General features: G+C 39.2%; 5 protein-coding genes across 9 annotated transcripts; 2 read left to right on the plus strand and 3 right to left on the minus strand.

The window, feature by feature from the left end:
• Positions 1–11,482: 11,482 nt before the first annotated feature.
• gtf2e1 (general transcription factor IIE, polypeptide 1, alpha) lies at positions 11,483–19,867 on the minus strand. Of its 3 annotated transcripts, none has more exons than XM_034693595.1 (7): positions 19,741–19,867; positions 17,562–17,692; positions 16,523–16,818; positions 16,269–16,426; positions 14,643–14,838; positions 14,053–14,282; positions 11,483–12,261 (listed from the first exon to the last, which is right to left on the minus strand). In XM_034693595.1, exons 3-7 carry the CDS (start codon positions 16,810–16,812, stop codon positions 11,801–11,803), a joined length of 1,335 nt encoding a protein of 444 aa, XP_034549486.1. In that variant the 5' UTR covers positions 16,813–16,818; positions 17,562–17,692; positions 19,741–19,867; the 3' UTR covers positions 11,483–11,800. The 3 variants fall into 3 exon arrangements, with proteins under 3 accessions (XP_034549486.1, XP_034549487.1, XP_034549485.1); XM_034693596.1 differs by having other exon boundaries at positions 11,483–12,258; positions 19,493–19,818; XM_034693594.1 differs by having other exon boundaries at positions 19,493–19,817.
• A 102-nt stretch (positions 19,868–19,969) lies between these two features.
• rabl3 (RAB, member of RAS oncogene family-like 3) lies at positions 19,970–25,374 on the plus strand. Of its 2 annotated transcripts, none has more exons than XM_034693597.1 (8): positions 19,970–20,090; positions 20,404–20,495; positions 21,450–21,579; positions 21,670–21,784; positions 22,432–22,585; positions 24,321–24,392; positions 24,858–24,896; positions 24,993–25,374. In XM_034693597.1, exons 1-8 carry the CDS (start codon positions 20,045–20,047, stop codon positions 25,047–25,049), a joined length of 705 nt encoding a protein of 234 aa, XP_034549488.1. In that variant the 5' UTR covers positions 19,970–20,044; the 3' UTR covers positions 25,050–25,374. The 2 variants fall into 2 exon arrangements, with proteins under 2 accessions (XP_034549488.1, XP_034549489.1); XM_034693598.1 differs by having other exon boundaries at positions 22,435–22,585.
• Positions 25,375–26,855: 1,481 nt separating this feature from the next.
• LOC117819763 (UDP-glucuronosyltransferase-like) lies at positions 26,856–32,753 on the minus strand. Its single transcript, XM_034693217.1, has 5 exons — positions 31,814–32,753; positions 30,233–30,364; positions 29,102–29,189; positions 28,741–28,960; positions 26,856–27,387 (listed from the first exon to the last, which is right to left on the minus strand). Exons 1-5 carry the CDS (start codon positions 32,672–32,674, stop codon positions 27,099–27,101), a joined length of 1,590 nt encoding a protein of 529 aa, XP_034549108.1. The 5' UTR covers positions 32,675–32,753; the 3' UTR covers positions 26,856–27,098.
• Positions 32,754–42,895: 10,142 nt separating this feature from the next.
• Positions 42,896–62,363, plus strand: LOC117820428 (neurexophilin-2-like). Its single transcript, XM_034694187.1, has 3 exons — positions 42,896–43,310; positions 43,421–43,570; positions 61,025–62,363. The coding sequence occupies exons 2-3, from the start codon at positions 43,526–43,528 to the stop codon at positions 61,769–61,771; spliced, it is 792 nt and encodes a 263-aa protein (XP_034550078.1). The 5' UTR covers positions 42,896–43,310; positions 43,421–43,525; the 3' UTR covers positions 61,772–62,363.
• Positions 62,364–68,367: 6,004 nt separating this feature from the next.
• spopla (speckle type BTB/POZ protein like a) lies at positions 68,368–102,769 on the minus strand. Of its 2 annotated transcripts, XM_034693939.1 has the most exons (12): positions 102,588–102,769; positions 101,442–101,524; positions 82,091–82,208; positions 80,137–80,258; positions 79,079–79,230; positions 78,410–78,537; positions 75,663–75,840; positions 75,162–75,217; positions 74,901–75,023; positions 70,554–70,696; positions 70,398–70,451; positions 68,368–69,878 (listed from the first exon to the last, which is right to left on the minus strand). In XM_034693939.1, the coding sequence occupies exons 3-12, from the start codon at positions 82,166–82,168 to the stop codon at positions 69,734–69,736; spliced, it is 1,179 nt and encodes a 392-aa protein (XP_034549830.1). In that variant the 5' UTR covers positions 82,169–82,208; positions 101,442–101,524; positions 102,588–102,769; the 3' UTR covers positions 68,368–69,733. The 2 variants fall into 2 exon arrangements, with proteins under 2 accessions (XP_034549830.1, XP_034549829.1); XM_034693938.1 differs by lacking the exons at positions 101,442–101,524; positions 102,588–102,769 and adding an exon at positions 82,413–82,453.
• Between the last annotated feature and the right edge of the window lie 11,916 nt (positions 102,770–114,685).

A 114,685-nucleotide genomic window follows, 5' to 3' on the forward strand; every position in this document is an offset into this window, starting at 1 on the left:
TTAATACAGGGCTAATTCTATGGATTAGAGAATTTCTATCCTGCCGCCTACAGAGGGTCTGTGTCAGGGGGAGCGTGTCAGATGTGCTCACAGAGAGCACTGTTATTTCCTCAGTGTTATTCTTGCTTTTCCAAATTAATTTCAGATCAATGAAAAAAATTGTACACTTTTTCAATATGCAGACGATGTGGCCCTTGTTGGGCTGCTATAAACATGACTCCTTGTGTGAAGCTGTGGACTTATCACAAAGAGAGGCCCTGGAGACATGATGTTGCACTAGCTGGCTAGAAATTAATGTTGCCAAGACAAAATAATTTGTTGTCTGCACTTAACAAGATCTTAAAACACAGCCAGTTCCACTTGGTGGCCAACTTGTTGAAACTGTGGAAACTTTTTAATATCTTGGCAAAGTTCTAGACTGCAAGCTCAGCTTCTCTGAAAATACTGAGTATATTTTCAAGAAATGCTCCCAGTGACTTTATCTCCTTAGAAACCTCAGAACATTTTAGAATTAGTGTACAGATCCATCGTTGGGTATATCTTAACTTTCTACCTTCCTGCCTGGTACGGTCTCAACTATTTACGGACAGGACGAGGAAGAAAGCACAGAGCATCTCGACAGATAATTCACATCCTCTCTTCTGCCAGTTTGAGCCTCTGAGCTCAGGGAGGCGCTATAGAGTCCCTGTGGCAACTAAAAAATGTGTTCAAGAAGTCATTCATCCCAGGTTCAATAAACATTCTCAACTTCACAAAATGACTGATGAGATCGAAATGTACTCCTTGGTGGACAATACAGATTTATTTATTTATTTAATGTATTCATAAGCTTTCAATATATTTTGCCTAAGAGCTGCAGTAAACTCCACATATGTGTAACCCCTTTTCAGAGTTCTGACCTTAAAGTGCTTCCTAGATATCATCAGCATATCACAAATAACTCACTCACACACCAAAGGCTCTGGTCATCTAAATATGGGAACTAATATGTTAAAGTTTATAGTTAGAGCTGGCTCAGGCTTGGAACAGCTCTTAGTTATGCTGCTATAGGCTTAGACTGCCAGGGGAACTGGCACACTGACTAAATGGGATCTTATCTCAACCCTCCACCCCCTTGCTGCTGTAACTAACTAAATACTGCGAGGTGCAATTCTCGAGGTGGATTAAAATGAGATAAGATCAAGTCCGCTAAGTAAGAGGGGACTGGATCGTCTTGATGTTGGGTCTTTGTTAATAATTTAACATAGAGTGGTCTAGACCTGCTGTGTTTGTAAAACCTTCTTGAGATAACTTTTGTTTTGTTTTGTTTTGTTTAATTGATTGATTGATATGTAACCCTAACACATGCATACTGGTGAAGGCAGGGTCTGAACCCCTTACAACCAACATCTTACCCTCAGCTGCCCCATTTTAATGTTAATCTTCAACAATGTGTTCAACCATATTTAAAAGGGATTATTTTCTTCTGGGACACATAGAAGCAAACATATAGAGCATCAAAAGTAAATTTACATGTACGTCAGTGTTGCATTAACTTATATTGACTATCATGATTTGACACATCACATCAAATGTAACAACTCCCAATTCATAGGTAAACAGACACTCACAACAGATGACTTAAAGAAACAGCTTTTGATCTAAATCTTAAGCCCCCAAAAATACGCTAACTCAAGAGAGTGGAACTGACCACTGGAGATGGATAGAACTGCAAAGATTTAGCAAGACCACTTCAAAGGACGCCCTCCTCCAATAAGCTGTCAACTGAGCACTTTTTCAAAGACGTATGGGTCCTGCATCAGCAGTTTCACCTCCTATAGGTCCTCCTATACCTCCACATGTCCCCAAATCAGAAGCTGAGGTGGTTTTCCCAGAATAATATATTTGTATAGTATATTTAACGTAGAAGTCGTAACTGTTAAAAGTGATTAATTTGTGATGTAAACATGATTCATTTTACTGGGGAATGAGACCAGTTGACGCTGGTTCTTCTGTGTAATGCAATACATATTAAAGATTGTGAGAATATTAAGAAATAAATCGCATCCATTTTTTTGTTTACCACGTAATGCTTACAAAGTATTTTAAACAATTTGAAACCAGTTCAAAAAATATTTGTCAAGTACATATTTTGCTCTAACTAATCTAGCAATTTAAAGGTACAGTGCTCACAGTCCTACCCAAGCGGCAACCTCCGGCTGCAAGAATTGAAGCCAATGCAGATGTGTTAAAAACTGCAGTTTCTTGAGTGTCCACTTGACTTCGGAAGTACCGGAAACCACATACACACACATTTTAAAAAAGCCGATCTTTACAGCAGAAATAAACATGTTTGCAGCCTGATTCAAAACATGATTTTAGTCTGAATAGCGGATTTGTCGATCAGCACACACTGTACGGTATGTGAATTTTTTTTATAACGTGGCAGTTTAGAGATATTAAGAATACAAGTTTTCCATTATGAGAGGCACAGCTGACTTGATTGACAGGCGGGAACACTGTAGCTGTTAACTAAGAGGCTGAGCCTCTTTACCTCACACTAGCTCGACAGCAGTTAGGTTGTGTTCAGCATTTCCAATATGGCTCCCGCCAATGATTGTCTTCAAAACAGCGCTTCAGAAACAGATGTGTAAATCCATCGTTGAGTGTATCTCAGCATTTGGATTTAAGAGTGATTTTAACTTAACTATATTTTTCACAACAAAAGTTAATGTGGAAAGATCACAAATATTGCTCTAAATGTGATTTAATAACGTCAATTTTTATAATTCACTCTACATTTTTAAGACATTTAAGGGCTAAATGTGAAGAATTGTTGCTGTTATTTTCAGTGTGCACAACTTTACCAATGGGGTCCCATATTTTTTAATTCAAAGTATCAACTATATATCTAGAGCAAACTGTTTTAATAAAAAGGAGATCATTCTAATCAGATGCCTAATATGAACATAGAAAATATCTAAATTTAAAAAAGCATTTCAGATGTGGTTTCCCTGTACCAACATATGCAGGGGGCGTTGTGGCTCAGTGGGTAGAGTCGGTAAGACAATGAACCCCAATAGCACACACTATTGTTCAAAATGAGATTAGCTATTAGGCCTTGCTAATAGGCCATTAGTGGCGAATGTTGTGTTGAATGGGTGAATGCAATGAGTTGTGTAAAACACTATGAGTGGTCAGAAAGACTAGAAAATTGCTATATAAGTACAAGTCCATTTACCATATGTAACAGTATTGTCAGGATTTACCATCATGGTGCTTTTCACACTAAACATCCCATATAGTAGGTTAAAACATTGTGGTTTAAAACACTTTTTGTGGCACTGTGAGTGAGTGTGTGTTTTTTTTTCTTGTGGTGTCTTGATTGCTTTGCACTTATGCCATGTGCTTACAACCACCTCTTTTTCTAAAGTTGTTTTCATCACAACCAGATGGCTGGTTCTTTTCAGTGGAATATTTGAATTTGAAATACCGTAAAAATGTTTCTTGCTCGCATTACTTCAGTGAAAGTGTTTACACCCAGAAAAAGCACCTTACCTTCTTTGAGATGGCTGTTGAAGTCAACACAAGCATTTAGCAGCATGATAACTTAAGAACAAGGTATAAGTTTTATATATTTTTTCTACACCATATTTTTAAGTGAATATGTCTGGCCTGTGCTAATAACCAGCAAGCTAAAGTTAATTTATGCACTACAGTGTACTTGGAAAGCGGTGGAGGGCTCTTGTTTGAATTGCTGTCTTGTATGACCCTGTATTTGATATAATAAATATGAAATGCCCTCTAGGATGTCATTTCAATGGATAAAACATGATCAAATGTACTCTAAAATGCCTTTTCAGAAGATAAATATTAATAAAGTGCCCTCTTGGTAATTTAACCTCTTTATATATTTCTGGCTGTAATGTAAGGTCTGTGATGTAAACAGTAAACAGAATTCTATCATTTGACTATGTGAGTGATGAGTTACAGTGAGCCAGTCAGTTTTAAAATAACCATATGAAAAAAAATATATACATTTTGCTACAATGTTAGCTTTGTGTAGCCACCTTTTTTATAACTATTAATAATTCATAATGGTATTAATTTTACTAGGATTCATTTAATTATAACATTAAATGTTTGGGTTTTCCTTTTACCTACTTGAATTCAGACCTCCTTTAATTTCTCGTGCCCCAATTTGTTTGATTGAACTTTATACTGTCGGTGTCAGGATGCAGGGGAGTGGGACACAATTGCGGATTGTGAGAGGAGGGGTTTCTGAAAGCTATCCCAAAGGAATAACCATTATTATCACAAGAGATGAAAAGGGAAAGGGAGAAAAGACAATAATAATGAGCAAGAAACAACCAAAACAAAACTGGGGCAAGGCAAACCAAACCACCACTGCTGAACAGCTGACCAGAATGCAAACTCTCAGGGAGACCCTGGAAACACTCCTTTAGGAAACACAAAGACAGCCATAGGGTCTTTAAAGGGTGAAAAGAAAAATGCTTGGGTGAAAAGCTCAGCAAAAACCAATTACTGTTCTATAGACACACTTTGATTGTTCATACACACAAAGAGAACCTCTCACTATCTCTGAGGGTGAGACAATGAGTCAGCACAGAGCATTGACACTCACAGGTATATATGAGTTACTCACACCTGGTCTCAATCAAGACCAATCAGCCATACACACACCTGATTCCGTTTGCGGATGATTCCCCACGAAACTCAAAAAGTAACAAGAGTGAGTGCCCCTCTCAACAAACGTTATCTCAAGACACTTTTACAAACATAGCAGGTCTAGACCATACTCTATGTTAAATAATTCATAAAGACCCAACATCAAGACAGGATAAGATCCAGTCCCCTCTTACAGACAGGTCTCAGTCTGGTTTCATCTTAATCCACCATGAACATTGCATCTAGCAGTATTTAGCTAGTTACAGCGGCAAGGACTACTTCTTTTGACAGGCAATAACTTGAGCAGAACCAGACTCGTGTTAGACTTCCATCTGCCTTTGGTACATCCAAAATTTGAAACCCTTGTTCCATTCTGTGACCTCTGGGGTGCATATAGCCCACCCTTATTTGACAACTGGGCTTCTTGTGTAACTACCCTTCAGTTATAGAATGCAATCAAGAAAGAAAACTGAGGAGCTTCAAAAAGGGTCTTCAAAATGCTGCAGTTAGTTAATATAATGGTATACAGCTAGTGGCTTTTTATTTTGCCCCTGCCCCACAACCAGCCTGAGTACACAACTCTTTGGACTGAAAATGAGTGGTGGATCAGAGATGTACTGAAAGACTTTTTGGATCCTTGAACTCCCTGTTCTACTGCTATATGTGTGGATGCCTGTGTGAAAAGATTCAGGAATTTGCATCATCAGAAAATACAGCATGTAGAAAAGAAAAACCTAAAACCTGGTGTTCAGAGCAGCCTGCAGACTAAGCTATGAACACTGAGGATTACTCTAACATAATGTTTAACAAAGGATTAAAAGCCTATCCCATTTGAATGTGAACATTTTCACACAATGTGTATGTCTACAATATGGAACATTTGAATCTACTCTCTACCCTATGTCCATCACATTCTAAACTGGCCTGAGAATTACATTTGTTGATTGTATTGCTAATTTTCACTCAGCACAAATCAGACATTGTTAATCCACATTCAACAAAATAAATACAGAATGCTGTTGAAACTTTTTCAAGATCGGGGGCGGAGCTAGATTCTCTTATTTAATACATAGATTTTTTTGTCATGATACCCCTTAAGTTTTATTGTTTGACATGTGACATTCCTTGAAAAGCTCTACTTTCATACAAATTTTAAAGCTCTATGCAGCTTCTTAGCAGTAATAACAAAGATAATATTATCTTTGTTATTACTGCTAAGAAGCTGCAAGTTCAGCAACGTGGGATTCTGTTGTATTTTCAGTTTCAACTACAGTCTATTTAAAATATGGACGTAGCATCCGTGACGTCCCCCATCTGTTTCTGAATTGCTGTTTTGAGGCAAAGAGGCGGGCTTTGAGCCTCCTAGCCAACAGCTACAGTGTTCCCGCCTGTCAATCAAGTCAGCTGTGCCTCTCATTGGATGACTCGTAATCTCAATATCTTCTTAATTGCCGCGTTGGAAAAAAATTCACCCTTCGTACAGTGTGTACTGATCGAGATATTGGCTATCCAGACTACACTCGTCTTTTGTACCAGGCTGTAGACGTGTTTATTTCTGCTGTAAAGATCGTCTTCTTTGAATTGGTGTGTATGTGGTTTCTGGTACTTCCGGAGCCAGCCTCAAGCGGATCCTCGATGAACTGCAGTTTTTAGCACTTCAGCATTGGACTCATATTTTTAGAACAGAGGTTGCCGCTTGGTTTTCAACTCATAAGGTTATACTAAAGAGGTACCTATAAATCAGTCGGACTGAAGGGAAATTTGACCTTGCATGTTCAAGAAAGGTGACTGATTCAGGCAGATAGCTGTCTAACATGAGTCTGGTTCTGCTCGAGGTTTCTGCCTGTTAAAAGGATGTTTTTCCTTGCCGCTGTAACTGGCTTGATTAATTCTTCAAAACTCACAAAAATATATATGTATACAGTATATATGAAAAGATAAGTTTCTTAAGTGCAACAAAGAGTCAAAGTAAGTGATGAAAGAGAACTGAATGACAGATGGACATCAGGATCAACCATTAAGTTGTTTATCTTCAGGCTTTAATGGGTAGACACTGACAGAGCTACCTCCAAGTAAACAATCTATAATGTAATCACCCCTGCCAGGTCATCAGTCATTACAGCCGGCCCTTGAGAATCCACCTACACACACTCTCACACATAATACATAAAACATCTTTACTGAACCCATCCAAATCAAGTCCTTGAACAAGTCAAATCAATACACATTGATACAGCAAGACAAAACATTGTAATAAAGATATCAAAGATGTTCACAGACTCCATTCCTTCCAATGCCTAAACCACACTATGTTATACCTGTTTTGCAGGATCCCATGGTTTTTTGAAAGCTTTGTGGATTCCCTTCTGAGTTCTGTTCGCCCTCCCTGTAGCCCAACCTATCACCCAACACTCAGGCTTGCCTTGGCAGATCAATGGCACAGCGAGAGGTTAGGTTTTTAATTGAGCTGTCCTGAAGCGTGGGGGATGTTTTAATGAGGCAAGGTCCTGTTTTCATCCTGACCTTTGAGACTCTGCCCTACAGGTGTCCATCCTCTAACTTAAAAAGAACATAAAGCCTTACAGTATATGGCTACCCCTTAGCTGTCACTCACACCAAGCTCCACTGCAGAGTGTGACATTTTAACATTAATCTAACACAGCCAGTAGAAATTTTCCAGCAACAACAAAGGGAACTGTGTTTCATGCTTTCAATAGCGTTTTCAGTATTTTCATTCTCAAGCAATAAACCTAAGGGTAGTTTGCAAGCTGCTGCAGTGTGTGAAAAAATCATTGTTTTTGTCAGTTTTAATATCATTTCAGCTGGTACAGCCCATTTAGGTGAAAGGTAAGGCTTGGATGTGAGGAGTTTAACAGTCAATTCTATCCCCTCATCACTTACTTTAACTCTCTGTGTCCTATTAAAGTTTAAACCATAGACCTTTCTGGAGTCCCTGAGCTCCCTTGTCTCGTAGGTTCCTCTGAGTCTCTGCTGTAGGCAACCTGCTGCTCTGGACGTTCTAGACTCCAGCACCAACAGCTACTTCTACTACTACTATCCGCCTCATCACTATCATCATCTCTCTGTCTCTTATTCTCCTTTATCCCTCTTTCCAATCCCAACTCTGTCAAGGAAGGTGGCTGTCTAACATGAGTCTGGTTCTGCTCGAGGTTTCTGCCTGTTAAAAGGAAGTTTTTCGTTGCTGCTGTAACTAGCTAAATACTGTGAGGTGCAATGCTCATGGTGGATTAAGATGATATAAGACTGAGTCCTGTCTGTAAGAAGGGACTGGATCTTATCCTGTCTTGATGTTGGGTCTTTATTAATTATTTAACATATGGTTTAGACCTCCTATGTTTGTAAAAGTGTCTTGGGATAACGTTTGTTGTGATTTGGTGCTACACCAATAAAAATTGATTGATTGATTAGGTATGTGACTGCAGCAATCAGGATCGAACCACCAACCTTCTTGGGATGACTGACTACCACTGAGCCACAGCTGCCCACGCCACACATTAGGAAAGGGGTTGCCACTGGATAAACTGAGACTGCTGATCTTCCTTATGGCAGACTTATCGTCAGAAAGCAGGTAGATCTTTAAAAAAAGAATTATAGTTTAGTACATTTCAATAACATAGTGCCATATTCCTACCCTCCTGTTATTCAATTTAAAAGAGGCACGAAAGACACTTTTGCCTCCTTCTCAACTAGAAAAAAGTTACGGTATGATGTAATGTGGAAAATCGGAGGACAATTACAACAACTATAATCACAAACCTGAAACAACATCTGTTCATGTGGGTCACTGGCTGCTGAACCTACACCCGCTTGGATGGTGGTTCTGATTTAATCCACCTGAAAAGCTTTAATGCCAGTTTATAAGATAGAAAACTAGCTTACCTGTGAGAGGAATAGACTTCTCAAGTAGAGAAATGCTAGACAGATGAAAGGGAAGGTTGGAGCAGGGCGAGAGTTCACCCCCACTGGGTTAGATGTAGAGAGATACTAGAAAGAGGACAGGGAAATCAAAACCAGGGCAAGAAGCCTATACGGGCAAGAGCTCACCTCTGCCAGGTCAGACTGTGCACACAACACTAAGACAAGTATTGAAATATATCCACAATACAAACCCAGGTGTGGTTCTTTTCCTTTTCACGTAGGGGTGGTAAGAATTCCTTATCTGTCGCAGTTTAGGTTATGGTAATTATTTATAACCTTGTTTCTTAATTTTCATTTCAGCATCCATGTTAAAAAGCAAGAGCTTGTGTATTCTGCCAGCATGAACAACTTGTCTGATCATGCCCTCCAAATCTAAGAGGAGGTCTAATTTAACAATGCAGGATTCTCAGCAGATAAAAAACAATTTGTGACAATGATATGTGGAGAGTCACCCCAGCCTTATTAATGTCTGTCTGTGGGACATTTTACAGGAATGGAAAAAAACATTTGTTAGCATTACTGATGTGCATTTGTATTTTGTATCTTGTAGCTCTTGTGAGCATCAACCAGGGCCGACCCGTGGCATAGGCAGACTAGGCAAACGCTAGGGGCGCGGTCCTTTCAAAGGGGGCGCCACATGCACCCTTAATGAGTGAGGAAGAAAACCCGAAGCCAACAGGAAAAATAATATTGTTTTATCTAATATAATTTGGGGTTAAATTGCAGAGTGAGGCCAGTATACAATTAAAATCGTGTGATTCACCTTTGATTAAAAACAAATTGGTTTGCAGAGCGTTTTTTGAAGGTTTTAATTGTTCATGATTTTCTGTCTTTGTTTTGTTTATTTACACTTTGGTAGCTGTTAGTTTAATTAGATGGAAAATGTAGGCTAGGCTTAAATATAACATATATTTTATATAATTTTTTCCTGCTAAATATCAGCGTTATTACCATTTTATTAAGATTCTTTTGGAAGTAATTATTATTTTAAAATAAAGGAAATGTTTAAAACATAAAGCTGTATGTCAGTTTTCTTTAAGTGTATATGTGATGTGATTGTAGTTGGAGTTGGTTACAATCCAAGGGGCACTGTTCAAAATCTGCCTAGGGCACCAAGTTGGTTAGGGCTGGCTCTGGCAACACCCCTTGTTTTCGCAAAGGGCTTTCTTTCTTTATTTCCCAAGGCAGCTCTTTTGAAAATCAAGTCCCTTGTGAGGCTTCTAACAGGAGCTCCTGCAAAAAAAATCCAATCATAATTTTCACCTCATTTCCATGGAGATTGGACACTCCCTGTGGCCATGGGCATAACACTGAAATAATACAGCATATCTAGTTATTATTTTCAGGCTTACAATGATAATTGCTTGACTGTCCTGAGTGGATTTACTACTTAAGCCAAGAGTGAATGGTAGTGGATAAACCTGGCCCTTGGTGAGTTGTTTTGGCAAACTGTCATACATTTTTCTTCATCTTCCTTGCTAATACTGCCCCCTTGTGGCATTCAGTACAACCCTATTTAAAAAAGCTAATATAATAGTGGCTTAACATAAGTGGTACATATTTGTTAGAGGTAGAAGCACATCCTGGTATACTATGGACTGCTTTTAAAATAATCTTCAGTGATGAATATAATATCACTTTTCTCTCTAGGTGACGTACAGCCATCATTTAGGTGTCTTGTCCATTGTGTTGTACTATTTTTTTTAAAAAATCTTAATGCTGGATCTGTAACCAAATACATACGCATGTTTATGCACTATGATTTGTAGACAGAACTTGTGTTGACACTGGAGCAATGCTTCTGGATGATGCTAACAGAAGCAAAAGGCCTGACAAGTGTGACTGAAACAATATTTGGGGAGACACCATCAAAACTGCTTTTGTATCCCTCAGAGAAGTCAAAGTGGGGCCTGTTGTTTTTCTGTCGACAGAAGTGCGCAGGGTAAGGTTAGCTTTGGGACTAGATGGTGATGGAAATTATGGTTTACGTCTCTCATTTCCTTTTTTGGTGTGGTTTGGAGAGTCCTCGCAAAATCAACCAAATTGTAAAATCTTGCATAATAAATGTTTTGTTACTTTTCGCAGACGACTCCAAACTACCTTCTACATTAAATACCATCATTCCGCAGACTTTAGTCAACAAACTGCTGCTGCTGGGACTACAAACATCTCTCTGCAACTGGATCCTGGACTTTTTGTCAAACAGGCCACAGTCCATGAAGATCCATGGCGTTTCATCTTCGACCATCATACTCAACACGGGCTCCCCATAAGGATGTGTCCTGAGCCCTTCACATATGATTGCTCTGCAAGGTACCTGAACAATCACATAGTGAAGTTTGCAGATGACATGGCTGTGGTTGGACTGATCTCCAACGAGTCTTTGTACAGGCAGGAGGTGAAAGATCTTGAGGACTAGTGCAAATTTAACAATCTCTGCATCAATGTGGGGAAGACTAAGGAGATGGTGGTGGATTTTAGGAAGAGAGGCCGCACCCTTCATCACCCCCTTACATCGGAGGTGCAGCTGCAAGGAAAACTTCATTTTAACAGGCAGAAACCTCGGGCAGAACCAGATTCATGTTAGACAGCCATCTGCCTCCACCGAGTTGGGGTTGGAAAGAGAGACAGAGGAGAATAAGAGAGAGAGGATGGTAGTAGTAGCTGGGACGTCCACAGCAGCAGGTCACCTACAGCAGTAATGGAGCTCAGGGACTCCAGAAAGGTCTGTGGTTAGTAACTTTAATAGGACACAGAGAGTTAAAGTAAGTGATGGGGTGGATAATTAACTGTTAAACTCCTAACGTCCAGCCTTGCCTTTCACCTAAATGGGCTGTCCCAGCTGAAATAGTATTAAAACTGACAAAAACAAGCATTGTTTCACACACTGCAGCAGCTTGCAAACTGCACTCAGGTTTATTGCTTGAGAATAAAAATACTGACAGAACACTAAAAAGGAATGATCATTTATTTCACACGGTCAACGTACTTTCTTTGTGTAATGAAAGAGCACGATGTAGACTGCAGATCTTGAGCGCCAGGTTATGTTTTTGTACTGTCCACAGATCCTTCCTCAGTTATCCCCATCGGCAGCACGAGAGCGCAGTAGTATACTTTTTGAAAAAATCTAAGCGAACCATCAAATAACTCAGTGTGTGTGAGTGTGTGTGTACATATAAACGTGAGCATGTGTTCAGAAGTACATATCTTGAAAAAGGTTTCGTCCCATTTCAATGTAGGCCTCCTTCTCTTGTGTTGTCATCTGTTCCACCAGCTCTGGTCTCTGGCTGACCTCTCTGTACGAGAACGGTCGGCCTCCCACCGTCACCATGGGCTCATCTCCCACCTCCTCGAACTCATCATCATCGTCGTCCTCTTCGTCGGCTTGACGGTGAGCCGCTGCGGTAGTGGGAGGAACTGGGGGTGAGCCGTCGTCTGATTCGCTGGTATCACTGTCGGAGTCACTAGCGTTAGCAGTGGTAGAGGTGAGTCCCCTGGTGGCAGCACTCGCTCCACCTCCACCTCCACCTGCTGCCGCGGCACCCCTCTTCTCATGGATGAGCAGGGCACGCATCACTTCCTCGTTTTCATCTGCCTGACCAGCCCCATGGCCAGCCTCTCCATCCTGGGCTTTGGGTGCCATGTCTGCACCTGCTGGAAAAGTAATGAAATCTTGAAAATAACAGTTTTTCAATTCTAAACCAAGCGGCAACCTCCAGTCTCAAAATATGAACCCATGCGGAAGAGTTATAAACTGCAATTCATTGGGAATTCGCTTGAGGCTGGCTGCAGAAACACAGGAAACCACATACACACCAATTCAAAGAAGACGATCTTTACAGCAGAAACAAACATGTTCACAGCCTGGTTCAAAAAACGGTTTGAGGCTACGTAGCTTATTTCTCTATCGGCACACACTGTACGGGGGTGAATTTTTTTCAAACACAACGGTTCAGAAGATATTAAGATTACGAGTTTTTGCCCCAATAAGGACATGACTGACTTGACTACCGGTCGGGAACACATAGCTGTTGGCTAGGAGGCTCAAACTCCGCCTCTTTATTTCACATCATGTCTGGTTGAGTTCAGCATTACCAATATGGCTCCCGCTGTCGATATGCTTCAAAACAGCTATCAGGAACAGATGGGTGACGTCACGGACACTACGTCCATTATTTATACAGTCTATGTTCTAAACAAATTCCTTTGACTCCGTCTGAAGTTTAGGTTGCTTAAGAAGAGCGTTGAATCATCCACTTCCCCAACTTTTGTTGATGTTAAAAAAGAGTAAAGTTGAAAACCCTGAATAATCTTTAGGCGTTTCTCAAGACGACAGACGTGTGCTAACGAGTATCCAGTGAAACTTTTTATACCAGCGTGTTTTTTTCAGGAGCCTTCATAAAATGTGCAGCTGATAATATTTTCTTGAGGGAAAACACACAAAAACAAACAATATGAGAATTGATCAAGCGGCAACCTCCAGTCTAAAACTATGAGTCCAATGCGGAAGTGCTAAAAACTGCAGTTCATCGATGATCCACTTTAGGCTGGCTCCGGAAGTACCGGAAACCACATACACACCAATTCAAAGAAGACGATCTTTACAGCAGAAATAAACATGTCTACAGTCTGGTACAAAAGACGAGTGTAGTCTGGATAGCTAGCAATATGGCTGCCGCCCCCGATTGGCCTCAAAACAGCGCTTCAGAAACAGATAGGTGACGTCACGGATACTACGTCCATATTTTATACAGTCTTTGGAATTGAGGGATTGATGACACTGAACCAGGGCTGCGCGCTACGTTGATAACAATTATTATTGTGATATAATTTCTTAATATAAATCTAAGAAATGTTCGATAAAAAAGGACTCCACCAACAGCTGGAAAGGGAGGTGGCACTACTGAGCCTTAAACACTAGTTGCCACCCAACATTAGACAGAAGAAGAAGATGTTTGTCACATCTGTATGCTGTGGTGATATGTAGTTATTATTGCACTGTTTTGTGTCAAAGCCCTCTTTTTTCTGAAAAGTTTCTTCTTCGTTAGTTATTAGAGTTTAAAAAACAGGGTTTTACATCCAGGTCTACTTTGATTGATCGCTGCCTTAGAGAGAAACTCCACAGTACCTCGGGGTGGTACACAGTAGGGCGGAGCTTGTTACCGTGTGAATACACAAATTCACTACTGCGCAGACCCTGGCTGCAGAAAATTTACAAGATTGCAGCGTTCTGGAATGGGATATTTTGTCTTCAAAACCAAACAATGGGAAAAGGTGGAGCGACGCTGTCCATTATATACAGTCTATGATCAATCTTGATCGACTCTACCCGCTGAGCCACCACCGCCCTGTATTTATCATTTTAATTACTGAAATATATGACAAACTGTATTGTGATAACATGTTTTTTAATATCGCCCAGCTCTGCATTAAACCTCTACTCACTGTTCTTCAGGATGTCCGGCTCGCTGTAAGCACCTTGCACGGTACTTTCGGTCAACCAGACTGGCCTCTCCTTGGGTGCTTTGCCCTCACTAGCTTTGTTCTTTTGTTCCTCCTGCTCCTCCATGCTGATAACCACATTCTGGGTGTACAGGTCAGCGTAGGATGATTTGTTCGACCAGGCTTCCCGATGTGGCCCGCTTGGGTTGCCTAATGCGGCGGCACGTTCACGGCTGGTGGAAAGAAATTATAAACAAATAAATGACTAAAGTTAATAACCATAAAAAAAACAACTTAAACTATAGCTAACAGGAATCAAATGTACTCATGAAACTATTGAAGTATATTATCTAAACAACCCCTCCCCCCTCTCCTTCCTTCTGATCCTTTCTCGGTAAAGACTCGATGGCTTCAGAGCACAAGCCTCCACTTTGTCAATATTTGTATTGATTTTGAGTACCCAAAATCACAGAAGGCATTCCTTCTTACAAAGATAAACTCGTTTTTAATAAACACACTTAAGGATTTATGTGATGCAGACTGTGAAAGACAGGAAGAGTGGTGTATTTCTGTGAGGATTGTCAGAAGCTGACCTCTGTTTGAGGGCAGGGATCTCAGAAGGCTCAGGTTCCAGTAAGTCATGAGACAAGTTGACGTCTTCTGTCTCACGTAATAAAGCATAGATGGGTTCAATCTGTTCATTGAAGCGTGCCACAAGCGTCCTGGCATCCGGACAGACAGAATCGTCCTCTTCTACCTCCGTCTGGCAGAAAGTGCAACGAAACGTACCTGTGGGTTGTAAAGAGAGTTAAAAATATAAAGGGTGAAGTTCAGGTTCTATAACGTCAATTTCCAAAGCCTACTCCAATGTCTACTCGTGATTAGGGATGGGCAATGATTTTGAAATATTTGAATATTCATTCACTTTGAAAAAATCGAAGAGTTACATCGAACATTTTCTCATTCTAAAAGTAACATTTTTCATCGTTTTTACTGGTATCTGGTTGTAATACGGTATTCCTGCCAGACGGTGGCTATAGAGCGTCTTAAAGCTATTTGCAAACAGAAGAAGAAGAATGCAAACTGCATAAAACAGCAGAAGAAGAAGAAAACACTTCTGACAGTTGCAGCTATTTTCTCTGTTTCTGAATCCCACACTACTACCTACTACACACGTATTTCCAGAGACTGATCATGGCTGTAAAACGTAAACATACACACCACGCTGCCGCGTCCCAGAAACACTGATGTAAAGGTCGAGACAGACGCTGTCAGTGCCCGCTACTAGCAGCACCTTGTCCTGCTGCTGGTTAATGTGACTGACAACATGTCCAACATGAGTCTGGTTCTGCTCGAGGTTTCTGCCTGTTAAAGGAAGTTTTTCCTTGCCGCTGTAACTAGCTAAATACTGCGAGGTGCAACACTCATGGAGGATTAAGATGAGATCAGACTGATTCCTGTCTGTTAGAGGGGACTGGATATTATCCTGTCCTGATGTTGGGTCTTTGTTAATAATTGAACATAGAGTACGGTCTAGAACTGCAATGTTTTTGTAAAAGTGTCTTGAGATAACATTTGTTGGGATTTGGCGCTATACAAATAAAGATTGATTGACATGTTTAAGGGCCAAAGCATACATATATTAGAGACTTGCTTCATAACTGCAGTTTCATCATCATGTTTTAGTTGATGAATTACAGGATCAGCACCATTACAACTTAAGCATTGTCGTATTTGCATGAAGCCCTAAGTAGTTGGTGCTGAGCCCTGGTTGTTATGATGCTAGAGGAGGTGGGTAGACTATCAGTGGGAGGGATGGCCATGAGAAAGAGGCAATGATTCATCAACAGCCAGTTCACATTTCCCACAAATACTCCTCACGTAGAAACCAACACTTACCCTTGGCAGCTCTGTAGTGAGAAATGAAAAAGGAGTAGCATTAACAACCATGCCAAGGTAAATGTGGTAAAACACATTTTGCGCGCCAGAGGAAAGACACACGGATTCCTTAATTATTAAGAAGTTGATTCAGTGACATTTCCTCCTGGCCCCACAAATATGACTTTGTTGATCAGGCTTATATCATGACAACAGATGGTTGATATGCATATAGTAATCTGGGAAGTCCAGAATCCAGCCAAAATGCGTTAATACAATAGCATTCTGAATGTCTAGATAACCAATGTGCAACATTACTCTAGATATTTTTCAATATTTACCAGTCATAGGTTCAAACAGCTGATTCGCCTCGAGGTCGGTGAAGGTAGACATGCAGCATGGACACCGGAAGGAGGCACGATTAGTCGAGTCCCGCTCATCCGTCTCAATTCGCCGCCGCATGTGATCCAGCTTATATTTGACCACATTTACCAGCACCCTAAAGAAACCACATTGGTAAAGCTTAGTAATATGCAAACCATTGAAGAGGTTTATTACTGCCATCTAATGTATAAAAACAACAGGATATAATCACCTGTAGTTGATGAAGTAGTAGTTGTGCCTTGTCGTCTTTCCATCAGGAGCTGTTTCTACTCTCATTCGGCACTTGACGAATTTGTCTGACTTCAGTGTGTTGAGTACCGAGCGGAGTTGTTTCCGGTCAAACTTGAGCAGCTCCAGCATGTCCTCTTCTCGTACACATGGGTTGCGGATCAGCACATCGAGGGCCAATGCGTGATCAACTCCATAGAAGCCCCTCACTACCTGCTTGGCTAGCCGCTTGAGTGCTGCTGGGACCTCCGTCAACAGCTCTGGTTCTATCATGGTTTGCTGTAAACATGAGAGAATGAGAGATGACATCACGTGGGTGAAGATCTGAGACAGCAGGCATGGAAACTTGGGAGAGAAGGGCAGGGCAGGAGTACTAGACACAATAAGCATAAATAAGCATGTGGGAAACCTTATTACACAAAGTTAGTTACATTTTGGAGGAAGATTTCGGATACATTGGGCAGCATGAATACAAAGAGAAATCTGTACGGTATACAGCAGTGGCCAAAAATATTAGAACATAGGCATATATAAGAGGTTTCAGTTGTTTTGGTTGAATTGGCCTTTAAAATATCCATAAAATGAATGAAATATCCACAAAGTCGTAACTCTAACTATTGCCAGAGCTACGTGTGACAGAAGGTTCAAAGTGCGGAACCTCAACCCCATCGAGCACATTTGGGGCGAGTTGGAGAATAAACTGGATAAATCAATTGTACATTCAAAGGAAGGCCTTTGGGTTGAGTTGCAGAAGGCATGGGACAACATTAGTGTTGAAGTTCTAGGATGCCATAGAGATGTGCTGCTGTATTGCTGCAAACATTTATTAAAGTTCAAAGTGGATAGATCAGCAGGACTCACTTCATCTGACTTTTGTTGTGTTCAGAGCAGCCATCTGCATGTTTCATGAACATTATGAAATGAAATCATGTTTTGGAGGCAAAAAAAGGTCAATATATTCAGATCTGTCAAGTGTTCCAACAAGTTTGACCACCACTGTATATCATTTTAAATGAACCTACCTCTTAATTTGTTCCTTTCCAAAGATGGTTTAGTCAGGAGTACAACGCAGTACCTCAGTTTAAGTGGTGGGCAACTCCTTTATCATCCCAAATCCATATCGCAGGATCCGCAGCACCAAGTTTGAGGTGATCTAGAAATGATGAACACATAATAAGTTTTGACCCTTGAAGTATTGCAATATCTTAGCAGAGTTTAACCCTCCTGTTACCCTCAACATCCTTTATCCTTGGGGTCAATTTGACCCCGGCAATTAAACCTCCAGAAACTGATTGTTACCCAGGTTTATGTCTCAGGTACTTTGTTTCTTTTAGGTTACAAAAATGTATGTTATAGTGACCTCAATATCATCCAAAAGAACTAAAACAAATGTGTGTAAAATGTTGAAATTTCTTATGTCATATACAGCTAAAACAGCCTGGGGTCAAATGGACCCCAAGGAACACCGATGCGTATTTTTATTTTTATTTTTTTACAGGAAAATGGAACATAAACATTTTAATTTTATGTTTTCCCAGTTGTCCATGAGGAAAAGTCATGAAATATGAAGTCAAAGTGATTTTCATCATTAATTTAGAGACGTTAATTGGTCCAATTGACCCCAAGGACAATAGGAGGGTTAAAACAGGGGTTCTGCAACCCCCAAAATCTAGGTGACAAAGAGTCACGACCCCTACTGTCCCTCAAAGTGATTTAATATGGCTTCATGTCGCTGGTCTGCAGAAAATGACCCTACCTATATGAGCATGTGTTCCTGTGCTGTTATGAATTAACCTGCTGTTACTGATGCTTCTGATCATTAATGTTCACTAATCCTAAAGTTAGGAGTCACCTGACAAAAAGAAAGGCAGATAACTCATTACATTTTCTATTTTCAAGGTTTTATTTCAAGCTTATTACCCGGCTTTCTTACTGATCTTCCAGTTGTGTAAGAAGCTTGATTCTGATTGGTCAAAACTCCTTGACAGCGGTTATTAACATTCACTAACATGAGCAACACCAGAGTCAAACTGATCGCACGTCATGTCAAAACAATCCACTGAAAAGAGTTCAGACAAATTTATAAGGCAGATAAGAATCCATCACCATGGAACGCTAACTGACGTGGAATCACTGGGATTATTTGTATAATTTATTTCATTTTACATCAATAAAATACAATTTTAATCAATGTTTTAGACAATGTGTTTGTATTTTAAGTTAATGGCAGGGTAATAAGCAGGATAATGTATGGTTAGCAGGTTGATGGGAAAAAGAACCCAGACAGGGTGAGACAAGACACCAACGTGAAGCTCGTCCTACTTAGCTACTATTTTTGTCAATATTATTTACTGTAATGGGTAAAATGTACTAATTTTAGGTAACTTTAAAAAAAAAAACATTCTGGAAGACATCACACGACCCCCTATTTATGTCCTGCGACCCCCCCAGGGGTTCCAGACCCATATTTTGGGAACCTCTGCCTTAAAGTAATGCAATATCTTAGCAGAGTTTAAAGAAAAAGAGGCAAACCAGCAGTGAGCTGGACATTCACACACCACGAGGGTCTATATGTAGTCACATACAGTCATTGTAGAAATTGTTCTATAAGAGAACAAACACTGATTGCTATAAAATGACATTAAATACAATTAAACACCAAGAGCACAAAGTTAGCTGAGCTAAGAAAGCTATGTGAATAATGTTAGCATCCTTTACATGATGAAAACACAGCTAGCTACTTATCCTGATCCGGCGACACAAAGAGACAGTTCAACAATAAGATACTGACAAACACAAACCGAACAAGACACACGAGGCATACTACTGCAACAATATCTAAGACGTTTAGCTAGCTGCTGGTTAGCATAACGTTATATATAAATATCTTCCCTGTCTTCCTCTATCGTTACTCTCAGTTTACAAACAGTAACACGGTGTTAGTTGGACTTACCAAACAGACAATATGACGGAGGGGTTTTAGTTATATTTCAGTTAGTTATCCGGGCTCATGTCAATCTGATGCGACACTTTCAAACTTTAATGTTCCACCGACACAAAGGCTGCAGCGTTGACTTGTGAAATCACACTGTCTCTAACAAACACGACGTAAGGCTTTGATAATACTCATTCTTTAAACTGCTAAGTTATCGAGCACACTTCATATCGTTTGAGAAGAGAACACCAGATATAAATCAAAACCTTTTCTTTTCTCTCCAACTATTTCCTCCTCTTCTTCTTCTTTGGTAATGTCGTGCAGCTATCCGCGCAGTGCTGCCACCCTGTGGTGTTTATTAGTTAAACAGTAATCTCGCGAGAAGAGTTTTTGTAAACGAGAATAAGAAACAACCCAGCAGCCAGGAGGAGCAGTTATGTTGATTGGCAGACACTGTCCAATGGCACTGCTTCTTTGACGAACGCTTAATATTCAACCAATCGGATTTAAGTAACGGTATTTCAAGGCGGGGTTTCCTTTGCTTTCTTCCGGGACACTGCTGGCTCGAAAATGGCTTCTCTTGACAGGGTGAAAGTATTAGTTTTAGGAGATTCTGGTAAGCTCAGTGCATTTTTCCTTTCGTAGAACCTTATATGAATGTGTCTGCTCATTTGTAGAGCTCTTTGTGATTCGGAGAAAATATTACATGGCTTGCACACATTAAAGTTTAATAAACTCTTATGTCAAAGTCTGTGGCATTACTTCTGTATACCTGCGTAACGTCACCTGCGCAGAATAATAGCTTTCCCTAGAGCTGATTTATTTATCTATATATTAATAATTATACTCGATTAAACAGCATATCTGTGAAAGCATAAATATATTTCATAATAACTGTCAGTCATTTGCCCATATTCTTGCCTTTGTAGGGGGGGGCAAGTCTTCCTTGGTCCATCTGCTCTGTCAGAACCAGGTCTTGGGAAACCCATCATGGACTGTTGGTTGCTCAGTGGATGTGCGGGTAAGAAGATTGATCACATTTGATTCAGAAGAGGTTTAAAATGATGCTGAAGCTGAAATGCATGGACCACAAGTACCATTAAAATGTGCCAATCACTTGCTACAGTCACCTTTGTACAGTACATGTACGGTTGCCAACTTTCTCACTACTAAATAAGGGACAGGTGCACAGTGCCATGGTGGTGTGAGCATGATGTGAGAATTCAGCATATACTCGTATTCAACTGGAAATGCAGAAAGTGTGTATATTCCCTTTAATCCTTACTGTATCATGATGTAACCTCATATGAACAAACCTCAAAGAAAACACAATTTGTCTCTTTACATCAAAAAACAGGCAAAAGAAAAAATTAAATGTAAAAGAGGAGTATGACTCACCAAATGTAGTCTTCCCATGGATACTTTTTGCTGCTCTTGACTGACTCAAGCAGTCTTTTGTCCTTTAGCACAGAAAGAAGTCCTTACATGACAAGTCACAGTTTACAGATATTCAAAGTTCATGTTTGATCAGCTCTGTGCTGCATCTGTTTCTTGAGTCTGACCATTTAATGGTCATCAGAGAGAAAATCCTCTCCACACTTTTTTGCAGGACTTGGCACATTTGCGCTGTATACAACTGATGCGTGTGAGGGGGCCTGTGATTGGATAAAAGGCGGTGTGATTGGCACATGATCTGCCACTGCCGTTTTATCTGATCTAGGATCTGTAGAGTGCAGTCTGCTGTGTTTACAAGAGTTAATAGTCAATATACGGGAAAATTGAGGTCCCGTATGAAACAAACCAATTTAGCCCAATATACGGGATGTCCCAGCTAATACGGGACAGTTGGCAACCCTAATTACATGTGCACAACATTTGAGTAACCATACATGATATCAGAGCTAGTTTATAACTGGCATGTTATTGATGCTTGAATCACTAAAATTATGGAATCTCAATAACTTTTCACCCACAGGTCCAAGATTATAAAGAGGGAACCCCAGAGGAGAAAACCTACTACATTGAACTCTGGGATGTCGGAGGATCTGTTGGTAGTGCCAGCAGTATCAAGAGTACAAGAGCTGTCTTCTACAATTCAGTAAATGGTGAATATCATGTGATATGATTATCTTAAGAAGTCTGACAGCTTTATTGCTGCCATTGTTTGGTTGTAACAGATTGTATGTTTTTTCCAGGAATAATATTGGTGCACGATTTAACAAATAAGAAATCCTCTCAGAATCTCTACCGATGGTCGCTAGAGGCACTTAACAGAGATTCCTCTCCAACGGGAGTCATAGTTTCAAATGGGTAAGTTGATGTCTTAGAATTCCCAGTGAGCACTAACTTAAATTTTAACATTTAAATTTTGATCTGGATGCCAGAGACCTAATAGCCACCAGTTTTCTATCAGCTAAAATACAGTAACATCATCAACATAACCGAGAACACATTTTTGTGTTTTAATGAATTAATGTTGTAACTTTGCAAAGACATCAATCAATCGATCATTATTTGTATAGCGCCAAATCACAACAAACGTTATCTTAAGACGCTTATACAAACAGAGCAGGTCTAGATCATACTCTGTTAAATTATCAGCAAAGACTCAACATCAAGACAGGATACAATCCCTCTTACTAACAGGACTTGATCTTATTTCATCTTAATCCACCATGAGTATTGCACCTCGCAGTATTTAGCCAGTTACAGCGGCAAGGAAAAACTTCCTTTAACAGGCAGAAACCTCAGGCAGAACCAGACTCATGTTAGACACACATCTGTCTCGATCGAGTTGTGGTGTGTGAACATCTCTCCAATGGTGGCCTTTGTTGTTTTTCAAAGGATATTTCAAAGTTAAAATGCTCACTGGGTTGTTTTTCTTCTCAGCATGGAAGACATGACATTTAATCTGGAGTTTTACTCCTTAGCAATTAAGGTTCAATCTTTTCTCTCAGCAGTGACTATGATCGAGAGCAGTTTGCTGAGAATCCGGTGCCTTTGCTGCTGATTGGCACAAAGTTTGACCAGATCCCAGAGTCCAAACGCAATGAAGTTCTCACACGGACGGCCTTCTTGTCTGAAGACTTCAATGCAGAGGAGATTAACCTTGCAAGTTAAACTTTTCATTCCTCCAAAGCTTCAAACTTAATTTTGCTATAGAGTACCAAAATATCCCTGTTTGTAATCAGAGCCACTTGCAGAGGGCTGGACCCAGCAGAAATGGACTTCAGCCCGGTTTACGTGGAAATGTTTTCAATAGATAACGGCTAACTACTGTTGCAATTTGGTCGTTAATATACACAGAAATGTCACTTCAAAACGCAACATTTTGAAAACGGATTCTATAGTGGAATTCTTGAAAATGCTACCCCTTTCTATCGCCAAATGAACATTACATAGATCCTCTGAAAGATTGCAGCCCCCATTCGCACATGTGTATAGATTCCAAGTCAAATAGCTCTGCATAATTAAGAGAATAATAAGAACAATGGTGGACTACCAAGCTGTGTTTGTGCTGTTGACTACTGGGTTTCACTCAATGAATCTTTATTTGTATAGCTCCAAATTGCAACAAACGTTATCTCAAGACACCTTTACAGGTCTAGACCATACTCTATGTTAAATTATTAACCAGACATCAAGACAGGTTAAGACTCAGTCTTATCTCTTCCTAATCAATCATAAGCATAGAGCACTTTGCAGTATTTAACTAGTTACAGCGGTAAGGAAAAACTTCCTTTAACAGGCAGAAACCAGACTCATGTTAGACAGCCATCTGCCTCGACAGAGTTGGAGTTGGAAAGAGGGATAGAGGAGAATAAGAGGGATAGAGGAGAATAAGAGAGATAGAGGAGAATAAGAGAGATAGATAGATGATGGTGATGAGACGGCAAGGAAAAACTTCCTTTTAACAGGTAGAAACTTTGAGCAGAACCAGACTTGCGTCAAAACCAAATGCTTATGGCTACCTTGTGCTGGGCATACATAGTGCAAATTGTTGCTGGTTCTTGCCTGTTTTTGTGTAACACAACTTTTTTTAAAGATCTGGCCAAATTTCAGTTGGATCAAGCTTTATTTGCAGTGCAGTGTACAGGGGGGCACATGGGGCACAATCAACTGCTCCTGATTGGTCAGATGTGCAAGAGTAGACTGTGCCACCAGGATTTCTGACATGTAAGAGATTCTGGTTGGCAGGCAGCCTTCTCTCACATGGTGAAAACAAGACCACAATTTGGTATCCAATTTCAGGGCTTCTTTTCCTAATTGCCTCTGTGCAAATAAATGACATTGTCTGAAAGCACCATGGTAAGACAGGTCCTGATGAACACAACTGAAATACACATTAGTATACACCAATCAGCCATGACATCACATAGATCTGTGCAGTCTGCTGCAGTCTGGTACAACAACTCTAATTCTACTTTCACAAAGGGTCTACATTTTCAGTTTTTGTTGACACATCAGGTGATGATTGTATTTATTGATGAACTGATTCACTGATCAAATGATTGAAATTGCGGTTGTTTTACAAGTTCTAACTTGCTTGATTTGTGATGTGGCAACTTGCTCAAACAGTAGAAATATGAAAATAGTTCAAAATCAAACCCTAGTTTTGTAACCTGTTATTCTCATGCTCTAGCCCCTTTTTAAAAAATATGTCTTTGGTGACACCTTGTGGTAGTTTTTTTCAAGTAATACACAATGGCTGATCTCACCTTCAGAAGTATGAAAAAAAGAGTCTCATCACATATGCAATAAGCAGTTCAAGTTATTTGATTTCTCAAACGTGAAAAAGAGTGTCTTTCTCTAAAGTCTGTGGCAAAGTTATACTTTGTTTTTACAGGACTGCACAAACCCAAGATACCTAGCAGCAGGCACATCCAACGCTGTGAAGCTTAGCAGGTTCTTTGACAAGGTGAGGCACCTCTTGCTCTGTGTGATTGGAAGCTTTCAGATGTCAGCCATTCAGTGTTAAAGTCATTGTCAATTACCAATAATATGTTTTTGACTGTTACTGCCAGAAAATCTTAGCAAACTGTTTTGTTTGTAGTAGGAAACATAGTCAGACTAACATACCTAAAAACAGGGTGTATACATATATACAGAATATATATGTTTATATATATTCACACACATTCATATATATAAGGTGGACATTAACCCTCAAATGCCAACCAGATTAATGACATCAATGATCATTCCCTATAATTAAATGAATTGTTTATTCTAGTTCTTGGTGTTAACGCTGTGTTAACAGAGTTGTGACTACCTGACATTCCAAAATGATAATTGTGTTTTTTCGGGTTGACTACACAGCAAATTCATCTTCCTCTTTTTTTCTTCTTTATACTTAAAAACAATTCAACCTATCTCTCAACAGGTCATAGAAAAGAGGTATTTCACAAGAGATCCAAGTCAGGTGAGTTTCCATTTGTTAACTTTGTAAAACAAATAACAAGTCCAATTTCAAATTGATCTGTTTCCATTGAACACATTTCTGTCCCTTTCTCTACAGATGACAGGTTTCACAGATAGGAAACGGTTCAACTTCAAAAGTCTGCATTATGACTGACAGCAGAGCTCTGGTTTGATTGTACTGCCTGTGTGCTCTTATACCACGACTCAACTATCACACTTAAAGATATAATTGATGCCCAAATTTACTGCTCACTGAAATGTCTTCTGTATGTAAATAAAAAAGTAGTCTTTTACTTTTATGTTAAGAGTAAGATGTTATAGACAAAGTATATGATAATAAAGAATCTAGATTAGAATATTGCAAAGGTGATAAAGCAGAAATACGAAATGAAGAGATATGACTTTGTAAAAATGAACATATGCAATTGTTACAAATGAAGTGTAAAATTTTGTTATTAAAATAAAAATACCAAATATTATGTGATGAATGTCATTATTGGGATGGCTCCTGTGATGCTAATGCCAGCAACACTGCTATTTTTTTTATATGCAGATGACTTTTACCTACTTTTTCAGTGTGGCCTTGTTCGGGTTGGAAAGAGGGATGCAGGAGATTAAAAAAGAGAGAGAGAGTGAGTGGTGATAGGGATGAGATGGATAGTAGTAGAAGTAAAAGTAGTAGCTGTTGCAGCTTGGATTCCGTAATGGCCACAGCCGGAGGACGTCTAAGGCAGCGACTCAGATGAACCTATGAGACAATGGAGCTCAGGGACTCCAGAAAGGTCTATGGTTAGTAACTTTAATGGGACAGGGAGAGTTAAAGTAAGTGATGAGCCAGCTCTAACTATAAGCTTTATCAAAAAGGAAAGTTTTAGGCCTAATCTTAAAAGAAGAGAGGCTGTCTGCCTCCCGTATAGAAAACACACTTAAATCAGTGACCATTACTTGAAGAAGAAAAGGCCTTTGCTGTGCAATGTCTAATGAAAAAATAAAAATCTAGCAGTGCTATTTTTTTTATAAACTGCATTTATAAAGGGTTTTTCATATTTCAGTTATATATACTATTGCAGGTTTTAATTATTTTCTACTTTGCTCAATCCCACAGAGTATTTTAGTTATCAATATGCAATTCATGCTAGCTATGCATTTGTACAGTGCAGCCCAGTGACTACTGCAAAATGCACTGTTTGCTTTGGCTCTCCCACCTTTCACCCTGCACGTAAACATTATCCAACAACCATTGTTATGAGGCAGGTTGCGTGCAAAGCCAGACCTATGAAGAATACAACGCCCTAATCTTTAGAGGGGGTGATAACATCAAGCCAATGATGCGTAACGACTGGATTTTTACTCTCAGTTGCAACTTGCTCTGCCTTAGGAAGCCCATTATGTCATTAGCTGTTGAGCTAACTTGAGGATGTATTAAGCTTGTTCAAACAAACTAAGAACACAAACAGAAACGTCATGTGTCTGGTTTATTTCATTTATGAATGATAGGAAACATCCAAATGTGAGGGCGACATAGATTCATTTCTAGATTTAAGCTCCTGAAGAAGTTTTTTTGCAACCAATGAAACAGACTGAATTGAATAATGATGCCTTAATGTGAACTACATCGGTAAACAAGAACATCATGACAAAAGGAACTATTTCTGTTTTATTATCTTTAACATGTTTCCATGATAAAGTGAGGGATTCGGTTGACAGTTTGAATGATCCAGGATAAGGCACTATTTACTCATGTACAGAAAAAGATCAGCAAGAGGATAAGGTGTACTGCTTTGTCCTTTGGGGCTGCTAAAATGAGCACAAAGTAAAAGTTCCTCACAGTAGATTAGAAAAATGTAGGGGTAACTTTTGAAGTTATACTGTATGTGTAGCTTAAATAAATCTGACAAACAAACCAAAATAAAAAATAAATAAACTTGAATTCAAGCTACAAGAATACAATTCAAAAATCTTTGGTTTTGATAAAAACAACTTTTATTTGGTCAAAAGTTTGTTTTACAGTTGAAGACTCTGGCGTTAGGTGAAATTCTGATTCAGACAAAGTGGTTAATGTACATACAGACACATTTCAACCATTCTGTACATATAACTCTTCACATAGTACCCCATTTCAACAGTCACTGCAGACTTTCAGCTTATTTTATTAATTTAGAAACAGAAATATACAAATCTGATCAATGTGGAATCACAAACTCTATTCTTTCTTCCTCCTCACCTTTGCACTCTCCTTTCTGAAACACTTACGGAAACAGAACGAGCAGCATTTGAGGGTCACCCACACAACAGTTAAGATAATGATGATGAATAAGCCAATGACATCCAAACAATGGTACTGAATCCAGTTCAGGTCATGTGCTGAAACCTTTAGGTGTGAGGCACCTCCGTGTCTCATGACGAACTCAGTCCAGAAAACGGCCAGTTCAAGAGGCTGAACGGGGCGATCAAGGTGTACTTTAGACATCTCCATGGCCTTCTCTGTGTAACTGAAGAAATTAAAGATTCACCATTAAAAACTGTGGAACTATTTCTGCTAAAATACCAAAACACAAACATCAATTTAAAAGAATGACACACTCTAAAATTGGGAAGTTAGAACAAGGTAAAGCTTTTATTTCTATGGACTGGAACGCTAAGAAATTGGTGCCCTTTGATTACAGGTGATTGAGGATAATCTGTCTCAACCGAGTCAGCAAAACAAATGTATAGTCCTCAATTTAATCATTGTAAATATTATAACAGCTGATGCAAGTTTTGCAAATGTGATCATTCATTTTTCACTTTGATGGGATTTCATTATAGAAGGCATTCATCGTTATGACAGTACAAAAAATGCAATATTATATTGGGCAGCATTCATAAAGTTGCGCACATTGAAAATAGTAACAACATTTCTCCACATTTAGCTCAGAAACGTCATAAAAAAAGTATTCGGAATTTTTAAAAATCTGTTTTTATCAGACTTAGAGCAATATTCGTAATTTTTTTCACTTTATTTTTGTTGTGACGAATGTATTTAAGTTAAAAGTTACATGTTAAATCTAAAAGTTACATGTTAAATCTAAAAGTTGATTGTTAAATCTAAATGTTAAATCAAAATGTTAAATGTTGCTCTGTGATCCTTCATATTTAGCTAACATTTTGCAAATTCACACTGCCGCCAAGCAGAAGTACCAAAATAAGAGCTTCATACAGCGTGACAAATATCCCAACTTGCACAGTGTGAACTTGCATATAAGCTAAATACTTAGGATCACAAAGTAACATTTAAAATTCAGATTTAACATTTAAAAATTTAGATTTAACATTTAGATATATATTTAACATTTAGATTTAGATTTAGATTTAACATTTAGATTTAGCATTTGGATTGAACTGTGATTTTAACTTGAATATATATGTCACAACAATATTAAATGTGAAATACATCACAAATATTTCTCTATATGTGATAAAAAAAAGTGACTTTTAAAAATTCACACTACATTTTTATGACATTTAAGAGATGAATGTGGAGAATTGTTGCTGTTATTTTCAGTGCGCACAACTTTACAAACAGCGCCCCACAATGTTATTCGATTTTTCCTGACAATTTATTTTTCTAAAATTCTGAAAGATTAATATATCTTATTTAACCTATGCATTAATATTAGGCCCCTTCTCAGGTTAATATTGGGTAGATTTATGCAGTCATATGAGGTAACCAAACATTAAAGGGGTACTGATTACATTTGGTTCCTTTTTTTTTCAATATGTTGGGGATGAAATACCTCAATACATTTCTGAAAAGCTCAAGGCAACACAGTATGTTCTTTCAAATTAACATCCTATTGTCTTACCTCTTTTCATGGATGATTTTCTTTAGTGCAGCCACTAGGTTTTCGGTTGTCACATCAAAAATACTAAGTTTCTCTGCAACACCCCGAGTCACCATGTGATGCACATTGTCACTCTGATCTCCAAACAGTGGAAACATCAACATGGGTACACCATTACAGATGCTCTCATAGATACCATGAGTTCCTCCATGAGTGATGAAGACTTTGGCTTTGGGATGGGCTGAAAAGCACAAGAAGAAAACTACAATTAAACATCTGTCAAACCACAAGTCAACAACATGTACATTTGATAGAATATATTTTCATAAGTTTGACTGACATACAGGCCCCTTCACATCTGTCTGGATAAAATGGAACATACCTAGGAGGTCATTCTGAGGTAACCATTTCATAAGTTTGACATTCTTGGGTACATCCTTAGGCGGGACTCCAGTATATCTCCACACAACCTGAAACACAAATAATATTTTTTATTTCTTTTACATTTGATGTGTAAACTAAAAATGAGAGTTCATAACAATAATAATAATAATAATAAAATGATAATAATAATTAAAAAAAATTAATAATAATAATGAAGTGTATTTATATATTACTTATCAAAAGCAGACGTTAAAAGTGCTTTACATCGTAAAAAAACCCAACAAAAACAATGAACACGGATGAAAGGGAGACATTGAACTATCAAGACAATTAAAGAGGAACAACTTAAGAGTAAAAGAAAACCTACTAAACGCAATTAAACAAATAAAAATAGTAAAAAAAATAAAAACAAGGGAAATTAAAATGAAATATGGCATCATGGATAAAACATATTACAAAAAGGCCTTTTGGTAAAAATATGTTTTCAGACTAAGTGTAAAAGAAGATACTGATGTAGCTTGCCTGAGATCCTTAGGCAGGTTGTTCCACTGTTGTGAAGCCTGAACATAAAACTCTCTGTCCCCTTTAGCTATTAAGTTTGCGACGGGAACTTTAAAGAGATTCCTGCCTGAGGATGTAAGGCTGCGCCCGGACTAGTAGGGTGAGAGCAATTCACAAATACATACTGGGGCCAGGCAAGGAAGTGCTTTAAAGATGAAAACCTTAAAATGTATTCTAAAAGCAATGAGCAGCCAGTGTAAGGTCAAGGTTTGATTTATATCTGTTAAAAGACTGATACAGTAATCTAATCTAGAAGAAATAAAAGCATGGATGATATAATAGTAATAGTTTGTGTCTCATTAAAAGTCAGCATTGATCGTATCAGGTGAAACCTTTATTAATAACAAGGCAGAGCAGTGAACAAAGTCCTTTGTGGGGCTTTTGTTTATATACTAAGGGTGGATTAAAGTGCTGGTTAATGTGTACGTGTTTTTCTTGCTTGTGTTGGGTGTAACTTGTGTGTTTTACTCAAAGAGGGGAAATAGAATAAACTGTTTTTTTGCATTCATTAGAAAAGTGTTTGAGTGAGTCGAAGCACAGAAATGTAATATTTTAAGTTCATTGTTACCCTTTGTGGTAGTTGCCGAAAAGCCTCAAAGAACTGCTTGGCTGTCTCATCAGGCATGTTGGAAACCATTGAGCCCAGGGTAAAGACAATGAAGCCGTCATCTCCAGAGCCATCCACAAACTCCTTTAACTCCTGCAGAGGTTGGAAAACAGATACAATGACATAGAAAAAACATGAATTGCTTCTCTATTTTTCTTTTAGAATATTTACAGGTTAATCTAGGTCCCTGCACTACTTTCATGGTAAAGGAATTTCCGTTTTTCCTTTTAATTGAATCACTAAATAACTTAAAAATGTCGAGGCAGATTGCTGTCTAACATGAGTCTGGTTCTGTTGTTTTTCCAGATGAGAAGACATCTATCAAAATACTTGGGCAAGGCTGGATTCTTTCTTCAAATTAAATGTTCTTCAAATTAACTGTTCTTTAAATGCATCCCAGATGAAGAGCTATGAACACATTTTCATATTGCAAGTGCTTTGCAAATTGTGACTGTGCAAAATTACATTAAGACACAACATGCTGGTGCACTTTGCTGCCTCTAATACGTCTACTCTCTTCCATGTAGATAAGACAGGGACATTTTGTGCATAAATGTGTTGTCAATTATCATAATATATGCATAAATACCAAAGAGCATTATGACTGTAGCAGTTTGTCAAGCCCTTTCCAGCCATACAGGAATACATGGACCAATCAAAACCCAAAGGGCTCTTCAAAGTGAGTTTTCTTGTAATGCAGTGTAATGAAATCCCAAAACGTAAGGAGGCAGATGGTAATATTGGAATTTTCACAATAATTTATGTTATAGATGCAAAGATATGTTGACACTAGAGCAAGAAGAAACCATAAATGCATAGAAACATTTTTCAACCGGTCGAGGCAGATAGCTTTCTAAAATGAGACTGGTTCTGCTCAAGGTTTCTGCCTGTTAAAAGGATGTTTTTCCCTGCCTCCTTAAGGGTTCCTTAAATTTTCCCTTCCCGCTGCTTCTAGCTAAATACTGCAAGGTGTAATGCTCATGGTGGATTAAGATAAGATCGAGTCCTGTCTGTAAGATGGGGTTGGATCTTATCCTGTCTTGATGTTGGGTCTTTGTTAATAATCTAACATAGAGTATGGTCTAGACCTGCTCTGTTTGTAAAAGCGTCTTAAGATTGATTGATTTATACAAACCTATTCCAATTAGCTAAAGGTTACTTTAAACTCTTGTTTGATAACTCCAAAGATCAGTCACTGTGAGTACTACCCTTTTCATTGTCAGGTGACCATTGTTAAGTATAATCTAATCACTGTTGGAGCCTTTCTTGTCCTCACACCTCCAAACACACTTCCTTGGCTAGAGTCAAATGTAATTTAATTCCCTTGCAAAGTGATGATGTAGATTTACTTGAGCAGTAATTCAGTTATTTTATCTTCTCATTTGCTCATTTAGAATAGAGGTGAAAGGGAGGTGAATAATTGTTTACATTTTGCACATGCATGAGCATGCTCTAAGCCTGACTCAACACAAAGCAAGTATGTGTGACTTGCCTTAAATGATTACAGATGTTAACTGTGGCATACATTCTTAGAGTACTCACCGCTGGCAGAGGAGCCTTCTTTGCACAATTGATACCTCCAATAAAAACCATGTTTGGCATAATAGGTTTGGGCCATTCAAAGACGAAGTCATATCTGAGAAGCCATATAGCACCTTGACTAAGAAGTTCTTTATAAGTCATGCCTTCTTTTAAATGCTTGCTGACTAGATCGTCAAATCCGCTGTACATTAATTTGCACATGTAGGACTCCACAAAAGACATAGCCATGTTTTTGACTCTCTGTGGAAAGTTCATGTTGTTTGTATTGCCAGTGAAGGACACAGGAACGTACGAGGGGGGAGAAGGGCACTGGTTAGCCTTTGAATCCAGCTCGCATGGAAGTCCTCGTAGGAAATAAACAGCTGGAATGGAGAGGAGATGAGACAAGACTGAGCCGCAGGGAAGGAAAGGATCAGTTAGCACAAGATCAAAGCCTCCTCCTCTGAGCCGACTCATTAAAGGCTTGTTGTGCAGCAAACTCTCACAACCCTCGCACTGTAATGAAGTAAAGTTTATCAAACGCTGCACGTTGACGAACACGTCAGTGATCTGTGGTGCTTTGAGGAAAAGTCCATCCCTTAGCTGGTCGAATCGGTTATCCAGATCAGCTTTTGTAAAAGACACCGGGTAAACCTCAGTCTTGAAGCTCTCTGAGCTGTGGATCAACAGGCTGCTGTCAGGCACCAGCACCAAGACCTCATGTCCCCTCTGGTTGAGCTCTTTCACCAGGATCTTCATGCTTAGCCAGTGGCTTCCATCAACAGGAACAACTAGTACCTTCCCCCCTTGAACGGGCCCCAGACTGAGGCAACACAGCCAGGCCACCAGCCCCAAACTAGAAAACCACACCCCACTACTCATTTCTGTCTTTGTGTTCTGCACGCTGGCTCGCTGGGAGAGCTTGTGGTAGCAGTTGTAAAGAGGCAGCTTTATGAGCCTGCATGTGTAACTGTGTGTTTAGACTCTGTAGGAAGTGGGTGTTTGCTGGGGTTACGTAACCACAGGAAAGACAGAGTGAGCTGAGATTTCCAGTGGAACTTTGGAGAAGTCTTAAATTAAGAGTTATTTATTTACATTCCACGTAACTTATCTCAACATGTATGTTTAGAGATGAACTTTTATATTGTGATTCAATTTAGTTTTATTCTCATGTTTAGTTTATAGTTGAAACATTTTGATTAATTTATGTTAAACCTATGAAGTTTGTTAAAATAAATAAATAAAACACACTAAGCATTAAGATTCAAACAAATGTAACAGTTCTTATATCACCCTTATCTGAACTGAACTCTTGGGGTCAGTATGACTTTCACGTCATTGTAGTAATGCGTGTTTGCACCTTTGAAAGCTTACTTATTGGTACAAAGTCTTATCAGTTTACCTTGGCTGTCTTTCAATCCCTGAAAAGCTGCCACATGCTTGATTAATGGGCCTTTGTATGTGTCCTCTTTTAACCTCCTTTATCACACTGGGTCGTCTGGCTAACTCACAAAAACAAACACACACACACACGCACACACACACACACACACACACAAACACCATTTTAAAGAAGCTGAAAGCCGGTTGTAATACGACACCAAACCCATTCTTTTGGGAAATGATAGCATCACTGCAATTATGTAATTTGTGGAATTTATCTCTGGTTACAAATGACTTAACCTGGGGTAGCCCCTTTTGAGAGTAGCTGTTAGATAGAATAAGTAATTAGTTAAATCAAATTTAAAACAAAAATATCAGAGGTAAAGAAGCAGAAGCTGCACTTTATTAATCGGTTCATCTCAAAACAACATTTCCTTTTTTTTTTTTAAACTCTATAATGTCCCATCCTTTCTTTTTTTTTCTTTCTTAAAAATGCAAACCACCAAATGTGGAATCATGGAATCCTGTCAGGTTTAAGTAAATGACTTCATGCTCTTGTTAAATGTGTAGACACAGTTATTTTAAAGACTATGTCTACAGAAAGCTGGTCAAATTTGAGAGCACACTTTTCATACCTTTTTTTTTCATATTGCAGATGTCTGTCTTACATCTGGTTCTGCTCAAGGATTCTGCCTGTTAAAAGGAAGTTTTTCCTTGCTGCTGTAACTAACCAAATACTGTGCGGTGCAATGCTCATGGTGGGTTAAGATACGATCAACTGTACATTGTAGTTATATCCATATAAAAAATATCTTCAGTAGATAAATAAGCACCTTGACTACATCTAGTAATGGGAAATTGTCCTCAAGTGTGGACCTAAGATGGAGAAGACCACCCCTGTCTAAAATGATAATATACCTTTAAACCTGAACAGTTTTTGAGAACAGCAATATAGATTGTTATTTGGCTGTTGCCTTATGTGATGATGTTAACTTTAAGTTCTGTGACAGCAGCCTTTTACCCCACCTTTGATTTTGGCTGCTCAGAAAAATATACCAAAGTAACACTTAGCTTGAGTCGTTGGTTGACACGGTTGACACTCTTAAAATGATTACAAGTTTCAGCCAACTTGGTTTTTATTACCAGATGTTAGTCGTCTGTTTCATCATTGTCTTCAGGAGCTTAAAATTATTTGGGGATTTATTGTTATTATGTGTTTCAGAGCTTCTGTTTCAGAGGCTCTGCTATTTGACACTGAGTGAGGGCTCCAAGACTTCTCACACTCACGCAGACACACAGCTCTACGTGTGTGAACGTGTGTCAACCAGCGCATAACTTACCTATAACTTATGGCAGGCGTATGCCAGACGTATGATCCATACGCTGCATACGTCAGAAAATGTTGTGCTACCTGCCGTACTGCGTATACCAGCGTGCTTCAGCGTGCGCTTAACTAATACAAAACCTACCTTTAAAGGTGACATATCATGCAAAATTGACTTTTAAATGGTTCTTTACCTGAAATATGTGTCCCTGGCATGTCTACAAACCCCCCGAGAATGATGATTTCTACACCTTTCTGTAAATGTGTGTGAAACGAGCCGTTTCAGACTTCCGTGTTTTTGTTACGTAACAACAATATCCGGTCTGTCACAGAGTCAGAGCTCGGAGCTTGTTCAGCCCATAGACTGTATAAAATAATACTGAATCCCTCCCCCGTTTTTCATTACCTGCACAAATGTGTGCTAACAAGGAGCTTAGGAGGGAGGCATGCTAGTTGTAGGCTGTCTTAATAAACACAAAGATCGGTTTTACTCCTCACGTCTGCAGATTTGAAGATCTAGTGGATGATTTTTATTTATCATGGATAAGTGCTAGCGCTAGTTAGCATAGCTACATAGCTACATGTCGTAGCTGTAGCTGTGTACCAAGACACACGTCGACATACTGACAAATAAAACAACAAGAAACAGAATCTGTGACCAATCCTTCAGAAAAGGTCCCGCTGCCTTTCTGGCAGAGGTCGGTTTTACTCCCCTCGTCTGCAGATTTGAAGATCTAGTGGATGATTTTTATTTATCATGGATAAGTGCTAGCGCTAATTGGCATAGCTACATGTTCATAGCTGTAGCTGTAGCTGTGTACCAAGACACACGTCGACATACTGACAAATAAAACAACAAGAAACACAGAATCTGTGACCAATCCTTCATAAAAGGTCCTGCTGCCTTTCTGGCAGAGGTCGGTAATACTCCCCACGTCTGCAGATTTGAAGATCTAGTGGATGATTTTTATTTATCATGGATAAGTGCTAGCGCTAGTTAGCATAGCCACATAGCTACATGTTCGTAGCTGTGTACCAAGACACACGTCTACATACTGATAAATAAAACAAGAAGAAACACTAAATCTATGACCAATCGTTCAGAAAGGTCCTGCTGCAGGCGCCTCTCCGTCAGGATCAGATTCAGAGGGTTGAAGTAACGCGATCTCTGAGCAGCCGTGTATATTCAGCCAACATGTAAACATTAGATCAACGTGCTGGAGAGCCGAGGCACATCCACTTCCGGAGGGGGCGTGGTCAGAGAGAAAACAGAGTGTTCTCATGAGGAATGAAGAAGAGGACTTTTCAGGCATGCCAAAATCTGATTTCAAAGTGTTTTTTTGAGCATAAACTTTAAAGACATGTTTTGGGGACCTCTTAGACCAATATATATTGATGAAAAAAGCGTGATATGTCCCCTTTAACTTATGCGACGTACGCCAGCGTACTCGTCAATTTTTTTATACACCTGCATACGCTGGCTAAATGGTCAAGGTGTGACAGGGCCATTAAAGGAATATAAAAGGCTCAACAAGAATGAAATATAAGCTGAGAAAACAGCAACAACATACTGGCCACCAGATGCAATATGCAACCTAGCGAAATTGGAAGATAATACGTCTGTTGGTAGCCAAGTTGGTTATCTACAGTTTCTGCATACCTGAATAATTATAAGAAGGTCCTGCAGCATGCTCAAGCTGCCTCCTTCTACTCCCTAATAAAAGAGAATAAAAACAATTACAGGAAGCTTTTTTAGCACTGTAGCCAAGCAGACAGCTCAACTGAGACAAGTCTTTCTTTAGCCTTCAGCAGCGATGACATTTACAAGCTTCTTTGAAGATAAAATCTTTATGATTGCAGACAAAATAGGAACATCTTACTCTTAACAGGAGTGGATCTCTTAACTAACTCTTAAATCACAGAAACAGCCTTTAAACCTGATACAGTTGAGGGCAAAATGATTAGCCCTCCTGGAATTATGGAACATGTTACTTAAATTCTGCCCAATGTTTGCATCATTGATAAAACTTGATATAATCAAACATTCACCAGTGCTATTTAGTACCTTTGGTACATTTTGGAATGTAAAATACATTTTTTCATAGTGAAAAATTAGGTGTTCAAAAATATTATATATATAAATATTATGCTTTCAAAACACACCTGTGCAGTCAGCTGGCTTCCTAACAACACCTGAGCTTTCAATCAGCATTGAGCTTCATTTAAGGGACTTCAAACAGGGCACTTGAACACATTATTGAGAGAGACTACTCTTACTAACCATGCCAAAGACAAAGGAAATCAGTCTTGAACTCAGAAAGAAGTTAATGGAGGCTCATAATAAGGGGGGAGGCTATACAGCAAATTCCAAGTTTTTAATAGTGTCTAGAACAGCTGTACGTTGCATCATTGCAAAGCACAAGGAGACAAATTCTGTAAAAAACAAACCTAGGCGTGGTAGAACGTGAAAGATTTCAAGAACTTTGGAGGAAAATAGTTGAAGGTGTCAGCAAGAAGCCCCGGACATCTGCCAAGATAATTGTTGCTGACCTGACCTCCTCTGGAGTTGATGTTTGAAGGAACACAGTTGTGAGGGATCTTCATCGTGATGGGCTTCAGGACCATCGTCCCAGAAGAACCCCTTTATTCAAACAGCGGCACATCAGAGCCAAACTGAGGTTTGCCCGTGAACATTTGAAAGGTGAAGATGAGTTTTGGAAGCCTGTCTTTTGGTTTGATGGAACTGTTTGGGCATATGGATGTTGATTATGTTTGCCCAAGAAAGGGAGAGGCCTCTCAGAGCCCCGTTCTCAAAGTTAAACATGGCAGATGGAGCATCGTACTGTGGGGCTGTTTTGCAGCCTCAGGCACAGAGAGCATTTTTTGGGTGCATAGCATCATGGAAAAAGAAAGTTATGTTGACATTTTGAGGGATAATATGAAGAAATCTGCTCTTAGTCTAGGCTTAGGTCATCGTTGGGTCTTCAAACAAGGCAATGACCCAAAGCATACATCAAAATTGGTCCAACAGTTCTTAAAGGACACCTAAACCAAGGTCCTGGAGTGGCCCGTACAGAGCCCAGATTGACTCCTCAATTCTGTTGAGAGTCTGTGGCGGGTGCTCAAAGTGAATGTCCGTGCTCAGACACCATGTACTTTGGAGCGGCTGGGACAATTTGCATTGGAAGAATGGGACAAAATCCCTCAAGGGACATGTGCCAACCTTGTAAAGAACTACTCTAAGAGGTGTCTGTCAGTTGTGGCTCAGAAAGGGTGCAGACATTCATTTCTGCAATGAGGACCACCTGCCGAACGAAGCTGCCACTGTCCGGCCCTACCTTACTGCATCCCACTTTTGATGAGTTTGGAATCAAAAACCTCATAAAATGACAGGCATCACCAAAATGTTTTAGTGCAATGCATTTATTCTGTAGACCATTTATTATAGAGAATAAAAATACAACAACAAAAATAATAATAATTACAGTAATAAGAATAATCCAATGTAACTTAAATATGATACTTTACAACTGATCAATATACAATATCAACTATACAAAATCTGTGTGAAATAAATATTGTTATAAGTCACTACACTTTTGGACTCTTAAATCATTTTTTAATCCCTGCAAGATCTACACAAGATCTACATATCATCAATTACAACACAACTGCTTTGGTCTATAGAGTTTATAGATTTCAATGTTTAATTTTATTTTCTCAAGTTACATTTTTTCTTTTTCTGCTTGGATCTTCTATGGTACGAGTAAGCGGCCTTCTGCTGCCCCTTGCACGCTTGGCTGGTGGTGGGTTGCTATTGGACCATTCCTGGGAGGACAGTGTGGACTGACTGCTGTCTACATCAGTTGACTGCATGTGGGCTCAGGGGGTTCGAGGGATACTGAGGCGAACATACATGCAGGTGAGGGGAGTCGCTGTGCAGCTGTATCAGGGAGAGGTGTTGCTGCTGCTGCTGGTGGAAAAGCTGCTGATGTTAATGGAGAAGCCTCTGATGTTGGGAATGATGGGGACTCTGCCATTCCACTCTCAACCCCTCCTGCAATGCAGATGACCGAGGGGGAGTCCTCTCCAACAATGTCAAGTACGAGGGATGGAAATGGCCCCATGTCTTGTTTAGGTCCACCTCCTGTGGGGACATTTCGGGGAAAGTCCTCAATTGCCTGCATTTCAAGTCGCTCCACTTCTTCCGGACATCCTTTAGGTCCCTGTGCTCCACTCCTTTGGCATTGATGGCGTCAGTGATGTCCTCCCATATTTCTGGTTTACGTTTATTCATAATGAAGTTATTTTATTTGGGTTCCAATGTTTCTTTGTTTTGTTTGTATTTACTGATCAGTATGATTATTTCTTCATGTGTACATTTTTTCTTGGTCTGCGATCAGACATGGCTGGAATCCCTGTAAAAGTACACAAAGTAATGTCAATATAGTATATGGCAGTGTGCTTTACTGGCCTACTAACCAAGGTAATCGCTCAGTACCCACTAGCTTTGACATTTGACACTAACATTATAATATTGACAAGCAGAGTATGATATGTTATCTGTTATTATACACACCATAGATTAAGGATTTAAGCTACAGTTATCACCCAATTTACATATTTTTTTAACATAGACATATATTTATATATATTGTATATGTAAAGATAAGTCTGTCTTAGCTATTTCCGTTGTCATTGCGTTTCTTGTTCTTGTTTTTGTTTGTGTTTGTGATCGTGACTGTGTTCTTGTCTGTCTTTGTCCATCTCTCTTTTCCTGTGTCTCCTCTATCCTGTTACGGCTTGAGCAAAGGACTAGGACCCAAATGCAGAGTACAGGGAAAAAGTATTTATTAAGCAAAAACCAAGGTTCAACAAAAAGCGCCTTGCGGGTAAAAACAACTGAGAAAAAGTACAAAACTAGGAGTAACACAAAATCACCCAAAAGGGGAAAAAGGTTCTATCAAAAACTCACAAACAAAAACTAGGAATCAATCCTCTGGAAACAACTCGAGATAAGTAAACAGAAAAGCGTGGCTTGAATCTCCTCAGGAGCAAGGCTACAACGGGACATGGAGCATGTGGCTAGAGGAATAATCTGGCACTGGAGGAGTGTTTGGTGGTGGCTTAAGAAGCCAGTGCTGATGAGCAGATCAGGGACAGGTGTGCCTGATGAGCCTCACTGCTGAGGAGACCGGCCCCGCCCCTACCCATGCAACCTGCAGGCAGAGAGAGAGAGGGTTAGGGCAAATCACACAACAAATCAGGACCATAACATATCCCCTTTCCATTATAAACTCGATCTTGGCAGATTGCTGTTCAACATGAGTCTAGCTCTGCTTGAGGTTTCCACCTGTTAAAAGAAAGTTTTTCTTTATTTTGATTTTTTTAATCTATATCTATATATCTATCTTGATCTGGAGGAAGTTGAAAATGAAATGCACTTTTTATTCTGCTGTCCATCATATCATGATCTCAGGTGCCTCCTTTTCAACAAAATATCAGAAAAGTGTTCTGATTTGTTTTCCATGTCTGATGAAGATAGACTTCAGAACCTGTTTACTCACAAAGAGTTCCAGTTTGCTCAGTTTGTGTTAAATGCTGTTCAACAGCGTAAGAGCACACTCTATGTCTGATTTAGTTGTTGTTACTGTCAAATGTCTTAAGTGCACGACTGTGCTTTTGAGTTACTTTAGGTCTTTGCTGGTCATGTGCAGTATTGTAACTGCTCTTCTTTTTTTTCTTTTTCTTCTTATGTTGTTGCTCCTATTTTGTTTTGTTTTTGTAGTGTAAACTAAACTAAACTGAACTTATATATATATATATGTATTCTTTCTTTCTTTCTTTCTTTCTTTCTTTCTTTCTTTCTTTCTTTCTTTCTTTCTTTCTATATATATGTATAGCCAGATGGTGGTGCCAAAGCCGTCAAACCCATGTGTGGAAATTTCCTTTGGTCTACATATTGTCTATCACTAACCCAATGTTTCAGGCTGAGATCTAATTAGGTTACATTTTAACCAGCTCTCTCTGTTCAGACTGATATCCCTAATCATTTTATTTTTTATAAAGGTTATCTACAGACAACCAATGAGAAAATGTGTCAGTTTCACAATCTTATTAGGTTACATCATCATTTTTATCTTTATAGAAATAAAATGCAATTTATAAGTCATAAGCACTACAGTATCAAGGTATCAGTATCACAGTATCAGAGTTCAGGGTTATTTAGTTCAGTGTAATGAGGTCCTGCAAAAAAATTCAACATAATATCAGGGTTCATTATTTACAGAGGGTGTGCCTCTCACTGTTAAGCTTTGTATAAAACAGTTTGTAAGCATGACTGTGCACCGGGCAATGTGTACTCAGTCCTCTCTCACCCACTTATTGAAACATATCAGATTAGATGTGGCCAAGTTCCTAATGGTGACGGTAATTGAGTTCCCTAAAATGCTATGCGTACTTCCTTGGTTGTGAAATTCTGCCTTGAATAAACGGCTAATGAAAGTACACTGTGTAATATGAGAGGGTCACTTAAGGTGAGCAAATAACTTCAGATTGCTTTTGATGAAAACTATTTAGGATGTAAAATCTCCTGAGTCTGTGTTGTATTTTTAAAGTTTTTTTTAACCCTTATTATAACGTTTGTGAACAAACCCACATTTTTTAATTCATCTGTGCTGTAATGTGTAATTTGTGTGTGAATTACTAATTATACCAGTGACATAAATCCCCTTTTTTTGCCAACTCCAAGATGACATACCTACTGGAAGGATATGAAACACATGGTTACTTTGCAAAATGGAAGACTTTGAATCTTGATGATGTTTTTTTAATCTGTTTCTGCAAAAAGAGCAGACCCTGTAAGCCAAAAGTCTACAGGTACAGCAAAATAGATATTATTCAGTGTTAGAACTGTCATTTAGTGTCTCATTTCTCTTGTGTCTTCTTTGACATCCCTTCTTAAAACTCACTTCTTCATCTGGCTTTTTCTTCACTTTTTTGTGGAGTTTTTACCAGACATTATTGAAGCATTGGATCTTATTTATTAGTATTCTATCCTGTTTTTATTTTAACTGTGTAGTCTTCACTATTATTGTTGTTTGGTTCGTTTTAAAGCTTGTTTTATTTGATATTTGCCTAGTTGTAATTGTTATTGGCTTATTTTTGACTATTCAATTGTTTTTATTTGTAAAGCACTATTTTAACCTGTTTCTGATGTGCTTCATACAAAAGTTATGTATGTATTATATTATTATTATTATTATTATTATTATTGTTAATAATAATAATAATAATAATAATATTGACATTAATGGTATTATTATTGTTGTTAAAATGAATATTATATATTATATTTATGAATGTTATAATTGTAATCATTTTTAGTATTATCGTTGTTATATATATTTTTTAGTTATTATTGTTATTATTACTGTATGTATTAAAATGAAGTTTATTATTAATAAAATATACCTATTAACTTTAATACTATTGTTATTATTATTATTATTATTAGTGTAATAATGATAATCCTATTATTAATTTGAATGTTAACATTAATATTATCATTATTATTTATTTATTTTCAATTATTATTATTATTGTTATTAGTGGTAGTTATACTAGTAGTAGTGGTAATAGAAGTGTTATTAGTACACCTTTATAATCTGCCTATATTGTCTCTTACACAAGTCCTAAATCAATGTATTCTGTCACACACCCATGGAAGCAAATGTACACATACACATTTATCTGTTCAGGATATGATTATTTGAAATACAAGACACAAAGGTTAAATCATAAATAGATAAATCAGTCCGTCTGTACACTCCTTTTCAAAGTGAGATATTTGACTGTAACCACATGGTGGTGCTAGGGTCACATGAATCTTTAAGACAAAGCCCTTTCCACATTAGGAAATGTTGTTTCAACCAGCACAACGTTTGACCTTTCGCTATCTCCACTATCTGTGTGGACGAGACTGATGCGTCTCATAAAGATCACTCACCGTTGTGTTTATGCACCGGCTATATCCAAATGTCCTCTCGGTGATCTGTAATAACCGAAAAGGTATGATATAAAAGTTTTAGAAATGTTATAAAGACATTCAAGAGCTTCTCACAATGTATCCCTGTAAAAACCATGGAAACTTTAACGTGATAGAATGTAGTTTTTATGCTTTGTGCAAAAATTCTTACCAACACATAAAACACTGAGAACTATCAGTTCAGCCCAGATGTCGAAAGGGTTAACACGTTGACGTGGTGCAGAAAAAGGGGGAAGAATGATAACAGTGTCATTAAGCATCTTACTTGTCCTCTAAACGGAGGGGCTAAGCCTTCAAAGACAGATCTTCGGGTTGACTCTATGCACGGATGCGCGCCGACCTTGGAGTCTCCAGACGCGCAGCGGAAGATTTTGCGCACTGAAGGCAAGTCGAGCTGAAGTGAGCGCACAGTGAGCAAACTGCTTACTGACTGACCGCAGTCCCGTCACTGAGATACGAGCTCACTTGGCTTTACTTTATGCATCCACTACCGACGTTTTAAAACAAGGGATTAAATAGAGGAAAGCAGTTTATTTCAGTTTGGCTTGATGCGCAACTTAGAGGAGTTATTTTAACGGAGCCACTCAATGTAGCTTGTTTGTTGAAATATCCAAAGTGTCCCATCCGCGGAGGAAAAATTCACTCAACATCCTAAGAGACCGAAACGCTTGAGAGGATTTTTGGAAGTATTTTTAAAGGTGGATTGAACAAGGATGAGTCCAACAGCCTTACCCAACCAAGAGAGGTATTACATTTGAAAAGCGGTAAGAACCATTTTCCACTAAATATGATTTGAATGTCCTCAGCTCCTACAGAGTTTAACACGGGAGAGGTTTCAAGTGATTTAACGTGCGTATTTCCACTTAATTCACAGGTGATCACAGCAATGCTTCAGCAGCGTGTTCGTCTGTCCCTCTCCAAATCTCCCAGAGAGGATTTAAACGCTGCTCATTTTGAATAAGTCGAGAAGTCACTTAAGATGAGAGCTCTGCAAACAATCCTGTTTCTTTTCGTCCTGCATCAGGTGAGGTGTGAGATTATTGAATGAAATTATAGGAAATATATAGAGGATGCATTTTGACCAGGAGAGAGAAAGTTAGAAACAGTGGCTTTAATGAGCTTCCTTGATCCATGTTTTTACTAAACCCGCTGACCCCTACAACAGGCAGTCTTTCCATGTTTGATTTACACTGAATATATAAAAACATTTATATAAATTATGTTGTTTTTTAAGGAATTGATAATATGCATAATTCAATTCAAGAAACGCAAGATTTACGTCTCACAACAGCATGCCAATGACGACAATTCATTCAACTTCTGTCATTACATTTTATTTAATACACCAAACTAATTTGTTGGACAATACTAGCTCAGAATTGTATTACTTCATTGTTATGTAATTCAAAAAATAGCAAAACCATTTAGATTAATGAAGATTTTATTGACATTAATAAAAATAAATGATCTCCTCTTAAAATGTGGTGATAATTCCACATACAGCCACAATATATATATGTATTTATAAGCATAGATAGAGTTGCTCTGATTTAATTCTGAATAACATACTAGGACTTTTTCATCTACAGACTATTTCTGTAATGTCATATCTGCCAATATTATTATAGTATTTTGACTTAGGAAGTATTTGGATATAGTGCAATATGCATTTGAATTTTCACAAAAAGCTCACAATTTACATTATATTCTAAGTGGATATGTGAAACCATATATTCACATGCCTTTCATATGCCATTTTAAAGTATCAGTTATTATTCAAAAGTAAAAAATATAGCTTTAAAATATATTTAGTGTTCCCTGAATCTAGATGAAGGATCAATGAGGCATTGTTTGTTTCCACGTGGGCTCTGTTTACACCATAGTCCTCACTCCTTGTTTCTGTCACTTAAGGCACAGCAAAACCAAAATACTACATACCTCTTATTTATTTGGCTGTTTTACCAACATGTTTGCAGTGCGCAATTGTTCCATTTTTGAATCTAGGCCTGAACAAGATTACATCTTGATTACATGTTGCCCTGTAAAGTGTATTTGCTGTGCTAAGATTGGGCCAGGATTAAAAAGAGGAAAAAACAGGAGAAACTTGCGCTCAAATGCGTTACTGTACCCCTTTAATAACTGTTACAATTTTCCAAACTCCTAAGTCCTTTCAAATACGTAGGAAAATATCAAGTATTTACCAGCGACTGATTGTCTTAAGCTTCTGGACGTAATCTTATTGTAGAGTAATTCCGTTTTTATTGCAGGAGTAAGCTCTCAAAAGACTGTAATCTTTAGGGAAATTTAAATGTTGTTTCCCTTTTTTATGTTTTTTTTAACAGTTACAGATGTTCCTTAAAAGTGAGTGTTCTATCGTGATCATTCTCGCTTTGCACACTCTTATTATGATCCGACCTGAAGAGTAAATGCCATTCGATTGAAGAAACTCTTCACATCTGTGCTGTCCTCAAAGCAGCAAAGAGCTGTCTGCCCCGGCTGCCGTTGTAATCAGCCTTTGAGCCTTTTGGGAGCTCTGCCTCTAGAGAGAGGAGAGAGGCTGCCTCCCTGGAGAGCCTCTCTTCCTATGCCTTTGTGGCTTCCCCTCCCAGCAGACCCACCACTGACGGATATGGTCTGACGGAGAACATATTAGTCCTTATCAATATTCCCTCACCTTCCTGAGAGTAAAAAATGCTTAAATGCTAGCTAACACTGACTGGAAGCATGAATTATGCAAAATAACTTCTGGAAGTGGTAAAAGTCTTTAATTTTTCTTTGTGTGTCGCTTCATAGAACGTTATACTGATGGGTGAAAATGTAAGGACATAACAGAGGTGACGTGCCAAAACAGTCGCTATGGACTCAGGTTCACTTTGAACACCCCTGCAGTCTAAAGTCTCACATGTGGCCAAGTTATCTGACTCAACAAACCTAATCAAATACAAAATTCTTCCTCTCGAGTTTCCTTACACACCGATACCCAGAATATGAATCAAGCAGTGTAACCCTGGCCCAGCATCTGTGCCACTCCCCAGGGACAAATAAGAGGGTCAAAGCCATCCTGGGAGAATCCATTTCTTACCCATGACATCTGCTGTAGTTATCCTCCGTGCAATGACAGCAGAACAATGTAGATGAAGATGAAACATACTTTGAGAGCCATGCTCCCTGCTTGCCCTCTCATCCACAGATTACATGCAGTAAAAGTGTATGTGTGAGGAAATATAAAAAGTTCATCACCGGGTTGTTTCTTTTCTCTAAAGTGAGAACTGATTGAAAATGTGAAGTTATCTGGGCTGAATGTCTAGCTGCTTCCTCAGCATCTGTAAATGTCACCACGGGTCAGACTGAGCAGGGATGAAGCCTAGCATGTTGATAGAAGGGTGTGACGCATTAAAAAGACAAAGCTTAGCTGTTTACTAGCAAGCTTGTCCTCTGGTTGCATTTCATGTTTGAAGTTCATCCCTGCAACTTTGATGTGCACTGATTTGAAGGGATTACAAGTCATTTTTCATACGACTTAGCATTAATTTCAAAAGTTATTTATTAATTTATTAACATTAGTGCCTTGGTGATTCATCTGTTCATCCACAGAAGGGATAAATTACTGAAACATGAGAGTATGAATTTGTATTTCTGTTTTAGTTGCTAATATTATTGTAAGAATCTGGAGGATTTGCTCTCGTGCATTGTTTCTGTGCTGTGCTAGAGTGAGGCAGTAGGGCTCTATTCAAAGTCAAAAGGGGCCCTGGCAAGGACAACAGTTTTATCCCTTTCTTCATAACAAAACACAAATTCCACATAAATTCCCTCTCTGAGGGCTCTTTAACCCATTTCCCCTTCCCCATGCTCAATTAGGTTTGGTTTTATTATTTATTTATTGTATATTTAAAGGCAACTAACACTGGGAAGTGTAATAAAATGTACAGTGGGAGGATTAGGAGCAGCTCTTTAATCTCACGCTTCTGATAATACTGCATGGGCTGATTGATTAGTTTTTCAGGAAGCTTATGTCAGAAAAACCTAATCCGTCTTTGGATTGTGCCAGCCTTGTAAGGTTTTCCGCGCTGCCACTTTATCATGGCGGCGAATTACAGAGCTGCTGGGCTGTGATAAGGTCCTCGTCTCTTTTACAGACCCTACCGCCCAGCCCCCTGTACCCCCCCTTTTCCCACTGGACAATAAAAAAATTGTGTTTATATTCTTCACATCCCCTGCTCTGCCTGGTCTTCACATCAACCTCTTCCAGGATTTGCCTTGTTAGAAAAAGAGAAAAAAAAAGAAGAGTGGAACTTAAGTCTTCAAAAACCCACCAGAGAAATTTTAAGCGGAATGAGAAAAATATGTGAGGAAATGTCAGGAAGAGCGCAGAAATGTCTGTGAGATTGATTAAATATGGATTGACAGGGGAAAGAGGCCTTGTATGAATCGTTTTACAGCTTACATAGTGCTGATCTTTATCTGCTCACATAGTGGCCACAATCTTTCTAGCCAGAGGGCTTGACTAGATAATCCCTCATAAACAATACTGTCTGTGGCATTTGCAGTCCTCAGCCTGTATGTTGTCTCAGACCTCTGAAGGAAAGGTTGTCATTTCTGCCTATTATCCCTCAAATGTAGCTTGGAGCACTATAGGCTGTATTGACAGTGCAGAGCCCTGCAACCTAATCCTTCCCCAATCATCAATCCTAACTGAGTGTTAAGGCAATAAATCCATGATTTACGGTCCTGAAATGGAGAGAAATATGTTACAGATGAGTGATAGGTGCGATCCAATCAATAAATCAATAAATCAATAAATCAATAAATCAATCAATCGTTTTTTATATAGCGCCAAATCACAACAAATATTAGCTCAAGACGGAAACATATCAGGTCTAGACCATACTCTATGTTAAATTATTAACAAAGACCCAACATCAAGACAGGATAAGACTCAGTCCCCTCTTACAGACAGGACGCAGTCTGATCTCTCAATCCACCATGAGCATTGCACCTCGCAGTATTTAGCTAGTTACAGCAGCAAGGAAAAACTTCCTTTTAACAGGCAGAAACCTCGAGCAGAACCAGACTCATGTTAGACAGGCCTATAGGAACATAACTAAGGGCTGGTCCAAGCCTGAGCCAGATCTAACTATAAGCTTTATCATAAAGGAAAGTTTTAAGCCTAAACTTAAAAGTAGAGAGGGTGTCTGCCTCCCGGACCCTAACAGGCAGAAACCTTGAGCAGACCCAGACTCATGTTAGACAGCAATCCCTAAACTCTTAAATACAAAAGTTTCGTTAAAGGGGTTAAAGGGGAAAATGTCGTAAAAGAGTCATAAATCAAGACATTTCCTTTTAACAGGCAGAAACCTCGAGCAGAACCCGAATCATGTTAGACAGACATCTGCCTCGACCGAGTTGGGGTTGGAAAGAGGGAAAGAGGAGAATAAGAGATAGAGAGAGAGAGAGAGAGAGAGAGAGAGAGATAGAGAGATGATAGTGATGAGACAGATAGTAGTAGTAGTAGTAGTAGTAGTAGTAGTAGTAGTAGTAATGGTACCTGTTGCTGTTGGAGTCCTGCACGTCTGTAGCAAGTGGAGTCTGGAACGTCCACAGCAGCAGGCCTTCTACGGCAGAGGCTTTGAGGACCCTATGAGACAATGGAGCTCAGTCAACTGCCCTTTGTATTAACAAAAACCATAATCTGGCTGCCCAATAAACCAGTACTGTAACAGATTAAGTAAAATAATCTGTGGAATGAAGTGAAGTCTTTAAGAACACCCACTGTGGCGGCTTTGATAGGAAACATTATGTTTTATATGATGTTGAGTTTCCTGATGTTGGTCCACAGCTATGAATTTTAATGGGCGATGTGCAGCCTGAGGTGGTGTTAGACCTGAAGGCTCGGCTACCTTATAGCTTTTTCATTACCACTCTGCAGGGTCAGAAACAGCCAGCACTCCCTGATGCACAACCTTCCTTTTTAGCGGTCCTTTTACAGTCTGCATCACCGCTGTGCTGCCTCCAAATACAACAAAGAATCGGGCTGCTTTTGTAAAGGTTTCCTCCTTAATCTTGTCAGATGATAGGATACCTGCTTGGGAAAAGGTTGCTTTTTTGCTGTACAGCCCCAATTTCTCCATTTATGTCAGGACTTCAAAATTCACATGTCATAAATACACATTTCCTTTGAATGTGTATTTCCAAAACACTGACACATGAGGTTCTTAATTACCACCTGGCTTAGTACTTTGGAGAAGACAATCACACTTTATGTCAAAGCTTAGTAAAATGATTGACCTCTTTAATTAAAACTGCATTGCTTTCTTGTAAAAAGCAATGTGTGACAGCTTTACAACAAGTACAATAAATCTCCTTTCTGATTATTCTCAGTTTTGCATTTCGTCTTTTGCCTTGGGGCTTTGAGGCCTTTCTTTTCAGCTTGTCATTTACAGCCCCAACAAAGCGCTGTCAGCTCCCCTCCTTCTTTGTATGTCTTGTGAAGTACCTGTCTTCAGAGGTACTCCGAGAGAAAGGAGGCAATGTCTTTCCTGCTCTTGTTTCTTCTTCAAAGGGAGCTGCTTTCGAGAAATCAGTTGAGGCGCAATCTGCTTTGAAAACAGAAACGGCTGTTCTGTCAAATTTGGTGGACAGACTCAGAAGCAAAAACATTTTTGAATGAAATATGTGTATCATTTGCAGCACAGATCTGAAGAAAAGAAAAAGAGTAAATTGAAGATGTCATGCAAAAAAGCTTAGCATTTTACATCTTTCTGAGATGCAAGTGGAAAAACGGAATGCACATCCCTTATGTTTCATTTCAGAAGAACATGCTGCTCGGGAAGTTTTACAAGCCTGTAAACATCTTTGTAGAAAGAAGACAGTGTCAAAAAGTGGTCAAGAAAATGATAATTACACTCAGTCCAATGTGCTTTACGGCATTATCCTCCTGAATCCCTGCTATCAGACATACAGAGGTGTGCTGCAGGTGTCAGGAGCCGGCACAGGAGTTGGTGCTTTGACCATGTAAGGGGATTATGAAACTGATGATGCGTTGAAAGGTAACGCCTGCCTAAAAGTGAAGTGTTCAGGGCTTTGCTGCTGTCACTTGAGGCAGGTGCTGAGATAACACAAGTATGCCGATTACCTGGAGGCTCTCGTCACAGAGCCTCCCTTCGCTCTCCTTCTTCTCTCCTAGTGGGATCTTTGCTAACACTGAACACCCGACATCAATGCATTTACATTTCCCTTCCGTCAAGGTTTACAACATCAAACTCTCACCCCATGCTCACCCTATTGGCCTTGCCACCACTGTTGTTGGTAAAAATCTAATCTAATCAAATTTCTTGCAGTAAATTCACAAGGCGACACCTTATTGGAAATGATATTTCATAATAGAATTATGTTTCTTAGGTATTTTTAAAGCAGGGAAAAAAATTTGATCCACGGTTTTCCTTCCCAAAATGATACTACGTCATAAAAACATAGTGTTCATTTTTAAAAGTCACTTTTTTAATCACATTTAGAGAACTATTTGTGATCTTCTTCACATTTAATTTTGTTGTGGAAAAAATATATTTAAGTTACAATCCTTGCTCAATTCAAATGCTAAATATAAGTATAAATGTTAAATATAAATGTTAAATATAAATATAAATTCTAAATCTAAATGATAAATGTAAAATGTAAATGTTAAATCTGAATGTTGGTTGTTAAATCTAAATGTTAAATATTAAATCTGAATGTTAAATGCTGATCTGTGATCCTAAATATTTAGCTAATATGCAAATTCACACTGCCGCCTAGAGGAAATACCAAAATAAAAGCTTCATAAAGCGACTTAGCAATAGCAACTTAGCTTGTCCGTACCATAGACTGACTCAGCATTGTCTCTGAGCATTGTGAAATCTCTAATGGCCTCCAAAACTGCCTTTCCAACATTTTAAGTGCGGGCAGTCCAGCTATAACCCATAGGAGTCAGTACTGATAGACTATGGTTGGGATATCTGTATCGCTTTATGAAGCTTTTATTTTGGATCTTCTGCTAGGCGGCAGTGTTGTGTCGTCAGGTTTGTGTGTGGTTTGATTTTCTGAAATCGGTCTTATTTGGTAACACTGAAGCATGTTTTTACATTGCTATGCTGGCAGCTTCTACACTGCAGGGAAAGTATCTGTGTGTGGGATTCCTGCAGTGAAGCTTCCCAATGAAAAACAACAACATTGAATGTGTGGCAGGTTTCAGTCAGTGAGGCTGGGATTGAAAAAAGAGAGAGCAAGATCAGAAAAACAATGACAAGAAATTCCAAAAATATTCTAACTATGTCAGCAGTATCAAGGTTAAGTGGTGCAAATTTGGCTGTTTAGGGAATTCAAATAACAGAGTGCAGAGCAGCATCATTAGCAGTTAGATCATATTTTGCCACATATGAGAAAAAATAGGCTGCTATAAAGTAAATCCTGTGTTTCTGTATCAGAGCAAAAACAAAAAAGAGAACCAAAGTAGTCTGCATGTTTATAACATCTTGAAGAGGCAATTAAGCATTACTTAATGTTCTCTGTGTTTATCAAAATTTGTTTTGTCCTTTAACTTCTTCATAAGAGAGGATAGCTTCACACCAGCATTGCATGTCTAGACCTGCTATGCTTGTAAAAGAGTCTTCAGACAGTGTTTTTGTGATTTGGCGTTATACAAATCCACCATGAGCAATTCACTTTGCAGTATTTAGCTAGTTACAGCAGCAAGTAAAAACGTCCTTTAACAGGCAGAAACCTCGAGCAGAACCAGACTCATGATAGACAGCCATCTGCCTTGACTGAGTTGGAGTTGGAAGGAGGGGTAGATCAGATTAAGAGAGAGAGAGAGAGAGATGATAGTGATAGTGTCTATTTTGTTTATAGGGGAAAAAATAATAGAGATAGAAACAGCAGAGAAAGGCAGGAGAGGTCAAAGACAAAAACTGGGGGATATAACAGAGAAATCTAAAAAGTTGAAGCTGGCACGTGAATTCAACATATCATCAGGGTCATCATCAGTATAGGTGAGAAAAGTTAGGATAATTCTAAGGACCCATGACTGACAGGAGCCATAAAAATACTAGAACATTGGTAGTGAGTTGGTATTGATATTTTTCATGGGGCCCAAAAATCCTTGGTGGCACCCTAACATTTAACAGAACACTGTATGGGACCTGGCAGAGTTTAAAGACTGATAGAAGGAAAAGGAAAATATCACAGACTCTAACAGTGACCTGGCAGAAAATGCATCCGGAGCCGCGCTGAGTCTTCACCTTGTGTTACTCTGTTAGACCAAATGTTCAATTTGATGTAAGTAATAACAGCTACGTAACCTCACTTTGAGAACTGATCAGTTCAATGGCATAGCTGCTAAGTTAGCTCATTTTAAGAGGGCTGCATATGGACCCACTGTGGATACAAATATAATCAATTTTAAATCAATATTTGGTGTAAAATTATTGATTCATTGGGTAAGTATCCATGTAATAAAGGGGATAATTTAAGGTGATCAGGTCGTTGGAACCACTGCAAGTTGAGACTAATTCCCTGCTTTGCTTCCTGATCATCCTCTTCAGTCCTGATTCGTTCAACCAGATCACATTATTACATACATTATTTCTTACATGCCGCCTGTTATGCATGCTAGATTCTTATTTTTGTATTATTATATTTTATTGAGTGTGCAAGGGTCTAAATACGTCAGTACATTCTGTGATTCAAATAGTTAGTCATCTTAATTCCCAAAAAATTAAATAAATAAATGAATAAAAACAAAACAAACAAGCAAAAAAACACACAAAGACAATCCTATTTAATTTCATAGATCCTGTTTGTGTTATTCATTCACATTACAGTTACAATAAATTGATATCACAGGTAGTTTGTATCCCTTACACCCACTCTGACATGTTTACACACACACACACACACACACACACACATTGAAACACTTACACACACTTGCGTTAATACAATATGATATGGTCATCGGGTGACTTTGTGGCTTCTCTCAGTCTATAGAGCTTCATAAATCTTGCTATGCAAACTAGATTTGATGTGTGTAATAATAATATACAGAGTATTGAGCATGAGCAAGCCACACTGAGTAAGGATCTGCCTTGACATTTATCAGTAATAAGCATTATGGAGCTGGCTGCCTGCTTGTCCCATGGGTAGACATATCTTTTAGAGGCCTGACATAAAGGTAATTGCCACGATGACCAGAACTAGCCTCTTGAAAGTTATTAAGAAGAAAGAGACATCTGGCTTCTGGATCATGTGAAGAAATGCTGTTAAAGTGCATTTACAGTTAGCAGCCGGTGACATTGTGCACATCTATGATGTATTCTGAGCTGCTGGGAAGGCTACATTGTTGGTTTGATGGCGGAGATGGAATCTCTGTCTGCGTTAGAGCCTTTGCGTCATCCTCATTACCAAGTTCTCCGTATCAGGGAGCTAAAATAATCGCTTTTGGAGATTTCCATTGTTGATTTTGTCCCCTGCACATAAGGTTGGAATATGGGTCTGTGGAAATTGGTTTCAGGCATCTCCCTCACAATAAACAAAATGGACAATTAACCTGCTCATCAGTGCAAGCAGAGCAGTTCCAACGATGCACTCCACTGTTCTTCATGGATTTATCTGTGCAAATTGACCCCACTTTGGTGGTTCAATTCATTTCTCTGCTAATTTTCTGTAACTTGAAGCTTCATTAACTTGATGCGCTTCTGCGTACTAAAAATCTGGACATCTCATGGAAATTACAGAGGCTTGACCACTGTCTGCTACCTAGCGTTATTGCAACACCATATTAGAGCAGCTCAGCCGGCATGGTTGGCATAAGACCACCAGTCATTGCAGAGCTAGATTGACTGCGGCCTCTTGCTTTCAAGCATTCAACATGACGTGAAGTGGCTTTACTCACATTCAAAACATTCTTACCCTGCATCCTTCCTCAGCCGCCCCCCTCCTGATGTTACGGGGTATATCATTTGTAATGATTCACCCCCTGAACTGGTTCCAGGAGAGAAGGCCCTCGAGGTGTTTAAGCAGCCCAGAGCAAGAGTCTACACTCGGCTGAAAAATAGATTGGTGCTCTGATCGCTGGAACAGCCTCACGCTCCAGAGCCATCACTTTTAATCAGAGTCCGTCCAGGGAAACACATGGCAGGTGCTTCACAATGTGCTTGATCGCAACAGAAAATCCACACCAGGGGCCCCTTACCAATCACGGACAGCTATGGTCTGTGTACGTGCGTGTGTATGTGTGTGCGTGCGTGCATGTGGCGTATCTATTCTACTCCAGTATAATCCTCCAGGCCATTACCACCTGACCTCTGTGAGAATGAAACAGACAACAGCCGCTAATATTGTAACTATCCCACTTAAAGCATCAAGGATTTAGTATTGTATTTGTGGCTCAATTCATCATCTACATATTGGGATGACTTTGATATTGAGAGCTGTAAACCTGGTGCTTAGTAATGGTGAGATGCACGGATCATAGTGTAAATGCACACATACATTGTGTACCAATAAAATGCATTTATGTGGTCTTATATTGATTCAAGCCTTCCTCAAAACTCATCCTGTTAATACCTTTGTAGGTTTACACCTGACCAGACTCTCACCATCTGGCTCTCTGAACATTTCGCATAAGTGTTGATAGTGAGAGGACAGGGAATGACAAGCTCAAAGGAAAGTGATGCTGATATTTTCATGACTATGGTCACAGCAATACAGGTTTTTCTGCATCTCCACTGGATATCACTTCCACAGGTGAAACTGCGAACAGATGTGTTCGAAAAACCTGAGGAAAACCTGCATCACATCATTACCATGAGGTTTAATTTGTATTGAGTAGGCTAGCGCAGGATGAGAAGACATCTGTCAAAATACTTGAGCAAGGCTGGATTCTTCTTCACATTAAATGTTCGTCACATGCACCCCAGATTAAGAGTTATGAGCACATTTTTCATATTGCAGATGTCTGTCTAACATGAGTCTGGGTCTGCTCGAGGTTTCTGCTTGTGAAAAATACTTTTTTCCTTGCCGCTCTAACCAGCCAAATAGTGAGGTGCTCTGCTCATGGTGGATTAAATTGAGATCCTGTCTGTAAGAGGGGACTGGATCTTACCCTGTCTTGATGTTGGGTCTTTGTTAATAATTTAACATGGAGTTCGGTCTAGACCTGCTCTGTTTGTTCGTTTGCTGTGATTTGGCGCTATACAAATAAGGATTGAGTGATAGACGTCAAATTAACCGAAAATCTTTCAGTGAATTGGAATGATTACAGTCAGTCAACCAGAGCTGAATCCACAGCAACCATGTGCTGAATTATAACAGAGGTCATGAAACAACAGCAGATTTTTTTTTACGTGTCTTAATCCTTATTTTTAACCCCAAAGATGAGCGCTATTCAGTCCCTCCAGGGAGTTGAGATTTCGCGATCGCAACTATCAACGCAAATTCAACCAATCAGCGCGATTTTTTCGCGGCCTTGCAATTTTATACAATCACCGCAACTTTCCCGCAACTTTGACCAATTACCTTAACCTCAGCCCCTGTACGTCATCGGTTTTGTCATCAGTTTCACTTCCTAGGAACATAAACGTAAGTCCTCACTTGATCGGCACTTTTCAACAACAAAACACGCACAGAGAACAGGTGAAAAGAGCGGACATCAGGCAGGACAAGTGACCATGACAACGTTATTATTTATAGATTGAGGGGCTCAGTGTTAGCTTGGTCTATACCTGCAGCAGGTGTGCTTTATGAACCAGCTCTCCTCACCTCCATGCATCTGTCTCATCTTCATTGATGATTTTACCCCCGGTGTGCGTTAGTGACAGAGACACAACCGGGGGAGGTCTGTTTACTGTTTGATGTTTGACGTTGTTGCCGTGGTTACCGTAAAAAGCTCCACGTCTACAGCTTGATTTATTCCAGTTTGGTGATACATCAGACACATTGAGTAAGTTTTGATCAACTCCTTGTCATCAAAGATGCAGATTCATTTCAGAGTGCGTGAACTGCCTGTCAAGTGCCTCTGTCACTGCGAGGTACATTCAGGGACCGTCGTAAATGTGAAATACAGCCCTTTCATGGCATTTTTCTGTGAATCAAGAGAATCAAAACACAGTCACAGTGGCCACATCAAGAATGTTTTCTAAAAACATCTGTAATTTAGTGTATTTACTTGCCCCTGAGATGTTATTGGGGGGAAAAAAGCAAAAAAAAAAAATAAATCGCAACTTTCACCGCAATTTTTTCAAAAAGCTGTAGCAAATTCAGGCTATTTGGGCCGCAACAATCACAAAAAAACCCCGAGAAATCCTGGAGGGACTGACTATTTAGCTAGTTACAGCAAGAAGGAAAAACTTCCTTTTAACAGGCAGAAACCTCGAGAAGAACCAGACTCATTTTAGACAGCCATCTGCCTCGACCAAGTTGGAACATAATGTGATGTAAAAGTCTATAAAGGGCTGAAAATACTGGGGTAATTTACCCTGGTTTACCTTAGGCATGAATTACATACAATTACTTCTTTGAAATTAGAGCAACTAGCCAGTGTGTAACAGCTGGACTGAGTGTAAGTAGGTAAATAATATTGTGGAGGATAAACTTTCCAAAGCTCATTGTTCCAAATCTGTTGGCCAAAAAACACACTGAAATAGCAAATTAATGGTATCTTGTGGATACACAGCCAACCAAAATTGATAGTGAACCAGTAGTTATAAGAGCTAAAAACGTCTTAAATTTTCAATGAAACAAAGGCACAGAAGTATTCCATATCTATTCTTCATCCTTTTTCTATAAAGCATTATGTAAGGGGTAATGTATGGTTAGCAGGTAGTTACGGGAAATAGAATCCCGACAGAGTGGACAAGACCCCTTGTTGCTTTGATTGCTGGACAGGATCCAAGATGTAAATATCCATGTTGTTTTACCTCACCGTACGGTCTATGGTGTCAACAAGCAGAAGCAAAATGTGCCGGAACTGATGTGTGACCAGTTTGCCTCTGGTGATGCTCATATTAGTAAAAGTTTACAACCGTTGTCAAGAGGTTTTGACCAATCAGAATCAAGCATCCTACACAACCGGAAGATCATTAAGAGAGCCGGGTAATAATTTAATGTATTTTCTTGCCGTAACTGGATAAACATTTTAACCAAACTTTAAAACTGATGCCAATTCATCTTTGACAAGCTAAACAGATAGAATGAGCACTGCAAAATTCATATCAGTATGGTATGTGGCCTAATCTAATACATATTACTGTATCAGACCCAGCTTCTGAATATTCCCTGAAGTGGGGAATTAGTCACTCTAAATGCTGTTTAGTTAATTTCAGCCATCATCTTAATTTAACATTTAACATTTACATGGGCTTAGATCACAGTAAACTGGAGTGAAAGCAATGTCACTTTACTACACGGAGTGTGTTTATAATGCATGAGTACATGGTGATGTGTTTCAGACGTTGCATTTGAAGATTTTTGCATTAGAAGCTTCGTGCAAATGAGGCAAAGTTCAAAAGCGTATGAATAATGATCCCCTGACTGAGCTGAGCATTTCTTGTTTTGAACATTGAGAAACTGACATGATTCTTATTGTGAAGTGGGAGTGTAAGGGGGCTAGTACATTTTAACCAGACTTTAAAACTGATGTCAATATATCTTTAACAAGCTAAAACAGATACGCTCAGCACTGCATTATTAATATCAATATATGGTGTGTGGCCTTATCTAATACATATTACTGTATCAGATCCAGACACTGAATATTCCTAGTGGGGAATTAGTCACTCTAAATGCTGTTTTGTTAATTTCAGCCATCATCTAAATTTAACATTTCACATTTAAAGCAACCTCCCTTTACTATAACTAGCTGTCTATGGAGACTGTTTATAATGCATGAGTATGAGGGTGTGTGTTTCAGACATTGCATTTGGAGATACTGAATAGTAATAGTAAATATCAAACAGAATCAGCTCAAAATTGTCTTGAAAATTTTTTGTCATTCAGACTTTACTGTTTTTGTTATGCTGGTGGATCATACTGGTAAGACTAATGACAGCGTTAATAGTTCACCCACCTTAGCTTCTTTTCCAAGCCTCTCTACTCTACTCGATATGCTTGTGGAATGAGGTCTGGTGTTTTCCACTCTGTAATGCTGCAGTTATTATCATAATAATGTCTTGTTTCAAGTTGCCCCGTAATGCCTCTAGCATAGAAGCACAGATTAAGAAATCTTAATTAAGCTTTTGTAGATTCTCCTTCATTAGACCTTGCCTCTTTTTCTAGTGTCTTGTACAAAAACTTGTCTTTCTCAGTCTGTTTCACAGAGACACCACTTCTGCCTGTATAAACGGGGAGTATAAGTCTGTGTGTGTGTGTGTTGTTGCTTAGTATGTGTAGAGAGACAGAGCGAGAGGAATAAACCAAAGCCTGTGTCAGTGCAAGCTTTCAAGTTCCCAGTGCTTCATCTCTCTTGGGGCATTTAAGTATTAGATATCCCTCTGCTGATCCCCTTGTTGTCACAGCAATTTCCCAGTTGCTCATCATACTTAAACTCCTCGCTCATTTCCATTATAATCATCCTATACAAAGCTCACCTGAGACTTACACTGAAATACAAAATTTGGGTTCACCTCTGAAGCTGTGCAGCATGACAACTAATGTGTAACGGATATAACAGCTCGGGATGGAGGGAAGAAGAGTGCCACATTTTCTTTGTTCACAGCAGAGATGAAATGATCCTGTTGGGAGCCTGCAGTCCCGCAGATTTTATGTTCAGTATCCCCGGTTATTGTGGTGTTGTAAGAGTCAAATCAAATTAACAGCTGAGCTCAAAGAGGTATTACTAAGTGGCAGTATCAGTGAGGGAATACTGCCACAGGAATTAGTTGGTTAAATGAATGTAGATGCGATGAGCTACACACCAGACACAACAGTGTTGCCTCATTCATTTGCATTTACAGGGAAGGACTGTGTTAATTAAACATGTTAATGGCTAATGGATGGGACGCTGTCTGTGAAAAAGAAAAACATGGATTTCACATGAAATATCTAAGTAGCTAACATCCAGCTGCAATGATAAGATCCACAGGAGCAAAGATGAAGACGTATGCAGCGATTTTTACATGTCAAATGGAAAGTTCACCAGGATATTACTGTGACAAAACAAACTGCGGCAGCCAGAGCTAGTTTGTTGGCCTTGTTCACATGTGCCTCGTTAGGCTTCAGGCGAAATAATAATTAATCTGGAAATACTGTGCAGCGGTTCAGAGAGAATTCAAACAGCCACTGCTCAGTGCTTTCAACATCTGCTTTCCTCAGTGATTCCGGTAACCAGGCCTGAGGAAAGCCGGCACTACTAATTACTAATAAAACTAGCTTAGCTCATTGCCCTGAATCATTCTAACTTTATCTGAAGTGGACCAGGAATCACTCCTGCAGCTAAAAGGCTTTAAGGTGCAAAAGCGGATCACAGTTCACGGGTGCATCTGGATCAGCACTTAGCTCACACTTTACTGTGGATCATTACAAGCTGAAGTTTGTGTCGTATGGCACATTTAAGAATAGAACTGCTGCTGTGAAACCAGCTCACATGTTAAACACAGAAGGGCTTTCATTGTTGCGTTATCAGACAAGACATCCTTTATTAGAAGCTTAATGCAAATGAAGCAGAGTTTAACAGCGTATGAAAAATGATCCCCTGACTGAGCTGAGCATTTCTTGTTTTGAGCATTGAGAAACTGACATGATTCGTATTGTGAAGTGGGAGTGTAAGAGGGCTAGTAATTAAAAAATAATCCAACTAATGTTCAAAATCCTTTATAACCACCTTTCCCCAATTTTCTTTCATCTCAGTTTCTTATTGCTCTGAATGTATACATTCTCAATACTGCACAAGCCTGCTGGCATCCTCAACCAGCAGAGACAAAAAGGCTTCCTTAAACTCTTAAAAACAAGAGTTTTGTTAAAGGGGTTAACAGGGAAATGGCAACTGTTAAGATAGAAATGAGTAGAAAATGTTCCAAATAAATAAAAAATAATAAATCAAGCAACTTCCTTTTAACAGGCGGAAACTTTTGCAGAACCAGACCCATGTTAGAGAGCCATCTGCCTCAACCAAGTAGGGGTTGGAAAGAGGGATAGAGGAGAATAAGAGATAGAGGGTGACGGATAGTAGTATTATTATTAGTAATGGTTGTTGCCACCGAGTCTAGAACGTCCACAGCAGCAAGTTGTCTATGGCAGTGACTCAGAGGAACCTACGAGACAAGGGAGCTCAGGGACTCATGAAAGGTCTATGGTTAGTTATTGTAATGGGACAGGGAGAGTTAAAGTAAGTGATGGCGGAAGGGTTGAGATAGGATCCCTGTGTGTCAGTGTGCCAGTTCCCCAGGCAGTCTAAGCCTATAGCAGCATAACTAAGTGCGGATCTAAGCTTGATCCAGCTCTCACTATAAGCTTTATCAAAAAGGAAAGTTTGAAGCCTACTCTTAAAAGTAGAGAGGGTGTCTGCCTCCCGGACCATGACTGGTAGATGATTCCAAAGGAGAGGTGCCTGATAACTGAAGGCTCTACCTCCCATACTACTTTTAGAGACTTTAAGTATGACAAGCAAGTTGAATGTATCCGTCTGCTTTCGAGCGTGTCCGTGTAGATTTAGCTAATTATCTCTGTTGTAGTCAACATAAACAACAGACAAATGTGTTCATACGTTTGCTGAAAGCAGCAGGGATGAAGGAGGGAGAATGAAAGGGGTTAGTAAGCAGCATAACTAAGAGCTGGTCTAAGCCTGCGCCAGCTTTGATGATGCTGGTTGGCAAGTTTAATTCCACCTATTGACAGAATAAACCTAACAGCCCCTTGCTAACATGGATGTCATAACATCTAAATGTTGCCAGGAAAGGAAATAAGTGTATTCCTCAAAATGTCAAACCTAGCCATCAAACACAAAGACACAACTCCTCCAATGCACCTGAACGTTTATATACGTTGACAGCAACACTTTTACTTCAGTTTCCACATCTGCTTCCTAGTTGTTGTAATCAGGAGCCTAGATGATTGACACTTGAAACCAAATTTGGCAAACCTTTATGTTCAGTGGGGAAATTGCTGCATTTTGTCTTGAGGCAAGTAGCTTTATTCCTGTGAAAATGAATCAAGTGGCTATTTGTTTTGTAATTTTCTATAAATTGTATTATTTTCAAGGACAAAGCACTCCATCAGCAGTCTGCTTGTTGTCAGAAATGTTCCTCTCCTTCTGAAATGCTGTTTTCTTTATGTTTACTGTCGTTTTTTTACAGTATTTTGTGCACCACTCCATTATTGCGCTTTCACCAGCCAGACATTTAATGTACAAATACTAACTAGCATTGATAAAAGGTAATATATTAGTAATGGTCACTTAAGGTTTTATTTCACTGACTGATTTCTGTCCATCTTTCCTCTGCTTTCTTCAAAGGTCACATGCAGAAAAGCACATGGAGGAGCCACAGAGCTAATTGAGTGGGGAGACAGTGATAATGCAAAGAAGATTTCTCCCATGGGGGCCAGTCCACGAATCCTCAATCCCTTGCGTTTGTTCGCTAGGGGCTCCCCTGGGTTCAAAAGCAACATGAGGGAAATTACATATTTACAGAATATGGAGGACTTCTGGGACTGGTTATCTAACCAGACAGATGTTCAGAGTGCACAGGCCAGAACTAAACGCAGGCCCATCGTCAAGACTGGCAAGTTTAAAAAGATGTTCGGGTGGGGAGATTTTCACTCCAACATCAAGACTGTAAAACTGAACCTGCTGATTACAGGGAAGATCGTGGACCACGGGAATGGCACTTTTAGCGTTTACTTTCGCCACAACTCAACCGGCCTGGGCAACGTGTCAGTCAGTCTGGTGCCGCCATCCAAGGTGGTTGAGTTTGAGATGGTCCAGCAGTCCACGCTAGAGACCAAAGACACCAAATCATTCAACTGTCGCATTGAATACGAGAAGACGGACCGCAACAAGAAGACTGCCCTGTGCGGCTTTGACCCATCCAAGGTGTGCTATCAGGAGCAGACGCAGAGCCACGTGTCCTGGCTTTGCTCAAAACCCTTCAAAGTCATATGCATCTATATCGCCTTTTACAGTGTCGACTATAAACTGGTGCAGAAGGTATGCCCTGACTACAACTACCATAGTGACACACCTTACTCCTCCACAGGGTGATCTAGCCATTGTTGGTGTGCATTCACTTTTAGTTGCAATCATGTAAATGTTAACCTTTAACCTCTTTGTCCCCAAAAAACTAAACACTGGAGAGATTTGAATACAATGGTTTAAACTTTTGAACATACTGCAGACAAATATAAGGATTTAACACTTGGATAGTTGGGTGTCCAGGGACTTGGTTTTAAGGGTTGACTGTGGATACAGAGATTGTTAGCAACCCTGGATAACTCTGCCACATCACAGCAGCACATGTTCTCCTTAAAACACTGGTGTAATTAGAGTGCCGTCCAGATGTTTTCTTCAAGGCTAGACCATAGGCAAGATGTCTCCCAGTTGGAAGAGCATACCCGGCTTCTGTCAGAATCTAAAGCGAAGCTTAGGTTGGGAAACAATTTCCTTCCTTCATTTCAACAGTGATAACTAGGTTGAAATATGACAAGACTTTATATATAGTGTCAATACTTATGAAGCTGATATTTAAATAGTTATTCACTGGGGTGTAAAATGACCTATAAAGCATTGAAAAATTGCCTTTGAAGTAGCACTATCATCCATTTGTACAGACACAGAAAGGAAACTTTACGTCAGATTGGTCTGTTTTGTTTTTTTCAAATGTCTCAGAACAATGAATATGGCCATATAATCAGTTTCCCAATCTTCCACTTATAGGGATATTAATTACATGAACTGATTGATTATATGCCAATGACAAATTAAATTGATGCAACTCATCTAATTCAAAGGCAAGCAGAGAGTGTAATCATACATTATTGCATACACACATGTCATGCGTTAATGTTTAGTTTAGTTTTTTTCAAGAGATCTGTCTCTTGTTGTATTTTCTTGTTTCTTAGTCTTGTCTTGTGTTTCCTGTTTTATTTTGTAGTTCTGATCCCTGTGTGTCCAGTTTAGTTGTACTTCCTGCCCTTGTGTGTTTCACGTCTTTTTTTGATTACCCTGATTAGTTTCACCTGTGTCCTGTGTTCCACACCTGTGTTGATTACTCTGTGTATTTAGGTTCTCTGTTTCCTTTGTACTGAGATGGGTCATTGTACATCTCTCCTGTGTTCTCTGTGTTTCTTTTACCCTGTCTCCTGTTTTTGGACATTTTGAGTAGTTTTATTTGTACTTTTTTGTTTATTAAAACCTTTTATTTTAAATCTTTCATATTTGGTAATAAAATGGTGGAAGGAGGACCCAAGTGCAGATTTAAAATAAAAGGTTATAATGAACAAAAAGGTAAAAACTAAAACTAAATCCAAAAGGAAACACAGGGAACACAGGAGAGACGTACAATCATCCAACACAGGACAGGGGAAACAGAGAAACTAAATACACAGAGTAATCAACACAGGTGTGAACACAGGACACAGGTGAAACTAATGAGGGTAATCACAAAAAGGCAGGGAACACAAGAGGGCATGAAGTCAAAGTAAATTGGAAACACAGGTGCTGTTTTTTTTTAAACGGACTGCTACATACTGCCTTGAAACGTAGTATTCACTATGTACTACATACTGCATACATCAACTCAAGCAGTATTTACTACGTACTATATACTGCGTTTGAAGGTAGTATGTGGTATAACTGTTCTGTTGGATCAGTTTTGTAGTATGCTGGCTCAGGTGTCACTGGATTTTCCATTTTTCGGAAGCGAAAGTAAACAACGGCCAAGTTGATAGAGATTCTGCTTCTTTAGCATCACTTATAATTTAAAAAATTAAGAAGTGGGGGCACTGGTGGCCTAGTGGTCTAAGCGCCCCACATACAGAGGCTACAGCCCTCGTCGCAGAGGCTGCCGGCTCAGTTCCGACCATGTGCTGCATGTCCTTCCCCACTCCCCACGCTTCCTGTCTCTCTTCAGCTGTCCTGTCATAAAGACAAAAATACCCCAAAAACATAACTTTAAAAAATATATAGTTTAAGAAGTGGTTTAAATGTAATTCAATAATTTTACAGCACCTAAAAACTGAGTGCCCCCCTTCCAAAAAAAGAAAAGAAAAAGTGAAGTGTTAGTTCAATGCATTGTGGGAAATAGTGGGAAACACAAGACTAGACTAAGAATCTCTAAACACACAAGGGAGACAAAGGCTAACTAATAAAGAATAAACCTGGGGAGGAACCACAAGGAAATAAAACTAAATATCAACTCATGATAACCAATGTGCACTAGGCGCCCCGTTGTAACCCGTCTGCTGCCTTGTTCTTCTTTGCATTGGATTTGTTCTGCTATCACTATAAGACGTGTATGCTAAACTAGTATGAAATCCAACATCTGTGTTTGCTGGATGCACTTTTAGGCATCAGACTGCTGAGCAGCACCACAGTGGATTAATGTGTCAGGAGAGGTGGGTGGGGGTGGGGTGGGGGGAAGGCGGTAATTGCAGGACAGGTGGATTTAGTGAGTCTGGCAGACAATTATCAGCACTTTGTCATGGTCCTGCCACCGGCACTGACATTACCTGTCTCAAATAGGCTTTAATTAGCTTGGGAAATTTCATTTAGAAAAGACCAATAGTGAAGGAACCAAAGGTAGAGGAAACATAAAAGAAAAAGAGGATGGAAATAAAGAAAAAAACAGAATAAGGGGTAAAACAATCCAGAAATGTCCAGATTTCACAATAGGCTGAAGTAAACTGACTGTGTGTGGAAGTGGATAGAACACATTCAATCTTTTAGACGATGTTGTGGTGTTCTTTGACTTGGGTATCGACAGTTTCTGAGGCTTAAAGGAAAACATGACGTTTCTTTTCTTTCCGGCTATGACTAATCAGTAAATTTGTATCATTGTCACCTTATTTGTTGCACCATGTCTTTCCTAATCAGCTGTAAATGATCGTCACATTATAAAAATGAGGAGTGTACGATATGAAAATTATTAAATCCAAATAATCTAGGTTTTAGTTGGACTCCTTTGTGCAGTTGCTGTGTATTAACGTGTAACTAATACTTAATGTTATTTTCTAAAGAGTAAAAAATGTTAATTATAATTTTCCAGAGAAATATATGAATAAGTATACTGTATCTTAATTTTGGTGTTTGTTGAACGGTATCATGTACATAGATGTCATATTGATAGTGATAGATAGATTCCACATATTTTGATTTCCTGCCTGATACATTTGGATTAAAACGTTCCCTGTACATAGAAGAGTTACGTTGTGTGTACAGTTAAGCATCCTAAATTGTTTGATTTGACTTGGGGTTCATTTTGTTGAAATGAAATTGTAAAGATCTTTTTTTTAAGGCATTAAACCTCATTTAAACTTGACTGTTAGTATGTTGTCACATCTATCTTTTAGAGCTAACACTCAAAATCTGTTGTCCTTTTTGATTCCCACCAGGACTTCTCAACAGGATAAAAGCATCTTTTCAGGAGCTACACTTCAGGATACTTTTTTTAATGGGCAATAAATCTGTGTCCACAGGCATGGATGATACCGGCAGTACACCTTAGGGAGCACATCCATTTGCTGTGGCCATCAGTGACAGGGGGATTTTTGTTCGCTTCTATTACTCTTATCTGATCAGGGTGAGGTACCCACTCTAGAGACATCAAACTCACAAGGGTGTGCTGCTGCACAGATCCAGATCTTAGGAAAACTAAGAGAAATGTTAACATGTCGACAGTACATGACGCTCAATGATGATATAACTTACATCAGTCTTAAAATAAAGCTTTGTTTGTTAGCTAGGTGTCAATCAATCAAGCTTTATTTGTATAGTGCCAAATCACAACAAACGGTCTCTCAAAACGTTTTTTACAAACAGAGCAGGTCTAGACCGTACTCTGTTAAATTATTAACAAAGACTTAACATCAAGACAGGATAAGATCCAGTCCCCTCTTACAAACAGGACTCAGTCTTATCTCATCTTAATCCACCATGAGCATTGAACCTCGCAGTATTTAACTAGTTACAGCAGCAAAGAAAAACTTCCTTTCACAGGCAGAAACCTCGAGCAGAACCAGACTCATGTTAGACAGACATCTGTCTCGACCGAGTTGGGGTTGTAAAGAGGAATAAAGGAGAATCAGAGAGAGAAAGTGAGAAAGAGAAATTACCCCTTTTTAACTGATTTGAGAAAAACCACTTATAAATCGATGTTACTGAATTCTGATTTGAAGGTATTTGGTAAAAATGTGTTCCCCCATTATATGTAGAACGTTCTTCATCACCTTCAGAATGGATAAAACTTCTATCATGTCAAATAACATTTCAGTAAAACAGAATAATTTGAAATTTTATTTCAAATCAACTACAAACATCAAGTTGTGTTGGGTTTTTTAAACTGCTGACAACTTGGAAGGGTTAGAAATACGGGAGCATGTCTATGTTCCGCAATTCTGCTGATGATCAAAATTAAATTACTCATTCATTCATTCATTTAATATAAAGTGCTTCCAAAAATCTTGTGGGAGGAGAGGGCTTAAATTGAAGGAAAATGTGGGAACACAAGACCTCATTTTGAAAATGTACTAGAAATGTGGGAACATAGGGATGACCTGGGAAACACAGTACTGAGAGTTTTTGAAAGCTGTTCAACCTTTGGAATACCGCCGCTCATCAATGTCATTTCCTGATCATCGACCAATCAGAATCAAGAAGGGCCAGGTCATCTGAAATCTACTTTGTCCACAACAATGACAGAGGTTGTTACGGAGGAGAAAAGTTAGAACACTTGTTTTTCCAAGGTACAATTTCCAAGTTTAGAGCTGCTGTTAATGCTAAGACACAATATGTATCAATAGTTCTACAGTTTCTTGATGAAATGCTGTTGAATGACAGCATAGAGCATTTTAAAACAAACCCAGGGGTCACTTCTAAGGGAAGCGGAAGTACAGCGGGACGACATTCGTAACCTAGAAATAGTTGTGGGCGCTCCCAACTTGTGGACATGGCATCTTAAAATGCTTGTTTTAACTGATCTCTGTAAAAGAATAATGAAAGTTGTTTTCCTCACTATAGAGACAATTTAAAAAACAAAACAAGATTCTATGAATGACAACGTGTGTGTGTATGTCTTGCCTAATGAACATTGTTTCTTAAGCAGTGTGATGTCCCATATCCAAAGACAGAATATAATTCAGTCTGTCTCAGTGTTACTGAAGGCATCTTCTCTTTCAAGCACTATGGTAAGTAGAGACGAGGGAAAGAAAAAAGATTAGGAGTTTCAGAGGCGGCTTATAGCAGAGATGGTGTCTGGTATTCTCCTTGGATCTTTGCTACACGAAGATCAGCAGTCCTCTGATGAAGACGTTCGTGCAGCAGGAAAGAGCAGCCTCCTGTTCACTTTAATAAAAGACATTTTCTGTGAAGAGAAAAATCTTTCATGTGCTGAAAAACGTTTAACACCAAAATGTTACCGTGCAAATGCAGTGGAACATTTCTTCTGATTATCACAGTTGTGTCTTATTATCTGATATCTTAAAAAAAAAACTGGAGAAATAGAAAATTAAATTCACTTAACCTGACCCGTGACTTCCACCAGTGTCCGGTCCGTCTCCGTGCTCTCTAATCCGTCAAAACCACCCGTTTGCGTTTCTTTGAAACACAGTATGGAGCAGGATCGCCGGCCAAGTGGAGTCATGTGACCAAGATGTTCTCGTGGTAATTCCTGCATTAATGAATATCCTTCTCCTCTCCTCATCCATGTTGTCTTTATGGTCTTCTGAAAACCTCTGACATTCTGATGTCGTAGTTAAGTGAAATATGATCTGGTGATAACACTGTGTTTTAATCTGAAAATGAACTGGATGTTTTAATTTTGTTTTGATTCCTGACTTCCTGTCCTGCTCGCTCTTCTCTGCTGATATGTATGCGTCGTGCTCCAGCATCCAGAAAAAACAGATCCAGGAGACTCTGGCGTGCCATCAGAGAGGGAGCCAGAACACCACGGAGCGTATCCAGTGGAAGTTAACACCAACTGTTTTCGAAACCGCCTGCTTCATACTACCTATGAATGTAGTATTCAGTATGTACTGCATACTACATACTGCGTTTGAAGGTAGTGTGTAGTAGGACTGTTCTGTTGGGTCTGATCTGCAGTACGCTGGGCAAGGCGTCGCTGGATTTCTGGTTTTAGAAAGCGGAAGTAAACAACGACCAAGCTGATAGAGAAACTGCTTCTTTAGCATCCACTTATGATTTAAAAAGTTAGGAAGTAGTTTAAATAGAATTTAATAATTTTCCCAGAACCTAAACACTAAGTGCCACCCTTTAACAAAAAAGAAGAAAAAAGAAAAAGTGCAACGAGCGCTGTGCATTGTGGGAAACAGTATGTGAGGGAGACTGGTCCGATGCATACTGTTAAACTTTCCCAAATCAGTACGACGTCTGGGGAGTTTTGGCATACTGCAGATTTTGCTTTTGTTGTTGTTTGTTCTCATACTACACACTACATACTATATTTTACGCCAGATCAGCACGTACTGCTAGTATAGTAGGCGGTTTCGAGAACAGCCATTGAATAGAATAGAAACCTATCAACATCGGTGCCGTGACGGATCGGAGACGGACCGGACACGGATCTGGTGGAAGTCCAGGATAAGGAATCAGTGTGGACAATAATGAATGAAATAAACCTAAGCTGCTTCAGACTGCTGGAAAATTGTTTAATGGGTTAATGCAGGCATTCTTGCAGACAATAACTTCATTTTTTGCTTCCAAACAAACACGCTGAATGATAAGTAATATCATGTAAAAATGATTACTACTTCTCTTAATTTACAAAACCATCTGAAGTGTTGGTCACACCACACTAAATACGAGACAGACTAGATAACATGACAACCCCCCAGTCAAACACAGATAACATTGCCAGTGGAAAAGATGCTCAGCATCCTACAAATATCCAAGCATGTGAAAGGAACTTTTGCACATACTCAATTCATTTCATTCTGCACAAATATGTCAGATAATTGCAGAAAATAAATTGTTTAACACAAAATTGGTACTTGGACACTTTCTGTGACAATAACATGGCCATGCATTAGTCTCTTCTCCACTTTTTGTTAACCACAATATTACTGAGAATATATAATATTTGAAACTTGGCAATACTAAAGGACAGGAGTTCTCAAAATTGCATCTATAACGGTTCACAGACGTATGATCTGGAATATGTCATTCAAATGGGAGACTAAATACTTCCATAACTTTTCCAATGGTCTAAAATATTAGGGCAAAAGTATTGACACTTTTCCATCTTACATGTTTTTATAACAATTGACACTGGGTCTTTATAATGGCAGAATACAATTTCCCCACAAATATGCAATAGAACAGTCTCTTGTTCACTGGTCTTCTGAAGATAGTTCAACTGTCATTTACATAGAAATGGTGCCATCAATATGGGGCATACTCATCTTTTAAAAAGTGTAAAGAACTGACCTTGCACTGAAAGTGTTCATGCTTTTAATGTCTAGTCACAAAATGGGCTAAACATTACAAATATATAATATTTCCCATTGAGTTAAACCTTTGTTACGTTCCTAAAGAACTCCATATCAAAATGACTATTCATGGGAACTAGTGCAACCTGGAGGAGGCCTGGTCTTTGTGACAAGGCAGGCACAGAGTAAAATAGACAAAGTACTCTAGAGCAGCTCCAGAGCAATGGCAGATATATTAAGGCCATTTTTAAAATACAGGGAAAAACAGTAGCAGATAGCTTGACTTGCTACCCATGCTGAACAAAATTCAGTTAGGGCAGGGCAGCAAAGCAAGCAAGCAACACCACTTTTACCATTTGTTTCCCAATCCGCTGATGTCTGTCGTCCACGTGCCAGCCTCCACACACACCTGGCCAGAAAAGCTCCACTCTTCCTTGTCGTCTTCTTCTTCTTTATTCAAGTGTGTTCAGTTTTGGTTGAAATAAAGAATGGTACCCTCACTAGTCCTTCCTTTGTAAACCCATGCTTCATACCTCCAGTAAATTCCGGGGGCACAGTCAAGCAGTCAGGACTGTTTTAGACGTTTCCTGGGAAGACCAAAGGGAGGACACTGCGCTGAAGCCAGGGCACGGAAGGCTTCGGCTACCAAGTGAGGATGGGAGTGGATCATTGACTTCCAGCCTGCAGTTTCCATTATGTCTGTAGCATGACTGTAAGCATAGTCAAAATGAAGTTACACTCAAGACAAGAGAATGTGCACATTAAAAACCAATAAACATAAATGAGATTGTAATGACAAAGCAAAGAAGGGGGACTTGATTTGCCAGTTGCATAATAAATTTGAAAAGCTCCATTACTGCTGTCTATCCATGGGTTAAAATTATCCTAGTATTAAAGCTTATTCACATTTTAAATATAAACACAGACGGAAGTTTGAACAGTTTCAACATTTCAAGGTGCCTAAGGACAACACACTAAATCATCTGAAGGGAAACTTTCAATAGTGGCCACTCCCTGCTTTTTACATTCTACAAATATTCCATTACCAGGTTTCATCCAGGTATGAGTCTATTAATAACTTGGATACAAAGATATGGAGCTTCAAACTGAAAAGGCAAATAGCACTCTGTCTGCCTGAGCTAAAACAATGAATTCTAATGCATCTGGTTGGGGGAAGAGATAGGAGTGTGTTATTAATCTTGTGTCACACATATCAGCTAATTACATACTTGCTATTCCAGTTCTTTCCATCTTTACAGCCCAGCTGTCTCAGGACACTGCACCTATGGCAAGGAGATAAAAAGGTAAGCATTCAGGGCTGGTAAACAGAAATGGCAGCGGGAATTTATCACCAGAGGTTTTTTTTTTTTTCTTCCGATACTTGCCTGTTGATAAAATCTATGGCTTGTGCTTTGAGCTGCTCAGCACTGTGCAAGTCTGCTAGGATGAGGGTGTCTGCCACATTCTCCACTGAAAGGCTGTTGCAGAGGGCCTCTTCACACATGACCTTTAAACGCTCAAGAGCGTACTGGTAGAAACAAAACAAATAAAACGGTGGTTACAACAAGGAGGCAAATAAGATTGCTTCGGTTTGAGGCGTTGTCTGGATTCATTCTGATCTGTTGATAAATGTGCAATGATGACAACTCCATCAGATATAAGGGAAAACCTGCTATATGTAAAGCAATGTTAAAATATTACTTGACTGATTGTAATTGATTGTTAAGAACTGAGACAACGGCAGCTTGTATCCTCGACCGACCACTGCTTTGCCTTGGAATCCATTAGTCTTTTTTATTTTTTCTCTGCAGGACAATGGTGGAAACGTGTTTGGTTTGTGTTTAAGATCACGGCAAACCCGCCCCTCACCCCTCACGTAAGCGGTTCGTGGTTCTAGACCAACAAAGAGTTGGAGCCGCTCTGGAGCCGGTTTTCCCGGCCAGGATCTGGTTCACTCACAGTCGAAAGATGAAAAAACAGTTGTCAATTGAGCCCCGGCTCCTAACTGGCCCTGACAGGGTTCCCACTCTTTTCCAGAGATCATTTTCCAGAACATTTCCAGGACATTTTCATTGATGATCAAGCTGGTATGACCGTCTAAATTTAGTTCCTAATTTAGTTCCTAAATAGTCTAATATGTTCCTCTCAGTGGAAGTCTACATTGAAAGACATGTAGTCTATGGCTATCAATGAAATCATCTCTTACATACTTAAAAATTATAGCAAAGTGATAATAGAATAATGCAACCACAGATGTACAGCACTTCCCTTTATTAGTGCAACCAAGTAACAATGATGGGCAACATCTCAGCTTTCTCTTTTCTCAAAAAATATAAAATGAGCTAAGAAAAAAAAACAAAAGAGCCAGCAAAGGAATCAGGAAGCTGCCTGACTGAAATAATTAAATAATAATAATGATCAGAGCATCAGTGCATTAATGACATAAATAGAACTGAATGACAAAAATGGCCACAAATGTTTCTCAACTTAACTCAGACTCAAAATATACCTGCTTAATCATGATATTCATCCTGCTAAGTGGTCGATATAAAACAAAGCAATGTCATGTTTTTTTATTTGCGTTACCGTAAACTCTGAAAAAAATCGCACCGGTGTAAAGACGCACTCTGCATTTGAAGATCTCTCAGAATTAAAAAATGTAAACTGTCTTCCTGCATGGCGATGTCTATTATGATCAGGGATGTCTGCAACGTGGAGTTTCTGTGCAGCTGTGTCGCTCTTTTTGTTCTGTTTGTTTTCACTATCAGGAGTTTGCACTACTAGCTACAGCAGGGGTTCTCAAACTTTTTGGAGCCAGGGACCCCTTACAGGGGAGAAAATGGTCCATGGCCCCCTCATAATTGTAACACAGATTAAGCACATTAGTGATGTGTCATGATCAAAAGCTGCGGCTCTGAGAGTAGGTGCTTTATAGTGAATCAGAAGAGCCGGCTCGCAGCAAGAGAGAGCCAGCTTCCAGTTTGTTCCTTTCCCTGCTTAGCTCTCACAGTGTTCAGCCCCAGCTCTGCTCACAGCAGAACTTTGTTTTGATTGGTCAGCATGGCGGCCATGCGGCCAATCACATGTGAGGATATAGGATACAGGTGATGGAGGGGAGGCTGTGTATCGTGGCTACATCTGTTACTTCAGAGAGAGTCTTCTTGAAGACCAGGCAAACACTCACTGGAAGGAGAAATCAGATCAGCCCATACAAGCTGAGGCATCTGATTTTTCTCAATGCCAACCTGAGGACGTTAATAATGTTTGCTTGAGTTTGGTTCTGGTTCTGTTTGCTTGAGTTGGTTCTGTTTCTGTTTACCTGAGTTGGTTCTGGTTCTGTTTGCTTGAGTTTGGTTCTGGTTTTGGTTCACTTTACTTGAGTTCGGTTCTGGTTCTGTTCTGGTACGGTTCTGGTTCGGTTCTGGTTCAAGTCTGGTTCGGTTCTGGTTCGGTTCAGGTACGGTTCTGGTTCGTTTCTGGTATGGTTCTGGTTCGGTTCAGTTCAGGTTCGGTTCTGGTTCAGTTCTGGTACGGTTCTGATTCGGGTCTGGTTCGGTTCTGGTTCTGTTCTGGTATGGTTCTGGTTCGGTTCTGTTCTGGTTCAATTCTGGTTCAAGTCTGGTTCGGTTCTGGTTCGGTTCTGGTACGGTTCTGGTTCGTTTCTGGTATGGTTCTGGTACGGTTCTGGTTCAGTTCTGGTACGGTTCTGATTTGGTTCTGGTTCCGGTCTGGTTCGGTTCTGGTTCGGTTCTGGTTCAGTTCTGGTTCGGTTCTGATTCGGTTCTGGTTCAGTTCTGGTAGGGCTCTCGTTCGGTTCTGGTTCAGGTCTGGTCCGGTTCTGGTTTGTTTCCGGTTCGGTTCTGGTTCGGTTCTGGTTCAGTTCTGGTCGAGTTTGATTCTGGTTCTCTTTGCATAAGTTTGGTTCTGGTTCTGTATGCTTAAATTTAGTTCTGGTTCTAAACCTAACCCTAATCCTAACCCTAACCCTAATCCTAACCCTAACCCTAACCCTAACCCTAATCCTAACCATAACCCTAATCATAACCCTAACCCTAATCCTAACCCTAACCCTAACCGTAACCCTAATCCTAATCCTAACCCTAACCCTAATCCTAACCCTAACCTTAATCCTTACCCTAACCATTATCCTAACCCTAACCCTAAACCTAACCCTAATCATAACCCTAACCCTAATCCTAACCCTAATCCTAACTCTAACCCTAAACCTACCGTAACCCTAATCATAACCCTAATCCTAACCGTAACCCTAATCCTAATCATAATCATAACCCTAATCATAACCCTATCCCTAATCACAACACTAACCCTAATCACAACCCTAACCCTAATCACAACCCTAATCCTAATCACAACCCTAACCCTAATCACAACCCTAATCCTATTCACAACCCTAACCCTAATCACAACCCTATCCCTAATCACAACCCTAATCCTAATCACAACCCTATCCCTAATCACAACCCTAATCCTAATCACAACCCTATCCCTAATCACAACCCTAACCCTAATCACAACCCTAACCCTAATCATAACCCTAGGATCAGGGTGAGAATGATTTTGTAACAGAATAAATGCACACAATTGGGCAATTATAAGGCTTCTCATAAAAACACTGTACGTAAAAGGGTTTTCAACACAAACCATTAGTTTTTGCAAAGTTAAGGTCAAACATACGGCTACAAAAGATCCTAAATTAAGAGCCGTTCGGGAGTCGAAAGAGCCGGCTCTCTGAAAAGAGCCCAACTTCCCATCACTAAAGCACATGCTTACTACCATTTGCACTCTTAGTTGCCCTTGGAACTATTTGTATTGTAAAATGTATCAATGTAAATCCTTCAGACCTGTCCCATAGTGATAAACAGATAACACTTCAATTTGAATCAAGTAAATACCACTTGTATACTTTAAAACAGAGGGTCATTTCATTCCTTGTGGACTCAACATGACAACATTTATACTTTTCAAGTAATTGATCTTAAACGCTTTCAGAAAATTAACAGCAGCAAGACTCACATATCCCTTCGAGCCACCTAATGGTATCATAACAATAGTGTATATGCTGTTTTTAATGACACAGTACAATTTTATAATTTACTAGAAATTTATTCAAATTATTTCACAGACCCCCACGCTATGGTTCGCGGACCCCCAGGGGACCACACTTTGAGAACAACTGAGCTAGAGTACGGCACTTGAGCCAAATGTACCATAAAACATAAACAATATACCCCCGTTTTCTGTGAATGCATGATTATGAAGTGAAGGAGAAAAGATGTGAAAAAAGTTGCGCAGTGTTGCTGTCTTTTCCAGCACAGTGTGCACTCAACTTTCAATGAATGGGGATGTGTTTTGTTAATAGGGTCAGGTCAAACGCAGCCATGTTGGAATAATTTTCCAGGACTATATGTGATTTTCCAGGACATTTTACTTTTTCTCCCATTTTCCAGGTGTTTTCCAGTACTGGAAAACTGGTCAACTGTTTTCCAGGTTTTCCAGGACGCGTGGGAACCCTGCCTGAAACTGCCTCGTTTGAAAAGGGGTATTATACAACTAGTCTCTAGTATTCTGTAAATGAAGTATAGCTCAAAGTAGCTAGTGGAAATGTTTTTCTATGGAGAGAAAAAATAGGGATTTTTTTTTATCCTGGTTAAAAAAAGAAAAGAAAAAGGAAAGGTCACTAAAAAATATAACTATGTAACTTTGGTACTTACTTTGTCTGCAGCTGCCAGTAAATTGTCTGCCATCTTCTCTAGGTTTGGAGCCTTTCCTGTGTAAATGAAGCCCATCATTTCCTTGAAGACATCTGGGTCTACATCACTGATGTCAACACGGTTCTGAAAGGAGGCAAGAGATTTGTTTGATTAAGATATGACAACCCAAAGTATCCTTTAGGAAATACTAAAGAATACTGAGCAAATATAAATTTGTCCATGGTGCCATGACAAGAAGCAGATGTTACCAAATATTCTTACCTTTTTACTCTCCTCCATTTCATGTTCAAACATTGCATTAAAGACTGGTGACCTTGCTGTTGGGAAACAAAAATCAGAATATAAATATCATGACCACATTTAATTAAGCACGGTAGCACACTATATGCACAGAGCATCAGTATTGAACTGGCATGATGTGTATAGAAGCTACTATGTCAGCTTCTACACACATGACCCCTGCAGCTGCCAGCGTGTCTAAACAAGACATGCTGTGCAGGAGAGACAGCCTCTCTATCTTTTAGATCCTTCAGTCATTTGGGTCAAGCAGGGCCAAGGAGAGGCAGTGGATAAACACCCACTGCAGTGCTAGGCAGCTCAAATCAAGCCAGGATTACAAAGCCTTTACAGCCTTTGTTGCTGAAGGCAGTCCACTTGTAGCTCTAAAAGAGGAGCTACAGACATGTCTTGTAATAGAGCCATTTTAAGGCTTTTCTGCTAGTTGCTGCAAGCTAAAAACTAAAAGGACTTGGAAAGTCTTACCTGCAAGAATGGATTTGTGTGCTTTGAACTCCTGCCCTCCAACATAGAGACTGCAGTCTGTGAAGCGTGAACACTCCCACAGGTTTCCCAGGTCATCAGAAAGTTGACACTCTGGTACCTTTAGCATGTTCATGTTGGACTGGCCTGAAATGTTCACAGAGTCCTGGACAACGCTTACCTGGAAGTGAGAAACAGCAGAAAGAAACAGGATGTAAATCTAATGGGCAAATTTGTTCAATGTTTAATTTATGGTGTATTTTCATGATTAAGGAATCTACAGTGGGAGGAATCCTTTCACACAAACACAACAAACTTGACACCAAAATTAATTCACTTCACTCAAACAACTAACAGCCACTTTGTCTTCAATTTAAATGTAATTTGTTCATCTGAGTGGCAATTTCCCAGAAATGGAAGAGTCTTTTGTAATCATTGTCTGGCACACTCCCTGATCTAAGTATTTGGCCAATGGAATGTACAATATTTTTTGTGACACTTCATTTAATGTATATATACCTACACTGTCAAGAAGAAACCTTGTATCTCCAAAACCACTACTTTACAGTAAAGTAACCAGACAGTAAAAAACAACTTTGTTTTTCACATAACTAAACAATGCATGAGATAGGGCTGGGCGATAATTCAGTAACGATAATTCTCGTGACATAATTTTTCTCAATATAAATATAACAAATGTTCAATACAAATTTGATATATTTAAACCACTGGAAAGGGAGGGGGCTCTAATGTGCCTTGAAAGTTAGTTGCCAGCCAACATTACACAGAAGACGGCATAGAACAGCCAATCATGTCGCAGGTAGGCGGGGTTAAAGACGTTTGGAGAGGAATGTAAACACAGCTGAAACTGGCGACAGTAATGCTTTAATTGCACTGTGGGAAACAATATCATTCCACCCCTAACTCTTTGTAACCTGAAAGGTGAGCGCACTACTCAGAACAATACTCTACAAGCTGATACACAGAATACAATTTGATTTGATATATCTTTGTTGTAAATTTAAATTAAATCATGCAAATTACCTCAACCTGACAGAAAATAATCTACAAACTGCTTCCAGTTAACACTGACGAAAATGATGGATTCATGAAGTTTATCGGAGAACTAAATCCTGATTCAAGCTTACAAACCTTCAGTTTTCACTCAGAGGCAAAAAAATATGTCTTTAAATTTGAATGAAATAATGATTAGATATTTATCGTGATAATTATCGATATCAACTGATATTGAAAAACATGTTATTACGATAACATTTTTCATATCGCCCAGCTCTATTTCACAGCTTTAACCCTACCATGATGTGATTTCAAATCACTTGTTAAGTAAATGGTAAATGGACTTGTACTTATGGAGCACTTTTCTAGTCTGTCTGACTACTCAAAGTGCTTTTACACACTACCTGTCGCATTCACCCATTCATACCCAATCACTCACTGATGGTAGAGGATGCTATTTAGTGAGTGACCATATTAGCTAATCTCATTCGGACACATTCACACACCACTGGACAACAGCAGGAGCAATTCGGGGTTCAGTGTCTTGCTCAAGCACACTTCAGGATGTGACTGCCGGAGCTGGGATCAACCGGCAACCTACCAATTGATAGACGACCGACTCTACCCACTGAACCACAGCCGCCCCGTAAGTACACTTCAGTCTAGGGCTGTCAACGAATATTCTAAATTCGAATATATATTCGAATATTAAAAAAAAACGGAGATTCGATTGTGAAAATTAATATTCGACTGCGGAAAAAAACACATCGGCGGCTGCTTTGCGAGTGGGCCGCCGACCCATGACGGGTCAGGGACAGGTCACAGGAGTCACACATGCACAGCGTGAAGCAGACAGCAGAGAGAAATCCTTCCGTCCCCGAATCCTCAGTGCGCTCTGAACGCGTCTTTTCCTCAGTTTGGGAATACAGTGAATAAAAAGAGATCGGGCCTCTTCACATGTGGACTGTCTCGTGTTTTTGAGAAATAACCTGTCAGGCCTAAGACCCTACATTTACAGTGGACTAAAAGAGCCCGACCATCAGTGACACTGGGATAAAAATGCAGTTTTTCCTCTCTTTTGTTTATACAAGCGCCAAGAATGTAAGTGGACTACTTCTTCATTTTTAACTTTAATTTCAATTAATGTTAATAATATTTGCTTCAATCACTGAATGAAGCCTGCCTATATCAGGGACAAGAGTCAGGACATTTAATTGCTCGCACAAGTCTTGTTCAGCACTCACTCAGCGCATTACGCACAGAGAGGGGAGCGAGCGAGCGAGAGGTCTCCGGTCTTAAAAGTGTTACAGTATCGGCCATTAGGTCATTTACTTGTTTTGTAATGTGTAGGTATGTTTTAGGCATGTTATATCTTAAATAAAAATACATATACAAGTAGTTAGGTCTCCTTGTATTAGTTTGTCCACCTGTTATTGACATAATGCGCAAATATAGATATTCGAATGGTTCGAACCTATGGGATTTTTTTAGAGCGAATATTCGAACGTCATTTTGGAGCAATTTTGACAGCCCTACTTCAGTCTAGTTCAGTAACATGGTATTTATAGATGTATGCTCAACAGGAGCAAATATTCAACAAGCCAAGTGCAATGACACCCTGATTCAACTGCCACAGTTGAAATCAATGGAAGTTACATTCCACTCAGTTAAATTCATAGTTATGTATTACGATTGATCAATGTGAAGAAAAGAAGTAGCAGGATGAAGATTACCTCACAGAACAGGGTGAGCTTGTCATCAGGTAAGAGTCCGTTGGCTTCATCAAGTAGGAAATCTCTCCTTATAAATTTTTTGAAGCCCCAGTCTTTGCCTTGGACAAATCTATATGCTCTTTGGCTTTCTGTAAAAAAGGAAACAAAAATCGTAGTCTTAATATTGCAAATAAGATATAAAAACAATGAAAGTGGAGGTGTAAAAGGAAATCAAAATATACAGTATGTAAAATAAATCTGATGTTTGTACTACCTAAGGTTATAAAAGTTTTGAAATGTGCATTATTTTCATTATTTTAAAAAACGTAATCAGTTTTAACATTTTCTGCGAGTTTCCTTTGATATAGGATACTTATCTAGGCAAAACCCAAAAAGGCCAGAAAAATATTGTGTCATCAAAACATCATACCAACTTAAAATATATTCACACAGAAAATAGACAATTATAAACCATACATGTGTCAAAGAAAGTGTTAATTTTAGGCCCACACAATTATGCTTACTATCACTTTATCTTACTTTAGTTAATTACACACACAACACAGTATCATTTAGTCATCTTTTTCAAAAGCCACACTTTTATCTTAATGTTGATAACTGAAATGTTTTTGATAATGAAGTACTGTAACTACATTCATTTCTGTTAAAGCTAATGACCTTGTTACTCACCCATTGCTTTTGTCTCCTCTCGTTTTGCATTCAACAAAGAAAACTTGAATTTTGCCCTGACTTCACTTTTTGGACAGCTAACAAGAAGTAAATACAATGACAAATAATCTTTGCTTTCATCGTCAAGTCCCTTTGGATTAACTCGCAGACACCTGGAAGGCAAACAGAGAACAATGTACATCAGTTATATCACAAACTACAGAAATAACACTTACTCCTGCCCTTTTTGTATTATTGACTAATGTTTTTTTCCCCAGGTAAATCAAGATCATGAACCAGTGTTAATTTCCTTAACGAAAATTATGATGCTAACGTTCGTTTTTTTTTTTAAGTGCATCACTGACAATAAAAACATCTATATAACAGCAGCTATAACCGTAAAATGCTCCACATCTACAGCTTGGATTATTCCAGTTTGGTGGTACATCAAACATTTTGCATTTGATGCATTTTTGAGTTCTGTGAACCGACTGTCTGCCAGTGTGTCTGTCACTGCTGGTACACTCAGGGACCGTCCTAAAAGTGCAATACAGCCCTTGTATTTTGTGTTCATGGCATTTTTATTTGAATCAGGATAATCAAAATATAGAAAGAATTTTTTTTTTAACTTTTATTCGTGAAGCAGGCTAAATTATTTAACTTAAGAGGTTACACAAGCAATAGTGTTAAAAAGTGAAATATTGACAATCTTAACACGGTACAACCCTGATATCAATATGTGATCAACTACATTAATTATTTTAAAGAGAGAAAATGTAAAAATAGAAATAAAAAAGACTAAAATGTGACTAAAACTAGACTTAAATGTTTTGAGATTTCATTGACTAAAACTATAAATGGCTAGAAGGTGACTAAAACTAACATTTTTGTCTAAAGACTAAAACTAAATCTAAAATAGCTGCCAAAATTAACACTGTCATGAACTTAAAGTAAGAAAATAGAGAAACTAATCCATAGCAGTTGGCTGTAATTATTGACAGACTCTAAAAAGTTTCTCAGATCCAACAGAAACCCTGTACATAATAAATTGCAGTGATAGGTTTAGCTGGGGTACGAACCATTTCATCTTGTCATTAGGGCCAGAGGAGAAGGTCGAGCTCTTCAGCACCTCCCCCATTTCCTCTCTGCAAAAGCTAAAATTGTTTATGGTCCACATGTAGGAAAACTTCACGACTTTGACCTGAAAGCATAAGAAAAATCACATAGAATCGTTAAAAAAAGATTAATAAATACATAAATCAGTGAATTATCAAGACATTTATGGTGTTTTTTGTCCCTGAGATTCACATCTTTACTGTGTTGTTTGGAGTGATGGCTTAGGGACATGATTTCTACATTAAATACGAGTTGCAAGGTACCAAGCAGACAGCATTAAACAGAGTAATATCAACAATGCCAATTGTCGAGGCAGATGGCTGTCTAACATGAGTCTGGTCCTGCTCGAGGTTCCTGCCTGTTTAAAGGAAGTTTTCCTTGCCACTGTAAATAGCTAAGTACTGCTAGTTGCAATGCTCATAGTGGATTAAGATGAGATCAGAGTGAGTCTTGTCCTGTAACACAGAGTACGGTCTAGTCCTGCTCTGTTTCTAAAAGCATGGTGAGATAATGTTAGTTGTGATTTGGTGCTATATAAATAAAGACTGATTGATTGATGACTGATGCATAATGTTGTACAATTCACATGGCAATCACAGATCAATTACAAAAGGATAAAAACAATGTCTTGAAATGTTAAGGCTTCAGTTTTTGTTACTTGAAAAAATAAATTCTTGAATTGTGAAAGTAGATATTCAAAATGAAAAACTGATTTCTGTTTCAGTTATGACTAGGGATGTACATTTTAAGTATTTTCCTTGATCAATCTTTGGAAATGTTAACAATCAATTATCAACTAATCATAAAAAATACATAAACATTTTCCATGGCAAAAATAATGCTGAATGTGTTTTTTTCGCCGAGTCAAATTTTCCTTCACGACACAATGTACATAGCTGACAGCATTGAATAGCTACGGATCGTATTGAGGTGTTCAAAATGTTCAAAATGTACTTGGAACAACGTGTGGAGCAGGCTCATAATCTCTGCAGACACACAGTCATAAAAGTGAAGGCTCAGACTTCAACAAGGGAACTGAGCAGAAACAGATTTCAGATTCACAGTGTCCACTTTTCTGTCTACCCGTTCTCATTGAGAAAAATAAGCATGTGTAGGTGGTCAAGTGTCAGCCGAGAGTGCAACCGAGTCCGGCGGCAGAGAAAATAAGCACTCATGGAGACCCCCAGCTGAGAGTCTCCACTGTGCCCAACACCTTTAGTCATCTGATTCACATCGAAACATGCTTTAAACTTAAAACACCTCACTGATAGCTGAACCAAATATAAGACCACATGATGTTTGTTCAACGTGATAGAAAGTCCTAACAAAAAAATGTGTTAGAGTAAGTTCTTAACAACAATCAATGAATCAATACTCGATTCAGTGTTGACATCCCTAGTTATGACTAATTTGCTCATGGGGTATGGGTGTGGGATTATGGAAATTTGCGTATTATTATTTTTTGTATTTTTTGTATTAATGAATTTATTACTTAAAGTTTTTTTGTTTTTTTTCAGTTTTGTTTTTTAATCCCGTTTTTTATATATATATGTATATATATATATATACATACATATATATATATATATACATATATAAATATATAGTATTTGTATTTTTTTTTGGTCTCTTTTAGAAAAGTAATCAACATAAATACAAATTGTTGTCAATTATTTCCTCAGGTCATTTAATGGAAAATTACTCAGGATTAAATTGTAAATTTACATTTGTCTAAACCAAATTGAACCACACTGAATTGTTCTTCATTGAATGATTTGACCTTGAAATCGGATCGTAGCTGTTAAGGGTCAATCCAGATGGGATCATCTTGTGAGGAGAGATTAACACCCCTGATGATTAATCTGGTCACCTTCTTGTACAACGTGATTCAGTGGGTAGAGGAAGAAATGGACTGACCTGTGTGTAACACCAGCTCTCTGCCACAGGTCCACTTGACATCTCCCCAGGAGGAGGAGGGGTGGGAACCCGGGACATCACCAGCTCTGGGGTACCAATCGCTCTTGCCTTTGAAACGCTGTAAGACAAAAACATAGATTTTCAAACACTGTTTAATACAAAGTTACATTTAAAAAAATCCACATGGAATAAGTTCAGTTGGAATCATTTATAAATGTGTTCTATCTTAACCTATAAATACAATAGATTGGTAAAGAATAACATGTATAGTACACTAAGGGTTTAGGTCAAGAGAATACGGCCAGGCTAAATGAAGCCTTACATTTTCTGGATTGATGAATTTTGTTGTTGCTGCATCTAGGGCTGGGGGATAAATCATAATGATAATTACAGTGATATAATTTTTCTCAACTAAATATTAAAAAAAAAAAAAAGTATATTTATTTAAACTGTTATTACAACCCCCAACCACTGGAAAGGACAGGGGGTGCAAAAGTGCCTTAAACACTACTGACCATGCACCATTTAACAGAGGAAGAAGACAGCATTGAACAGCCAATCATGTTGCACGGTGAGAGGAAGGCGGGCTTAAAGACATTTGGAGCAGAATGTAAACACAGCTGAGACAAGCGACAGCGACACTGAAGAAAACGTTAAACCTACAAGGTCAAAGCAGAAACATTGCATTGACTTGGAGTTAACTGTTAACTTAATTCACTTAATTCAATATAATTTCAGGTTATTAAAATGAAATAATTTGATATTTTAAACATGATAATTTTGATAAATTGATATAAATTTTTTTATCGTGATAACATCTTTTTCAATATCGCCCAGCACTATCGTCATGTAAAGGACAATGCAAAAGCCTAGAACTTTGATTTTGATCATTTCAGAGATTTATTCTGAGAGCCGAATAATACATGAAGTGCCCCTCATGGGGCACAGCCTAACGCACTGTCTGTGAGTATTGTGTTTTTGTTTTGGATGTGCAAACAATGAGCCACAGTGTTTGTGTCTGTGTTCATGTAGATACCATTTTGTTAAATTTAGCGACAACAACTAATTGCTAAGCTAACGATTGCTTCGTTATTCTTTGTTAATTATAAATGCTACTGCTAAGTTACTATAGAACAGCCTGTATAGTTAACTGCTCTTTGGGTTGAATTAACAAGGTAATTGTTGTATTTTCAGTTTCACAAGAAAGGAAGAAAACTTCAGTAAACGCATCAAAAGCAGAAACATTGTCTTGGAGTTTCTTTCATCGTTTAACTGGTCTGGTAGCTAACTTAGCAGCTAGCTGACACAATACATGTAAGTCTCTTCCATGCTAAACAAACTGAGCTAGTCATTAGATAATGCTAGAATACTGAACAAAGATGTATATGTTAAATAATCAGTGTCTCAGGACTCTCTTTAGCTGGTCTTGGGTGGCTGTTTGCTGAACTTCAGCTTCAATTCTCTGGATACTTTAGATGTCCAATAACTAAAAACATTTATTCCTTTAGATTACAGCATGAAAGAATAGTAATTATCAATCACAAAAGAACTGCCTAAATCGCAATTAATAGGAAAAATGTTCTGTGTACACATGACATGCTCTTATACAAAGCATGGGTACTAGTGACCAATCAAATGGAGACCTGGAGAAATGTGCCATGCATTCCTCACCATAGGCCAATTTGATGAAGCCAAGCTAGTCATAAGCCATTCTAAGAATAGAAGATTTCAGTTTCACTGCAAAGTTAGCCAGCACTATGAAAGGATAGAAGAGGAAGGAAAACATCAGTGATGAAGACATTATGGTGAAAACAAAACACCATTCTGATATTTGAGGTTAACTTGTTGCTGACACAGGAACTCAGTAAAACAGAACAAGGAAGTATAGGAGCTCCAAGTTCAACATCATAACAATGTTGAACAATAGTTTCACAATAGTTTCTCACCACATGTATTCCTATGTGGCAAATAACGCAAGAAGGCAGACAGAGGAAACATTGTAGTCACTATCAGGGCGTAAAATTAACAAATTGGTTTGGCATATAAACAAAAACACACACCCGCCAGTGGCCCATGGAAACATTTTGTACTGCATGTGAGGTTTTGTTTTCATACTTTCGCCCATTTCTGCCAGCTGTCAGGCTATTTTGACCCTTGTGGCGCGCTGTACTTGTGTTGTGATTTGGTACGTCGGGGAGGGCATGACATCAGCTACTGGAGATCTGTTCATTCCCTTTGCTTGAAGAAGCACGGCGGGAAGAGCGTTTCGAGGAAGATGTGGCGACACATTTCCGGCGTGAAGCCACCACAAACTAAAAAGGATAAACAAAGAGGCAGGAGACGATCAAGAAGAAGAACAGACAGCTAAACGGATGTAAATTATTTTAAATAAAATAAGGCATGATTTTTTTATTTGGCTGGTACATTTTTGGAGGTCACTAGCCAATGGCAGATGAGGTAAAAAGTTAATTTTACACCCTGGTCACTATTCTTCCACCATCAGGCATGTGGTTGGAAAAGCACATATAAAACAGGACATACCCAACCCCACACACACAGAAACTCACAGAGAAATATTCAGTGGCAACCAGCATACAGTTAGAGGTAGGGCTGGGTGATAACTTGACATCAATAATTATTGGGATATAATTGTTCTCAATATAAATAACAAATGTTCCATAAAAAATCATTATATAAATAAATGAATAAATAATTAAAAAATACATTTTCAATGAAAAAATGTTTTTTTTTTAAAATACTAAAATGTGTTAATGGCACCAAGCTTCAACCTGCGCTCTTTAAATATGAAGCCCATGCAGTGCTAGAAACTGCAGTTCATCGAGCGTCCACTTGAGGCTGTCTGCATTTTAGCTGAGGATCTAAACTTCCAACAAAGACCATCCCGTCTAGCTTTTTTTGTCTGACACCAATCTCATCCCTGATAAATCCTTAATTTGTGTGTGTGCCACCATCAAGTATTTTAAACAGATACAGTATGCAGTCTTTCATTGGAAAATGAAAATGATTCATTGGTATCTAAGTTAAATTATTAACAAAGACCCAACATCAAGACAGGATAAGATCCAGTCCCATCTTAATCCACTATGAGCATTGCACCTCAATATTTAGCTAGTTACAGCGGCAAGGACAAACTTCCTTTAACAGGCAGAAACCTGGAGTAGGACCAGACTCATGTTAGACAGCCATCTGCCTCAACCAAGGTGGGGTTGGAAAGAGGGATGGAGGAGAATGAGAGAGACGGAGAGAGAGAGAGAGAGAGAGAGAGAGAGAGAGAGAGAGAGAGAGTTATGAGAAGGATAGTAGTAGTCACTTTGATGGCTCGGCATACAATTTACAGTACAAACCTTGTCAATGAACTATTGGGGCAAAAAAAACACATTTATTTAAATAAATAAATAAATAAAATCATCCATTGATCGTTATTGAAGTAAAAGGTTCCATTAATCGTGATATTGTTTTGAGGTCGCATCGCCCAGCACTACTTCTGAGTTCTTGATCTCAGTGACATCAAAGCTGGTAACAGCCCTCATTACAAAAACACACGTTTACAAAGCCTTTATCGAGAACAGTTCATACGCCATTAGCTGACGGCTACGGTGCATCATACTTTAAAGTACGTGCAAAGCCTTCAAATAAACCCAAACGACTATCACTATCAGTGAAAAACAAACAGTAGCAGCATATCTCGCCTTTAAATGGAAAGTGTGTTTTATGGATCTCCATGGTTTACCTGGGCGACCTCTTCAGATCAGAACATCTAGAGTTACAAAAAGGGCCACAAGAATCACTTCCCTGCACTCTCTCTTTATCCCTCAATTCACTGTCTTGCTGTGCGAGTGTGTCTGCAGTCACTTGCTAAATGAAAAACATTACAATTAAACTAGTATTATTGAAGGATTGGATTGGAGTATATTGTATCACAATTGGTACTTAATCCATGAAGATAACTGTCCAGTTTTGCATGCATGTGATCCGCATATTGATGGAAACGGTCATAAAGTGTGTTGCCGGTTAATTCCTCTCCTGAGTTGCAGTAAAAGAAACTGGGCTGAGTGTGTTGTTTCTCTCTAGAGGCCAACAAGTGGTTCATAAAGCACCAGAAGGATGAGCTCTACAAATTCAAAGACAGTACTGTCTTTTTAAAATATTGTTACACAAGTTTCAAGCAGACTTTAACACACGAAAGGGGCGTAAGGTGTTGCAATTTTTCTCCTCTCAATCTCACGATGTCTACATTTTTCTACATTTATTCTGAAGGTATCAGCTCTTGGCTGCAAGGGGCAACAATATGTGGTAATGTTACTACACAGCCTGCTGTCGTCTGTTTAACTATAAACCGAGCTATGCAACACAGCACTTTGTTTGGTCCAAAAAACTCATGACAGAGCTCCTAAATTCATGCCTCCTCTGGATCTCTGCCATAGACGGTTTACTGCTGTGGACGTGCCTACTATCTGTCTCATCACTACCATCTCTCTCTCTCTTATTCTCCTCTATTCCTCTTTACAACCCCAACTCGGTCGAGGCAGATGGCTGTCTAACATGAGTCTGGTTCTGCTCGGGGTTTCTGCCTGTCAAAAGGAAGTTTTTCCTTGCCGCTGTAACTTGCTTAATACTACAAGGTGTAATGCTCATGGTGGATCAAGATGAGATCAGACTGAGTCCTGTCTTGAGAGGGGACTGTATCTTATCCTGTCTTGATGTCAGGTCTCTGTTAATAATTTAACAGACACTATAGTCTAGACCTGCTATGTTGGTAAAAGAGTCTTGATATAAGGTTTGTTGGGATTTGGCACTGTACAAATAAAGATTAATTGATTCCTGTTAGTTGTTCTGACTAACTCACAGACAAGGTGTGCTAAAGGAGCAGCCACTGCAAAGATGCACACACACAGGTCTGCCAGATGAAACACTACATGATGACAAACTTTTTTGCTGACTCCGGTTGAAGGCTGCACTCTCTCACACAGCAGAGTGGAGCCGTGTGATCACCCACTGAAGTGATGTCGTGATATGAAACTTCTGTTTGACTAAATGAAGCATGGGATTCTATGTATTATTTGAATTCAAATGACTGCACAGCAGACTGGATACTCAGGTTAGTGCAAAAGCAACTAGAAGATCCACTTCATTACCTCACAGATCCACGTCTTGTCTTGTAAATAAAATGTATACGCCTGAATTTGCAAATTCACAAACACACTACCCCGATGTGAGACCTGTTATCATTTGGGGGACATTAACCTTGCTCCATAGCGGCGGCACTGACAAGGCTGGAGTCATTAGTAGTTTATTTTTCAAATTGGCCTTGTGAATGCAGGTATCGATTATTTCTAAAACACCTTTATTCAGTATCTCTAAGGGAAACTCGAGGTTGATAACCAGCTTAATGTGACTGCTTAGCACAATCTCCTCTTCCAGGGTTTGTGAAGCCAGATAACCACAAAGATACCTTGGGCATGTTAAACATTGATTGGTATTATAGGCCTGCAGCTGGGGGAGAACAATTCTTACAGTGCAGGTCTATCCCACTGGACAAGATGTTATGGTTCTCCAGCACTACTCCAGTATGGACCTACTGGATGCAACCAATTCCCTTCACGTGTGTCCATCCAGCCTTGTTGGTAGAATTCAAGATTTTTTATCCTGTCATTGCACCTCAAAGTATTTAGCTAGTTACAGCAGCAAGGAAAAACAGGCAGGAACCTCAAGCAGAACCAGACTCGACCGAGTTGGGGTTGGAAAGAGGGATAGAAGAGAATAAGAAAGAGAGGGAGATGATAGTGATAAGGGGATTGTAGAAGGAGGTAGTAGTTCCTTGATGGCTGGGCATACAATTTACAGTACAAACCTTATCAATGAACTATCAGTGACATCAAAGTTGGTAACAGCCCTCATTATCAGGACAAACATTTACAAAGCCTGTAACTCCATGAATTTCCCCGTTGTGGGACGAATAAAGGAGTACCTTGTCTTAGCTTATCAAATCGGTTCATACTTAATTATCTATGCCATTAGCTGACAGCTACGGTGTAAAGACCTAACATCAAAACAGAATATGATCCTGTCCCCTCTTACAGACAGGACTCAGTCTTATCATATTTTAATCCACCATGAGCAGGAGTTTCTCTCTACAGCAGCTGTCAATCAAAGCAAAACCACGTTTTTTAAACTCTAATAACGAACAAAAAACAAACTTTTCAGAAAAAAGAGGCCTTGAGCACAAAACAGTCAAACAAAAACTACATAGCACCACAGCATACGGATGTGAGAAACATTCGTACCACGTGTATTTATTTTTTAAAGTTTGACCGCAGCCCCATTCAAATGAATGGGGGAGATGGAGTTTTTGACCTATACTGCAGCCAGCCACTAGGGGGAGCAGTTTTTGTGTCAGCTTCACTTTGAGCCGAGCGAGGTCACGACCATTATATATACAGTCTATGGTTACAGCGGCAAGGATAAACTTCCCTTTAACAGGCTGAAAACCTCGAGCAGGACCAGACTCATGTTAGACAGACATCTGCCTCAACTGAGTTGGAGTTGGAAAGAGGGATAGAGGATGAGAGAGAGAGAGAGAGAGAGAGAGAGAGAGAGAGAGAGAGAGACTATGAAAAATATTTGTATTACCACTCCATAGAGAGAGAGACGTATAGTAGCAGGAGTAGCTGTTGCTGCTGGAGTCAGGCATGTCCATAGGAGCTGGTTACAATGGCTTTTTACTATAACACCGTTTTCTTGAAATGGGTGACTAAATACAGTGAGCTGTTTAAAGGCGGCACTGCTGGTTTGGTTTGTGTCACTAGATATCTTACATGTTCCAAGTAGCAGATCAGCAACTTGCAAGACACAATGAATGGGGCCAAATATTCAACATTGCTGGTTTGCTTTAGGTGAGCACACAATGCTCGCCCATGAATCAATAGCTGAAGAAGCATGTACTGCTTGGCTTATAGCTTAATTAGGGAGAACAGTAAAAAACAAAAGTGTTGTTTGCAGTATACAATGTAGGTCCATTTTGGGAAGGAAAAAAAATGCAGTGCATGTTACAACAAAGGCAGAAGAAACCGATAATTCTTCTGCTTTTTCCAGGCCATTAGACCTGCATGTCAAAATAGCGGAATGTGATTTGAATCAGAACAAAGGGCCGGAGTCATTTTAAATGTGCACCTCTTGAAACCTGCTCCCATCATTTTAAAACATTTACAAACCTTTGTTTGCATTTGGCTAAACATTCAAAAACAGGTAGTCTCAACAGGTAGATATATTACTGTGTGCCTAGAGCTGGGCAATATTAGAAAAGATGTTATCACGATAAAATTGTTCATATTGGTTGATATTGATAATTATCACAATAAATATCAAATCAGTGTTTCATTTAAATTTACAGACAGTTTTTTTACCTCTGAGTGAAAGTTAAAGAAACCAAATGGTTTGTTGGCTTGTGTCTGGATTTAGTTCTCTGATAGTCTTCTTGAATCTTCATTTCTGACAGAGCTAACAGGAAGCAGGTCTTTTTCTCATTCTACAAGTAACATTTTTCATCGTTTTTACCGGTGCCTGGTTGTAATACAGTATTCCCACCAGATGGTGGCTATAGAGCGTCTTAAAACTGTTTGTTAACTGCATTAAATAACAGAAAAATAAGAATGCTAACTGCATTAAATAGCTAAAGAAGAAGAGAACATTCCAGACAGTCGCAACGATTTTCTCCGTTTCTGAATCTCACACCACTACATATGTATTTTCAGAGACTGAGCATGGCTGTAGAATGTAAACACACACACCACTCTGCAGCATCACAGAAAAACCGACGTAAAGATGGAGACAGACACTGTCAGTGCGCGCTACTAGCAGCAGGCTCCTGCTGCTGGTTAACACGACTGCCACACAAATGGGCTGTTAGTGGGACAGATGTGTGTGTATGTGTGTATGTGTGTGTGTGTGCGTGTGTGTGTGTGTGTGTGTGTGTGTGTGTGTGTGTGTGTGTGTGTGTGTGTGTGTGTGTGCGCGTGTTTGAGTGTGTATGTAGGGGGGTGATTATTCGACTAATCGTCTAATAGATGCCAATGATTATGGAATAGTATTTTGGCTTGAAATGCCCATCCCTAATTTATATGGAGAAAAACTATATCATGATAATTAATGTTATTGAATTATCGCCCAGCCCTATGTGTGCCCCATCAGAATCCCCTTTCAAGAAGTTCTCTATTCTGATCTATGGAGACACTTATCCAGGACTGGTAAAGAACCAGATTTGATAAAATCACAGAAACACATACTTGAGGCCAAATCAGCATCCCCCACCCTTCACACCTCCACAGAAATTGCTTTGACAAAGCTGTCATAAAAGTGGACACAAATTGCTGCAACTTAGAAGAACACTGGGGCGCTGTATGGTTCACAGTCAGCTTCAAGGGGCTTGTTTGGTATGTACACACCACAGCTCTCCTCTTGGTCATAGCACAGTAGACCACAGCATCACTGACCCAGACAGCATGTCTGTCAGCCTCATAACCCTCCTAAAAAACAAAGGCAAGAACAAATACCAGAGAGCGATCAACAATCCAGTGATTCAATCTTATTTAGACTGTTTTCTTTCCACTTCAGATCCCCTCAAAAAGGTTGGACTAACACAGGCTGTACGAGAGGCTTACAGCATCTTCGACAGTGTGGCAGAGTAATGCAGTCAGAAAAAGCCTCCGCACCACGGATCAAAAAATTAACTAATGAGGCGTGGTTTGACACAGTCAGTAGACTTCTGAGAAAAACACTCAGAAACTTGTCAAAAAAAAAAAAAAAAGACAACTTGACAATCCTGAGCTCTGCCTCCAGTGCTGTAAAACAGAGAATACAGGGGAACACTCAAAATCTAAAGCAACAAACATGAGGCATCAGCTAGATATGAGCAAAGAGTTCATTGACTCCAGGGCTCTACACAGGCTTTTCCACTGGGAGCACTGGTGTTACCAACTTTCTCAGTTGGTCGCACCAGCACATGATTTAGTTGCACCCTTTTTTTTGGGGGGGGGGGGGGGGGGGGGGGGGGTGTACAGCATGACCATGCATGCTCATGAATAGTTGTCTTAATTGGCATACCGTAGTTTCGTATGAAGTTAAGATTGACAGTGACTTGAGTTATGATATTTGCTAAATATTTGACTGTGAATATGAAGTTTGTCTGCAACAAGCAGTGGCTGACAGAACAGGTCACTTCTTTTATATCATTTAAAAAGAAGACATAACAAAAATGTTTTCAAATAAAAGTAAAGATTTTTTTTAAGCTATTTTGGGTGATGCATCGGTCCCGAGTCCCGACATGTTGTTTCTTACTGTTGTTGTGTAACTTTGTTTCAAGTTTTCAACTTTGTCCTCATTTTGTTTTCGAAAATAATCAGTGATAGACCGCTTTATTTAGTGTAAATAGTCAAACACTTGTTGTCGTGAAGTTCTGTCTGTCTTTGGTGTGTGATGCGTGTCTGCTCTTCTGAACAGGAGAGAGTGCAGGTGGAGGAGACTGACTAAGCCAGTGAAAAAAAGGGCGACTTTAAACCACAATGTCTAATGCAGTGCCTGTGTTAGAGGGAGCATTAAAACAGAGCACTGGCATGAACGCGACCAGATGAAATTCTTACTCACACCCGCTGAAAAAAAGGTTGCATTCTCTCTCATCTCATCTTTATCCACCATGAGCATTGCACCTCGCAGTATTTAGCTAGTTACCGCGGGAAAGAAAAACTTCCTTTTAACAGGCAGAAACCTCAAGCAGAACTAGACTCATGTTAGACAGCTATCTGCCTCAACCGGGTTGTGGTTGGAAAGAGGGATACAGGAGAATGAGAGATAGAGAGAGAGAGAGAGAGAGAGAGAGAGAGAGAGAGAGAGACACTATGGAAAATATATGTAGTACCGATCGATTTCAGCACAAACAAGAACCTCAACACACTAGGGATGGGCATCTCAAGCCAAAATACTATCCAATAATCACTGGCATTTATTCTGGGATTCGAGCTCTGACAGCAGGTTTGAAACATCAAGTTAGGACAACAGCGACTAACACCACATTTTTTGTGCTGCAGGTGTAAACAGTAAAAGTAAACCCTCAGCAGTATGCCTGTCCCGTTAAGCTGGTAGCGGGCACAGGCAGCGTCTGTCTCTGCGTGTATTTACATTTTACAGCCATTAGGGCTGTGACATATCATACCGTTTGCACAGTAATACCAGTATAAATTTAAGGAGGCCATATGGCCCATCATTTTAACCAGTACAACAAAAAGTGTATCTAAATCTGACTACCACCCCAGCTTTAAGAAAATCTAAACTAATTGCAATCCAGGCCTACCACTAACAAAAGCCAGTGGTCCTGATGGTATTTTAGACAAAATGCTGAAATGTAGTGACCAAATTAGCGTGAAATTAACAAATAGAAAAGTTGATTATGGTCATTGGGATATTCTCCTATATGTTGTTTATGCTTTGCATGGACAAAGTTGAAGTCCTAAGAAGTGACACATCTTGTATCCTCACTATCTTTGCTGAGAATGGTGCATGCAAACCAGCTATCAGGAAACACAGGTAAACAAAACATAGCTGAATAAATTACTGAGGAGTTAGTCATCTCACATCCTTACCTTGCCATGCTGAACAGTGACAGGTGCACAGGTAAAGCATAACAACATGGCCACTACTGATGCAACAACATCATGTCGTAAAATTTCTGAAGTCCAGGAGCAATTGACTCAACGTTGCAAAGAGAATGGGAGAACATCAGTATCTGTGGGAATCTGAAGAGAGGACATTCAACTTAATGGTCCAAAGTTAAAGCCACACTGTGTGACTTCTACACCTTTAGCTTCATAAAAGAACTTCATAAGACTTCAGATTTTTCTTCCTCCACTACAACCAAAAAACAGTGGAACAAACTTTCACCACACTACACATTGAACCTAATTCATTTGTAATTAACAGGGATGGAAGGATATATCACAAGACGGTAAAAAATCGATACAAATAAGGGTGGATTAAAATCAATTCAACAAAATGTGTATCTGGATTATTCTTAAACAGTAGAAGGCGTTATCTGCATTATACTCCGCTTGTTCAACATCATTAAGTCTCTTGCGCTGCTCTGTCGTCACTCGCTGAGTGGAGGTGTTTTATGTTTAAAGCATGTAAGGCTGACACCTGACCACGTTTAAATGTTTATTTTTCTCAATAAGAAAGAGAAAATTGAACACTGTGAGTCTAAAATATGACTGTTCAGTTGTCCTGTTGCAGTAAATCCACATGTTGTAGTCTGAGTCTTCACTCTTTGACCATGCGTCCACAGAGATTATTTATAAGCCTGCTCCTCACGTTGATGTTCAGCGTGTTTAACATTTTGAACTCCTCAATAAGATCCGTAGCTGTTTAATATCATCAGTAAAATACACTGTGTCGTGAAGGACAATTAGATTTAGGGGGAAAAAAATGCATTTGGCGTTATTTTTGACATGGAAAACTTTCAAGTTTTTTTAATGATTAAGCAATAATTGATCGTTAACATTTTCAAAGATCGATCACAGAAAATACTTGAAATTGACATCCCTAATTTAAAGAGATTGACCTTGTTTGTTTTAATATTTAATACATTCATTTGGGAAGCGTTGACTTTCCATATCTCTATAATTGTTCTGAAATTTTCCAACAAGGTATTTTTATACGGTGATTTTAGGTTGTTTTGCAAGGTGCTGAAAAAAAGTGTGCAGTGGTTTTATTTGAGTTATAACACACCTTAAAAATGAAAAAATATATATTGCAACTGTCCATATATGAAAATTGAAATAAAATAAAAGTTATTTAAATTTTTTGTTCAATCCAGTTTTCTTAGGAAACGTTAGAGAATCGTGAGTGAATCAAATTGTGAACCAAAAATCGTGATTCAAATTGTGGGTTAAGTATATCCTTACATCCCCAGTAATTAATTCAATTTAAATGTAACTTAATGACCCAAAAAAAGTTTGGATAATCAATCAGTTGTAGCTCTAGTCTACAGCACTTTAAACAGCCGATTGCAAGACTTTCTAGTCCCAATGTCCCGAGCAAGAGTCAGAGTTTATTTGTACCGAAACATAGAACTACAGACTTTATCTTTACCATCCACACCCTCATTAAAGAAACACGGCCACTAACCAAGAAAAAGAAGCAGCAGATTCAATTTGTCAGAATGTTTTTTTCTGAAATTATTTGATTAGGGTGTTGCATGGAGAGTCTATGACGTGATTCAAACTTTACACAAATGTGAAATGTGCTGTGAAAATTGGAAACATGGGAATCAATTTCTTTCCTCGAAGTAGAGGAGGAAAAACAGAGCTGCAGTCTCCGCCCCCTCTTTGACATACTGTGTACTCTATCAGTTGATTGGCTAGTATTCCCTAGAACAGTCTCATATCACTGGCTTCACCCTCTCTTGACACAGAAGTCAAATACTTTATGCAGATGATCTAATACTGCTTGCTTTGCGTTGGGTCTCACCCATGACTTTCTGCTTACCATACAACATCCCACTTCATGCCCAGCTACTAACTTAAAATACAAACATTGTGGAACCTGGAAAACCTTGAAATATGAGAAATAGAAACCTGACGGGGGGACAAGATAATAGGTGAACTATTATCGCTGGCTCCATTTAAGTAAGGGGTAATGTATGGTTAGCATGTAGTTATGGGAAATAGAATCCTGACAGGGTGAAACAAGACCTGGCTACTAAATTAAAATACAACCAAGGTGGTAAAAAACCTTGAGTAAAAGTTATTTCATTGATTTATACAGTTTTTAAAAAGTAATCCCAGTGATTCCACTGTTAGCATTCCATTGTGATGGATTCCTATCTGTTGCAGTAGATTTAACTTGAAACTGTCCTCATTCAGCTCTCCTTCTTCTCTGAGCTCTGTGGTTCACACACACCTTTAAAAATAAACTAATGTCACAACTTTGAACCCTGCTGCTATCACCACCACCGCTCATGGTTTCAGTTTTTTGGGGAGTTTGTGATGGGTAACCATAGACTGTATAAAGTATGGACGTAGTATCTGTGACGTCACCCATCTGTTTCTGAAACGCTGTTTTGAGACCAATCGTCGTTGGCAGCCATATTGCTGCTGTTGAGCGATTGTGACATAAGGAGGCGGGCTTTGAGCCTCCTCACCAACAGCTACAGTGTTCCCACCTGTCAATCAAGTCAGCTGTGACTCTCATTGGAAGACTCGTAATCTCAATATCTTCAAAAAAAAAATCAACCCCCTGTACAGTGTGTGCCGATCGAGAAATGAGCTATCCAGACGTCACTCGTTTTTGTACCAGGCTGTAAACATGTTCAGTTTTTAATACTTCTGCATTTCACTCATATTTTTAGACCGGAGGTTGCCGCTTGTGGGTAACTCAAAGCTGCTCTTATCTACTCATTGTTAGGAATGCTGGACAGGATCTAAGATCTAAATATCCATGTTAAGCCAGCTGCATTAGCATGCTAACCGAAACTAGCGTTTTAGCGGCATTGTTTTGATGCAAACGGACACTATCAGTTTCACCCCAGTGTACAGTCTGTGGTGTCAACAAGCAGACGCAAAATGTGCCGGAACTCTTTTCCGTGGATTGATTTGACATGACCTGTGATCAGTTTGGCCCTTATTACTGAAAGTTAATAACTGTTGTCAAGGGGTTTTAAATAATCAGAATCAAGCATCTTACACACACGGAAGATCAGTAAGAAAGCTGGGTAATAACAAGCGGCAACCTTCGATCTCAAACGATGAAGCCCATGCGGAAGTGTTATAAACTGCAATACATCGAGAATTTGCTTGAGGCTGGCTGCAGAAACACAGGAAACCACATAGACATGAATGGGAAAAAGACGATCTTTGCAGCATTAAAAAACATGTTTACAGCCTGGTTCAAAAAACGGCTTGGCCCTACAAAGCTAATCTATCTAATGGCACACACTGTACGGGGGGTGAATTTTTTTCTAACGTGACGGTTCAGAAGATATTAAGATTATGAATCTTTGCCCAAATAAGGACATGACTGATGTGACTCTCAGTCGGGAACACATAGCTATTGGCTAGGAGGCTCACACTACTTCACACTTTGCCTGGTTGAGTTCAGCATTTCCAATATGGCTGCTGCCGTCGATTTGCTTCAAAACACCTCTCAGGAACAGATGGGTGACGTCACGGATACTAATTCCATATTTTATACAGTCTATGGGTAATAAGGAGGCATTAGAACAGCAGCTGGATCATCTGCATGCCTGCAGTAAGACCCGGGCTCTGACAGTTAATCTGAACAAAACAAGAATCATGATGTTCCAGAAATGACCCCGGGTCAGGAAAACCAAAACAGGTTTTTTTTCTTCACTGACATGCTTTACACCTTTAAAAAGAATCTCCAAACACCACTATATTAGAGCCCCTCTGTGACATTTCAATGATGCTGTAGATGCTTTCAAAACATGTAAACATAGGAGTAGACTCCCCCTATTTCTAGGTTATGTAGATGTGGAACACTAATATACTAACTTTTTCATACCATAGGAGTCTGTATCTTATATGTAATAGCCTGTATCTTGCAGTAATGCAACTCCAGCTGTTTCCACAGTTGCGCTCGATTCACATAAACACAAGCACTCACAGGAACTTAAAGCTAGATGTATCATAATCCTCCAATATACCACCAGCGGCATAAATAACACATCATAATAGATGGCTTCATTTGCATACACTAACAGTGTGTGGCCATGTAATCCAGCATAGGGACGAGCAATGCTGCCTCGAATAAACAGCTCCAACATGCGTTCACACGTCACCTCTGAAATGACTGCCAGAGCAAAAAAGTAAAGCCGGTATATGAGCCAGGTGTAAAACATTAGAGCCTGAAGTTTGTAGAATCAGAACCATTCAAATTAAAACCTGCAATAAGAATTTGTTCAGCATACATTATGACTGACATCAAGCGCCCTGGCATCACGCCAAAACAGTTCCAGCGTAGACAACCATCCCTGTTAAAATGGTCTCATGGCCAAAGTATATCATTCAGAGAGCACTGAGGTTACTTTCATTCCATACAGGTGATGCTGGAGTTGTTTATGTGAGACAACATCGAACTTTACAGACTGGCATTTCTTTTAATTAACAGAAATGCCAGTCTGTAAAGTTCTCCACACTTGGCTAGTACATTAAGCTACATGAGGACAGATGTGCAAATAAAGTTTGGGTTTTCATCCCCCTTCACTCTTGCTCATCCATCTAAGCTGTCTCTTAATTCACCATCTTTTTCAGAAGTCATTTAAGACAGACAGGATCTTATGTGAAGCATCATTCAGTGTGTTAAAAATCAGAGAAAATCCACCTGCAGATATGTATTTACTCATTGTTTTTTGCGTAATCAGATGACCACATACGGGTTACCCCCAATCTATACCAGCTGTGCAGTGCGCGTCGCTTTGCGTCTGTGCCGCGCACTGCACAGCCGATACGTTCCCGTAATCAATGCTCCATCTCGGGAGCATGCCACCGCGCCTCTCCGCTAAAGATACGCGTCACGTCTATTTTTGATGGAGCCCGCGCCCAGCTGAACAGAGAAGATCGACCTGGACAGGAAGTTAGGCACGAGGATCACATGAAACATCCGTTGACTTTCAAAATGAAACACCACATACATTCTTCTGATCGTTTAAAAGACTGTTTAGATCAGAAATACTCATCGATTCGACCACAACAGGATTTTAAAGCTTGGGTTGGTAATCAGATTTAGATACACTTTTTGTTATACTGGTTAAAATGATCTTTATGTCCCCGATGGTAATCAATACATAATGTGTTCTTAAAAAAGAGTGAAAAAAAGCTGCTATCTACAGCCGGAGTAAACCTGGGAAAACACCAACCAATCCCTGCAACCAGGAGCCAAATTATGAAACCAATCAAATCCCGCCCTGCCAGTCTGCCCGCCTCCTGCAAAGCGTACATTTCCCCGGCGTGCACCTCGGGCTTGTCCCCTGCCTCAGCTTCCCCGACTCTATTTACTGCCCCTCTCGCTCGACCTCGGGGCCTGTCCCCTCTGACCCGAGGAGGTGCTTTGCTCAGTCTAAAAAGCTGTAATCACGCCAACCAACAAAGCAACAATCAATGTTTGAATAAATGAAGAACTTCTCCTACTTGTCTCTCCTCTCTCACACACTCTCTCACACCTTTGCCCCCTTCCTGATGCCTTCACTGACTGTCAACACCGTAGGAATTAAGAACATCTACACTGAACACGATTAACAAACAGTAGAGCTGTTACAGTATTATATGTGTTAGAACTTTTCTCCTGATATCATGTCACCGGTACAACTGGATAATGCTAGCATGACAGTTGTGAGTACTAACAGCAGCCATGTTAGTTTGTGTTTCTAACTTTCACTATGAAAGTTAAAACAATGGAGTCCTTAGGAAATGCTACATTCAAATTCATGCTAGTTTTCTGTGACTACCAACCCCAGCTTTAAACAACAATTAATTTTCTGTAAGGATTCCACTGACAAGAATTATTTTGTGGACACAATTTACTCATACGTGTACACGAAAAAAAAGAGCTGTCAAATAGTATAAGTCAGTGTGGCTCCAATTTTGGACTGTTGTGCCCTTATCTCAAATGCTTGCTCATATTGTCGTACTCCCATGATAAGCAAGTTGCGGTTCACAGATCTTGCAGGCAGCTTTTTTCTTTGCACTGTTAAGGTTAAATTACTCCCAGACTTTAGAAATTGTATGACACCATGGTGTTGCATAAGCCAAGGTGCTGTCGTTTGTTTACCTGTTGCTTCCTGCCACCGTTTTGCATGTGGCACACGCAGCAGAGCTAGTAATTATGCGAGATGCATCACAGAAGTAATTTCTTTTGCCATGTTTTGCTCAGTGGCTGCTTCCCTTTTTGCCATTCTTAGCAAAGATAGTATGATGCAAATGTCCCACAATTCAACAGTGTAAACATCACTACAGGCCACGGATGTTCCAAGGAGACGACTCGAAAGTTTGACTACTCTGAAAGTAAGAAAACACTAAGACTAAACATAAAATAACAGAGTCTGTTGGTAAACAATTACCAAACAGGGTTTGTAGAGTGTAGCCAATGTTAGCATCGCTAACATCACCAGCCTTCCGTCCTCTGTGCAGGTTAACGTCCACATGCATGTTCTGGTTACACATCGCTATGGACAAGTAGTTATATGTCAGTTTAACCAGAGACTACGTACGACAAAATACTGCCAAAATCTGTCTCCCAACCAGAAACCATCTGACACCTGTGTTTGTTTACATCCAAGCACAGCAATAAAGCATTATGGCATTAGCTCTGTCTAGTGATACGATGCTGCGCTACAGCTTAGACTCAACATATGATCAGCGTTTCGGGTCTACAATAAAAAAAAATATTATTTAATTCAACCAACTAGTAATCCTGGTGCCAGCTGGCAAGGGTGACGACGTTTAGAGCTTAGTCAACTGAGTGTATACACCCCTACTGCAATCACAGTGAAGAGCAGGGATGATAATTAAGCACAGTTTAAGTCCCAGAAATGCAAACAGTGCAGGAACACAAGGGCATTTAAGGCACAGAGACTAGAACACTTCACATGACACGTAGTGCACACAGCTGGATCAGTGAACACACAAACACACACAGAAGACGACAATAAGTTGAGCTGATTTTGGATCCTAATTTAATATTAAATCAATATTAAAATAGTCCTCATAAAACAGTTGTATTTTTGTTGAGTAATTTTAGTGGAAAGCCATTACTGAAGGCATATTGTGATTAGTAGTGCCTTGAAATGCACAGTTAAGAGTTCTACATATACGGTATATTGTGCAGCTGAATGAATGATTATATGAGTAAGCAGTGCATCAGAGTCGCCATGAACACGATAGATTTGAATATAGAATATGAATAATGTTACATGTTCAATGGATTTTTATTGACATAATTGTCAGTATCTGTTCGACTGTTTTTGTAGATCATGGAAAATGATGAATTGGTTAACTGTCCTGTTGCATCAAGCAGCAAAAAAGGCATCATAACATGTTTTGGTCATTTGCTCAACATAGCATGCGCAGCAGGATGGGGACTGCTTTAACTGAATTTTTGCCAATATACAGAGCGATAATAAAAAAAGAGCTTGGTGTCGGTCCTGGGTAAGTTAGGGCTAAGGAAGAAAAGATAGCACAGTTTGCTAGGTCCTGTATGCAATGGGCCAGACTTAAGCCCAGGGTCCACAGAATGCGCCACGCACTGTGCAGCCAATACGTTCCCATTCTAGTCAATGCTCTAGGGTCCACAGGGCGCGCAGTGGCGTGTCTCAGCTCTGTCTCGGGAGTGTGTCCCCGCACCGCTCTGCCAGAGATACACTCCAAGTCTATTATTGACGGAGCCCGCGCCCAGCACGCGTCAATCTGCACAGAAAAGAACGACCTGGACAGGAAGTCAGGCACGAGGACTCCATGCAACATCTGCCAATTTCAAATTAAACATCATATACAGACTCCCGACCGTTTAAAAAGATCGTATAGATCAGAAAAACTCATCAATTATGGGTTTAAGCTACAAACAGCCACATATCTGTGATCCATGTCGACTACAACAGGATTTTAAGATGAGAACTGTGTCAGAAGGTAACAGGGCAACAAAATAGAGCAGAATTATTCATATTAAACCCATCTAAACCTGCAAAAACAAAACTTTACAGTTCTGCAGCATACTCGGTGATGATTAAAGCACAAAAGTAATGGAATACTATTCAAATGAGCAGAAATTCAACCACAGAAAGGCTCTGTAACCTGTTGTTTGTATGTGGTTCTCTCTATACTGGACCCAGCTGATCCTGCCTGCTCTGAGCTGATGCTACGCTCCCAACATGCGTCCTGTGGAGCAGGGCGCAAGCCCTCAGACGGAGCAGCATCCTGTGGACTTTAGAGGCTAGTATAGAGTTTTCTAGCCCTTGCAAAGCATGAATGCCTTAAAGGTACAGTGTGTGGAAACAGGAATATTTAGCAATATCTCAATACCAGTGAAGAGCAATGATGGCCTTCAAGAAGAAGAAGTTTGATCCTCTATTTGTCAAGTTTTTAACCATTTAAAATGTCCATAAATACTAATTCTTCTGCACAGTTCATGATGGCGGCCTCCAGGAAAGGGGACCCGCTGCTCTGTTATACTAAATGCTGCTAAATACTACACACTGCACCTTTAAGATACAACAGCTATATGAAAAAACATAATCACAGGCTTATGCAGGAAAATGTAAAAAAAAATGTATCACCTCTTGAGTAGTAGAAACAACAATGGGGCCACTTTTTCTAAGTTATCACAGGATCCCTCATGGCCCCATCTTCATTTTCCACACTGGAAGGAAAAAAACACAAACATCAGGATTTTGAAAATTGCTACATAAGTATGCTACCACTAACCAAAGTGCTTGGAAATAAAGCTAAACGTCCACTGTTACATTAGGCTGGTCCAGGGTGCATTACAAGTTGCATTATAAGTTCAGAAAACAGGGTGTTAGCCATAAGTGTCACAGCAGGCCTTAAACACCTTGTCATATTGTGATCATGAATGTCGTATAGCCAATCTGCTTACTTAAGTATGCTTTCCCAAGTTAAACTGCAACTTTGTTTAGCTAACATGTTAGATGAGACGTACTGCAGGAATTACGTCTCCCTTGTAGATACATATCTACTTTACAGTAGTTGAAAGTTGATTGATTTTAACTTTGGTTAGCTAAACAGCTTATCTTAGTCTCCTTACTGAAGTTGTTTTAAGAGTATGTGACTTAGTTACGTGTTATACTTATGAAAAATAATCTTGAAATCAATGTTAGCGTCATTAACCATCAGCTAAAGTGATGTACACTCATTTCTAAACTATAAACGAATCCGTTTTTCGTGTTAACCGGACTCAGTCTTTTGACATCCTAGATCTCCAAGTTAAGGAAGATAATTCATGCGTGCATCAATTGGTTTGCGCTATCATGTCAATATAGTTTTCAATGCGTGTCCAGCTAACTCATGCTAACATTAGTGTTTCTCTCTCAAGCCACAATAATGTCAACTTCAGGCTTAGACCGCAAAATGCAGCCAACACATCTCAGCTAGCTTAACACTCCTGGTGATAAACCCGATCACATACTATTATTTACATCAGGCTAACTCACAGCAGCTACGGCCACTCTCTTCTGCAGAACAAACATGTCAGCATACCCAGAATTGAAGGTATAATGTGGCATCTAAAGCCTGTGTTACCCGGTTCAAAACAAAGGGCCTCCACTGATCCCTGTTACAACATGCTAACAATGCTAGCGCCAATCTTCACGTTTTGGTTCAATCTGCGGCTAACTAGCAGCTAACGATGCTAATCTCAGCAGTAACAGCTTACAAAAGTTTAAAAAGATATGTTAAAGCCGTACCTTTCAATTTAATATTTCCAGAAACACCGAGTAACGCATACAGCTTTGTGTCACAGTCGCCCCTTTTACCCTCCGATACTCCAAACTCTGTTCACTCAATCTCTTTCACAAGCTTTCTTTGTCTAATATATCTCTGCTAGCTTACATCTGGCTAGCAGGCTGGTAGCTTAACAAGCTAACAAATGTACGGACTGCGCATGCGTGATATTTGGATACCACCCAGCAGCATCTCTTTCCACACAACTGAACCGGAGTGCAGCTGCAGATACATATTATCTTAGACTGGCAATAATATGAATAAAACTCCGTGTATTTATTCAAGTGAATGCGACACTGGGGTTGTACTTTTGATTGTAAAGATGCAAAATGACGTTAGATAAATGTAGTAGGTTTTCTACTTTAGACACTACTATAGAGTACATTCAAGATTCAAGAAAGCTTTATTGCCAAGTGAGCTCGCACACACAAGGAATTTGATGTGGTGAATGGAACACTAGTCCTTAACAACAAGGCAGTAAGGACAATAAATATATAAACCTAAACACAAATCCAAAAAATCTAAATAAAAATACTATCTGTACAAAGAAAGGTAGAAAGAAGTACTTTTAAAGACATGAAATAAGTTCAATTAGCCTAAGCCAGAATGCATATGTTGTAGAGGAATATAATAATAAAATATGTTATGGAATAAATTACAATATTGCACATGGTTATGAGATATTGCACTGGAAATCAAGTATTGCACATGTGTGTGATCTGTCACAGGAGTCTTTAGTGGTTTACAGTGTGATTGTTCAAGAGGGAAACGGCCTGAGGGAAGAAGCTGCTCTGGTGCCGGGGTGTTCTGGTGCTCAGAGTTCTGAAGCGCCGGCCGGAGGGCAGCAGGTCAAAGAGGTGGTGACCCGGGTGAGAGGGGTCTGTGAGGATTTTGCCTGCCCTTTTCCTCATCCTGGAGGAGTACAGGTCCTGGAGGGAGGGCAGGGGGGCACCGATGATCCTCTCTGCAGTCCTGACTGTCCGTTGCAGTCTCCTCATGTCTGATTTGATAGCAGAATCAAACCAGGGAGTGAAGAGCACAGGACAGACTCAATGACTGCAGAGTAGAACTGTTTCAGCAGCTCCTGTGGCAGGTTGAACTTCTTCTGCCGGTGGAGGAAGTACAGTCTCTGCTGGGCCTTTTTCACCGAAGAGTCTATATGGGTCTCCCACTTCAGGTCCTGGGAGATGATAGTGCCCAGGAACCTTCTTCTTTGGATTAAGTGCTCTATTGTTCTACAGAGAAAATAGGGAATGCAAAACACAAGTGAGTACTGATATTAAAAAAAATGTGCATCTTTTAATCAGACCAAGCCTTGTCTCCTTTAAAAAAAAAAAAAAAATTAATTAAATGTATAATAATGATGATGGTGATGATGATTAATTCCGTATAGTGTAGGGAAAAAAAATACACTCCGGAACAACTTTCTTAGATTTTTATTGTTTTAGATAAGTGTTTCTTTTAAAGCTGGGGTTGGTAGTCAGATTAAGATCCACTTTTTGTTATACTGGTTAAAATGATCTTTATGTCCCGATGGCAATCAATACATAATGTGTTCTTTAAAGAAGAGTGAAAAAAAGCCGCTATCTACAGCCAGAGTAAACTTGGGAAAACACCAACCAATCCCTGCAACCAGGAGCCAAATGATGAAACCAATCAAATCCCATCCTGCCGTTCTGCCCACCTTCTGCGCATACATTTCATGTTTGTTTGTGTTTTTAACTTTCACTGTGAGAATGTTTTGGTGTTTTCTTACCGCTGAGTGAGACATGAGTTGACGTAGTGCAAAACACAAACGATGTGCTGAGGACTGGTTTTGAATCAGTCACCATCATATGGTCGTGAATCAGTGGCGCTCGTGCATGAGAGCGGGGGGGGTCATTTTGGAGGGGGGAGGGGTTAGACGGAGTCCTGAGGAAATGCTACATTCAAATTCATGCTAGTGTTCCGTGACTACCAACCCTAGCTTTAAATGTATCATAATGATGATGGAGATGGTGATTAATTCTGTAAAGTGGAGGGAAGAAATACACTCCAGAACTACTTTCTGAGATTTTTCTTTAGACAAGTGTTTCTAAGTGTGGATTTAGATATGGGGCAATGTTAGCTTAGGTAACATAAAAAAAATAATGCAATCATTCACATGTCACATGTCATGCTTACAATCTGTGGCTGTGGTCCCCCATCCCCCTTTTGTACACCCATAATAATCCATCTCAAGCCATCACAATATTTCCTCTGTCTTTTTGTTGTTGTTTCATGACTAGTCAACAAAAAGCAACAAGGGGGTTCCCCATTCTATGAAACAATACCCTCTAATGGCTCCCCTGCGATAACTAATTCCCTTCCAGATTAATGGACACTGTTCTGTAGAATGAGCTCTAATTAGGTACTCTCTCCCAATCAGCCTAAATTCATGCATAAGGTAAAGTCTGTGTTGTTGTTCTATGCACTCTACAGTGATGACAAACACTGAAATGCCTTTAAGCCAGTATTGGATTTGTAGTATATATTGTAAACACAGCAGTGAAATGTCACATTTTGAAATTGCAGCCCACATCAAATATGTTTAATATCACAGTGATGATACTGTGAGTCATCTTGAAGAAGAAGGGATGAATGATAAGATCACAGTTGAGGAGATACAGGTATACTTATCGGGAATTCAAATCGGTTTAATTTAAGGTCAGAGAAAAAAGCCTCCCTGTGTGTGTCCACAAACAAGATAGACCAACAATTCAGGAAAAAGGAAGACTCAGGAATGATTATTTAATTGCATTTTATGGAGAGAGAGAAAAAAAAAAAAAAAAGAGGCAATGATTGGGGTGAGGAGCATAGGTGAGCACTGAGGAAATGCACCTTTTAAAAACACATTGGATTTAGTCAGTTGTATTTTTATCCTTGGTGTCTTGCTTCAAATGAGCAGTGCTGAATACCTAATGTGCCCTTTTTTGTATTTAATGTATTTACCATCTATAAACAGCCCACTGCATGAATATCCAACACAGTCCTGAATATCCCCCAAAGTGGGCGTGTCTTTCTCCTCCTTCAACCTACGACACTTTCATTTAGAGGATTTCAAAATACCATAGAAGTCCTGACAAATGCCATTAGTGATGATGACTGATAAAGACAGAACTTATGAGCCAGAAGAAAGAGGTTACAGCTATAAAATGAGCCTCAGTGACCTTATTAGAACATGACCATACACATGTCGAGATACATATTGAAAATGACATTAGCCTCACACTTTTTGACACTTGAAAATATCATAATACCGTACAAAAGAGAGAGATATAAAATCCAAAAGACTCCAGTTTTATCTGATATGATTAAATATATGTAATCAAATTCATGGTAATACTCAAATATTGAACAGATGGATATGGAAATAGCTGTTATCCTTGCTAATCCTGAATAAAGTTAATTTTCTCTTTAGTATCCTAAATCATATTAAAAAATGTAGCCCTTTAACCTCAAAGTAATGCTCTGCAATGCACGATAATCTAGGAAAAGAGAGCATATCTCTCCAGTGTTAGCTTCTCCACACAGGCTCCCCATAAAATCTTAAAATCCTTCCTCTGACCTACGAAACTCTTTATGGTCAGACACCTCTGTATCTTAAAGAGCTCATAGTGCCCTATTACCCCTCTGGAATGATACACTCCCAGTATGCAGGCCTGCTCATCAAACTTAAAGTCTCTAAAAGTAGTATGGGAGGTAGAGCATTCAGTTATCAGGCCCCTCTGCTTTGGAATCATCTACCAGTCAGGGTCCGGGAGGCAGACACCCTCTCTACTTTTAAGAGTAGGCTTCAAACTTTCCTTTTTGATAAAGCTTGTAGTTAGAGCTGGATCAGGCTTGGACCAGCTCTTAGTAATGCAGCTATAGGCTTAGACTGCCAAGGGAACTGGCACACTGACTTACTGGGATCCTATCATAGGCTTAACTGGTACCCTAACAGCAAAATGTTTTACTAATAGTCTTGGTTGAATAGAATTATATTGAATATAGATAATCTCTTATTTTCTGGACATACTAGGCATCCATTGATACATCAGCATCATTTAATGCCAATCATTATTTGGGCTGCCATTAGCATTGTCCACTACATCACCTTGAATCCCCTTGTTAAACCAATCAGTGGTTAGCAGAAAATGTATTCAGTAATTGAAAAAAGTGCAAAGTTGAGAATGAGTTTTTCCCATGTGTTTCCCTGTGACATCCAGTGTGTCCTTTGAGTCTTTCATCTGCATCATTTGTATAGATCACACTGTGATGAAATATGCACACCTCTCATATATCCCCTGCATTAATCTGTATTGAAATTATTGTGAAATGTTTATTGTAATCACCTGGTACTGGAAGGTTTAGCAAGACAATTTAAGAAATGTTAATTGTGGCATGTTTTGTTGTTGTAGTGCTTAACATTGAATTGTGTGGTATTTTGGCACTTGTTATGCCTAGCTCGTTGAAGAGCATAACAACGAAGGGAGGTCCACACAGCGACAGCTTTGAAATAAAGAAATTGTTTATTGAAGGTACTCAACAAAGGAAAACTAATGATGAAGTAAGCTATCAGTAGTGTGGTGAGGGTGTTGGGTGCTGTGAGACTGTGTGCTAACCAAAGCTATGTGTAAAAGGAAACCAAGGCTGAACTCAACATAAGCACCAAACAAAACCAAAGTGGGTGCCTGGCAGGCACCAGCCTTCCAGGAGGGAGAGAGAGCCACCTTGAATTCACCCAGCTTTTAAAGGCTCCAAGCAGGTGAAGCCAATCCCTAAACGAGATGGAAGGGGCAGGCACTCAAGGAGGATCTGGGAGGGGAAAGCAGAGGCAGGAATGCAGGAAAACACACACTGACCAAGGCCTGTGGCCGTCACACACGTGTTTAGTCTGTTGTACTCTTATTACTCCCTTAAAAAGGGATTGTGAAGACAGAGGCTGGATCCATGGTATAACTATTAAACTTGCTAACTGATAAAACATTGTGAACATTTGAAAAAATGTGCCATCAAAATGGAAGAATCTTGTATACTCTAGTAAGATAGTCCCAACAAATACAGGACTTTATAGCATGATTGAGGTGTCTAGACCGTAGATGAAAATAAAAACAATTGTTGACATTTTATGATTGACAAAGAGTCTCCCCCCCCCACTGATTCCACTGTAGAAAGAGTAGTAACATTTTATTAACTACTTCTTCTGACCTATTGAGCTCTTAATGGTCAGACACCGACCTATCTTAAAGAGTTCATAATGTCCTCTTACCCCTCTTGAACGCTACACTCCCAGCATGCAGGCTTGCTTGTCATACCTAAAGTAGTATGGGAGGTAGAGCCTTCAGTTCTGAACTACAGTTTATGGGCTTCATATTTTGAGACTGGAGGTTGCTGCTTGATCGGCATACACTGTACGGGGGGTGCATTTTTTTAACAACGTGGTATTTTCTAAGATATCAAACTTACAGGTTTTGCCCAAATAAGGACATGGCTGACTTGACCGATATGCGGGCACCCTGTAACTGTTAACAAAAAGGCTAAAGGCTCACCTCTTTACCTCACAATAGCTCTGACGACGTTTGGTTGTGTTCAGCATTTCGAATATGGCACCCACAGGGATTCGGATACTACGTCCAATTTTTATTCAGTCTATGGTGTGTACACTTTAATAAAGGAAAAAATGTGGCCCATCCAGATTATTGACATTCTGTATGTATACATTTTTTACTATGTGTGTGCCATGTTTCCCAGAGTTATAACACAAAAGTTGTGAGAAGTGTTATGAAAAAAGATTGAATGATGCTCCTTATTTCCATTTAAGTTTGTCGTTATCCCTTTACATGCCAACAATCTGATCTTTCTAATTTGATGGTTGCATGAAGCATATGCTCTGTTTGCCATCAGAGAAATTGCACATTAGCTTCATATTAATAGTGCCTCTTTGAATGGAAATGAGACCTACTCAGATGCTTAGTTTGAATTCTGCTTTGACATTCTCAAAAAAATCATTAGCAGTTATTGGTTTTAAGAAAACAGTTGACAGTGCTTCAGTGTAAATGTTACATTTGAGCATGCATCATATTTGTAAACTACATGACGACTCTGATGTCAGAAGTGAGGATAATTGGGTGCGAGAGCTGAGGAAGAAATAAGACATCATGACTTGATGACGAGGTGTCTCATTTCACAAGCAGGGAGCTGATGATAACCTGTCATTCTTCTGGTCTGCTACACCTGCACACCAACTGGCAGCTGGGATGGGCTCTTTCCTGACAAGCTCCCGTCTTTTCTGCCCTTTCATCTCGTCGCTCTACAAAAGAGAGTTTAGAAGTCTTTTATCTATGCCTTCGGGTACAGTTTCTTGTCTGCCAGGAGAAGAATTCAACCAATTAAGCCTGTGGTACTAAGCATATAAACCATGCATTAAAGAAAGGGCTCTGAATGTTTTCCATTTTTTCACCCTGCAAAAAGTAGTAACCCTCGTGTACGGTGGCTGGGATGTGAAATGCAAATTTACAAAGGATGAAACACTTTTAAGAAGCTGGAGACAAATTAACATTTTGGAAAACATTTTATAAAGCAATATGACATTAGCAAAACACTTTCACCAAGACCAAACACATTTTCATTCAAAATAACAAATTTACAAAATCAGAAACATTTTTACCAGTCCTGAAACAAATTTACAAACAGTAAATTCCGATGGAAAAGGAATGTACCAATTATTTTCAAAATAAAAGACGTCTGTAATATGAAAATGTGCAACAGCCAGGGAATTAATTTACATTTGACATTATGAACCCTGTTTCCACCTAAATATTTTGATTCAGACTTATAGAACACCTCAAAATGTGTGCCTCCCAATTACGGCTGTGTATATCTGATTTGGAATTTCAAAATAAATGTACCTGCTAAATTTACAATGGCTTTTATTTTGAAATTCCATATCAGATATAGATGTGATTTGAAATGTTCTCTTTTCAGCCTGAATCAAATTAGCTATACCTGATTTGGAATTCAAAAATTAAAACCATTGGAAATGAAGCATATACATTTATTTTGAAATTCCAAATTAGATATAATTGTGATTGGCAGGAATACATTTTGAGGCATTCTCTTAACAGTCTGATTACTAAACAAGCTATACCTGATTTGGAATTTAAAAATAAAAACCATTGGAAATTAAACATATAAATGTTTTTTGAATTTCCAAATCAGATATTGTGATTGGCAGGAACACATTCAAGGTGTTCTCTTTTCAGTCTAGAAGAAAACAGTTATACCTGATTTTGAATTTCAAAATAAAAACCATTGGAAATTCAGCATATACATTTATTTTGAAATTCCAAATTAGATATAGTTTTGCTTGGCAGGAACACATTTTGAGGTGTTCTCTTATCAGTCTGAATCAAATATTTAAGTGGAAACAGGGTTTTTAATGTCAAATATATGATAATTCCCTGGCTGTTGAACATTTTCATTTTACAGCAGCTTTTTTTTTTCAAAATCATTTGCACATTCCTTTTCCATCAGAATCTACCATTTCTAATTTTATTTCAGGACTGTTAAAAATGTTACGTCGCTTGTAAAATTTAGCGATTGTAAAAGTGTTTTGTCCTTTCTAAATATGCATTGCACTTCCCTGCCACTGTACTCATTTGAGTCCCAAAAAAATAAAAAATTTGATAAAATTCATAACATGATTTTTTTAATGTATGCTGAGGTAAATCGTATTTTTTACCTGCATTAACAGGAGAGCTTAATCACTACTGACCTAACCAATTTATTGTAATGGGTTATATCCTGCAAGAGTTTGATGGAAACAGCATTTGTCTGTTAAGCTGAAGGGTATATCATAACAAAAGAATCTCACTCACAGGGATGATATTGTGGCCCTGAGATCATGGCTTGCAACTCTACCATAGAAAAATTCCTTTAAATCAAGTAATCTCTCAAACATTAATAACATTGCATTTCATGCCTCCTCAAAATATGATGAAATAGCAAAGCCACAAGTATTTAAAAGCTTGAAGCTTGTGATGAACTCCCCACCACACACACATGTATACACACACACACGCTCTTTCATCCTTCGTATTCACTCCTTGTATTTTCATTTGCAAAGCACATAGCTGTGTTCCAAAGAGATACCCAGCAAGGATGCATTACTGAGAGAATGTCGTTGAGCAATTGCTGATCCAAGGGAGTGATAAAGAGAGCCAGGCTGTCTGAAACCTGAAAAAAGAGACTGGAGAGAGTCACGGAGCATATAGACCAGGAAGGTCACCAGCTGCCAAAGAAGAGCCAGACCCTCTCTGCAATGTCCTCGGCTTCTCCTCTGTTTACTGACACTTGGTAGTATACATAGAAGGAGGAAAAGAAGAGCATTTAGGACAACGAAAAACTGTTTCAAAATAATGTCACAGTGATCTTGGCCTTTACACACAAACAACCAAAGTGGATTGATAAGAAGATATGCAAATGTGGTAATCCGCTAGACCTCTTCACTATCACTACCTTTGCATATGGTCATTTTAAGGACATGCTTATCTCTGGTACCCAACTTTTCAATGCTAATAGATTTATTTCCTACAGTACTTGACAGTCAGTTCCCTATATATTTGCACAGAGCCAAATAAATAAGGCTAAGGTGTTCTGTGTTTACAGCATACAAAGCTTCCCCCTTTTTTTCTTTCTTTTTTAGGGATTCTGCATTCAGTTCTTCTTTCATTTAATACATTAACAGACAATCGGATCTAATTTTAAATCTTGTTCTAGCCACCAGTTTTTCAGCAGTGTTAAGTTACTTATTTATCTGCAGACTTTAGCCAATCACATTTCAAGGCTGGCGCATGGCTGCCCTCCACAAATTACGTCCAGGATAATTTCATATTGATTAATGCAGATGCGTTCCTCTTGGCTCTCATACCCTACCTGCAGTCTATTTGGTATAAATTACTGAAGCCATTTTGCTGCACAAAGCCAGCCCTCTCCAATAAGGTGCTGGCTCATGTGTCGGCTGGGGCCCCCAAACTACCCCTTTGCCTGCAGGAACCACTAAAGCTTTTAATTGCCTTCTGTGCAAATGGTCCTTATGCACTTGATAAAGTATCTGGAAAGTCAGGCATGGGTTGGTAGAGGCTCAGGCAGGTCTGTGCACTTGAGGTGTTTGTGAACGAGATAGAAAGTGTGTGTGATGGGCAGAAAAAGAAAGTGATAGCAGTACACATATATTGAGGGACCTAGAGAGGCTGGTGGGTGAGTCCTATTCATATTATTACAACTTTTATGAGTATGGTGTTCAAGTCAGCTTTTATGAGGTAGTCACCACTCAGCAAAATACTTGAATAGCCAAGCTAGTGCCCTACAGGATTATTTCCTTCTGTGTACATTTGCTACAGTAGAGTGCCTGATAACCCTGGGTAAACGGATAAACAATCAAAGTGCAGCTTCACTGGAAATGATTGCATTCTGTACCCTGCACCAGAGATTGGGGGCCATTATTAACGTGAGTCCTGTCCTGACAATGCTATTTTCTGGAAGGTAATTGCAGATTCAGATCTCTGAGAGGGCCTGACTGAGAGTAAATGCCACCTCTTTAATTATGGTCTCCTCCACGTCTCCTCTATTGAGCCGCGGAGATGTCTATCGCTCTTCGGGATCCTGGGGAAAATGACTCTAATGGGAAATGACCAGTGTCTGGGAAGCCGGCTCAGATTAGAAGCGACATTTCTAATTGATGGTTTAAGAAATCCCTGGTTGGATGACAGGGAAAAGTCACTTTGGAGGAAATGTGATTGGAGTGATTGGAGTTCTAACAAGAGTCAGTGGATAATCCTTTCTGATTTAAGCTTGTACTAGTGCAGACAACAAACTCAATAGGCAAAAAGCATGAGCTATTGTAGAAATTCACAAACGTCTCCGTACAGGGTTCTGTGAACCTAAAAGATTTCCCATTATAATGTATTATTTCTCAAGGTGACATGCTTTATCTAGGCACATAAAGGTGACCACTTTCAGACTTTGTTATCAACTGCTAATATCGCTGTTGTTCTAAAGAATGTCCACCACATAACAGTTATAACAGAAAACTTGCTATGTTTTATATAATGTTTGACACCTGTTTTGGATGTTCAATTTGTTTGATCCCTTTAATTCTCTTTGTGTTCGCTCATTTAAAGACCAGGACTTTGATCATTTGTATAAGGAATACCAACTGAGGATTATTTAGTAATGCATTGGGGCTCAAGTTTTGTCATTTTTAAAAATTCCCTGCATCAAACAATTTCAACATCTCAAGGCGAAATGTCTTTTAAGATTCCATTGTAAATGTATAAATTCAAAGGACTTTGATATTAATGTATTTAATATTTAAAACTATTACAAGTGAAAGTAAAAGATGACTGTAGAAAACTGAATAACCTGAACATAATAAATGTGAAATGAAAAATGTAACATTATGAAAGAAATATTGTCTACGTTGGTCTAAATAATGAGATCATTATAAAAACGGGGAAAATAAAAACTAATTTGAAATTCCCCAATAAGGAAAAGAAAAGAAAAAAAACAGTATGTTATACAGTCCATATATTTCAACAGGGAAAACAACTTGCTAGTATTTTCCTATCTAATTTCCTCCTAATTTCCTTGTACCTAAAGTCCCTAAAAGTAGTATGGGAGGTAGAGCCTTCAGTCATCAGGCACCTCTCCTTTGGAATCATCTATCAGTCAGGGTCCTGGAGGAGGACACCCTCTCTACTTTTAAGATTAGGCTTAAAACTTTCCTTTTTGATAAAGCTTGTTGTTAGAGGTGGCTCAGACTTACTTTAACTCTTCCTGTCAAATTAAAGTTACTAACCATAGACCTTTCTGGAGTCCCTGAGCTCCATTGTCTCGTAGGTTCCTCTGAGTTGCTGCCGTAGACGTCCTGCTGCTGTAGGCGTCCTGCTGCTGTAGACGTGCCAGACTCCAGCTGCAACAACTACTACTATTACTACAACTAATCATCACTCCATCCCTCTTTCCAAGCCCAACTCAGTCAAGGCAGATGACTGTCTAACATGAGTCTGGGTCTGCTCGAGGTTTCTGCCTGTATAAAGGAAGTGTTCCTTGCCGCTGTAACTAGCTAAATACTGCGAGGTGCAATGCTCATGGTGGATTGAGATGAGATAAAAGTCCTAGGAGACGACTGGATCTTATCCTGTCTTGGTGTTGGGTCTTTGTTAATAATTGAACATAGAGAACGGTCTAGACCTGCTCTGTTTGTAAAAGTGTCTGATAAAGTTTGTTGTGATTTGGCGCTATACAAATAAAGACTGATTTATTGATTGTATTTTATAAAACAATGGATGAGTTCTTTTCCTGTGATTAACTACATTTTTTAATTTTTTGAGATCTCGTTCAAAGTGATTCTTCAGTTGTGATAATTTCTTGAATTAGGCTTGTATTTATATTATTCATTGTGCATTAACTTCAGCATAGACTTCAAGACTGCCTGCAGCCTGTCGTATTGAGGATGTTCAGCAGTTTGGAATCCATCACTGCTTTCTGTCAGTTGTAACAGATTTGCAGCTTTTTTCTGACTGTCCTGTAATTAGCTGACATTCTGTTGTAGAGAATCTCGGAGGTTCTCAAACTGGTGCTAAGAGTTGAAATGACAATATAATAACAACATCTGTCTTGTGCCCAGCTGTATTGACATGACATTACAGGTACCAAATTGTTTGTGTTGTGAAGTGTGTCAAGAAGATACCTCAAGCTTATGACTCTTAAAGCCCCAGACTGTATTAGGGGTTTCAAGGGATGAAGGCTGATGGCTTGCAGACAAATCTGTAATGGCATAACTGGAATTGACAGTGAACATATGTGACAGTAGTGAGTAGGTTTGTTGTTTAGTCCAAATGCAAAAGTGCAACTATGTGGGAATGTTTGTATTTATAAATTGATTTTTTAATGGTGTAGCTATAAGACTTAAAGTGCCATTTTAACCAGATTTGATGTTATCATGCTGCTGATGGAGCCAACAACAGTAGACCGTCTACTATTAAAATTTGCAGCA

Source organism: Notolabrus celidotus, chromosome 10 (assembly GCF_009762535.1).
Source record: "Notolabrus celidotus isolate fNotCel1 chromosome 10, fNotCel1.pri, whole genome shotgun sequence".
NCBI lineage: Eukaryota > Metazoa > Chordata > Actinopteri > Labriformes > Labridae > Notolabrus > Notolabrus celidotus.

Excerpts from the sequence above, each read along its gene's own strand:
- gtf2e1 (XM_034693595.1), bottom strand. The coding sequence starts at position 16,812 with ATGATAGAACCAGAGCTGTTGACGGAGGTCCCAGCAGCACTCAAGCGG. Across the intron at positions 14,839-16,268 it reads GCTGTTTGAACCTATGACTG|GTACGTTTCGTTGCACTTTC; the intron begins GTAAATATTGAA and ends TACAACCCACAG. Across the intron at positions 12,262-14,052 it reads GCCGGACATCCTGAAGAACA|CAGGTGCAGACATGGCACCC; the intron begins GTGAGTAGAGGT and ends TTACTTTTCCAG.
- rabl3 (XM_034693597.1), top strand. The coding sequence starts at position 20,045 with ATGGCTTCTCTTGACAGGGTGAAAGTATTAGTTTTAGGAGATTCTG. Across the intron at positions 22,586-24,320 it reads ATGCAGAGGAGATTAACCTT|GACTGCACAAACCCAAGATA; the intron begins GCAAGTTAAACT and ends TTGTTTTTACAG. Across the intron at positions 24,897-24,992 it reads TCACAAGAGATCCAAGTCAG|ATGACAGGTTTCACAGATAG; the intron begins GTGAGTTTCCAT and ends CTTTCTCTACAG.
- LOC117819763 (XM_034693217.1), bottom strand. The coding sequence starts at position 32,674 with ATGAGTAGTGGGGTGTGGTTTTCTAGTTTGGGGCTGGTGGCCTGGCTG. Across the intron at positions 28,961-29,101 it reads ACCTCAGAATGACCTCCTAG|CCCATCCCAAAGCCAAAGTC; the intron begins GTATGTTCCATT and ends TGTGCTTTTCAG. Across the intron at positions 27,388-28,740 it reads AAAATCATCCATGAAAAGAG|TTACACAGAGAAGGCCATGG; the intron begins GTAAGACAATAG and ends TAATTTCTTCAG.
- LOC117820428 (XM_034694187.1), top strand. The coding sequence starts at position 43,526 with ATGAGAGCTCTGCAAACAATCCTGTTTCTTTTCGTCCTGCATCAG. Across the intron at positions 43,571-61,024 it reads TTCTTTTCGTCCTGCATCAG|GTCACATGCAGAAAAGCACA; the intron begins GTGAGGTGTGAG and ends CTTTCTTCAAAG.
- spopla (XM_034693938.1), bottom strand. The coding sequence starts at position 82,447 with ATGCAGCAACAACAAAATTCATCAATCCAGAAAAT. Across the intron at positions 70,697-74,900 it reads TACTGGCAGCTGCAGACAAA|TACGCTCTTGAGCGTTTAAA; the intron begins GTAAGTACCAAA and ends TGTTTCTACCAG. Across the intron at positions 69,879-70,397 it reads GGAAAGAACTGGAATAGCAA|TCATGCTACAGACATAATGG; the intron begins GTATGTAATTAG and ends CTATGCTTACAG.